The 144,179-nt window shown below is 35.9% G+C and overlaps 10 protein-coding genes and 1 long non-coding RNA gene across 11 annotated transcripts; 7 read left to right on the forward strand and 4 right to left on the reverse strand.

Moving 5' to 3' along the window:
- Nucleotides 1–228: 228 nt before the first annotated feature.
- LOC138835534 (olfactory receptor 14A2-like) lies at nt 229–1,185 on the forward strand. Its single transcript, XM_070034024.1, has one exon. It carries the CDS (start codon nt 229–231, stop codon nt 1,183–1,185), a length of 957 nt encoding a protein of 318 aa, XP_069890125.1.
- Nucleotides 1,186–11,022: 9,837 nt separating this feature from the next.
- LOC138835535 (olfactory receptor 14A2-like) lies at nt 11,023–11,967 on the forward strand. The gene has a single exon (XM_070034025.1). It carries the CDS (start codon nt 11,023–11,025, stop codon nt 11,965–11,967), a length of 945 nt encoding a protein of 314 aa, XP_069890126.1.
- A 15,153-nt stretch (nt 11,968–27,120) lies between these two features.
- LOC138835537 (olfactory receptor 14A2-like) lies at nt 27,121–28,065 on the forward strand. Its single transcript, XM_070034026.1, has one exon. The coding sequence runs from the start codon at nt 27,121–27,123 to the stop codon at nt 28,063–28,065; it is 945 nt and encodes a 314-aa protein (XP_069890127.1).
- A 15,291-nt stretch (nt 28,066–43,356) lies between these two features.
- LOC138835538 (olfactory receptor 14A2-like) lies at nt 43,357–44,301 on the forward strand. The gene has a single exon (XM_070034027.1). It carries the CDS (start codon nt 43,357–43,359, stop codon nt 44,299–44,301), a length of 945 nt encoding a protein of 314 aa, XP_069890128.1.
- A 19,233-nt stretch (nt 44,302–63,534) lies between these two features.
- Nucleotides 63,535–64,503, forward strand: LOC138835539 (olfactory receptor 14A2-like). The gene has a single exon (XM_070034028.1). It carries the CDS (start codon nt 63,535–63,537, stop codon nt 64,501–64,503), a length of 969 nt encoding a protein of 322 aa, XP_069890129.1.
- A 5,924-nt stretch (nt 64,504–70,427) lies between these two features.
- On the forward strand, nt 70,428–71,354 carry LOC138835633 (olfactory receptor 6F1). Its single transcript, XM_070034106.1, has one exon. The coding sequence runs from the start codon at nt 70,428–70,430 to the stop codon at nt 71,352–71,354; it is 927 nt and encodes a 308-aa protein (XP_069890207.1).
- A 12,254-nt stretch (nt 71,355–83,608) lies between these two features.
- On the forward strand, nt 83,609–84,532 carry LOC138835634 (olfactory receptor 13G1). Its single transcript, XM_070034107.1, has one exon. The coding sequence runs from the start codon at nt 83,609–83,611 to the stop codon at nt 84,530–84,532; it is 924 nt and encodes a 307-aa protein (XP_069890208.1).
- A 686-nt stretch (nt 84,533–85,218) lies between these two features.
- Nucleotides 85,219–88,374, reverse strand: LOC138835636 (uncharacterized). The gene is made up of 3 exons (XR_011374673.1): nt 88,150–88,374; nt 87,641–87,790; nt 85,219–85,508 (listed from the first exon to the last, which is right to left on the reverse strand). It is a non-coding gene; the product is annotated as an uncharacterized lncRNA (long non-coding RNA).
- An 18,609-nt stretch (nt 88,375–106,983) lies between these two features.
- On the reverse strand, nt 106,984–107,931 carry LOC138835540 (olfactory receptor 5V1-like). The gene has a single exon (XM_070034029.1). It carries the CDS (start codon nt 107,929–107,931, stop codon nt 106,984–106,986), a length of 948 nt encoding a protein of 315 aa, XP_069890130.1.
- A 20,132-nt stretch (nt 107,932–128,063) lies between these two features.
- LOC138835541 (olfactory receptor 5V1-like) lies at nt 128,064–129,011 on the reverse strand. Its single transcript, XM_070034030.1, has one exon. The coding sequence runs from the start codon at nt 129,009–129,011 to the stop codon at nt 128,064–128,066; it is 948 nt and encodes a 315-aa protein (XP_069890131.1).
- Nucleotides 129,012–139,939: 10,928 nt separating this feature from the next.
- Nucleotides 139,940–140,866, reverse strand: LOC138835542 (olfactory receptor 5V1-like). The gene has a single exon (XM_070034031.1). It carries the CDS (start codon nt 140,864–140,866, stop codon nt 139,940–139,942), a length of 927 nt encoding a protein of 308 aa, XP_069890132.1.
- Between the last annotated feature and the right edge of the window lie 3,313 nt (nt 140,867–144,179).

Consider the following 144,179-nt stretch of genomic DNA (forward strand, 5'->3'; position numbering starts at 1 on the left):
GATTTCTTAAAATATATTCGTTTAATTTTTCTAATAAAAATAAGTTATTTTAAGATATATTGTGTTAAAGAAAGTAAAAGAAACACATGCATTTAACAGTGTGAAAATGTTTCATAAATATTTGAAAATATGTTCATTGAGGAATGAAAATGTACTGAGTCACATGATGGCTGGACATTTGCCTGATGTATGCCTTTCCTGTCTCACTATCACATAGGAATGGACACCATGAACAACCTCACAGCACAGATGGACACCATGACCAACCTCACAGTGGAGATGGACTTCTTCCTCACCCAGTTCTCTGATGACAAGCAGCTCCAGGTCTTCCATGGCTTTCTGTTCCTGCTGATCTACTTGGAGGCTCTCATGGGGAATCTCCTCATCTTCATCCTTGTCACAGTGGATCCATGTCTTCACACCCCCATGTACTTCTTCCTGAAGAACCTGGCCTTCCTGGATGCGGGCCTCATTTCAGTCACAGTCCCTAACCTCATTCTGAACTCTTTTACACATAGGAGCAACATTTCTTTCCCAGGATGTGTTTTCCAAGTCCTTTTGGTAGTTAACTTTGCTGGGTCTGAACTTGGCATCCTGATAGCCATGTCCTATGACCGCTATGTGGCCATCTGTCACCCATTAAATTATGATGTCATTATGAAGAAGGAGATATGCATGCAGATGGTAGTTACCTCTTGGCTCCTGGGCAGTATCTTTGGGGTCTTATACACAGCTGGAACTTTCTCTTTGTCATTCTGTGGATCCAGGAAACTTCCACAGTTCTTCTGTGATGTCCCTTCTCTACTGAAGATTTCTTGCTCTAAGAAGCATGTCACCACTGATGTTAGTGTGGCCATTGGAGCCTTATTTGGACTCTTTGGCTTTGTGTGCATTGGGTATTCATATGGTTACATCTTCCAAACTGTGCTGAGAGTAAACTCATTACAAGGACATTCAAAAGCCTTCTCCATGTGTGTGCCCCATCTCATAGTTGTGATTACATTTTTAGTGACAGCTGTTTTTGCCTATTTAAAGCCAGTATCTGATTCTCCTCATCTTGTGGACTTTTTGGCATCTATCTTCTACTCTGTGATGCCTCCATCTTTGAACCCTATAATATACAGCCTGAGGAACAAGGACATCAAAGCTGCTCTGTGGAAGTTTATGTGGAAGTTAAATCATTGAATTTTGGAGAACAAAAGAATTTATTGCTAGATAGCATCAATTGTATTCCTTTTTTGTTGTTGTCGTGGCTGTTGAATTAAAAGACATTTTCATTGTGTTGAAGATTCAAAATTAGTTGAGTTTTTGGCTTAGCCAGTGTAGAGGCATGGCAGAAGGAGACTGGTTCTTATAGTAGAATGTTGTAGGAGAAATCCACTGCCTAAAACATGTTACAGAACAGATTGATGGACAGTCTATCAGTGTTTATCAGCTCATCAGCTCATGCCATATGGTATAAATTGTTCAATCAGGTGGAAAAACAGATTTTTTTTAACTGAAGCGTGGATATGTAGCAAGGAATGCAGAATATCCCTTTGTTTGGAATGCAGTAACTAACAAGCCACTAGGAAGCTTAGTACCAATAGAATTTCAACTCCAAGTTGCTGTGTATCAGCAGTGTCTGCTCTTGGTGAAAAGCATTCTTTCTATGCTTTACAGATTGCCAACACTTTGTCATATCTTACAGGGAGGACAGGGATAATGGTTTTTTTGTTTGTTTGTTTCATGTCAAAACATTAAGCTCACTGGCAAAGGAAACAGTCACAAAATCTAATGGCTCCCAAATCCGCAATACCAAATATCATTTTATAGAGATTATATCTCCTCAAAACATTTGGAGAGACAACAATGTGAAGTCAATGACAGAATGCTTCACAATATTACTGATCCTAGTAATAACAATAACAGCTTTTCTGTTTTATTATAGAAAGAACAGGAATTAAGATGGACTCAGATCTTCCTAAATCCAAGAGGATATTTAGTCTTCTTAATACTTTTATCACAGAGATCATATGTACAATATCCTATAATCATCATTGCATTCTAATTTACATTGGTGAAGTTTTCTGCAAATAAGTTATTTAACTGTGTGACATTTATATAATATTTTTCTCAATATTATAGCTAACTTCGCTATTATTAGACAACCAAATTTTTCATGTCTATTTGGGACATCAGATTAATCAGATATTAAATTTTAATATGTACTTGGAAATCTCTGAATTTTCTATGTTATGAAATCAAATTTCACCTGTATTACTATGCCATAGTTGTAGATGCAGTTCCTGATACTACATTTTTGTTTGTGCTCTTTACACCATAATTGCTCTCTTCCCTTCATAGAGATTCTGTCCTAACAATTTTAGAAGACATTTTGAAAATAGCAGAATCTTGATAATGGTGTGCATATTGCCAAAATAGACCTAATTAATTAATTTAAGCAGAATCTTAGGGTTAACTCAGAAGACTTCTTCTTACTTGCCAGAAGAGAGCACACAAATGGAGAAGAATCTGTGGCATGTATTCAACGTCCTGGCTTTTAAATATTTGACATTAGGAAGATTGGTTTCTACTAGTGTTGAGGTACAGTACTGATGCAGAATGAAATAGTTGAAAGACATTAGCTACTACAAATGAAAAGTACGTACCATAACTTCCATATCATAAAAGAAAATCTTGTTAAATTTCCTGTTGTCACAATCAGAATACAGTAGAATTTTTACCATCTGACAATGTACCCTCAGTTAAACAGTGAAGACTCTTCTGTCAGTTTTGGTTTAGATCACTTAAATTAGCTTAAAATACAATCTTTAGACAGATCTCTCAAAGCTCTACAAATTCACAAGTTCTGATTAGATTGTATTCATAGGTTCTATACTAAATTGTGTATATTTGTTCTAGTTGTATTTAAAAAAAAACTTTAAGCCATCAGCCAGGAGGAAATTGGCCAAGTTATTCCAAAACCAGGACCTGGAGAACATTGTTAAACAGGAGAAAATTTTGACACCTGAGTTAAGAATATAGAAATAAGCCACAATGCCAGAAGCTTTGCCAATGTTCATTTGGAAAAGCATTGTTTGTTCCAAATTAAGCAACATTCATGTCACTTCTGGGACCCCTAGTCTTCAAAGTGTTCATTGAGTGCTAAAGATCACCTTTAACAGAAATAAAGGCCCTTCTGGAGCTTTTGCTACAAACGGCCTGAACTTCATGAGAAAGGGATACCAAATAACAGCATTCACAACATTCATCTCAATGTCTATATGAAAGATACAAACATGCTAGTGCTATTCTTTATTTCCATTGCAACTTAATAATGTAATGGGATTCTACTTAGTGAATTATTTTTGCCAAGATTTTACTCAAGAATTAATAATATATAGTTTCAATGCTGACTTATCTGAAGCTATGATGTTGAGTTATTTCCCTAGGGAAGAGGAAATAAATTCATTGACAGATAAAAACAATATGCAAGTGGGCACTATCAATTTAATTTAAAATACACACTTAAAAATGAAACTAGTGGGGGGATGGAGGAGTTGGAGTGAGGGGAAGGAAGAGTTGGGTTGATTTGGATGGAAAAGGAGGGAGTAACAATGCTTGATAGGAAAAGTACTCATTACCTACTCATGTAACTGTAACCCCTTTATGTGGTATTTTTACAATTAAAATCGTATAAAAATGAAACTAGTAATTTCTATAATCATAAATCAGGCAAAACTATTCTCATAATGCTACCCTTGTACTTATGTCATGGATATATTTGTGACACACTCAGGTAGTGAAAATCACATGATGATAAAACTTAGTATTCCTTGTAGTATAAGAACATAAAACTAATTGCTAATACATTTTTAAATATCCTGTGTATGAGCTGGTAATATATGGTCATGTGACTATATCATGGTCTAGTTTTCAATTGCTTAATGACCAATGCAAATAAATTAAACTCCTTTGGTTATATATTTATGTTTTCAAATTTAATAAAAAGGGTGAGCCTAAAGTATGTATGCAGCTGAGCGGTTATCTCCCTAATTCAGTGGTGAAAACACATTCTTCAAGCTAGTTGAAGTTTAATTTTTAATTTTTATTTATTTGAGTATTTGTGTGTGCTGTTGTGTGTGTTTTACTTGAGTGTGTTTGTGTATGCTGTTGTGTGCGTTTTATTTGAGTGTGTTTGTGTGTGCTGTTGTGTGTGTTTCATTTGAGTGTGTTTGTGTATGCTGTTGTGTGTGGTGTTGTTAAGGCAGTGCAATGAGATTGCTGGCTGAAGAAAACTAGAAAAGGCAGAGAGAGAGAGAGAGAGAGAGAGAGAGAGAGAGAGAGAGAGAGAGAGAGAGAGAGAGAGAGAGAGAGAGAGAGAGAGAGAGAGAGAGGGCAAGAGATAATGGATGAGACTCAGACAGGACCAGGAGTCCCAAGACTCTCTGGCACTTGGATCCTGAGTCCCCACAAAGGAGTATATTTATTTGAGTTCACACAGGGAAGGATACCATGGATACATGCAAAAATATATTCTATATTAGTATTACAATCAAAGCTAAAACATAGTTTTAGAGCTAAAATATAGAGCTAAAATAGAGCTAACACATGAAACTAGTTCCCTTATTCATTTGAGATAGGAGACTTCAGCCCACAGACAGTCCAGACACCATGCCCACTTATCTTTCCCCAGGTGAAGTTGTGAAAGTCTTCTGTCCAGCCTACAAGGTCCCCAGCACAGCTGCTGGCCTAAGAAAAGGGAGTGGGATGGCATTTCAGTCCCTTAACTCTCTCCAGAGATCTCTGTTTTAACCCTACCATGGCCAGCTCTCAGCATTCCAAATGCTGTCGAGGTAGTATCCCAACCACTCAAACCTTTTCCAGATTTCACAGCTCCACTTCAGAGTTACCTGTGTGTGTGTGTGTGTGTGTGTGTGTGTGTGTGTGTGTGTGTGTGTGTGTGTGTGTGTGTGTGTGTGTGTGTGTGTGTGTGTGTGTGTGTACCCTGGGACTTGAATACAGGGTCTGAGTGTTCTATTAGTTTTTTTTTACTCAATATTAGCACACTACCATTTGAGCCACCACTCCATTTCTACCTTTTGGTGGCTCGATGGAGATAAGCATTTCATAAACTTTTCTGCTCTGGTTTCAAAATCCTCAGATATCAGCAATCTGAGTTGCTAGGGCTATAGGCATGAGCCACAGGTACCTGGCCATATTTTTTTTTATTGAACTCTTCTTATTAACTATATTCTCCAAATTTATAATGAATTGGATATTATTCTTTCTGGTGACATAATTCAACTTGTTTCAGATGTGTGCTATAATAAAATGCTTTATTCATTCATATATTTTATTATAGTGGTATGAGTAACAATGATAACATTATGTCACTATAGATACATGTTCATTTTTCAGAAGTAGCTTAAATCACAGTTCAGATTTTCCATTCTCAGAGGGAAAATAGGAATAAACACAGTATGATAAAAAGTTATTATTTAAATTTTCTGACAGGTTAAAACTATATCTGAGCTCAAATTTAGATGTCATAATATTTAGAATATGAATTGTAACAGAGAGCAACCAATGTACTCTGAGAACCTGCTTGTGTTTCACTGGTAAAGATATAAGTGGAACTTTCATTGACCTTATAGTAAAGGTCACAGCAGGAACACAAGGTGAGAAGTATAAGGATCAGGTCCATGTTGCACACACTGAACATCCTAGTGAATGAGGCTCCATAAAGAACTGCATCCTGTTCCCCATGAGAACTGGGCTTGTCTTCAGTCTTTTATTTTCCCAGAGGGTAATGCAGAGTAAATTGGACATTATTTCCTTCCAATAAAAAGAGGACCTCAAGTAAGCTGAAAACACTCACATTTTCCCTCACACCATGAATAGAAGAGATCTAATCTTAGCACTTTGAGTCCTATCCGGTGAGTCTGCATATTGAAACTACATAATATTGTGGGAAAGCCAGGAGGTAGATAATTTCCATGGCCTGCCTATGACTATGTGGAAAGAAATGTGTATCCATGTGTAAGAGCTTTTACGCCAGGAGCTTATCTATGCTGAATACAAATTTCCTTTAACATATTCATTTAGTTATTACAATAATTGAAAAAGTGACTTAACTACTACAGCTCATATTTATGAGGTACAGTGTGATTATTTGATATAATATCTCATATGAAATAACCAAATTAGAGCAATTATCCTTACTACTTAGAAGAATACTCCATTTCAAACTCCCCTCTTCTCTTCCCAGAGTCTGCCACACTGGCTTTTAGCTATATTCAGAGTTCAATGTTCCATTTTCCCTTTTAGGCATGACAGGTGATGCTGTCCACTATACAGATAATTAAATGAAAGCTAATTACCAAGATTAACAAGAACCATTGTCTTATACTAACATTTAATACATAGAGAGTAAAATTAAGTTATATTTCAATGATAATCTCTTCAAATATCTTCACCAAATAGTTTTAAAATTAACATATAATAACTATTCATTTGCATAGGACATAATTACTTGGTAACTGAAAATAACATAAGAACCATCATTTTCCACTTTCTTCATTCAATGAGCATGAATAACCTTTTTTTTTTTTTTTTTTGTTGGTCGTGGGGCTTGAACTCTGGGCCTGGGCATTGTCCCTGAGCTCTTCAGCTCAAGGTGAGCGCTCTACCACTTGAGCTACAGCGCCACTTCCGGTTTTCTGGTGGTTCTATTGGAGATAGAAGTCTCACGGTCTTTCTTGCCCGGGCTGGCTTTGAACCATGATCCTCAGATCTCAGCCTCCTGAGTAGCTAGGATTACAGGCGTGAGCCACCAGCACCCGGCCACAGAGATGGAAGCACAAATCTGGAAAGTTTTTCTTTTATATTTTTTTTTATTTTTTAATGTCAAGGTACGTACAGAGGGGTTACAGTTATATAAGTAAAGAAATAAGTAAATTTCTTGTTGAATTTGTTACTTGCTCCATCATTTTTCTCCCACATTCCTTCCCCAAATCCCCAAATTGTACAGATTATTTCCAGCATATATAAAGTAGTGAATTTGATAAATATATGCATCTAACCATAAGCCTAATTAAGAGATGGAACCATCAGAATAATTATGGAATCCAACTTTATTAAACAACTAGAACTGAAAGTTAAAGAGTAGCAGAAAAATGTAAATTTCTAATGTTAGAAAGCTCCATATGTTTTCCTTAATAAAATAAGCCTTTTTTGACTTTGTTTTCACTGTTTTCATGTTCATTTGTTTCTTAGGGTTGACAAGTTGTTTAGCATAAACATACTGCTGGAAACATTCAAAGACTAGAACCTTTCAAAGAGGATTATTTGGTATGTTTTTAAATTGAGGCTTAATTTCTAGAAAGTATAATGCCAAAAACAAAGCAACCAATGCATGATTAAGAAAGCAATAATTAATGATGTTTTATTTGGTATCAGTTTTTCTAGAGTGCTACTCATCAGAACACAACATGCCTCCTGCTCAGTCTGATTACACACTTCACACTTATACTGCACTTTCTCTTTTTCTACCTCAGGCAAATTGTAAGGTGACAACTTGATCAGTTCTTAGATTCTGTTCTAAGTTAGAAACAGAACACAATTCACATTGTTCCACCTTTGATATATAAGTCTACAAAGATTCTGTTGTTTCCTGAGAGGTATAAATTCATCTCTGTGCAACTCAGAAGGCTTGACAAGTTAGACATGTTCAGTGGGGATACTTAGCAAATTACCATTTTTTCAGAAAATAAATATGTGTGAATATTAGAGATATGGCCAGGCACCCATGGCTTATGCCTATAATCCTAGCTACTCAGACAGCTGAAATCTGAAGATCACCATTCAAAGCCAGCCTGGACAGGATAATCTTATCTCTAATCACAGAAAAAGCTAGAAGTGCCACTGTGATACAAGTGATAGAGTGCTAGCCTTGAACACAAAGAGGTTCAAGGACAGTGCCCAGGTCCAGAGTTCAAGCCCCTTATTAGCCAGAGAGAGAGAAAGAGAGAGGGGGCAGGGATTTTATAAATGTTCAAACATCCAGTTTATTGGAATTTTCAATTTAATAAAATTATCCTTTGTTGCCTACAAAACTATTTATTTTTTAATTTAAATTTAATATGGTGATGTACAGAGGGGTTACAGTTATATAAGGGAGTGAGTAAATTAGTTTTTGAGCTTGTCACCCACTCTCATTTTTCTCCCACTTTGCCAAATTGTACATTTCATTTGCAACATATTGTCTTGTGAGTATCGCTGTTGCATTAGTCCTTTGTCTCACCATTTTGTTGTTCCCCTTCCCTTCCCTAATTCAGATAAACATATAAACAATACCCAGGGTATCAAAATCAAATACAGTGACAAGGGATAAACCATATGGAAAAAACAAAAGAGAAAAGAAATCACATAGTACATTAAAAACAAGAACAAAGAAAAAGCTCTTGTTCCATAACTTAGAGTTCATTTCAGTTAGCATCATCCTGTATGGTCATATGTACATAACTATTGAGATATTCTGCTCATCTGTTAGAACTATCCTAGACATACACTACTTATTAAAAATGAGGGAAACCGTGGTATCTATCTTTCTTTGGGTCTGCTTTAGTTCACTTAATATGATTTTTTTCTAGGTCTTTCCATTTACTTATGAATGTGGTGATGTCATTGTTCTGATGGAAGCATAGAATTCCATTGTGTATATATACAACAGTTTCTTGATACACTGAGGGATAGCTGGGTTGATTCCATATCTTAACGATGGTAAATAATGTTTCAATAAACATGGTTTTGCTGGTAGTTTTAGTATGTCCTTTTTTGTGGTCATTTCAGTAAATGCCCAGAATTGGAATTGTTGAGTCATAGAGAATCTCTACGTTTAGTCTTTTGAGGAACCTCCATACTTCTTTCCAGACTGATTGAACACATTTTTACATTCTTACCAATAGTTTAGTAGGGTTTCCTTTTGTCTATATCCCCGCTAGCATCTGTTGTTACTAGATTTCTTGATAATGGACATTCTAACTGGGGTGAGGCGGATTTACATTTCTTTTATGGCCAGTGATGTTGAGCAGTTTTTCATGTGTCTCTTGGCCATTCTTATTTTCTCTTCAGAGAAGTCTCTCTTTAAGTCTTTAGCTCACATTAATGGGGCTGTTGTTTCTTTGAGGAATTTTTTGTGGGGAGGGAATCTAATTTTTTGAGTTCTAAGTATATTTTGGGTATGAGGCCATTAACTGTTGTATGGCTAGAACATCTTCTCCCAATCTTTGGATTTTTTTTAAATTTATCTTGCTAGCTATGTCCTTTGTCACGCAGAAGTTCAACAGTTTAATAACAATACCAAACAAACAAAAAGCTATAGTAATAACAAACAGCTCGGTACTGGCTTAAAACAGGCCTGAGGACCAATGGTAGAGAACGGAAAACCCAGAAATGAACCTGCAGACTTATGGCCAACTACTCTTCAATAAGGGAGCCAAAAAAATAGGATGAAAGGCAGCCTCTTCAACAAATGGTGCGGGCTAAATTGGTTAAACATCTATAGAAAACTAAAGTTAGATCCTTATATATCATTCTGCACTAGAATTAATTCCAAATGGATAAAAGACCTGGAGGTAAAAGCAGACACCCCAAAAACATTACAGGAAAGAATAGGAGAAACACTAGGGCCCCTTGGAACAGGTAAAAATTTTGTTAAAAAGACCACAAATATAACCAATCAAAAATGGCTGGACAAATGGGATTGTACAAAATTATTTCTTACATTTCTTTCTTCTTTACACACTGAAATACTGAGCCACACTGACAAGTATCTCACTACAACTCTTTTCCAGTGCTGTAATTCTGCAATGTATATTTATTAACACCCAATTGTTATAAAATGGGCTTCCACATCAATGCTACTAATCTCATTAGAAATACAACAAGTAAGGGAGTAAGTTAGAGAGAGAGTATGTGTAAGAGACATTAAAGGCATTGCAGTGTACATGAGATCTAACAGAAAAAGCCTGTGGATAAGGAATGCTAAAATTTTCCTATCTTATCACCCATACTTACTATTATTTTTTATATTACAATTCTATAATTATTGTTTTTCTTATTTTTTCTTCTTACTATTATCTTTAAGTAGTTGTACAAAGAGTTGACATTTAATAAAGGATGTTTGGTTTTTATTTTTATATCCCTTTATACTTTAAGATTACTTTTTGATAATACTGTACAATGTATGTAGCAATAAAAATAAATGGAAAATTTTGTTCTCAATGAAAATGTAACTTCCTGATGCAATCAAAGGCATAAACAAACAGATTCAATGGCAACTTTCTCTTAGAGATTTCTTACAAATTCGTTGTACTACACAATGACTTCATTCAAAATTTAATTATTCAGGATAAATTTTCTAATTACAGATGTTATTTATTATTGTTTTAGCACTTATTATGTATTACAGCCCAATTAAAAACAGTCCTAACCATTCTTCTATAACCTTCTTTGATATGCTTTCTGCTCTTCATTAAAGAATAAATGAGAGATAGATGGAGAAAGATTGGTTACATGTTTATCATTGTAGTGCATGTAGGTTCCTTAAATTGTTTTTCAATACATGTTTGAATAAATTTTCCATAACAAAATTATTTTAACAAAGATAGAAAGAAAAAAGAAAAGAGAGAGGGAGTAGGAGGGAATGAGGGAAAGAAAGGGAAAGAAGGGAAGGTTCGATTCAGATTGTGTCCCAAAATAAATGAGCAAATAAATCCTTTACATGCTATGTAAAGATATTCTGTCTAATCTGCTAGCTTAACAACTATCATTCTAATATAGCTTGTAAATGATAGTTTAAGAGTATGAAATGTAATATGCATTAAACAGAGTAAAACTCTACATTTGATCAAAATCTTGATTTTGACAAGATAAAAATGTACTGCTAAGAAGTGAAATGGAGCAGAGGAAATCTCAGCATGAAATAATCATGTGTCTTTACTCTTTTGCCTACAGGAATTAAATGAGGTAGGAGCCATGGCCAACTTTACATTAGAGACAGACTTCATTCTCACCCAACTCTCTGACAGCAAGCAGACCCAGCTCTTCCACGGCTTTCTGTTTCTGCTCATCTACATAATCACTCTCATGGGGAATCTTCTCATCTTTACCCTTGTCACCATGGACCGGTGTCTTCATACCCCAATGTACTTCTTCCTGAAGAACTTGTCCTTCTTTGATGTGGGCCTCATATCTGTCACTGTCCCAAACTTTATTTGGAACTGTTTGACCCACAGGAGTATCATCTCTTTCTCAGGATGTGTGAGTCAGGTCTTGTTGGTGGTTCATTTTGTTGGGTGTGAGATTTTCATCCTGACAGCCATGTCTTATGACCGCTATGCGGCCATCTGTCACCCACTACACTATGAGGTCATCATGAACAATAGAATCTGTGTACAGTTGGTAGCTGTTTCTTGGTTCCTTGGCAGTATCTTTGCCATGTTATTCTCAGGCGGAACTTTCTCTCTATCATTTTGTGGTTCCAGAAAACTCCCCCAGATTTTCTGTGATGTCCCCTCTCTACTGAAGGTTTCTTGCTCTAGGAAACATACCATCACTGATGTTAGTGTGACCATTGCAATCACATATGGATTTCTGTGTCTTGTGTGCATTGGGTATTCATACATTTACATCTTTAATACAGTGCTGAAAATGCCATCCCTACAAGGACGGTCGAAAGCCTTCTCCACCTGTGTGCCCCATCTCATAGTTGTCACCACATTTATAGTTACAGCTGCTTTCGCCCATATGAAACAAGTCCCTGACTCTCCACAGCTTGTGGACTTCTTAGCATCTGTTTTCTATTCTGTGGTGCCTCCATCTTTGAACCCTGTAATATACAGTCTGAGAAATAAGGAAATCAAGGCTGCTGTTTGGAGGCTCCTATGGAGACTGCAACATTGTATGTTGGGAAAACAATAGAATCAATATCTAGAAAGACAAAGGACATGACATTGTATGAATTTTATTGAAAATCTATGTCTATATCTACATTTTAATTCTCTTATTAACATATATGTGTCATTTTAATGTGACATAAATAGCTCTGCATTTTGTTTGCTGTTAAGTATTTTTATACATATTTGAATGTAATTTACAATTTCAGTTTAATGCAACAATGAAATTATATCATAGCTCATAAAAGCTTTTTACTGAATTCTTGAAGTGACACGTGTAATTCAGACTTGAAGTGCACAGTGTCAAAGCTACCAGTTTCCACCTCCTTGGAGCCTGAGGATACATTGCTTAATGGTGCAACAAGAATCAAGTGTGTGGCCTTGTTTGTGATTGTTTGGGTAAATGCCCAGAAATAAGATTTCTGGGACATAGCAGAGCTCTAGATTAGTCTTTTGAGGAACCCCCACACTGCTTACCAGAGTGGTGGATTACATTCCCACCAACAGTTTAGTAGCATTCCCTGTAGGCATCTTCATCACTAGTATTTACTATTATTTGTTTTGTTGATAATGTCCATTCTAACTGTGGTGATGTGGAATTTCAATGTGGTTTTGAATCACATTTCTTTTATTGACAAAAATGTTGAATATTTCTTCCAGTCTCTATTGGCCGCTCTTATTTCCTCCCCAGAGAAGTCACTTTTTAATTATTTAGCCCACTTAATAATGGAGTGGTTATTTCTTTGAGGTTTTGTTTGGGTGGGTTTAACTTTTGAACTCTAGGAATTTTTCACATGAAGCCCGTGTCTGCTGTATAGCTAGAGAAGATCTTCTCCCAATATGTTCATCTGCCTCCCAATCTTTTTATCTTGCTAGCTGTACTTTTGAAATACAGAACCTCTGCAGTTTAGTGCAATCCAATTTATCCACCCTTTCTTTGATTTCTTGTGTGTTTGGATCTTTACATACAACTATGTTCATCGCAGCATTGTACACCATAGCTAAGATATGGAACCAACCCACATGCCCAGTAGATGAATGGATCAAGAAAACATGGTATAAACAATGAAATTCTATGTTTCCATCAGAAAGGATTGTATCACTTCATTCGCAAGGAAATGGAAAGACTTGGAAAAAATTCATAATAAGTGAAGTAAACCAGACCCAAAGAAACATAGGATCCATTATTTCCCTCATTTTTAACAACTAGTATATGTCTAGGACAGTCCAAGCAGAGGGTCACAATAGATCAGTAGCTATGTACATGCAACCATATAAGATGATACTAGGTTTGTTGTTGTTGTTGTTGTTTTTGATGTACTATGTGAAGTTATTTCTTTGTTCTTTCATTTTTTATCCTTTTGGTTTATAACCTGATGTCACTGTTTTTGATTCTGGTACTCTGTGTTTTGTATATACCTTTATCTGAATTAGGGAAGAGAAGGGGAACAACAAAATGGTGAGACAAAAGACAAAGTGTGAACCAATGCAACCAGTGATAGTCAACACTATGTTGGAAATTAATTTTACATTGGGGGTTGGAGAAACTAAGGGAAGGGAAAGTGGGAGAAAATGAAGAAGCGGGGAACAATGTTTGATAATAAATATACTCTTTACCCAATGTAACTGTAACTCCTCTGTACATAATCTTTACATCAAATAAAATATTCTTTTTTGATAAAAAGAAAGCAACTCATTACACATGTAACTGGAACACCTCTGAATATCATCTTTACAATAAAATAAATTTAGGAAAATAGAATCAAGTGTGGTTACATGACAGTGTTTGGAATGCATATATTATCCAAATTGTCACAATACAATCTGGTTGAGTAATGCTTGATATTTTCCCTACAGGAAGACCTGTGTCTATGGAGGGAATATATTCACAATGATGAAACAGAAGATTATGTACACTGCTGTATGAGAGTAGCCTCTAAGGATAGAAGATGTAAGAGGGCACATTACCTGGAGAGATATCAGGTGAAATTCAGGCAGGTCAGATACCCAGGCAAATATGTAATGTAATTCTAAATTACAGACCTGGAAAACTAATAATAATAATAATGATTATTATTATTATTAGTTAGATATTATTATTATTATTATTATTATTATTATTATTATTATTATTATTATTATTATTATTATTATCTTCTTGGAGCTTGAATTCTGGGCTTGGGTTCTGTCCCTGAGCTCCTGTGTATTCAAGGCTAAACCTCTACCACCTGAGCCATTGCTCCACTTCTAGCTTTTGCTGAGTATAGTAGTGTTGAGTCTCATGACTTTTCTACCTGGGCTGGCATCAAACTACAATCCTCAGATCTCAGCATCCCAAGTTACTTGGATTACAAGTGTGAGCCTGGCTTTTTAAAGTCATATTTTATTTTGAAACATGGGATATGACTACAGTTATACAGATAATCACAAGTCTTGAAGATCCCTATAATGGACTAAAGGAAGTCAGAAGTTTGATATGAACGCATCCGAGGGCTCTAAAGTTAATGAAAGAAAAAGAATGATGAAAACAATTATTAGAAGATTTTAAGTCAAACATTTCCACAGTGTACTCAAAAGTCTATCCATGTCTATTTATAATATATTAACAGAGAATTTACAATTTTACTGCATTTACATTATTATTTTTGTTCTATCAGCTTCTTTATAATAAAATCAGTGTTTGAATGAGCTATTAAAGCAAGACAAGATTTTAATGAGATTTCTTGAGTTTATCAATTTCATAGTTGTTTTAATTTGCTTTTGTTGACATTTTTGGTCCATATTTTCTATTGTATTCCTAATTTTTTAGACATTTTCTCATTTCTTACTGCTTAGGTTTAACCTAAAAATAAAATGTGTTTTTACTGCAGGAAAGGAAAATAGTTGAAAGTTAACTGAAAATTTTAGCTTTGTGTTGAAACATAACAGCCTAGCCTAAGGGTAGCTCTTAGAGGAGTGTGCTACAGGGAACAAACACTGCCTTAAACATGTTACATTTCAGAGTAGAGTTCATTAGTTTTTGCCAACCAGCTGTGCACTATTTGAAGTCAAGTATTCTGTCACATAGGAAACAGCTTACATCATCTGGATGGCAGGAGGCAGGGACAGAAAGGCTGGTGATGTTCATGGTAGGTTTAGAGTGCTTTAACAAATAATAGATTGGGAAGCTTAGCAAGAAAAGAATTTGGCATCATAAATCTGGAATATAGGCATCTGACACTAGGCTGGGTATAGAATGTCCTAATATTGGTGCTGGCTTTCTGTTATTTTCAGGTTTAAAGCACCCCGTTGCATGGAGAAGCATGAGACAGATTCTGGGTTTCTTATGACACCATTATCTCATTCATGAGGGATCCACTGTCATAATGTAAAGCCCACATCTAAAATTCACAATATCATATATGATCCTATAAGTACATTGACAGGACCTAAATGTTCACTTTGAAGCAGAATGCTTTTCAAGAACTGCTAAATTTTCTACTGGAATTTAAAAAGAAAGTGAATCAATAGCAATGATGGTCTTTATAGGTCCAGGAGAAAAATTAAATGACCAATATTTTAAAATTAGAAATGCACAGACAGAGTAGGGCACTGGTGGCTCATACCTGTAATTCTAGCTACCCAAGAGGCTGAGCTCTGAGGATAGTGATTCAAACCAGCCCAGGCAGGAATGGCCATGAAACTTTTATCTCCAATAATCCTCCAGAAAACCAAAAGGCTCTGTGGCTCAAGTGGTAGATTGCTAGCATTGAGCTAAAGAGCTGAGGGACAGCATGAAGGTCAGAATTCAAGCTCCATGATCAACAACAACAACAACAAAATATTAACAATATTTCATTTCCCAATTTAGTTTTTACATGAATTTACATGAAAAAAAAAACCCTCAACCTGGGCCCTAATGGCTCACACCTGTAATCGTATCTACTCAGGAGACTGAGATGTGAGGATCAGGGATGTGAGGATGTGAGATGTGAGGATCAGGATCTTGCCAGCCTAGGCTAGAAAGTCCTTGAGACACCTATCTCCACAGAAAACCAAAAGTGGAGCTGTGGCTCAAATGGTAGAGCAATCACCTTGAACTGAAGAGAGCAAGATCATTGCCCAAGCCCAGACTACATGTCCCACGATCAACAGACAAAATAAAAACCAAAACCAAAACCAAAAACAAAAACAAAAAACTCATTCTCACTGCAATTACTTTCACAATGATACAAAATTTTTTATTGTGAAAATACTTTACAGAGGAGTTACAATTACATAGGCAAGGTAATGAGTACATTTCTTATCAAGCATTGTTTCCTCCTCCTTTGTTTCCCCTTCCCATCTCCCACCCACCCATCCAACAACCTCCACCCCAAAGATGTAAAGTTTGTTTTCCCACTAACATCTTATACATCTCACTGTTGCAATGGGTCCACCTGTATCCCTATCTAAACAATTTGTTTTTTCCCTTACTCTCCACAAATTATACCAACATCAAATACAGTGAAATCAGTGGTTATACTATGGGGGAGGGACATACAAAGCAACAAAGAAATCATCAGATAAATATGTTAGAAACAATTGCAAGGAAGAAAAAAACATTTGAATACTTATCTTAGGGTTCATTTCGCCTAACATCACATTATCTGACCTTTTCTGCTTGTCTCAGACATATACTATTTATTGCATATAAGGGAAACCATGGGACCTATGTTTCTTTGGGCCTGGCTTACTTCACTTAATATAATTTTTTCCAAGTCTTTCCATTTCCTAACAAATGGTGCAATGTCATTCTTTCTGATGGAGGCATAGAATTCCAGTGTGTGTGTGTGTGTGTGTGTGTGTGTGTGTGTGTGTGTGTGTGTGTGTGTGTGTGTGTGTGTGTGTGTGTGTGTGTGTGTGTGTGTGTATGTGAGGGTATCACATTTTCTTGATCCATTCATCTACTGAGGGGCATCTAGCTTGGTTTCATATCTTAGCTATCATTGAGATACCACCTCACCCCAGTTAGAATGCTATAATCAAGAACTCTAATACAACAGATGCTGGAGGGGATGTGGACAGAAGGAAACCTTACTGTATTGTTGGTGGGAGTGTAAACTTGTTCAAGCACTTTGGAAAGTAGTATGGAGGTTCTTCAAAGACCTCCACATAGAGCTCCCCTATAACCCAGCAATCCCACTTTGGGGCATTTATCCAAATGATCACAAACAAGACCATACTAAAGCTACCAACACAACTTTATTTACTGCAGCATTATTTACCATAGCTAAGATATGGAACCATTATAAAATTATTACATCTTGTCTCCCCATACAATACATTTCCCACTCACCTTTGAGGAAATTTAGAAGTGTTAGGTATCCTGTATTATGTAGACTGGAGTTTGACAATGTCAGTTTGTGTGTGTGTGTGTGTGTGTGTGTGTGTGAGAGAGAGAGAGAGAGAGAGAGAGAGAGAGAGAGAGAGAGAGACAGACAGACAGACAGACAGACAGACAGACAGACAGACAGACAGACAGACAGAGAGACAGAGAAAGACAGAGAGAGAGAGACTTTATCCCATAACTATGTAAAATTTTTCATGTTAGTTAATAATTTCAAATTGTCACACAAAATTAAAGTTCTTAATTAATTTGTGCTAGCAATATGAACTCACCCAGCATATAAACTCCCAACATAAATGATTTCCCAATATTTTCATGATGAAAATTATACTAAGGAGATTGAAACACTTTATATAAAAATATGTAACTATTACAGCTAATTTTTATGTTTTCTACCTGTTGAGGTGAACATTTTTTAAAGATGATGGGTTAAATTATGAAATTAAGCAATTTCAGATTTCTAGAATTAGGCAAATCATTTGCATTGTATTTATATTGCACAGGTTTCCATTAATCAGGCTGGAGTGCAGATAACTTTGTGATGGTAAGTTTTGGAAAGAATTCCTCACAGTTGCAACTTGTTCTGAATCAAATTGCACATTATGATATGCCTCCTCAGAGTGGGAAATTCATCACTGCTTAAGTGATGTTTGTAGAACTCAAGCAGTGAGAGAGTATTAGTTATAGCTTTCAGCTTATTATTGCTTTGTAACTGGTTACACACTGATAGAGCAAAACTTTTCACTTCCATTTATTTCTTTTCAAATTTTTAAATATTTCCTAAACTCAATTAATTTCCCATTTTCATCAGCATATTGAAGAGTCATAGAAGGCATTTTCTTTTCCTGGTGAGAAATGTTCCATTTTATTCATGTTAAAATACATTTTCACCTTCTTAACTTATCTCCGAATGATTTCATATTTGAAATCAAGATGCTGAGAAACTGATTATAGCCCTGAAGTTGGACATTCTGTCCTGAACTTCATATTGCCCACCATGAATGATATGAAACAACCACTGGATATCACTGACAGGTTTTCCTTCATCTCTGTGAACAGCTTGACATCAGATGTCAAGCTTTAATAGCTGATAGTCACATGATTCAGATAGCACAGGTTCACATTGATAAACAAGATCACTTTACTCAGAGTTACAATTATTCAGTAACTTCTTTGATTTACTTTTATTTATCGTACGAGTGATATACAGAAGGCTTACACTTAAATGAGTAAGGTAAGGAGTACATTTCTTCTTGAACATTATTATCCTCTCCCTTGTTTTCTCCCACTTTCCCTCGCCCTGAACCTCCTAGTGCCCAAGTTGGGAAGTTCATTTTCAACAGTGTTTAGTGAATATTGCTGTTGCATTGGTTCACATTGTGTCCTTTGTTTCACCATATTGTTGTTCTCCTTCCTTTATCCCAAACCAGATAAATGTATATTCAAGACACAAGGTGCCAAATTCAAAAACATTGACAAGAAGTGATCATTTAAACTGGACAGTGTTAAACTTTCTACTTTACAAATATTTTCCTATTAAACATTATTGCCTCCTCCTTTGTTTTTCCCCTACCATCCTTTTACTCCCCACCTCCCCAGCTCCTTAGAAGTTGTAAAGTTGGTTTTCACCACAATGTCTTGTACATCTCATTGTTACAATGTGTCGACCCGTATACTTATTTTAACATTTTGTTATTTCCCTTCCCGTTCACAAATTAGAAAAATGTATAAGCAAGATGAAGGTCACAGGATTCAAATGCAGTGAAAACAAGGGTTATACCAAAGGGGAAGAACATACAAAAGAAACAAACAAAATAATAATACATAATAAATACATTAGAAACAACAGCAAGAAAGATAAAACAACTTGTGTCCTTATCTTGGGGTTCATTACGCTTAGCATTATCTTGTATGGTCATATGTACATAGCTTTTTGAGCTTTTCTGCTTCTCCTAGACATACAAGTTATTGCAAATAAGGGAAACCACAGGACCTATAATTCTTTGGGTCTGGCTTACTTCACTTTAAATTTTTTCCAAGTCTTTCCATTTCCTAACAAATGGGGCAATGTCATTCTTTCTGATGGAGGCACAGAATTCCATTGTGTGTGTGTGTGTTTGTGTGTGTGTGTGTGCGCGCGCGTGCGCACGCACACACGCACTTGTGTGAGTATCACATTTTCTCCATCCATTCATATACTGAGGGGCATCTGGGTTTGTTTCATATCTTAGGTATGGTGAATAATGCTGTGATAAACATAGTTGTGCTGGTAATTTTAGTATGGCCTTGTTGTGATCTGTTGGGTAAAAAGTGGGATTGCTGGTCATTGGTAGCTCTATGTGGAGTCTTTTGAAGAGCCTTCATACTGCTTTCCAAAGTGGTTGAACAGGTTTACACTCTCACAAACAATGCAGTAGGATTCTTTTTGGCCACATACCCTCCAGCATCAGTTGTTATTAAATTTCTTCATTATAGCCATTCTAACTGAGGTAAGAGAGAATCTCTAGGTGTTTTGATTTTTTTCATGAATGGAGAAGTTGAGAATTTCTTCATGAAATGGCCATGCTTATTTCCTCTTCAGAGAAGTCTCTCCTTAATTCTTTAACCCATTTATTAATGCAGAGATTGTTTTTTGAGAATTTATTTAGGGGATTTATTTTTTGAGTTCTAAGTGTATTTTAGATATGAAACCTTTGTCCATTGTATGGCTAGTGAAGATCTTCTCCCAATATGTGGGCTTTCTATTGATCTTATGAGCTATGTCTTTTGACATGCAGAAGCTCTCAGTTTAATGCAATACCATTTGTCCAATTTTTATTTGATCGGTTGTGTTTCTGGGTCTTTAATAAGAAAACTTTGTCCTGTGCCAAAGAGCCCTAGAGTTTCTCCTATTCCTTCCTGTAATGTTGTCTGCTTTGTTATTTTTCAGGTACTATATGATTTTTTGTTTCTTTATACGTTCTTCCCCCTATGCTATATTCCGTGTTGGTATTGGGTTTGATATTGTATTGTAGATACATTTATTTGAATCAGGGAAGGGAAGGGGAACAGAATGGTGAGGAAAAGGACAGGGGAGAACCAATGCAACAGCGATATACACAAGACAAGAGTTGGAAATGATCTATACAACTTGGATGGTGGAGTTGGGGGAAAAGGAAAACAGGAGAGGATTGAAGAAGGGGTAACAAGTTTGACAAGAAATGTACTTATCACCTTACTTATATAACTGACAATAAAAGAAAGGAAAGAAAATATTATCAGATAGTTTTCTGTCAATTCCATACAAAGATTCATATATTAGAAATAGGAATTTTAAATATGATACAATTTTTCATAACCACGCACTTCCAAGGCTAGGTTTTCAAATTTTGGTAGAATATGAACTCATATAAAATGTCATGAGGCTCTAATATGAGGAAAGTTTTAAGGAAGCCATGAGGAGCCTACATTTGAAAGGTATTATGAGTTCAGAATCCTGAAGCTTTCCCTCAAGATTACAATCCAATTTCCATGTCATTGTTACACTTGGATACCTTTATAGACTTAATGCAGTTAAAACTTAATTAATCCTGATATTTGCTCAACTGAACAATATAGACATTGTGGAGGGAAACATGAGAGCTACTCAGGCAAGCAACTAAGATCTCTACCAATGTATTTTTTGTTATTTGTATCGCTATTTAATTTTCCTGTGTTTTATTATACACTTAATATAAGCTTTTAAAAATTATCTTCTAGTAGTTGTATAAAGGGGTTGCAGTTCAACAAATTGTGTTGATAAATACAGTGCACCTCTGGTGAGGGCTTCCTTCCTGCTCATCATGGTCATCTCCCTCTCTGTCCTCAAATTGCATGGAGAGTGAACCACCTGTGTCTCCACCCAGTAGGACATTAATCATATTGGATTAGGGACTGACTCCTATAATCTCATTTATAATTAATTACTTCTTAAAGTAATACATCCATATCTGGCTTAAGTTGTTGTTTTGAGGGAGGTTAAGATTAGAATATAATTTGGGGAAGACCTACTTTATTTCATGATATTATAATATCCTTTGATACTGAGTTTAGTAATTGTATGTTCAAATTACATTCTTCTAGCTATTTGAATATTTATTTTCATTTCTTAATTTTTATTTATTTGTTTGTGGGTCTGTGTTCTGCTAACCATAACTGGAGGATATATTTGTTTGTGTGTGTCATGCACTGCTAATCACATGACAGAATACCGGGCTGAAGAAAACTAGAAAAGGCAAGAGATAGAGAAAGAGATATAATGGATGAGACTCAGCCAGGACCAGGGGTCCCAAGGCTCTTTGATACTTGGTCCCTGAGTCCCACAAATTAGTATATCTATTTGAGTTCACACAGGGAAGTTTACCATGGATATATGCAAAAATATATAATCTACATTAATATTAAAATCAGAGCTCAAATAGAATTTATGAGAGACACTGGTTTCCTTATTATTTTGAGACAAGAGACTGCAGCCCATGGACAGTCCAGACACCATGTCCACTCACTAGCCCAAGGTTAAGCTGTGAAGATCTTTTGCCCAACCTACAAGGTCCCCAGCACAGCTGCTGGTCTAAAAAAAAGGGAGTGGGGAGGCCATCCAGTCTCAGACAACAGTTGTCTTTTTTAACCCTTCCATGGCCAGACCTCAGCATTCCAAATGCTGTTGAGGCAGTGTTCCAACATTTCAAACTTTTTCCAGATTTCACACCTCAGCCTCAGAGTTACCTACATGTATATGTGAGTGTGAGTGTGAGTATGAATGTGTGTGTGTGTGTGTGTGTGTGTGTGTGTTGTGTATTCTGAGACTTGAACACAAGTTTTGGATGCTCTCCTATAGTATTTTTTACTCAACATTAGTACTCTACCATTTGAGCCACATCCATTCCAGTGTTTTGGTGACTATTTGGAGATAAGAGTCTCACAAAATTTTCTGCTTTGGCTTCAAATCAAAATCCTCAGCTCTCTGCTAGGTTTAAATGTATAAGTCAAGGGTTTCTAGCCTTTATTTTTTTATATTTTGATCTCTTCTTCTTAACTCTATTCTCCAAATTTATTAGGAATTAGATCTCATTTTTTCTGCTTACAAAATTCCATCTGTTTCAGATATGTGCTATAATAAATAAAATGTCAACTATTACTCTTTTAATTGGAACAGTACCTTTACTCCATACTCATGCATATATTCCTCTGTAGTAGTATTAGGAACAATGATAACATTGTGTCACTATAGACACATGATCATTTTTCAGAACTAGCTTAAATCACAGTGCAGACTTTCCATTCTCAGAGGGAATATAGGGATAAATATGCTAGTATAAATATTAAAATTTAAATTTACTGACAGTCTGAAACTATGTATGAGCTCAAATTCAGTTTTCAGAAACTTTAGAATATGAGTTGTAACAGAAAACAACCAAAGTACACTGGGCATCACCTTGTGTTGCACTGGTGAAGAGGTAGGTGGGACTTTCATTGACCTTACAGGAAAGGTCATAACAGGAACACAAGGGGGGAGGAATAAGGATAGAGTCCATGTTGCACACACTGATCACCCATGCTACACACACTGTTCATCCTAGTGAATGAGGTTCCATAAAGAACTGCATGCTGGTCCCAATGAGAACTAGTTTTCTCTTCAGTACTTTGTTTTCCCTGAGGGTATTGCAGAGTAAATTGGACATTATTTCTTTCCATTAAAAAGAGGACTTCAAGTGAAGTCACTTGATGAAATCACTCACATTTTCCCTCACACCATGAATAGAAGAGGTCTAATATTAGCACTTTGAATACTAGCAGGTGAGCTGAATATTGGAGCTTCATAATACTGTGGGAAAGCCAGGAGGTAGAGAATTTCCATGGCCTGCATAAGACTATGTGGAAAGAAATGTCTATGTGTAAGAGCTTTCAAGCTAGGAGCTTATCTATGCTGAATGTAAGTTTTCTTATTTTTTAATATATTTCATTTTTTATAATCATTGAAAAAGTGATTTAACTACTACAGCTCGTATTTATGAGGTACAGTGTGATTATTTGATACAATATCTCATATGAAATAATAAAATCAGAGCAATTCTCATTTTCAACTAGAGAATGATTCCATTTCAAACTCCCCTCTTCTCTTCCCAGAGTCTGCCATACTACCTTTTAGCCACATTGCAGAGTTCAAGGTTCCATTTTACTTTATAGATGATGCTGTCCCCTATAGATATAATTAAATAAAAGTTTATTATCAAGAATCACAAGACACAATTGTCATTATACTGTCACTTAATGTAATAGAGTAAAATTTCGTCATTTTTCAATGATAATCTCTTCCAATATCTTCACCTAATAATGTTGGATTTAAAAATTAACATCTAATAATTACTCATTTGCATAGAACACAGTTACTTGGCAACTGAAAATAACATAAGAGCCATCATTTTCCACATTTTAAGTCTAAGGAGGATGAGTAACTTTTTAAGCTTTCCAAACATGATTTACTACGAAGACTGAAGCACAAATCTCAAAGTACTCTGGGAAGTTTTTTATATAAAGTATTAAATTTGATAAATATTATATGCCTCTAGCCATAAGCCTAATTGAGAGAGAGAACCATCAGAATAATTATGGAATCCAAGTTTATTAAACAACTAGAACTAGAATTTAAAGAATAATGGAAAATCTCTAAATGTCTAATGTTAGAAAGCTCTATATTCTTTCCTTGATAAAAAGAGTCTTTTTCAGCTTTGTTTTAACTGTTTTCATGTTGATTTATTTCTTATTGTTGACAACTTGTTTAGCATAAAGCTACTGGTTAAAGAATTCAAACAGTAGAACCTTACAGAAGAGGATTATTTGGAATTTTAACAATGCCAAGTGCAATTTGTTATGTGAAAACCAACTCTACAACTTTGGTGGAGGGGGGGGGGCGGGGAGGATGGGGTGGGGGAAACGGGCGGGGAGGATGGGAAGGGATGGGAAAGGGGAAACAAAGGAAGAGACTACAATGCTTGATAAGGAATGTACTCATTATCTTGCCCATGTAATTGTAACCCCTCTGTACGGTTTTTTCACAATAAAAATAAATAAATAAATATAAAAAATAAAATGAGGCTTAATTTCCAGAAAGCCTAATGCCAAAGACAAAGCAACCAATGCATGCTGAGGGAAGCAATAATCTCTATATTAATTTACTGCACATTCTGCAGTGATAAATTGTTTCTTATTTAGAATAAGTTTTCCTAGAAAGCCACTCCTCAAAAAACTGTACACCTCCTGTAATTTGATTACACAGCATCCTGACCTAACACTTCACACTTTCCCTGTGCATTCTCTTTTTCTGCTTGAGGCAAATTGGGAGGTAAGCATCATCTTATATGGTCATATGAATATAGATATTGAGCTATTTTGCTCATTTGTTAGGACTATCTTGGACATATACTGTTTATTACAAATGAGGGAAACCATGGGTTCTATGTTTCTTTGGGCCTTGTTTGTGGTCATTTAAGTAAATGCCTAGGAGTACAATTTCTGAGTCATTGTGAAGCTCTATATTTACTCTTTTGAGGAACTTCTATACATCTTTCCAGAGTTACTAAACAAATTTTACATTCATACTAACAGTGTAGTAGAATTATCTTTTGGCTTCATCACTGCTAGCATCTGTCATTACTAGATTTCTTGATAAGGGCACACTTACTAATGGGGTGGTTGTTTTTTGTGGATTTGTTTTTGGGGGATTTATTTATTTTTTTATTTCTCAGTAAATTTTAGATACCATGCAGAAGCTCTGCAGTTTAATATCAATACCAAATTTCAAACTCTATTGCAAAGCTACAGTAATAAAAAAAAAACAGTTTGGAACTGGCACAAAACGGGCCTGAGGACCAATTTTATAGAACTTAAGACCGAGAAAGAACCCCAGACCTATGGTCACCAATCTTCGATAAGGAAGACAAAAATATAGGATGGAAGAAAGACAGTCTCTTCAACAAATGGTTCTGGCAAAATTGGTTAAACACGTGTAAAAAACTAAAGTTAGTTGTCAATATATTTGATTCTGTTGCCCTGAATCTTGTATATACATTCATCTCATTTGGGAGGGGGAAGGGAAATAACAAAATGCTGAAACAAGGATACAGTTTGACCCACTGTAACGATGAAACGTACAAGACACTATGTTGAAAATGAAAAAAGAAATTTACAACTTTGGGTTGAGGGAGGATTTGGGGATATAAGGAGGGAAGGAATCAAAGGGGAAAAACAAAGGAGGAGGTAACAATGCTCAATAGGAAATGTACTCATACCTCACTCATGTAACTGTAGCCCCTCAGTATACTATCTTTATAATTAAAAAAAATTAAAGAAAACCAAAGATAGATCCTTATATATCACCCTGCACCAGCATCAATTCCAAATGGATCAAAGACCATGAAGTAAAGCAGATACCCTGAAAACATTACAGGATGGAACAGGAGAAACTCTAGAGCTCCTGGGCACAGGCTGAAATTTTCTTTAAAAATACAAAAAATACAACAAAAATTTAAAAAGTCAGATTGTACAAAACTATTTCTTACATTTCATTCTATTTTGGACACTGAATTGCTGCACCACACTGAGAAGGATCTCAATGAAACTCGTTTACAGTGCTGGAATTCTGCAAAGTGTATGTAATACCACCTAGTTGTTATAAAATGAGCTTCCATATCCATGCTAATAATCTCACTAGAAAAACAGCAAATAAATGAGTGAGTTAGTGAGGGAGTATGTGTGAGAGACATGAAAGGCAATGTAGTGTACATGAGATCTAACAGAAAAAGCCTGTTGATCAGGAATGCTAAACATTTTCCTTCTTATCATCTATACCTACTATTATTTTTCATTATTACAATTCTATAATTATAAATGATTTTTAATTTTTCTTCTATTATCTTTAAGTAGTTGTACAAAGAAATTGCCATTTAACAAGAGATTTGATTTTCAATTTTTATATTTCTTTATACACTAAGATTGATTTTGATAAGTCTGTACAATGCATATAACAATAAAAATAAATGTAAAATATAGTTCTCCATGAAAATGTAACTTCCTTTTATAATCAAAACCATAGACAAACAGATTCAATGGCAACATTCTCTTAGAGATTTCTTATACATTCATTGAACCACACAATGACTTCTTTCAAAATTTAACTAATAATTCAGAATAAAATTTTAAATTATAAAGGTTATTATTGTTTTAGCATTTATTATGTGTTACATTCAAATTCCTAATCATTCTTCTATAACCTTCCTTGGTATGCTTTCCTCTCTTCTTCATTAAAGAATAAATGTAGAGGTAGAACAAGATAATAGAGCATATAGATTCCTTAAATTGTTTTTTCTTACATGTGTGAGTGAACTTTTCATAACAAAGTAATTTCAATAGAGAGATAAAGAAAAACAGAAATGAGAAAGTATGAGGGAATGAGGAAAAGAAAGAGAGAAGAAGAGAAGGTTCAATTCAGATTATGCCCCAAAAGAAATAAGCAAATAAATCCTTTAGATGACATGTAAAACTTTCTTAACATATTCTGTCTAAAATGCTAGCTTAATAGCTATCATTCTCATATACTTTTAAAAGATATTTTAAGGACATGAACTGTGACATGCATTTAACAGAGTAAAACTCTAAATATATTTGATCAGAATCTTCATTTTAACAAGATAAAAATGTACTGCTAAGAAGTGAAATGGAGCAGAGGAAATCTCAGCACACAATATTCATGTATTTTTCTACTTTTGTCTACAGGAATTACATAAGGTAAGAGCTATGGCCAATCTTACATTAGAGACAGACTTCATTCTCACCCAAATCTCTGACAGCAAGCAGACCCAGCTCTTCCATGGATTCCTGTTTCTGCTGATCTACATGATCACTGTCATGGGGAATCTTCTCATCTTTACCCTTGTCACCATGGACCGGTGTCTTCATACCCCAATGTACTTCTTCCTGAAGAATTTGTCCTTCCTTGATGTAGGCCTCATTTCAGTCACTGTCCCCAACTTTATTTGGAACTGTTTGACCCACAGGAGTATCATCACTTTCTCAGGATGTGTGAGTCAGGTCTTGTTGGTAGTTTATTTTGGTGGGTCTGAGGTTTTCATCCTGACAGCCATGTCTTATGACCGCTATGTAGCTATCTGTCACCCACTACACTATGAGGTCATCATGAACAATAGAACCTGTGTACAGATGGTAGCTGTTTCTTGGTTCTTTGGCAGTATCTTTGGGATTTTATACTCAGCTGGAACTTTCTCTCTATCATTTTGTGGTTCCAGAAAACTACCCCAGATTTTCTGTGATGTCCCCTCTCTACTGAAGGTTTCTTGCTCTAGGAAACATATCACCACTGATGTTAGTGTGACCATTGGAATCATATATGGATTTCTGTGCCTTGTGTGCATTGGGTATTCATACATTTACATCTTTAATACAGTACTGAGAATGCCATCCCTACAAGGAAGGTCGAAAGCCTTCTCCACCTGTGTGCCCCATCTCATAGTTGTCACCACGTTTATAGTTACAGCTGTTTTTGCCCATTTGAAGCCAGTCCCCGATGTCCCACACCTTGTGGACTTTTTGGCATCCGTTTTCTATTCTGTGATGCCTCCATCTTTGAATCCTATAATATATAGTCTGAGAAATAAGGAAATCAAGGCTGCTGTTTGGAGGCTCCTATGGAGACTGCAACATTGTATGTTGGGAAAAAAATAGAATCAATATCTAGAAAGACAAAGGACATGACATTGTATGAATTTTATTGAAAATCTATGTCTATATCTACATTTTTAATTCTCTTATTAGCATATATGTGTTATTTTAATGTGATATAAATAGCTCCGCATTCTGTTTGCTATTAATTATTTTGTTTATACATATTTGTATGTAATATACAATTTCAGTATAATGCAACAATGAAATTATATCATAGCTCATTCAAGCTTGATACTGAATTCTTGAAGTAAAACGTGTAATTCAGACTTGAAGTGCACAGAGCTGCCAGTTTCCACCTCTTGGGAGCCTGAGGATACATTGCTTAATGGTGCAACAAGAATCAAGTGTGTGGCCTTGTTTGTGATTGTTTGGGTAAATGCCCAGAAATAGGATTTCTGGGACATAGCAGAGCTCTAGGTTTAGTCTTTTGAGGAACCTCCACACTGCTTACCAGAGTGGTGGATTACATTCCCACCAACAGTTTAGTAGCATTCCCTGTAGGCAAATTCACCACTAGTATTTACTAGTATTTGTTTTGTTGATAATGTCCATTCTAACTGTGGTGATGTGGAATTTCAATGTGGTTTTGAATCACATTTCTTTTATTCACAAAAATGTTGAATATTTCTTCCAGTCTCTATTGGCCGCTCTTATTTCCTCCCCAGAGAAGTCACTTTTTAATTATTTAGCCCACTTAATAATGGAGTGGTTATTTCTTTGAGGTTTTGTTTGGGTGGGTTTAACTTTTGAACTCTAGAAATTTTTCACATGAAGCCCTTGTCTGCTGTATAGCTAGAGAAGATCTTCTCCCAATATGTTCATCTGCCTCCCAATCTTTTTATCTTGCTAGCTGTACTTTTGAAATACAGAACCTCTGCAGTTTAGTGCAATCCAATTTATCCACCCTTTCTCTGATTTCTTGTGTGTTTGGATCTTTACATACAACTATTTTCATCGCAGCATTGTTCACCATAGCTAAGATATGGAACCAACCCACATGCCCAGTAGATGAATGGATCAAGAAAACATGGTATATATACACAATGGAATTCTATGCTGCCATCAGAAAGGATTGTATCACTTCATTCATAAGGAAATGGAAAGACTTGGAAAAAATCATAATAAGTTTAGTAAACCAGACCCAAAGAAACATAGGATCCATTATTTCCCTCATTTTTAACAACTAGTATATGTCTAGGACAGTCCAAGCAGAGGGTCACAATAGATCAATAGCTATGTACATGCAACCATATAAGATGATATTAGGTTTGTTGTTGTTTTTGATGTACTGTGTGAAGTTATTTCTTTGTTCTTTCACTTTTTTTCCTTTTGGTTTATAACCTGATGTCACGGTTTTGATTCTGGTATCCCGTGTGTTGTATATACTTTTATCTGAGTTAGGGAAGAAAAGGGGAACAACAAAATGGTGAGACAAAGGACGAAGTGTGAACCAATGCAACCAGTGATAGTCAACACTATGTTGGAAATTAATTTTACATTGGAGGTTGGAGGAACCAAGGGAAGGGAAAGTGGGAGAGAATGAAGAAGCGGGGAACAATGTTTGATAATAAATATACGCTTTACCCAATGTAACTGTAACTCCTCTGTACATAATCTTTACATCAAATAAAATATTCTTTTTTGATAAAAGGAAAGAAACTCATTACATATGTGACTGTAACACCTCTGCATATCTTTACAATAAAATAAATTTGAAAAATAGAATCAAGTGTGGTTACATGACAGTGTTTCGAATGCGTATATTATACAAATGGTCACAATACAATCTGGTTGAGTAATGCTTGATATTTTCCCTGCAGAAAGACCTGTGTCTATGGAGGGAGTATATTCACAATGAAGAAACAGAAGATTATGTACACTGCTGTATGAGAGTAGCCTCTAAGGATAGAAGATGTAAGAGGGCACATTACCTGGAGAGATATCAGGTGAAATTCAGCAGGTCAGATACCCAGGCAAATCTGTAATGCAATTCTAAATTACAGACCTGGAAAACTAATACTTATTATTATTATTATTATTATTATTATTATTATTATTATTATTATTATTATCATCTGATTTGGAGCTTGAATTCTGGGCTTGGGCTCTGTCCCTGAGCTCCTGTCTACTCAATGCTAGCACTCTACCACCAGATCCATGGCTCCACTTCTAGCTTTTTCTGAGTAGCATAGTAGTGTTGACTCTCATGACTTTGCTGCCTAGGCTGGCATCAAACTGCAATCCTCAGTTCTCAGCCTCCCAAGTTACTTGGATTACAAGTTTGAGCCTGGCTTTTTAAAGTCATATTTTATTTTGAAACATGGAATATGGCTACAGTTATACAAGTAATCACAAGCCTTGAAGGTCCCTATAATGGACTAAAGGAAGTCAGAAGTTTGATATGAACACATCAAAAGCCTCTAAAGTTAATAAAAGATGAAGAATGATGAAAACAATAATCAGGAGATTTTAAGTCAAACATTTCCACAGTATACTGAAAAGTATGTTATCCATGTCTATTTATAATATATTAACAAAGAATTTACAATTTTACTGCATTTACATTATTATTTTGTTCTATTATCTTCTTTATAATAAAATAAGTGCTTGAATGAGCTATTAAAGCAAGACAAGATTTTAATAAGATTTCTTGGGCTTATCAATTTCATGGTTGTTTTAATTTGCTTTTGTTGACATTTTTGGTCCATATTTCCTATTGTATTCCTAATTTTTTAGACATTTTCTCATTTCTTACTGCTTTTCCTATATGTTTAACTTAAAAATAAAATGTGTTTTTATGCAGGAAAGAAAAATAGTTGAAAGTTAACTGAAAATTTTAGCTTTGTGTTGAAACATAGCAGCCTAAGGGTAGCTCTTAGAGGAGTGTGCTACAGGGAACAAACACTGCCTTAAACATGTTACATTTCAGAGTAGAGTTCATTAGTTTTTGCCAACCAGCTGTGCACTATTTGAAGTCAAGTATTCTGTCACATGGTAAACAGTTTACACCATCTGGATGGCAGGAGGCAGAGACAGAAAGGCTGGTGATGTTCATGGTAGGTTTAGAGTGCTTTAACAAATAATAGACTGGGAAGCTTAACAAGAAAAGAATTTGGCATCATAAATCTGGAATATAGGCATCTGACACTAGGCTGGGTATAGAATGTCCTAATATTGGTGCTGGCTTTCTGTTATTTTCAGGTTTAAAGCACCCCGTTGCATGGAGAAGCATGAGACAGATTCTGGGTTTCTTATGACACCATTATCTCATTCATGAGGGATCCATTGTCATAATGTAAGGCCCACATCTAAAATTCACAATATCATATATGATCCTATAAGTACATTGACAAGACCTAAATGTTCACTTTGAAGCAGAATGTTTTTCAATAACTGCTAAATTTTCTACTGGAATTTAAAAAGAAAGTGAATCAATAACAATGATGGTCTTCCTAGGTCCAGGAGAAAAATTAAATGACCAATATTTTAAAATTAGAAATGCACAGACAGAGTAGGGCACTGGTGGCTCATACCTGTATTTCTAGCTACCCAGGGGGCTGAGCTCTGAGGGTTGAAATTCAAACCAGCCCAGGCAGGAATGGCCATGAAACTTTTATCTCTAATAAACCTCTAGAAAACCAAAAGGCTCTGTGGCTCAAGTGGTAGAATGCTAGCATTGAGCTAAAGAGCTGAGGGACAGCATGAAAGTCAGAATTCAAGAACCAAGATCAACAACAACAACAATAACAAAGTACTAACAATACTTCATTTCCCAATTTAGTTTTTGCATGAATTTACATGAAAAAAATCCCTCAACCTGGGCCCTAATGGCTCACATCTGTAATCCTATCTACTCAGGAGGCTGAGATGTGAGGATCAGGGATGTGAGGATGTGAGATGTGAGGATCAGGATCTTGCCAGCCCAGGCAAGAAAGTCCTTGAGACTCCTATCTTCCCAGAAAACCAGAAGTGGCACTGTGGCTCAAATGTTAGAGCACTCACCTTGAACTGAAGAGAGCAGGATCAATGCCCAAGCCCAGACTTCAAGTCCCACGACCAACAGACAAAAACAAAAACAAAAACAAAAACAAAAAACAAAAAACAAAAAAAACTCACTCTCACTGCAATTACTTTCACAATGATACAAATTTTTTTATTGTGAAAATACTTTATAGAGGAGTTACAATTACATAGGCAAGGTAATGAGTACATTTCTTATCAAGCATTGTTGCCTCCTCCTTTGTTTCCCCTTCCCATCTCCCACCCACCCATCCAACAACCTCCACCCCAAAGATGTAAAGTTTGTTTTTCCACATAACATCTTATACATCTCATTGTTGCAATGGGTCCACCTGTATCCCTATCTAAACAATTTGTTTTTTCCCTTAATCTCCACAAATTATACCAACATCAAATACAGTGAAATCAGGGGTTATACTATGGGGGAGGGACATACAAAGCAACAAAGAAATCATCTTATAAATATGTTAGAAAGAATTGCAAGGAAGAAAAAACATTTGTATCCTTATCTTGGGGTTCATTTCGCCTAACGTCAATTTATCTGACCTTTTCTGCTTGTCTCAGACATATACTATTTATTGCAAATAAGGGAAAACATGGCACCTATGTTTCTTTGGGCTTGGCTTACTTCACTTAATATAATTTTTTCCAAGTCTTTCCATTTCCTAGCAAATGGAGCAATGTCATTCTTCTAATGGAGGCATAGAATTCCTTTGTGTGTGTGTGTCTGTGTGTGTGTGTGTGTGTGTGCGTGTGTGCGTGTGTGTGTGTGTGTGTATGTGAGGGTATCACATTTTCTTGATCCATTCATCTACTGAGGGGCATCTAGGTTGGTTTCATATCTTAGCTATCATTGAGATACCACCTCACCCCAGTTAGAATGCTATAATCAAGAACTCTAATACAACAGATGCTGGAGGGGATGTGGACAGAAGGAAACCTTACTACATTGTTGGTGGGAGTATAAACTTGTTCAATCACTTTGGAAAGTAGTATGGAAGTTCCTCAAAAGACTCCACATAGAGCTCCCCTATAACCCCGCAATCCCACTTTGGGGCATTTATCCAAATGATCACAAACAAGACCATACTAAAGCTACCAGCACAACTTTATTTACTGCAGCATTATTTACCATAGCTAAGATATGGAACCATTATACAATTATTACATCTTGTCTCCCTATACAATATATTTCCCACTCACCTTTGAGGAAATTTAGAAGTGTTAGGTATCCTGTATTATGTAGACTGGAGTTTGACAATGTCCGTTTGTGTGTGTGTGTGTGTGTGTGTGTGTGTGTGTGTGTGTGCGTGTGTGTGTGTGTGTGTATGAGAGAGAGAGACAGACAGGCAAACAGGGAGAGACAGACAGACAGACAGAGAGACAAAGAAAGACAGAGAGAGAGAGACTTTATCCCACAACTATTTAAAATTTTTCATGCGAGTTAAAAATTTCAAATTGTCACACAAAATTAAAGTTCTTAATTAATTTGTGCTAGCAATGTGGATTCACCCAGCATATAAACTCCCAACATAAATGATTTCCCAATATTTCATGATGAAAATTATACTAAGGAGATTGAAACACTTTATATAAAAATATGTAACTATTACAGCTAATTTTTATATTTTCTACCTGTTGAGGTGAACATTTTTTTAAGATGATGGGTTAAATTATGAAATTAAGCAATTTCAGATTTCTAAAATTAGGCAAATCATTTGCATTGTATTTATATTGCACAGGTTTCCATTAATCAGGCTGGAGTGCAGATAACTTTGTGATGGTAAGTTTTGGAAAGAATTCCTCACAGTTGCAACTTGTTCTGAATCAAATTGCACATTATGATATGCGTCCTCAGAGTGGGAAATTCATCACTACTTAAGTGATGTTTGTAGAACTCAAGCAGTGAGAGAGTATTAGTTATAGCTTTCAGCCTATCATTGCTTTGTAAGTGGTTCCACACTGATAGAGCAAAACTTTTCACTTCCATTTATTTGTTTTCAAATTTTTAAATCTTTCCTTAACTCAATTAATTTCCCATTTTCATCAGCATATTGAAGAGTCATAGAAGGCATTTTCTTTTCCTGGTGAGAAATGTTCCATTTTATTCATGTTAAAATACACTTTCAACTTCTTAATTTATCTTCCAATGATTTCATATTTGAAATCAAGATGCTGAGAAACTGATTATGGCCCTGCATTTGGACATTCTTTCCTGAACTTCATATTGCCCACCATGAATGATTTGACACAACCACTAGATATCACTGACAGGTTTTCCTTCATCTATGTGAACAGCTTGACATGAAAAATGTCAAGCTTTAATAGTTGATAGTCACATGATTTAGAGAGCACAGGTTCACATTGATAAACAAGATCACTTTACTCAGAGTAGCAATTATTCAGTAACTTCTTTGATTTACTTTTATTTATTATAAGAGTGATATACACTTAAATAAGTAAGGTAAGAGGTACATTTCTTCTTGAACATTATTATCCTCTCCCTTGTTTTCTCCCACTTTCCCTCGTCCTGAACCTCCTAGTGCCCAAGTTGGGAAGTTCATTTTCAACAGTGTTTTGTTAATATTGCTGTTGCATTGGTTCACATTGTGTCCTTTGTTTCACCATATTGTTGTTCTCCTTCCTTTATCCCAAACCAGATAAATGTATATTCAAGACACAAGGTGCCAAATTCAAAAACATTGACAAAAGGTGATCCTTTAAACTGGACAGTGTTAAACTTTCTACTTTACAAATATTTTCCTATTAAGCATTATTTCCTCCTCCTTTGTTTTTCCCCTACCATCCCTTTCCTCCCCACCTCCCCAACTCCTTAGAAGTTGTAAAGTTGGTTTTCATCATAGTGTCTTGTACATCTCATTGTTACAATGTGTCAACCTGTATCCTTATTTTAACATTTTGTTATTTCCCTTCCCCTTCACAAATTAGAAAAATGTATAAACATGATGAAGGTCACCGGAATCAAATGCAGTGAAAACAAGGGTTGTACCAAAGGGGAGAACATACAAAAGGAACAAACAAAATAATAATACATAATAAATACATTAGAAACAACAGCAAGAAAGATAAAACAACTTGTGTCCTTCTCTTGGGGTTCATTATGCTTAGCATTATCTTGTATGGTCATATGTACATAGCTTTTTGAGCTTTTCTGCTTCTCCTAGACATACAAGTTATTGCAAAAAAGGGAATCCACGGGACCTATATTTCTTTGGGTCTGATTTACTTCACTTTAAATTTTTTCCAAGTCTTTCCATTTCCTAACAAATGGGGCAATGTCATTCTTTCTGATGGAGGCACAGAATTCCATTGTGTGTGTGTGTGTTTGTGTGTGTGTGTGTGCGCGCGCGTGCGCACGCACACACGCACTTGTGTGAGTATCACATTTTCTCCATCCATTCATATACTGAGGGGCATCTGGGTTTGTTTCATATCTTAGGTATGGTGAATAATGCTGTGATAAACATAGTTGTGCTGGTAACTTTAGTATGACCTTGTTGGGTAAAAAGTGGGATTTCTGGGTGATAGGGAGCTCTATGTGGAGTTTTTTGAAGAGCCTTCATACTACCTTCTAAAGTGGTTGAACACGTTGACACTCCCACAAACAATGCAGTAGGGTTCTTTTTGGCCATATCCCCTGCAGCATCTGTTGTTATTAAATTTCCTCATTATAGCCATTCTAACTGGGGTGAGGTAGAATCTCATAGGTGTTTTGATTTCTTTCATGGCTAGAGAATTTCTTCATGAAATGGCCATGCTTATTTCCTCTTCAGAGAAGTCTCTCCTTAAGTCTTTAACCCATTTATTAATGCGGAGATTGTTTTTTGAGAATTTATTTTGGGGGGATTTATTTTTTGAGTTCTAAGTGTATTTTAGATATGAAACCTTTGTCCATTGTATGGCTAGTGAAGATCTTCTCCCAATATGTGGGCTTTCTATTGATCTTACTAGCTATGTCCTTTGTCATGCAGAAGCTCTCAGTTTAATGCAATACCATTTGTAGAATTTTTCTTTGATCTGTTGTGTTTCTGGGTCTTTAATAAGAAAACTTTGGCCTGTGCTGAAGAGCCCTAGAGTTTCTCCTATTCCTTCCCGTAATGTTGTCTGCTTTGTTATTTTTCATGTATTATATGATTTTTTTGTTTCTTTGTATGTTCTTCCCCCTATGTTATATCCCCTGTTGTTATTGGGTTTGATATTGTATTGTAGATACATTTATTCGAATCAGGGAAGGGAAGGGGAACAGAATGGTGAGGAAAAGGACAAGGGAGAACCAATGCAACAGCGATATACACATGACAAGAGTTGGAAATGATCTATACAACTTGGATGGTGGTGTTGGGGGAAAGGGAAAATAGGAGAGGATTGAAGAAAGGGTAACAAGTTTGACAAGAAATGTACTTATCACTGTACTTATATAACTGACAATAAAAGAAATGAAAGAAAATATATTCAGATTGTTTTCTGTCAATTCCATACAAAGACTTAGATATTAGAAATAGGAATCTTACATATGATACAATTTTTCATAACCACGCACTTCCAAGGCTAGGTTTTCAAATTTTAGTAGAATATGGACTCATATAAAATGTCATAAGGCTCTAATATTAGGCAAGTTTTAAGGAAACCATGAGGAGCCTACATTTGGAAAGTGTTATGAGCTCAGAATCCTGAAGCTTTCCCTCAAGATTACAATCCAATTTCTATGTCATTGTTACACTTGGATACCTTTATAGACTTAATGCAGTCATACTGACTTAAAACTCAATTTATCCTGGTATTTGTTCAACTGAACAATATAGACATTGTGGAGGGAAACATGAGAGCTACTCATGCAAGCAACTAAGATCTCTACCAATGTATTTTTTGTTATCTATATTGCTATTTAATTTCTCTGTGTTTTATTGTATATTTAATTTAAGCTTTTAAAAATTATCTTCTAGTAGTTGTATAAAGGGGTTGCAATTCAACAAATTGTGTTGATAAATACAGTGCACCTCTGGTGAGGGCTTCCTTCCTGCTCATCATGGTCATCTCCCTCTCTGTCCTCAAATTGCATGGAGAGTGAACCACCTGTGTCTCCTCCCAGTGGGACATTAATCATATTGGATTAGGGACTGACTCCTATAATCTCATTTATAATTAATTACTTCTTAAAGTAATACATCCATGTCTGGCTTAAGTTGTTGTTTTGAGGGAGGTTAAGATTAGAATATAATTTGGGGAAGACCTACTTTATTTTATAATACTGTAATGTCCTATTCTACTGAGCTTAGTAATTGTATGTTCAAGATCCATTCTTCAAGCTATTTCAAGATTTATTTTCATTTCTTAATTTTTATTTATTTGTTTGTGTGTTTGTGCTCTGCTAAGCATAACTGGAGGATATATTTGTTTGTGTGTGTCATGCACTGCTAACCGCATGACAGGGCTGAAGAAAACTAGAAAAAGCAAGAGATAGAGAAAGAGATATAATGGAGGAGACTCAGCCAGGACCAGGGGTCCCAAGGCTCTTTGATACTTGGTCCCTAAGTCCCACAAATTAGTATATCTATTTGAGTTCACACAGGGAAGTTTACCATGGATGTATGCAAAAATATATAATCTATATTAATATTAAAATCAGAGCTCAAATAGAATTTATGAGAGACACTGGTTTCCTTATTATTTTGAGACAAGAGACTGCAGCCCATGGACAGTCCAGACACCATGTCCACTCACTAGCCCAAGGTTAAGCTGTGAAGATCTTTTGCCCAACCTACAAGGTCCCCAGCACAGCTGCTGGTCTAAAAAAAAGGGAGTGGGGAGGCCATCCAGTCTCAGACAACAGTTGTCTTTTTTAACCCTTCCATGGCCAGATCTCAGCATTCCAAATGCTGTTGAGGCAGTGTTCCAACCTTTCGAACATTTTCCAGATTTCACACCTCAGCTTCACAGTTACCTACATGTATATGTGAGTGTGAGTTTGAGAATGAATGTGTGTGTGTGTGTGTGTGTGTGTGTGTGTGTGTGTGTGTGTGTTGTGTATCCTGAGACTTGAACACAAGTTTTGGATGCTCGCCAGTAGTATTTTTTACTCAAGACTAGTACTCTACCATTTGAGCCACATCCATTCCAGTGTTTTGGTGACTATTTGGAGATAAGAGTCTCACAAAATTTTCTGCTTTGGCTTCAAATCAAAATCCTCAGCTCTCTGCTAGGTTTAAATGTATAAGCCACGGGTATCTGGCCTTTATTTTTTTATATTTTGAACTCTTCTTCTTAACTCTATTCTCTAAATTTATTAGAATTAGATCTCATTTTTTGTGCTTCCAAAATTCAAGCTGTTTCAGATATATGCTATAATAAATAAAATGTCAACTATTACTCTTTTAATTGGAACAGTACCTTTACTCCATACTCATGCATATATTCCACTGTGGTAGTATGAGGAACAATGATAACATTGTGTCACTATAGACACATGTTCATTTTTCAGAACTAGCTTAAGTCACAGTGCAGACTTTCCATTCTCAGAAGGAATATAGGGATAAATATGCTAGGATAAATATTAAAATTTAAATTTACTGACAGTCTGAAACTATGTATGAGCTCAAAATCAGTTTTCAGAAACTTTAGAATATGAGTTGTAACAAAAAACAACCAAAGTATACACGGGGCATCACCTTGTGTTGCACTGGTGAAGAGGTAGGTGGGACTTTCATTGACCTTACAGGAAAGGTCATAGCAGGAACAAAAGGGGAGAAGAATAAGGATAGGGTCCATGTTGCACACACTCATCACCCATGCTACACACACTGTTCATCCTAGTGAATAAGGCTCCATAAAGAACTGCATCCTGTTCCCCATGAGAACTAGGTTTCTCTTCAGTACTTTGTTTTCCCTGAGGGTATTGCAGAGTAAATTGGACATTATTTCTTTCCATTAAAAAGAGGACTTCAAGTGAAGTCACTTGATGAAATCACTCACATTTTCCCTCACACCATGAATAGAAGAGGTCTAATATTAGCACTTTGAATACTAGCAGGTGAGCTGAATATTGGAGCTTCATAATACTGTGGGAAAGCCAGGAGGTAGAGAATTTCCATGGCCTGCATAAGACTATGTGGAAAGAAATGTCTATCTATGTGTAAGAGCTTTCAAGCTAGGAGCTTATCTATGCTGAATACAAGTTTTCTTATATTTTAATATATTTCATTTTTTATAATCATTGAAAAAGTGATTTAACTACTACAGCTCATATTTATGAGGTACAGTGTGATTATTTGATGCAATATCTCATATGAAATATTAAAATCAGAGCAATTCTCATTTCCAACTAGAGAACGATTCCATTTCAAACTCCCCTCTTCTCTTCCCAGAGTCTGCCATACTACCTTTTAGCCACATTGCAGAGTTCGAGATTCCATTTTACTTTATAGATGATGCTGTCCCCTATAGATACAATTAAATAAAAGTTTATTACCAAGAATCACAAGACACAATTGTCATTATACTGTCACTTAATGTTATAGAGAGTAAAATTTAGTCATTTTTCAATGATAATCTCTTCAAATATCTTCACCAAATAAAGTTGGATTTAAAAATTAACATCTAATAATTACTCATATGCATAGAACACAGTTACTTGGCAACTGAAAATAACATAAGAGCCATCATTTTCCACATTTTAAGTCTAAGGAGGATGAATAACTTTTTAAGCTTTCCAAACATGATTTACTACAAAGACTGAAGCACAAATCTCAAAGTACTCTGGGAAGTTTTTTATATAAAGTATTAAATTTGATAAATATTATATGCCTCTAGCCATAAGCCTAATTGAGAAAGAGAACCATCAGAATAATTATGGAATCCAAGTTTATTAAACAACTAGAACTAGAAGTTAAAGAATAATGGAAAATCTCTAAATGTCTAATGTTAGAAAGCTCTATATTCTTTCCTTGATAAAGAGTCTTTTTCAGCTTTCTTTTAACTGTTTTCATGTTCATTTATTTCTTATTGTTGACAACTTGTTTAGCATAAAGCTACTGGTGAAAGAATTCAAAGAGTAGAATCTTTCAGAAGAGGATTATTTGGTATTTTATCAATACGTTATGTCGAAAACGAACTTTACAGCTTTGGTGGGGGTTGGTGGGGAGGATTGGGTGGGGGGCAGGGTGGAGGATGGGAAGGGATGGGAAGGGGAAACAAAGGAGGAGGCTAAGATGCTTGCTAAGAAATGTACTCATTATCTTACCCATGTAATTGTAACCCCTCTGTACAGTATTTTCACAATAAATAAATATAAAAAAATTAGGCTTAATTTCCAGAAAGCCTAATGCCAAAGACAAAGCAGCCTATGCATGATGAAGGAAGCAATAATCTACATATTAATTTACTGCAAATTCTGCAGAGATAAATTGTTTCTTATTTAGTGTAAGTTTTCATAGAGAGCTGCTCCTCAAAAAACAGTACACCCCCTGTTACTTGATTACACAGCATCCTGACCGAACACTTCACACTTTCCCTGTGCTTTCTCTTTTACTGCTTGAGGCAAATTGTAAGGTAAGCATCATCTTATATGATCATATGAATATAGATATTTAGCTATTTTGTTCATTGGTTAGGACTATCTTGGACACAAACTGTTTATTACAAATGAGGGAATCCATGGGTTCTATGTTTCTTTGAGTCTGGCTTAATATGATTTTTTCCAATTCTTTCCATTTCTTTATGAATGCATTCTTCCTGATGAAAGCATAGAATTCCATTGTATACATATACCATATATTTTTGATCTACTGAGAGATATCTGAGTTGGTTCCATGTCTTAGCTATGGTAAATAGCGTTGCAATAAACATGGTTGTGCTGGTAACTTTAGTATGACCTTGTTTGTGGTCATTTAAGTAAATGCCTAGGAGTAGAATTTCTGAGTCATTGAGAAGCTCTATATTTACTCTTTGAGGAACTTCCATACATCTTTCAAGAGTTATTAAACAAATTTTGCATTCTTACAGTGTAGTAGAATTCCCTTTTGGCTACATCACTGCTAGCATCTGTTGTTATTAGATTTCTTTATAAGGGCACACTTACTAAGGGGTGGTTGTTTTTTGTGGATTTGTTTTGGGGGGATTTATTTTTTTTTATTTCTCAGTAAATTTTAGATATCATGCAGAAGCTCTGCAGTTTAATATCAATACCAGATTTCAAACTCTATTACAAATCTACAGGAATAAAAAACAGTTTGGAACTGGCACAAAACAGGCCTGAGGACCAATTTTATAGAACTTAAGACCCAGAAAGAACCCCAGACCTATGGCCACCAATTTTCGATAAGGAAGACAAAAATATAGGATGGAAGAAAGACAGTCTCTTCAACAAATGGTTCTGGCAAAATTGGTTAAACACCTGTAAAAAACTAAAGTTAGTTGTCACTATATTTGATTCTGTTGCCCTGCATCTTGTATATACATTTATCTAATTTGGGAGGGGGAAGGGAAATAACAAAATGCTGAAACAAGGACACAGTTTGACCCATTGTAAAGATGAGATGTACAAGACACTATGTTGAAAATGAAAAATGAAATTTACAACTATGGGGTAGGAGTGAGGGAGGAGCTGGGGAGGGAAGGAGGGAAGGAATCATAGGGGAAAAACAAAGGAGGAGGTAACAGTGCTCAATAGGAAATGTACACATACCTTACTCATGTAACTGTAGACTCTCTGTACAGTATCTTTATAATTTTTAAAAAAGTTTTAAGAAAACCAAAGATAGATCCTTATATATCACCCTGCACCAGCATCAATTCCAAATGGATCAAAGACCGTGAGGAAAAGCAGATACACTGAAAACGTTACAGGATGGAATAGGAGAAACTCTAGAGCTCCTTGGCACAGGTAAGAAATGTATGCATTATCCTGCCCATGTAATTGTAGCCCCTCTGTACAGTATGTTCTCAAATAAAATAAAATACAATTAAAAAAAATACAACAAATCAAACAAAGATTGAAAAAATCAGATTGTGGAAAACTATTTCTTACATTTCATTCTTCTTTAGACACTGAATTGCTGCACAACACTGAGTAGTATCTCAATGACACTCGTTTCAGTGCTGGAATTCTGCAAACTGTATGTATTACCACAAAATTATTATAAAAGGAGTTTCATATCGATGCTAATAATCTCACTAGAAAAACAGCAAGTAAGGGAGTGAGTTAGTGAGGGAGTATGTGTGAGAGACATGAAAGGCAATGTAGTGTACATGAGATCTAACAGAAAAAGCCTGTTGATCAGGAATGCTAAACATTTTCCTTCTTATCACCTATACCTACTATTATTTTTCATTGTTACAATTCTAAAATTATAAATGATTTTTAATTTTTCTTCTATTATCTTTAAGTAGTTGTACAAAGAAATTGCCACTTAACAAAAGAGATTTGATTTTCAATTTTTATATCCTTTATAACTAAGATTGATTTTTGATAAGTCTGTACAATGCATATAACAATAAAAATAAATGTAAAATGTTGTTCTCCATGAAAATGTAACTTCCTTTTATAATCAAAGCCATAGACAAACAGATTCAATGGCAACATTCTCTTAGAGATTTCTTAGACATTCATTGAACCACACAATGACTTCTTTCAAAATTTAACTAATAATTCAGAATAAAATTTTAAATTATAAAGGTTATTATTGTTTTAGCATTTATTATGTGTTACATTCAAATTTCTAATCATTCTTCTATAACCTTCCTTGGGATGCTTTCTTCTCTTCTTCATTAAAGAATAAATGAAGAGGTAGTACAAGATAATAGTGCATATAGGTTTCTTAAATTGTTTTTTCTTACATGTGTGAGTGAACTTTTCATAGCAAAATAATTTCAATAGAGAGATAAAGAAAAACAGAAAAGAGAAAGTAGGAGGGAATGAGAGAAAGAAAGAGAGAAGAAGGGAAGGTTCAATTCAGATTGTGCCCCAAAATAAATGAGCAAATAAATCCTTTAGACATCATGTAAAACTTAACATATTCTGTCTAATCTACTAGCTTAACAGCTATCATTCTCATGTACTTCTAAAAGATATTTTAAGTGCAGGAACTGTGACATGCATCTAACAGAGTAAAACTCTAAATACATTTGATCAGAATATTGATTTTAACAAGATAAAAATGTACTGCTAAGAAGTGAAATGGAGCAGAGGAAATCTCAGCACACAATATTCATGTATTTTTCTACTTTTGTCTACAGGAATTAGATAAAGTAGGAGCAATGGCCAATCTTACATTAGAGACAGACTTCATTCTCACCCAAATCTCTGACAGCAAGCAGACCCAGCTCTTCCATGGATTCCTGTTTCTGCTGATCTACATGATCACTGTCATGGGGAATCTTCTCATCTTTACCCTTGTCACCATGGACCGGTGTCTTCATACCCCAATGTACTTCTTCCTGAAGAATTTGTCCTTCCTTGATGTAGGCCTCATTTCAGTCACTGTCCCCAACTTTATTTGGAACTGTTTGATCTACAGGAGTACCATATCTTTCTCAGGATGTGTGAGTCAGGTCTTGTTGGTGGTTCATTTTGTTGGGTCTGAGGTTTTCATCCTGACAGCCATGTCTTATGACCGCTATGTAGCTATCTGTCACCCACTACACTATGAGGTCATCATGAACAATAGAATCTGTGTACAGTTGGTAGCTGTTTCTTGGTTCCTTGGCAGTATCTTTGGGATTTTATACTCAGCTGGAACTTTCTCTCTATCATTTTGTGGTTCCAGAAAACTCCCCCAGATTTTCTGTGATGTCCCCTCTCTACTGAAGGTTTCTTGCTCTAGGAAACATATCACCACTGATGTTAGTGTGACCATTGGAATCATATATGGATTTCTGTGCCTTGTGTGCATTGGGTATTCATACATTTACATCTTTAATACAGTGCTGAGAATGCCATCCCTACAAGGAAGGTCGAAAGCCTTCTCCACCTGTGTGCCCCATCTCATAGTTGTCACCACGTTTATAGTTACAGCTGTTTTTGCCCATTTGAAGCCAGTCCCCGATGTCCCACACCTTGTGGACTTTTTGGCATCCGTTTTCTATTCTGTGATGCCTCCATCTTTGAACCCTATAATATATAGTCTGCGAAATGAGGAAATCAAGGCTGCTGTTTGGAGGCTCCTGTGGAGACTACATCATTGTGTTTTGGGAAAACAATAGAATTAATATCTGGAATGAGAAATGGCATGTAATTGTCTGTATTTTGTTGACAATTTATATCTATAACTGTATATTTAATGTTCTTTTTAGTGCACATGTGTTATTTGAACGTGATACAAATAGCCTAGTATTTTGTTTGCTGTTAAATATTTTGTTTACACATATTAGAATGTAAATTACAAGTTCAAGATCATGTGTTGACTATCTAAATTGCATTACAGTCTGAACGAACTTGATATTGAGTTCTGATAGTGATCCATGTAATTCAAATTTCAGATGCCTGGTCATAGAATCTAAGTGAAATAACAAAGCTAGCAATTTCCACCTACTTGAAGCCTGAGAATACATTGCTTAATGCTGCCAAAAGAATCAAGTGTGGTTGAATAAAGGAGTTTGGGGTATGTAAATTATCCAAATGGTCATAATACAATCAGCTCAACCCTTGATCGTTGAGAAATGCTCAATATTTTTCTCACAAGAAGGCAATAAAGGGAATTACAGAAGCAACAGTACAAAGGATGAACCGGAGAAACATTGATATTCACTTGGCACTATGTTGGATATGAACCTTACAACTTGATGGGTGGGGGGATAAGTGGAAGATGAAGAAGGATGGGGGAACAATGATTAAAAACCAATGTACTTAGTGCCTTACTTATGTAACTGTAAACCCACTGTTCATCATCTTTTCAATAAAACAATGGGGTGGTATCATTCTTTCTGATGGAAGCATAGAATTTCAACACACACACACACACACACACACACACACACACACACACACACACAACATTTTTTTATCCATTCATCTACTGAAGGGCATTTAGGTTGGTTCTATATCTTGGCCATGGTAAATAATGCTGTGATTAACATCCTCATACTGGTGGTTTAGTATGGCCTTTTTTGTGATCATTTGGGTAAATTCCCAGAAGTGGGATTTGAAGGTCATAGGGGAACCCTATAGGTAGTATTTTGAGGAACCCCCATACTGCTTTCTAGAGTGGCTTATTTGTGTAACTGTAGTCATACTCCATGTTTTAAAATAAAATATTTAAAAATTCCAGACACGGTTTACTCATGTCTATAATCATAGTTACTCAGGAGGCTGAGATGTAAGGATCTCAGTTTAATGCTAGCCCAGTTAGGAAAGTCTTTGATACTCTTACCTCCAATAAACTGCTCAAAAAAGGCTGGAAGTGGTGCTGTGGATCAAGTGGTAGAACACTAGCCTTTTGCACAAACATACACAGGGAAAGAGCCCATGCCTAGAGTTCAAGCCCCATGATGGACAAAAAACAATTAAAAATAAAATATGAATTATTTTCCAGTTCTGTAATTTAGATTTGCAATACAGATTTGCCTGGGTACCTGGCTGGCCTGAATTCTTCCTGGTGTTTCTGCAAAGAATGTCTCTCTTTTGTCTTCTATCCCTAGAGGCTCCTCTTATTGTGTAGCTTGTATACTCTTCTATTCCAGGCTTTCTTCCCTTCGTGGAGACACTGACTCGACAACAATATTTATAATAAATTGTCAAATGCCAGAAGCCAGAGTCTGGGATCCATCTGGCTCTATTTAAATCAAAATGCAATGACAAGTAGGAAATAAGCCAAAATCTTATTCAAAACCAATACATAGAGCAGATTTGAACAAAGGAGCATGTTTCGATATCTCTGGATTGGCAACAGAAAATGTCAAAAGCTGTAGTACTGAAACCTTATAGGTCAGTCTACTAAATTTTGTTCAACTGTGTTTCACTCTGCAAACTGAGTGGCATTCACAATGGACTTTGAATGACTCAATGTGCTAAAGATCTCATTATGCAGAACTTACCTTCTGCTAGAAGTCTTGCTACAAACAGTTCTTCCTACTCTTTATGGGTGGGGATGCCAACTAAGGGTATCACAGCATTCATCCCAATGCTTATGTGAGTGAACTTAACACACAAGTGCTATGATAGTCAGGCTAAGAGAGTTTCAATGTCAAATCACTTTCCACCCCCTCATTATCTAACACTGAATATGTAATTTCTATATTTCAGTAGTTATTATTCCCCCTGACAAGCACATAGGACAATGTCTATTTAAAATTTTCTACCAAATAATGGGAAAAGTTACTAATTCTGTATTTATCTAACAAGTGCCTTCTTAATTCTATTGAAATTTTATACATTTATGGGAAAATGTGAGCTATTGAGTAAATTATGTGTGTTCATCTTTAATTCCAAAATGAGTGAGATGTAGTTTCAGTAATGATTAACTATAATCAATTATCTGATTTATTTCCTCAGGAAAATGGACATGGAAATTCTAATAGATCGAATAGTATATGGACAGGCTCTAAAATTTAAATTAAGAATGAACAAGTTCAAATGAAACTAATGAAACCTATGCTCCCAGAAAAATTATTTGGCTCCTGAGACCACAATTGTACATAAGACCCAGGCTGCTGAATTTGTGACAAACTTACGCACAGGCAAACACACGAGAGTATGGCTCACCACTCCATGTAGTATAAGAAAGAATCCACTGTTGCTTGCTTTTGTAATAGATTGGGTATATATTAATTGGATTTGGATAAATGACTCTATTGCAACCTTGTTCTCACTTAACAGCTAATGCTGAAAAGATAAAGTCCATTTGGTAATAGATGTATCAAATCGAGGACTTACTGTAAAAATACTAAGGGTACTCTATTTTCACTGTAGAGTTTTATATGGATTTTTGTGAAAAAAATGTATGTTCATTAAAAGTCATTCTTACTAAAATTACTCCCACTATAATAAAATTACTCCATCTTTTCTCTCCATACATGTTTCTGACTCACCTGTAAGGAAACTTAAAAGTGCCAAATATCTTGTATTATGTACACTGAAGTTTGTCATTGTATGTGTATGTGTGTCACGCTTTACTGCATAACTAAAATTGTTATATACCATTTAAAAATTTAAATTTAGCTAGGCACATGTGGCTCATGTCTGTAATTCAAGCTACTCACTAGGCTGAGATCTAAGGATCAAGGTTCAAAGCCAACTCGGGCAGCAAAGTCCCTGAAACTCTTATCTCCAATAAACCACTCAGAAAACAGGAAGTGGTGCTGTGGCAAGTGGTAGAGTGCTAGTCTTGAGCTGAAGAGCTGAGAAACACCTCCCAGGCCCAGAGCTCAAACCCCACGACTGACAAAAATGAAAATTAAAATTGTCACTCAAAATTAGAGTTCTCAATTTGTGCTATCAAATATAGACCAACCAGACATAAATTCTAAACATAAATTATCTCCAGTAGATTCATAATGAAAATTGGTTACTATATGAAACTGAAAGATTTCATATAAATATGTAATTACTGTAACTATTTTTATAGTTTCTAGCTGTTAAAATGAACTGTTTTAGAGACGATAGGTTAAATTATGAAATTAAGTAATTTCAGATTTCTAGAATTAAACCAATCATTTGCATTGTATTTATTTTGCACAGGTTTCTCTTGAGCATTCTTGAGAACAGATGTCTCTTTGTGATTGTAAGTTTTAGAAAGAATTGCTCACAGTTGTAAGTTGTCCTGAACCCAATTGGATATTCTGATATTCTTCCTCAAAGTGGAAAATTTTATCATGCTTACATGGTTTATAGAACTCAAGCAATAAGAGACTGTTATACATAGTTTTCAGCTCATCATTGCTTTGTAACTGAATGATTAGCCATTATAGGCTACCATACACATCAAGTGGTTTGAATGATGCAACAAAAATATGCATTTCCATTTGTTTACTTTTCATATTCTTTAATATTCCCTTAAATAATTCAAATAATTTCCTACATTCATCAGCATATTGAAGTGTCATAGATGACGTTGTCTTTCCCTGTGGAGAAATATTCCTTTTAAGTTACATTTTCACATCCTTAATTTATCTTCCAATGATTTCATATTAGACATCAAGGAGCTCAGCTACGGTAAATAATGCTGTAATAAACACAGTTGTGCTGGTAGCTTTAGTATGGTCTTGTTTGTGATCATTTGGGTAAATGTCCAAAAGTGGGATTGCTGAGTAATAGGGGAACTTATGCGTAATCTTTTGAGGAACCTCCATACTACTATCCAAAGTAGTCGAACAAATTTACACTCCCACCAACAATGCATTAGGGTTCCCTTCTGTCCACATCCCCTCCAGCATCTGTTGTTTAGTTAAAGTTCTTGATTATAGCCATTATAACTGGGGTGAGGTGGAATCTCTATGTTGTTTTGATTTGAATCTTTCTTTTTATTAATAAGTACAAAAGGGTTACAATTACATGGGCAAAATAATAAGTACATTTCTTATCAAGCATTGTTGCCTCCTCCTTTGTTTCCTCTTCCCATCACATCTCATCTTCCCGCCCTCCCTGCTCTCCCATGCCAAAACTGTAAAGTTCGTTTTTCAACATGTCTTGTACATCTCATTGTTGCAATGGGTCCACCTGTATCCCTATTTAAACAATTTGTTTTTTCCCTTCCTCTCCACAAATTATACCAACATCAAATACAGTGAAAACAGGGGTTATACTGTGGGGGAGGGACATACAAAGCAACAAAGAAATCATCTTAAAAATATGTTAGAAACAATAGCATGAAAGAAAAACCATTTGAGTCCTTAATAACTATTATATGTCTGAGACAAGCAGAAATGGTCAGACAAGTTGATGTTAGGCTAAATAATTTGAATTTCTTTTCTTTTATGGCTATGGAGGTTGAGCATTTCTTCATGTGTCTATTGGCCATTCTTATTTCCTCTTCAGAGAAGTTTCTCTTTAAGTCTTTAGCCCACTCATTTATTGGGCAGTTGTTTCTTTGAGGATTTGTTATTGGGGGATTTACTTTTTTGAGTTCCAAGTGTATTATAGATATGAGACCCTTGTCCATTGTATGGCTAGTGAGGATCTTCTCCCAATCCGTGGGCTTATTATTGTTCTTTCTAGCTATGTCCTTTGCCATGAAGAAGCTCTGCAGCTTCATGCAATCCCATTTGTCCAGCCTTTTTTGATATGTTGTGATTCTGAATCTCTATTTAAAAAATTCGGCCTGTGCCAAGGAGACCGAGGGTTTCTCCTATTCCGTCCTGCACCTCAATAGATGAATGGATCAAGAAAATGTGACATATATATACAGATATATATATATATATATATATATATATATGAATTTTATACCTCCATCAGAAAGAATGGAATCACCCCATTTGTTAGGTAATGGAAAAACTTGGAAAAAAATTATATTAAGTGAAGTAAGCCAGGCCCAGAGAAACATAGGTCCCTTGGTTTTCCTTATTGTAATAACTAGTATATGTCTGGGACAAGCAGAAAAGGTCAGATAAGATGATGTTAAGCGAAATGAACCCCAAGATTGGGACACAAGTGGTGTTTTTCTTTCTTGCTATTGTGTCTAATGTATTTATAAGGTACCATGTGATTTTTTTTTGCTTCTTATATCCCTCCCCCACAGTATAACCGCTGTTTTCACCATATTTGATGCTGGTATAATTTGGAGAGGGGGAGGGAAAAAACAAATTGTTTAAATAAGGATACAGATTGACCCATTGCAACAATGAGATGTGCAAGATGTTATGGCAGAAAACAAACTTTACAATTTAGGCAGATGGGGGAGGGGTGGAAGTGTAGTTGAGGAGGTGGGAGGGAAGGGATGGTAGGGGACAAACAAAGGAGGAGGCAACAATGCTTGATAAGAAATGTACTCATTACCTTGCTCATGTAACTGTAATCCCTCTGTAAGGTATTTTCACAATAAAAAACTTATTTTAAAAATCAAGGAGCTGAGAAACTAGTTATGACACTGCAATTGGACATTCAACGCTGAATTGTCTGCAATAAATATTATGACACAATCACTCGCTATCACTGAGTTTCCCTGACAGGTTTTTTCTTCATTCCATGAACTGCTTAACTTCATTGCACAATTTGTAAAAGCTAATACTCCCGTGATTCAGCTACCACACTTTCACATTGGTAAACAAGAACCCCTTGCTCAGAGATACATTCAGTAACTGCTTAAAATGGAAGATGTTAAACTCTATATTTTAACAAATTATTTTAAGTAGTTGTACAAAGGAGTTGCCATGTTAAAAAAGTGTATATATGCACACAATGCATCTTGGTCAACATTACCCCAATCATTGAGCCAGTTCGGTTGTTGACAAATGTACTTATTGCTTTTTGTGAGCCAACAATGTCCTTAACCCTTTCTTAAGGTCGGTTAACTTTTAAAACGTTAGCCCAAATGTTTTCATTAATAAAACATCTTTCAAATGAGTTACCACCTGCCTCTTTGTAGTGCAATGTATGGATTCCAGTGATCATAATAACTTTCTCATGTCCAATTCTGCAGTTACCTCACAAATGAAACTGGCCAAGTGGGCAGCATTTGCTATTTATGTCCACTGCTTCATTACAAACCAGAAGGAAAATTGGATATCTCTATAACACTTAAATGTTTTTTTTAATATCTTATGCGAAGACAAACTGAGAAAGAAACTTGAATCAATTTTATGCCACGAAACATTTTTATTTTGTCTGCCACTTAATACTATACAGCGGCCACCATGCATTCTTCCACAAACTGTTCCTCAACATAGGTTTTAGTGACTTCACAGCTATCTCACCCCACACACAAGTCATCTAAATGATATCTCAGCTTCAAGGAGGGTTATATAAAGCCATCTGCATTTACAAACTCCACTGAAATGCCTTCATCTTATCCAGAAGCTTTTTTTTTGGGGGGGGGTTGTCTGTTCGTGGGGCCTGAACTCTGGGCCTGGGTGCTGTCCCTCAGCTCTTCAGCTCAAGGCTAGCACTCTACCACTTGAGCCACAATGCCACTTTCGGCTTTTTTTTTCTGCTTATGTGGTGCTGGGGAATCGAACCCAGGGCCTCAGTCATGCAAGGTAAGCCCTCTACCACTGAGCCACCTTCCCAGCCCCCTTATCCAGAAGCTTTGGCCTCTCTGTTAATCAAGTACAATGTGTTTATAGCTGCAATGATGTTCCTGGTGGGGTTTTTTTTATTGCAATTCATTGCCACAAACTCAACATAGATATTTTCTTTGACTTTAAAAACTGATCATTTTCCATTTTTCTTGGAAGATCAACATTTTACACCAACCTTTTTCCTCAAGAGGTCATCTGTAAGATATCATGCTTAATAATCATCCAACATGTCTATCACTAGCAATGCAACTGTTTTATCATTGTTTTAATCTTGCAAGTTTCATTTGGAATATATATAACATTTATATTGTTAACTCCTGAGGTCGTGTGTGTGTGTGTGTGTGTGTGTGTGTGTGTGTGTGTGTGTGTGTAAATTCCTTGAATCTTCATCTGAGATTATTTTCAGAAGGAATGATGATATACATACAACTCTCTCAAAAACACATGCACATGCATGCACATACATGCCCCATGCACATGCGTGCACACACTCACACACTTGAAATATTCCTCAACCATTTTAGAAAGGAAATTATGTACTTTGCAAAATATGGGTGGAACTGGAGATCACCGTATTGAATGAAGCTCAATAAACAATTATCACATTTTTGCTCATATGTGGAATCCAGGGGTATGAACTTAAAAATAACGATAATGAGACTTGAGTCCAAATGTGGTAGTGGGTAAGAGTGAGACCAATAGGCAAGACAAACTAAAAAGAATACCATACTTACCTATGGAATATGCATAAGAATCCATGTTTTACTACTAGTATATCCTAAAAAATGTTGTTGTATATAAATTGTATACTTATCCAAATCCAATAACCTAGACTATGTGACACACAATATGAAAGTTTCATTTATTGACAAGAATTAAAAAACATGTTTTCTCACTAGACCACTTAACAATAAATATTTTTCTCTTAATTCTAAGCACTGTATTATTTCTCCAAAATGTTAATGATACACTTGAGCAATCAAACACAAAGACAGGGCTCAGATCCTGAGTTCAAGCCTGAGAATTCTCTCTCTCTCTCTCTCTCTCTCTCTCTCTCTCTCTCTCTCTCTCTCTCTCTCTCTCTCTCTCTCTCACACACACACACACACACACACACACACAGCTACACACACACACAGTTTCTCTGCTTAAATTCCATACATACATATGTTCTGAATTGACCATATACATTCTCCTCCTACTTTGTCACCTTTCTCTCTACCCATTCTTCACTAATTCCTTTTCTTTTCTGAAAAACTTTCTTTAGTTTGTGCATGTGAGAATAAGTATGTGATACTTATATACATAGAGAGAGGCTTATTTTACTGACTCTAATGTCTTCTCATTCAATCCATTTTTCTAACAAATATTAACTTACCATTCTTCTTTATGGTAACATGATATATTATCAAGATACACTAGAATTTGTTAATGCAGTCGTATTGGCTGACTCCATGTGGAGGGAGTCAATGAATAGTGTAGGCTACAATGAATAGTGCCACAGTAAATGTAAAAAAACATATATACTGTTAGATTTCCTACTTTTTTATAAGGATAAAGAATTAATAGTAGAAATTAGGTAGACGGTATAGGAAGAAATAAATAAGAAAATTGGACACTAAATTTATTTGTAATTCAAAGCAGATGGGACAGATGAAATTAGGCAAGCTATTGAACTGACCTATGATTTTATTTTAGAATGCTAAAGATTAGAACTTTAAGAAAAAAGAGGACATCTCAGATTTCTACCAAATATTTATACACATATACTCATTCATAAGCACAGACACCCATATGCACACTCATATACCTTCAAACATATATACATATACACATACCCTCATTCTACACTCAAACATAGATCCTCACTCATAAGAGATTTATCAAGAATAAGCTTGTCCAAAATGAACATCAGTAACTGTAACTTCATAGAGCACATCTATTCTTTATAGGGATACTTTTGTGAGGAATAATGTATTAAATTCTAGGGTAAGCTCAGCTTCATGTTTTTGCCTTAGAAAATTCCCTATCCAAGAAGGGGAAAGTTTGGTTGTTTTTTTTTTTGGTTTTTGTTTTGTTTTGTTTTTATTGTGAGAATACCGTACAGAGGGGTTACAATTACATGGACAAGGTAATGAGTACATTTTTTATCAAGCATTGTTGCCTCCTCCTTTGTTTCCCCTTCCCATCCCTTCCCATCCCCTCCACCCCCACCAGCTCACCCCCAGCGCCAAAGTTGTAAAGTTCGTTTTTCGACATAACGTCTTGTACATCTCATTGTTGCAATGGGTCCACCTGTATCCCTAGTTAAACAATTAGTTTTTTCCCTTCCTCTCTCCAAATTATACCAACATCAAATACAGTGAAAACAGGGGTTATACCAGGAAAGTATTTTTAAAGCAATTTCAAACAGACTTTTTAGACTACACAGGAGTGTAACAGTTCACATTTTAGTAATGCTATTTTATTTCCCAGATTCTAAATCCTTGGAGACCTGATCCTTCATCTCTAGCTCACATCCAAGAGATGGTCCCGCTGCCTTTTACTCCAGTGAGACCAAAGAAAAGATGGCTTGAGATTAATTAGAATGAATTCTTTAGCAACCCTCTGAGTTGTAAGGCAGGATGCTAAATGGCTTCACTGTCTTCTATAGTAGGTGGCAACAAATGCATGACTGCATAGCTTTTCAATTGAAACTAATAATCTAGGTCAAATGCAATAGAGAAAGATTTTTGAGACATAGCCCTCTGAATTTGGGCTTCATCGTTATGCATATAAACTATAATCTTCAAGCCATTGACTGATTTTTAAATAAGTTTTTTATTGTGAAAATACAGTACAGAGGGGTTACAATTTCATGAGCAAGGTAATGACTATATTTCTTATGAAGCATTGTTGCCTCCTCCTTTGTTTTTCCCCTACCATCCCTGCCCTCGATCTCCATGACTACACTCCTCCCTATCACCGTCCCCCCAAAGTTGTAAGGATTGTTTTTTGACATAGCATCTTGTACATCTCATTGATGCAATGGGTCCCCCTATATCCCTATTTAAACAATTTGTTTTTTCCTTTCTGTTGCCCAAATTATACCAACATCAAATACAGTGAAAACAGGGGTTATCCCGTGGGGCAGGGACACATAAAGCAACAAAAAATCATGTGGTACCTTCTAAATACATTAGAAACAATAGCAAGAAAGAAAAAAGCACTTATGTCCCAATCTTGGGATTCATTTTGCTTAACATCATCCTATCTGACTTTTTCTGCTTATCCCAGATGTATACTAGTTATTGCAAATAAGAGAAACCATGGGACCTATATTTCTTTGGGCCTGGCTTACTTCACTTAATATAATTTTTTCCAAGTCTTTCCTTTTCCTAACAAATGGTGCAATACCATTCTTTCTGATGGAGGCATAGAAATTTATTGTGTATATATACCACACTTTCTTGATCCATTCATTTACCTAGGGGCATCTGGGTTGGTTCCATATCTTAGCTATGGTAAATAATGCTGTAACAAACAACAGACAAGAGTCTCATATCTAAAATATACCTAGAACTCAAAAAATTAAATCCCCCAACAACAAATCCTCAAAGAAACAACTGCCCAATAGATGAGTGGCTAAAGACTTAAAGAGAAAGTTCTCTGAAGAGGAAATAAAAATGGCCAATAGACACATGAAGAAATGCTCAACTTCTCTAGCCATAAAAGGAATGCAAATCAAACAACATTGAAATACCACTTCACCCCGGTTAGAATGGTTATAAGAATTCTAATAAAGATGCTGGAGGGGATGCGGCCAGAAGGAAACCCTACTGCATTGTTGGTGAGAGTGTAAACTTGTTCAACCACTTTGGAAAGTAGTATGGAGGTTCCTCAAATGACTCCACATAGAGCTCCCCTATGACCCAGCAATCCCACTTTTGGGCATTTACCCAAATGATCACTAACAAGCCCATACTAAAGCTACCTGATTATTTTATATTACTTATTTATCTTTTGGATTCAAACTTTATTTTGGCTTATCATATTAAAATACACGTACAAAGGAGTTTTAATTCAACGTGTCAATTTGTGTGTACATGCATCTTGATCAGTGACATCTCTTCCATCATTCTTCCTCCCCCTCCCATCTATCCCTTTCTTACCCATATCTAAAGCTTCCCAGTTACCTTTTCACAAATGTCTATTAAACTTATTTCTTTTTTAATTATTCAAATTAGCACCATTTTGGTAATCCATTTCCATTATCTATTTTTGTAGTAATCTTACAATTAGAATAATAATTTTTAGGAGGAGGAATAATTTTTTAAACACCAAAGCAACAAATGTATAGCTACTCACTTCACATTCAATAAGACTGTAAGTATTTCTTGTTTAACAGAACAGTCTTGCCTGGGACTACTCTACCCACTACAGTTGACCCAGTTGCCAAGGACCAGGATCCAATCAATTTCCTCTCTCATTATTTTCCTCTGTATTTTCAAGCCTTTGGAAATTCATCTCTTACAAAACACAAGTTGATTAGTCTCGATGAGGAGGTATGTTAAAATTTGCTTTGGTAGCAGCATAGATCAACTTGAAATGAAGAGCAAAAGATTTGCTATTTAGAAGTGTCAATCCTCATTTACAGAACGGTTGGCAAGTTGGAGAGAGATCCATGGAAATAATTAACAATTAACTTCATTGTATGTATTTAAATATCTATTTTATTAGCAAGTCTCTTATTTGCCAATTCAACAAAATACTTTGTATTGGCTACATTAATATTTACTATATAACTTTCTATATAATGTTACTCATCCACATTGAAAGATAAATTTCTATTTGGTGATGTTTCCTTTATGTGATGAAAAGCTTTAAATTTCTTTTTGTTGGTGGTGGTGGTTTTGGGGCTTGAACTCTTGCCTAGGCACTCTCCCTGAGCTCTTCATCTCAAGAGTAGTGCTAGCCACAGCACCACCTCTGGTTTTCTGGTGGTTAATTGGAACTAAGAGTCTCATGGATTTTCCTGTCCAGGCTGGCTTTAAACCATGATCCTCAGGCTCCTTAATAACTATGATCACAGGCATGAGCCACCAGCACCTGGCCTTTCATTTTTGATGTACTTCACTATATTTAGAACAGAAAATATCCTTACTCTTTGTTAAAATGTTACAATATGTAAAACCAAAACTAATTAAATGATTCAATGGCTATTTTCTCTCTGAGCTACCAAAGAAATTTACTGGGCAACACTAAGGTCTTACTTAGAAATTTAGCCAGTAATTAAAATAATCTTATGAAGATACATGCTTATTATTAATAAACATCCTAGCAGAGGAAGAAATAACTCATTCATATTAGCCATCAATAGAACAAATAAAATTGACATTTCATTGCTGAGTTTGAAAACAATGTGAGGCCTTCTATACATTTTTTAAAATATTTGCTTGAACTGCTGGTGGGAATATAAACTAATACAACCACTCTGGAAAGCAGTCTGAAGGCCTCAAAAACTAAACATAGACCTTCCCCACAATGCAGCCATATCACTCCTAGGCATCTACTCTGAGTATCATGAACCAGGATACAGTAAGGACACCTGCACATTCATGTTCATTGTCACACTAGTCACAATTGCCAAGATATTGAACCAGCCCAGAAACTGCACAATAGATGAATGGATCCAAAAAACGTGGTGCCTATATACAATGGAATTTTACACATTCATTCGAAATGATAAAATAATGGCATTTGCAGGTAAATGGATGGAACTAGAACAAAGCATGTTGAGCGAGATAAACCAAGACTAGAGAGACAAATGGCATATGTTCTCCCTGATATGTGAATGCTAGATTTGAAATGCAATGAGATATGACAAACTATATATGATTGTAGACACTTCACATATGGTGTATACGCGTGCATAGATGAGCAAAGTTTAGTGGAAAGTGAGGGAAAATGTGCAGCAAAGGAGCCCATCAGCTGCACCTGACATTGGTAAAAGTGAACCACACACAACTCCTGGTCAGCACTGGGAGGGAGGAAATGAGAGAGAATAAGGGAACAGATGATACTAAGCCAAAGGAAAGAAATGTACATTTCACCTGATGGATATAGGGGTAACCCTGCTTTTTATCACTTCTAAAACAACAATAAATTAATTTACAAAATATTTGCTTGTGAAGTGGTGCTGTGGCTCCAGTGGTAGAGTGCTAGCCTTGAGCTGAAGAGCTGAGGGACAACGCCCAGGCCCAGAGTTCAAACCCAGGACCAAATAAACAAAATAATTGCTTGAATGCACTCATTCAATAACTGTTCTAAGATACAGTAGAAATAAGACTTTAAGGTAAAAAGTATATTTTTCTCTTTTTTACAAGGTAAAAAGTAGATGTTTAGTCTGATTAATATTTTGCAGATTAAAAATATTCAGATTCTATAAACATCACGTAGCTGGACAATTTCAAGAATGAAAATGCATGACTACAGGGAGGATGACTCAGCACGAGCCTAATGCTTCTCCCTCAATACAGTGGACACCATGGCCAACCGCAGAGTGGAGAAGGATTTCTTCCTCACACAATTCTCTGACTAGTGGCTCCAGTCTTCCTAGGCTTTCTGTTTCTGTTGATTGGCTTAGAGGTTCTCATGGGAATCTCCTCTTCTTCACTAGTGTCACTGTGGACTGGTGTCTTCACACCCATGTACTTCTTCCTGAAGAAATTGTCCTTCCTTGAAATATGTTTCATTTCAGTCACAGCTCCAAACCTCATGCTGAATTCTGTGTCCAGCAGGAATGCCATCTATTTGTGAGGATGTGTGTGTCAAATCTTCTTGGTTGTTCACTTTGTTGCTTCTGAATTTTTTTCTCCTAACAGCCATGTCCTATGACCTCTTTGTGGCCCTCAGTCACCCTCTACATTATGATGTCATCATAATAGAAGACTCTGTTTGCAGAGTCTTTTGGGAGTTTCTTTGAGGTTTAAACTCCTCTGAAACATTATATTTATCTTTCTGTGGCTCCAGAAAACTCCCATAGTTTTTCTATAATGTCCTTTCTCTACTAAATATTTCTTTCTCTAATTGCCTTTCACCACTGGTACTTCTTTGGCCATCGGAACCACATGCAGATTTTCACATGCATGGTGTTATCATATATTTGGATCTTCAATCCCATGTTGAAAATGCCATCATTATAAGGGTGTTCAAAAGCCTTCTCTACCTGTATACCCCATTTCTTAGTCATGCTACATTTTTAAGTAATATGTTTCATTGCATGTTTGAAAGCAGTCCCTGACTCTCTACATCTTGAGGATTTTCAGTGTCTCTTTTCTATACAATGCATTGTGATCAAAATCCTAAATTTAATTTTTAAATGTAAATTTTAAATTAACCTTTTTCCATTTAAAATTTAAATGTAATTAAATTTTAGTTAAATGTTAATCAAATTAAATTAAATTTGAAGTAGTTTAAAAATGGAGTTTACTATCACAACTTTATTATGAATACAATGTAATGGCAACCCTCAATTTAATTTTTTTACACTCTAAATTTTTATTGAAATTGCACATCCAGGAGTATTAACAAATGACTAGTAGGACTTTTTTAGGTGATGGACTCCAGACATACTTTGATGTACACAGCACCAGATGTCTCAAAGTCATTAGGGAAATCAGAAATCAGGAATAATTGATATGAGTCTGCCTTTTAAACAAAGTGACCAAATAATTATCATGTCTTTTGCTTGCAACTCTAATTGTTTGATAAGTAGAAATAAGAATATATAAGTAATTTAGCATAATTCTGATAAAAATATGAGTCATGTCCTCCTGATGTATCCTATAATATTGTCTGGGGCCTGGGCCACAAGTCTACAGAAAGCACCAGTAATTGTCACATTAATTATTTTAAGAGGAAATCACTTAAAAATGTATCCAAGACATTTTTTTTCCTCTGGGAAAATCCTAAGATGTTAACCAATTGTCTTTAAAAAGACCTAATATAAACCTTCACAGTACAAATTTCAGCTCACAATTAAAATACCTGAAAGACTCAAAAGACGTTCCTGGTTGCATTAATGTTCATCCTGCCATGTTAAGATATTCTTAATACTTAGCAAAGATACTTGAGTCATGAAGAAAGTCTAGAGGTGAAACGTCTTTGTGCCAGAGGTTTTCACATGGTGAACTGCATGTTCTGCATTACTTTCAATTGGATGAAAAATATTTTCTCCTCAAGTGGACTTGCTGAAATTACCTCCTTCAATATGTCTTAGAAGTAAGCCATTGTCCAAGTTTTTGAAGAGTGTGAATTACTTAATGGTATGAGCTTCACATTTCTGTTGATGATCTATGAAAAGATTCTCTTCTTCAAATTGCATGTTTTTATTTTTATTATCTATAAGTAGTTTACAAGGTTGTTTCCACTTAAAGCATTTTATGAAGTATGAAATATAACATATATTGATTGATGATAAATGCTTCCTAGATATTGAGGAGATTTAAGGTAGAGACTATAGGCAATAGAAAGTGACAGTTATTTCTTTACCGTCTTTCCTTGAGTATACCCTACTTTGTATTTCCCTTGAATGACCAGTGATTGGGATAGGTGAATAGAATTTCCAGCCCTTTTCTACACAATGACCACATGCTGTGCACGCAATGCATATTACAAGGTGACCCAAATGTCTTCATCTTTCACTTTTTAACTGTGGTTTCTAAAATGTCCTCTCTACAGATCTTTGTCTTACACATTCTTTTTCTTCATTTCAGTGGCAGCCTCTATCACATATAATCTTTCCCATGCCTGGGCACTAGTAATCCTAGCTGCTCAGAAGAATGAGACCACGGATTTAGGTTTGAAGCCAATCTGAGAAGAAACATCCATCAGTCTTCTTTCCAGTTAACAGCAAAAATCTGAAAATGGAGGGATGGCTCAAGCAGTAGACTGTCAGCCTTGAACAAAAATGCTATTTCAAGTCCCAGGACTGACAAACACACAAAAATCTTTCATATCCTCACCAATCAGCCTCCAGAAAGACTCCAATCTGACATTTTGTGTGTGTTAGTCCTGGGGCTTGAACTCAGGACATGGGGGCTGTCCTTCAGTTTTTTGCTCAAGGTTGGTGCTTTACACTTGAGTCACAGTTTTGCTTCTGGGTGTTTTTTTAAATTTTTTTTGGAAGTTAATTAAGATCAGAGTCTCATGGGTGGGAAGGAGGCTTTGAGCCATGACACTGTAATTGACTTAATCCCTACCACCATCCAAGCTTCTTCTTTGCTATCTGATTTGTAAATATTTCATCTGGCTCTTTCTAACAAATTTCATTTCCTTGTTACTATCATTTATTCCAATGTCTGATACACTTGGGAAGCTTTCTTAGATTTTTAGTACAAATGAATAACACTACATTAATAACAAACATTTTTAAATATTTTGATCATTCATGGAACACCTCAGATATTATTAGCAAATGACATACTTATAACAAATGAATAGCGGAAATGCTCAGGTAACATGGAGGAAAAATTTGTTATAGTGGTCTCTCAGTATTCCTTTATAAAGAAAGCACACTTCAAGAAGTCCTCAAATTATTGCTTCATACATGTGTATGCTTTGGACAGGAAATTTTTCTAAATTCTTTTTTATTCTCATAGTAAATGAGATTTTTAATATATTAGACTATGAACTAAAGATAATGCTAACATATCACCTTACTTAAATCTCGATAATTACCTCTCTTGGAATATGAAAACAAGAACAAGTAGTAGTTTATGATTTCAAAAATAAGTGAAGCTTTGGTTCCTGAATAGAGCAGCACACAAATTGACATATGCTGAAGACAAAGGACTTTGGGTTGGTTTGCTGTGGGAACCCTATACTAACAAGACTCGGGCTTCAAGGAGTTCCTGGCAATTTATCTGGCCACTTATCTCAGAAACCAAGCAGAGAAAAAGTAATTGTGAGATGCAGATAAAAATTTAATTACTTTCTCTGTATTAAGTAAAAAAGAAAGATTGAGTACTACTCCAACTCTACCATCACTGGTACTGACAGATGCTCCAAAACTATATGGAAAGAGAGAATAGTTATACACATGCAAGCATCTTTGGTCAGTCAATATCTAAGGTCTATTCACAGTTTTATTCGTGTGAAGAAAATTGGCTCTGCTGGAAGACAATCTGCTTGGGTAATAAGGAAATTACCACTGCTCATGGGGTAATTTCATTTGTTCATAGAATGTTTTTTTTAATCAAATCTATGATCTTACATACAGGGGCAACTCATCATGGAATCATCTGCCTACAAGACACACTGTTCCAGAGAAATTTAGCATGACATTATAAAAGGTGTTACTTGGTAAGGTATGGAAGATACTTTGGCTACCATTACCTAAATGTCTTTAACCTTGAAGAAAAGAATTACTGGATGTGGATGAATGACCATTTTTTTAAGTTGTTATTATAAAGGTGTTACAGAGAGGGTACAGTTACATAAGTCAGATATTGAATACATGAATTCCCTTTAAAGGATAATCATGCCTAAATACAGAACGGAGGAAAAATTGACTCACAATTTAAGGCAATAGAAGACTATACTTTCAAGAGTCATTTCTATGGTTGATTAGTAGAAAAATCTCACAGAATGTGTATAGTACCATATGGAGTTTAATAAGTACTAAGTACATAAATTTGTTATCAAAAAGACCAAGTTAAGGCAATGAGACAGACACAAAGCAAAAGCTCAAAGCCCAAGCTTTTATATCATGGGGCATCTGCAGTCCCTAGTGAAGTCAATGCTTTCATGAAAAGCAGAATCTAAGCTTATGTTACAGCAAAAGGATTTGTCTTGAAACATTAGACAAAATTGTTTGATGTAAATGCTCCGTAGATTGGGACAACATTGGTATTTAGTGAATTTATAGCCATTCATAGAATAGTAAGATTGAGGATAAAGTGAACTTCTGAAAAAAACTACTTGATATCATTTTAGGATTTTAGTTGTTATTTATTTTCTTAAAATTTTGAAATGTAGCAACTGTACGTATTTATAGGGGGAAGTATATTGTTTCCATACAAATGCATGCTATCCAGTGAACACATAGGATATTTGTCTTGTCTATTCTTGTTTTTAACCATTACTTTATATTGAAAACATTCTAATTATTGTTCTAGATTACTGAATAAATTGAGCATTCCAAAGAGAATCCTTAAGAGTCTGTATGAAAGCACCAATAACTAACAAGTCCTTCTAAATTTTAGTCTCAAATTTTAAGAAAGAAAAGCAAGACTACTTTACACCTTGATTTGACAATTACTTTGTATGAAAAACAATTGAGTAGATATTGCTGGTGTAGGCTAGTGGTAGATTACTTTCTCAGCATGTACAATTCCCACGATCTCTAGCATAAAAGATAGAGAACAAGGTGAGAGATAGATGATAGATAGATAGATAGATAGATAGATAGATAGATAGATAGATAGATAGATAGATAGATAGATAGATGCAGACAGACATACAGGGATACATACATACATACATTTATACATCATACACACAGATAGATACATAGAACATTAGATAGGTAGGACACAGATAGAAGAAAGAAAGAAGGAAAGAAGGAAATAAGGAAAGAAATAAAGAAAGAAAGAAAGAAAGAAAGAAAGAAAGAAAGAAAGAAAGAAAGAAAGAAAGAAAGAAGACAGACAGGAAGGAAGGAAGGAAGGAAGAAAGAAAGAAAGAAAGAAAGAAAGAAAGAAAGAAAGAAAGAAAGAAAGAAAGAAAGAAAGAAGACAGACAGGAAGGAAGGAAGGAAGAAAGAAAGAAAGAAAGAAAGAAAGAAAGAAAGAAAGAAAGAAAGAAAGAAAGAAAGAAAGAAAGAAAGAAAGAAAGAAAGAAAGAAAGAAAAAGAGAGAGAAGGATGGAGGGAGAGAGGTAAGGAGGGAAGGAAGGAAGGGAGAGAGAGAAAGAAAGAAGGAAAGAAAGAGAGAAGGAGGGATGGAGGGAGGGAAGGAGGGGAGGAAGTAAGGAACGAAAAAAAGAAGGAAAGAAAGGAAGGAAGGAAGGAAGGAAGGAAGAAAAGAAACTGACAGACATACAGAGAAAAATATTGGGTTAAAGTAGAAGAAAGAAAAAGGGAATGAAGTTTGTATGCAACTTCAGAGCTAACTAACATAGTTATGAGTCCTCCCAAGTAAATGGTTACACATAGATGTTTCTGTGCAAATTGTAACCTGCTTCCATATCTGTCCTCTTGGCAGGCAGTGAAGAGAGTCCAGTATGGCCAATGTCTCCTTGGTGACAGAATTCTTCCTCTTGGGGTTTTCTGACGTGCCAGAGCTGCAGACTTTCCATGGTGTGCTCTTCCTGCTGCTGTACCTGGCAACCCTCGTGAGTAACCTCCTCATCACTGCTCTCATCACCCTGGACCTGAAGCTCCAGACACCCATGTACTTCTTCCTCAGGAGCTTGTCTCTGTTGGATGTCTCTTTTGTATCTGTTCCAGTCCCAAACTTTATTATTGACAGCTTCACACACAACAACTCAATTTCCATTCTGGGATGTGCCTTCCAGATACTCTTGATGACTTCCTTCGCAGCAGGAGAAACATTTGTCCTCACTGCCATGTCCTATGACCACTATGTGGCGATCTGTCATCCCCTGCATTATGAGGTCATCATGAATAGCAGGGTCTGTGCTCTGATGGCAGGTGCATCCTGGGCCCTTGGAGGACTCTTTGGAGCTGTGTACACAGCTGGCACGTTCTCCATGCCTTTCTGTGGCTCCAGCATGATCCCAGAGTTTTTCTGCGATATTCCCTCATTACTAAGGATTTCATGCTCTCAAACACCCATTGTAGTATATGTAAGCATAGCAATTGGCATGTATGCGGGCGTGTCTTGCTGCATCTGCATTGTGATCTCCTATGTTTATATTTTCTCCACTGTGCTTAAGATTCCTACTACTCAAGGTCGGTCCAAAGCTTTCTCCACATGCCTCCCCCATCTCCTTGTTTTCACTGTTTTTATGCTAACTGCTTGTATTGTGTATCTCAAACCACCTTCAAGTACACCCTCAGTTCTTGACAGGCTGCTTTCTGTGATCTACACTGTATTGCCACCAGTATTTAATCCTGTCATCTACAGCCTGAGGAACAGTGACATGAAATGGGCTCTGATAAGGTTGCTCCAAAGACTCAAGGCTAAGAATTTCACTTCCATCAGCAACTCCAAGTGTCTGTGCCTATGACAGAGTGCCTCTTAGTTAACAGGGAACGATTTTTGTAACTTTGGAAAATCATTAAGAAAGAAAAGAAAATCCTTTTTGTTTCCTGACTGTGATTCAGAATGAGTTTTACTTCTATCAGTGAAGGTTAATGCTTTTAATCTGAGTTTAAAGACAAGCTATAGAATCTGTCAAAACTGGGCGGGGAAGGTGGCTCAGTGGTAGAACGCTTGACTTGCATGCATGAGGCCCTGGGTTCAATTCCTCAGCACCACATTAAAAATAAAAAAAGCCAGAAGTGGCGCTGTGGCTCAAGTGGTAGAGCACTAGCCTTGAGGTGAAGAGCTGAGGGACAGCACCCAGGCCCAGAGTTCAGGCCCACAACCGGACCCCCCACCAAAAAAAGGAATCTGTTAAAACTATAGTAAAAGTCACATTAATCATGAGAAATTTGCCTTGTTATTCACTAGTGCCTCCAGCATAAAGATATATCTATATAGTCTGTGTAATGTACCCGGAAATTCTGTGTCATATTAGAATAACTTTCTAAACTTTACATTTAATTGCTAATTGCTAAGAAAATAATCCAACATTTCTGTGAATTTTCATTGATATTGTGCTCTTCTCATTTATGTTATTGGTGTTTTATTCAGTTTAACTATGTAAATGGAAAGCAATATAGTCAATGATGTCTTCAAACATCAAACATCTAACAACTTCTTTGTATGCCATCAACATTATCCTGAAATATAATTCAAATGAAACTTTTCTCACATCTAACACATTTATTTATCTTTATGTTTTTTCCTGATAAACTTTAAAGGTCACACCACTTTGTGTTCTGTCCCTCAATAAACGCAATATGTTTAACAAATGTCCTCAATGTAAACATGAACCTATTATCAGAGTTTAATGAGAAGAATGTCAGAAGACACAGTAATCATAAGCTAGCTTTACTTATGTTTATATTGGTAACATTTTATTGATTTAATATTTAGATAATATTGTATTTATTGCATAATTCTCTAGTTATTTTTCACTGCTGTTCTTTTTTCCTAAAAGGTGTTTAATATCACAAGAAAAGACAATCCAAGCCCTGAGGATTTTTTTTCCTTTAGAAGACTGATTGCTAATAAACCAAAAAGTGATAGAATCATAAATGTCATAATTTTTGATTATCTGTATTGTAACTGATTAGATTAACTTTGGTATCTCTGTAACAGATGATTTGGTTGCTTTGTTTGCAGTACAATTTATGGCTGAATGATATAAACTTGTGAAAACCTAGTTTCCCTACCCATATTGCAATCTTCTCCTCTCAATATTTCATAATCCTGTTCAGTCTGTGAATGGATATTTGAATATATTCCTATGATTATTGCAATACTTTCTAGATTAAACTTTCTCCATTCTAAGCACAGTGTTCAATAATAGTTGGAATCCAATACACACAGAACACTCAATTCTGATTTGGGTATTTGGTAACAAGAGATTAAGATGAAAACACATCATGTCAACCATTGTTTCCACAGTGAATGATCTATTTTTTTGGTCAGAGTGGAGATAAACGGCCATAGGCCTCCTAATGCAGGCATGGAATTGGCTGTCAGTGATATGAACCAGGCCAGCATAGGAAGCATGGCAGGTGTATCCTGATCATGCAGGAGTTGCCAGAGCGCCTTGTGTTCCTCTTTTTTCCTGTGCCCTTCCCTACCCCCTCAAGCTTCAAGTAAAGAAGATGAAGTTGGTGAAGTTCTATGCTTATCTGGTACAGTCCAATCTCTCCTCCTGACTCCTTGTCTCCCTAGGTGCTGGCTACAGAAGTTGCCATAAAGTGAGCAGCTATGGAAGATTAGAAAAAGGAGAGAAGTAGGAAGAGGGTCCACTGTCCTGGATCTTAGGGGTGGCCACCAGGGATTTGGACTGGTGAAAGAGTGTGTGTATCTTAAAGGTAATCTATTGGAGACATGGTACAAAATGGTTAAGGCTACTTTAATGAAATGATCAAAAGTACAAAACATTTTGTTATCCTGTGCATGGTCAATACCATGATTTTCTAATATTTCTTGAAATTACTGTAAAAAAGACACTTCATAGGAAGTTTTGTAAAGAGTTTGATTTAGTGGTTACACTGTGATTCATTTGATACTAAATGTGTTTTACACAAACCAGGACTAATGATCTAAGATTTGTAACCCCACCTACTGAAGAAGCACAACCAGAAAGATGGAATGTTTGAGGCCAGACTAGCAAAGAAAGATCAAATCTAAAAAAAAAAAACAAAAACAAAACAAACAGAACAACAAACCAATGTGTTGGCAGTGGAGGCAGATACATGGCTATGATACTAAAATTTCAATTTACTTATTTATTTTGTGAGAGCTAGAATGTGTGTGAGTATGTGAGAGAGAGAGAGACAGAGACAGAGACAGAGTATGTTTGTGTGTGCATGTGCATATGTGTGCTGGGCCCAAGGTTTGAAATCAGGGTTTGGGTACTCTCCATGAGCTTTTTTACTTACGTCTAGTGCTCTACCACTTGAGCCACAGCTCCACTTCTGGCTTTTTTTTTCTTTTGGTAGTTAATTGGATATAAGATTTTCACAACTTTCCTGCCTAGGCTGGTCAAACTGCCATACCCAGATTTCAGGGTCCTGAGTAGGTAAGATTACAGATTTCCTTGATATATTTGGCCAAAGTACAAAAATGATACATTATGAATTTATGTGTTAATTCAAACTTGCTTCCTTTATTTGGGGACTATTGTGAATTGAACCCAGTTCTTGTTTATGCTAAGCACTTATTCTACTCAAGAGTTAGGTTCCCAAAAATCAAGTTGTTTAATCTTTGTTGGATCTTATTTCTCATGACTCTTTAAACTTTGTGGCTCATTCAAGAAAAAAAAGTCTCATTCTATAAATTAATAGAAATTATTATTATATGTAAAAAATAAAAACCTTTTATTTCCACAAATCTAGTAATTTTACAATGGTTTTCTAAAAATAAAATGATTGGAAAGATTCTGCAGCCATCCATTTAGAAAGACAGTATAAGTTCATATATCTTTGAACTAAACCTAATGACCCAAGAGAGAGAACCAACCTCCAGAGGATTCATCCCAACACAAGCAGCTCCTTAATAACAAATTGTTTTCAGATCAATCTCACTTTGCTGAAGTGGAGAAAATGTTAAGACTCCAGAATGAAGATGAAGGTAACTAGGACAGGAAAGGATCCGATGGAAAAGACAAAGAAGAGACAGAAACGTAAAGAGAAGTTTCTAAGAGCTTAGGAGACGGAGTTAAACTATGATGAATGAAAAAAGAAATAAAGTATAACATAAGGAAATGAGAGAAGACTGAAAGGGAAGGAGGAAGGGAGAGGGAGAGAAAAAATTTATTTCAATCAGAATACTGCATTTTTACATAAAATCATGTCATGAAAGTGGGAAAAGGTACATTCAGAAGGCACAATGTATGTAGTTTATTAAATTTTATGGGGAGAAATTTGCACCTGGGTAAGTTTTTATCCAATCTTTACCAGGTTTTTAAATTACATATTTGTGTTATGTGAGAGATCCATCATAATTGACTTAAAATTTAACAAGCATGTGAAGTCTTCTTAAAATCAGACACATTCTAAATGTAGTTACTTTGCATAACATATTGGCTATGTTCTGTATTCAACAATCAAACTGTCTATGAATGACAAACACAATTATTTTACTCTGGTATTTTTTTTTGTCGGTCACAGGGCATGAACTCAGGGTTTATGGAGTTTCCTGCTCAGGCTGGCTTTGAACTGTGATCCTCAGATCTCAACCTCCTGAGTAGCTAGAATTACAGGTGTGATACACCAGAGCCCAGCTTAATTTTAAAAATCAAATAGTAGTTAATTTTTAAAAAGTCAAACTTTTTCTTTCCCTTATTTAACTTTAGATGAGAGATTCTGAAACAGGATCTCTCTAGCTTTACATCAAGCCTGAGATCCTCCTGCAATGTCCTCAGAATCAGTTACAAGCACTGAATCTCATTTAGGTTGTCCTAGACTTTACACTAAAAACACCTACTTACTGATAGAACAATAAAAATCAGGTTTTTAAATATGGAACATGATTACTGTTTCAAGTTCACATGAGTTTGTGATATTTGGAAAACTTGGTGACTTAATTGAAAGTAAATCTAAGAATGTTATTAATTATATGATGGCAGATATTATATTTACTCTCCAGTTTTAACTTATCAACATTTGCACTTTAAATTTTGGAAATGAAATAGATGAATATAATTGTTCAAATCCCATACTCAGAAAAGTTAAAACCTTGTCATTTCATACAGTGGATTTTTCAAAAGAAAATTTTTTTTGACCAGAAATTCTCAGTTTAATATGAATTAAACTATCATCTTTGTGAATCCACCAGCCAGATGTCTGAGGGATTTTCAGAAAACCACAAGTTGTATCTACCATGTTTTAAATGCTGTGACTTTGAGATCAAATTAAAGGTTCTCACTCCCCACTTTGGACCACCCACTTCTAAAGGTAGTTTCCTCATCTGTGAAGCTTAGATCATAGTAAGGAAATTATGCATCTAGGATTGATAAAGTTCATGTTCCATGTCAGTCACTGACTGGTAAACTAGCATTCACACTGTCTTGAGTGTTGTAACAGCAGAAAGAAACTTCTTTTCTTCACTCATTCTGAAGAAAATTGGCTGACAATACTATACAAATAACAGATTAACAAGAGATAACATAACAAAGGATAACTGGCAGACTAAAAAGACATAATGGTGAAAATGGTTAGGCAATAAATTGAGCAAGCTCTTATTGGTTGGTATTCCTTCTGTTTTTCTCTTTGTTCTGTCTTGTCTCTGGATATAGGCCAGAACACTTGTCATTAGAGGGTCATCAAGGGAGAGAAAGGAGAAGCTAAGAGAGTAATCTTCCAGCATTTGCAGTTTTATCAATTGCCTTAGCTTCAAGGCCCCCAAATTACTGTTTCTTTCATTATAAAGACATGGTGATCCTTAAAGTTTGTGTTTCAAAACAGGACTACTGAACAATAAAAAAGCAATTTTCACATTGACTCTTGAACTAGCTGTTTCTCTTATAGACACCTGCTCCTCCTGAGAGGTTGAAGCACATTTAATATATATTGAAATTTCTTCAAGAAAACTTGGAAAGCCATTACTTATGACTATCTTTTCTAGTTCTTGTTGTTCTGAGCCACATCGAGTAGGTAAGATGATTTTTCATTGATGAGATGATAATCTAGATTCTTTTGCTATCATAGGAAATCTTGAAAACAAACACACAAAAAGAAAAACAGCTGCAGGAATAAGGGAAATTTTCAGCAAAGCTGCCATCCAGATTCCTGTGCCATAGTTAGCCTGGGCTACAAATTTGAGTTTATGCAGGAAGTTTGGTGTTGAGGAGTGTAGAAACCTGATGCCAAGACAGAACATTCCTATTAATTACTAATCAAGTTTACTTGCAGATATAACAGTCGTATCTTTCATACTGATCTTCTAATTCATGGGGACTGGGCTGAAAACAGTATTCAGTATGTATGTATGTATGTATGTATGTATGTATGTATGTATGTATGTATATACAGAGGTATGTGTGTATTTTCATTGGTACTGGGGCTTGAACCCAGGGATTTGTGCTGTTGCTAGCTTATTTTCATTCTAAGCGAAGGCTCTACCCATTTAAGCCACAACTCTTATCCAGGTTTTTGCTGGTTAATTGGAAATAGCATGACTCAGACTTGTCTATCTAGGCTGGTGTAGAAGAGCAGTCCTTAGATCTCAGCTTCTTGAGTATCTAGAATTACGGGCATGAGCCACTGGCTCGCAGCTAAAAAAAATTCTTTTTATGTTTCTAGGAACTGCATGATTGGACCAAATCCCTCATTTTGTGCTTCTTTCTCCTACCATATAAACCAAGTAATGACTACCAAAAATGAGAGTTTACTACAGGATTTTCTCTTACTGGGTTTTCCCGGGACCCAGGCCCTTCAGCTATCTCTTTTCATGCTCTTTCTTGTGATGTACCTACTCACAATTGTGGGTAACGTGGCTATCCTGTTGTTGGTGAGTACTTCCCAGCAGTTACATACCCCCATGTACTTCTTTTTGAGCAACCTTTCTTTCCTGGAGATTTGGTATACCACAGCTGCAGTCCCCAAAGCCCTAGCCATTCTGCTGGGGAGAAGCCGAACTATATCCTTTGCAAGTTGTCTTTTGCAGATGTACTTGGTTTTCTCATTAGGCTGCACAGAATACTTTCTCCTGGCAGCCATGGCTTATGACCGCTATCTGGCCATCTGCTTTCCTCTACACTATGGGGCCATCATGAGCAGCCTTCTCTCAGTGCAGCTGGCTCTGGGCTCCTGGGTCTGTGGTTTCTTGGCCATTGCAGTGCCAACAGCACTCATCAGCAGCCTATCCTTCTGTGGCCCTCGTGCTATCAATCACTTCTTCTGTGACATTGCACCTTGGATAGCCCTGGCTTGCACGAGCACAAAGGCAGTGGAGCTGGTGTCTTTTGGGATTGCTTTTGTGGTCATCTTGAGTTCCTGTCTTATCACATTGGTCTCCTACATATACATTATCAACACCATCCTCAGAATCCCGTCTGGCAGTGGCCGAAGCAAAGCCTTTTCCACTTGCTCCTCCCATCTCACTGTGGTGCTCATCTGGTATGGGTCCACCATTTTCCTTCATGTTCGCACCTCCATCAAAGATGCTTTAGATCTGACCAAAGCTGTCCATGTCCTCAACACAGTGGTGACTCCAGTGCTAAATCCCTTCATCTATACTCTACGCAACAAGGAAGTCAGAGAAACTCTTCTGAAGAAATGGAAGAGGAAATGAATCTCCAACATAACAAATGGTTTGTAAATTGTAGTCAGTATCTCTGCAGAGATAACATGTAGGATCAAGGAAAATCAGAATCTTTGATTCAAGGACAGATGAGAGCAAAGGGAAAACAACCTTATAATTCAAAAGGAACAATAAAAATAATAATCATGTGTTACTGTTTCTACATTCGTTTTTCTTTTTTATTATTGTTATTGTATAGGTGATGTACAGAGGGGTTAGAGGTACATAAGTCAAGAAATGAGTACATTTCTTTTTGAACACCGTTGCCACTTTCCTTGCTTTCTCCCAGTTTTCCCTCCTGACCTCCTCCCTCACAAATTATATATCAGAAAACGTGGTATATGTATACAGTGGAATCCTACAGTTCCATCAGAAAGAATGGTAAAGTGGCGCTGGAGCTCAAGTGGTAGAGCACTCGCCTTGAGCTGAAGAGCTGAGGGACAGCGCCCAGGCCCAGAGTTCAAGCCCCATGACCGACAACAAAAAAAAAAAGAATAGTAATTGTACCATTCATAAGGAAATTGAAAGAATTTGAAAAAATTACATTGATACATTCTTACATGAGAATAAAATGTTTTAGTATAAGCATACATTACTTTTTTAAACAAAAATCACATTTAATTAGTGTCTCCCAACTTTGACTTATAAAATGAATATAATTTTATTGATTTTATTTATTGCATTAATGAGGGAACATCATGAAAACTCAACCTTTATTATTAAATTAGTTTATTTTATAATCTAAGTGAAAATATTATAGAGTTCTATTTGTGAAATAGGGGACATGAGAAATAGAGAGATTTTAAATAAGTAAAAGTGTTCATGAAATTAATAGGCAGTGATTTCAATATAGTATGTTTTCTTTGTACAGAATACAGTAAAATAGATGAGGATGGGGTTAGAAACGGGATAATTTTAGTGTGTCACATTTGATGCAGGAGGAACATGAAGAACAAGACCATCTAAAATGTTGGTGTTGTACGATTAAAATGTATCAGCATTAGAAAGTGAAAATTGTGTGTTCTGATGAGTGCCAAGACAAAGTCCCTGAGATCTGAGCACCCACTAGTTTCAATAAATGACAATAAGAAGCAATAATCATAGGTATTTGGTTCCTGTTCAAAGGAATTACATCAGTAGGAAATAAAGTGTAGTACCTTCCTTTTAAACCACCGATGCACAGAAGTTTTATTTCCTAAAAATTACCCTTTTCCAATGATTATGGATGAGAAACAGTTCATCAAGTCCAGGTGGCTTCTGTTGGTTCTATCCATCTGCTTGCCATTGTAGAGAGTGGAATGCTGAGTGGAAGTTATCTCCTAGGCCTAGGTTGTTTATATTTTCAAATATTTGAAATATATTTGAAATATCTGAAACTTGCCCTAGTTTCAAGTATGTACTGTGCAAGGAAAAAAACAAGCCAGATATATATTTTAAAGAAATAGGAAAATATGTTTTGTTATGAGGATGATACACACCAAGTTTCAAAAGGTCTATGTTAAAAGTCTACTGCCTAAGGTACTATAGGAGCAATAGGTATTAGAAGCACCACAAGCACTACCCCTTTACAAAAGATTTAATTCTGGTGCCCTGTATTTTATATATACATTTTTCTAATATGGGGAGGGGAAGGGAAATAACAAAATGCTGAAACAAGTATATAGGCTGACCCATTGTAACAATGAGATGTACAAGACACTACATTGAAAATAAACATTACAACTTCAGTTGGGGAGGAGGGAGAAATTGGGAAGGTGGGGAAGGAAGGAATAGTAGGGGAAAAACAAAGGAGGGGGTAACAATGCTCTATAAGAAATGTACTCATTACCTTATTTATGTAACTGTAATCCCTTGTACAGTATCTTTACAATAATATATATATATATATATATATAAGAAAAGCATGATGCATTTATCTAAAGTTTTATACAACAAATAAACTCAAAGCAATGAAGATTCTAAAATTCAGGGAAAACTGTATTTTTTATGTTTCAATTCAATGAGGATTGAACAGTCAAGCTTAAAAGTGATTGGATAAAAGAGTAATCTGAGGAGAAATCTCTTACGGTCTATTCATCAGATTTATTTAGCCTGCAACATTCCTTCTTTATGATGTTGAGAAGGGAGCTGTCTGTCAAATGAAGGTCTTCCAGAAAGAAGGGAGACTACAAAGTGATGGTGCTAGTTATTAGAGCTGACTTTGGGAAAGAGGAATGCTATTTCTGACCTCATTTGGGGAAGAGAAATTCTATCTAAAATTGTCAGCTGTGCAATATACACAACCATTCTAGTGTCATATATAGGTTTAGGATCTGAATTTATGTCATTGACATGGAAAATGATTCTAAGGAAAATTATATATTGTTAAAGTGGGATCAGGACCATGAAACTCGATTAGGAGTTTATTATTATTATTTAAAAAACACATAATAGTCCATGATGAAAATTTAAAAATCATAGTTCATGGAACATCAACTATGGGATTCATTGGGTGGTTGGTAAATACCAACTGTATTGTAAGAATACAAATTATAGCACATAAAATTATTAAAAACCATAAATGAATAATAATGAAAGTAAAACCATAAAAGAATATGTTTCAAGTAGAAACCATGTACCTCATTTTAAATTCAAAGGTTTTCATCAAATATAGTGACTAGCCAGAAAACTTGAAATTAATGAAAAACAGATATTTTACTTTTATCTACCAGAAAAAAACCAAAACTAAATGTAATCAGGAGAGTTCTACACCAATATGGGAAAATGTCAACAAAAATAGACACTATAAAACATAATCACATAAAATACTAGAAAAGTACAATAACTGAAATAATTCATTAGGGAAGATGCAGTAGGAAAAGTAAGTAAATAGATTAACTTATTATAATAAACTTAATGTAAGTAATTTAAAATTGCCTACTTATGAAACTAAAAGATTATAAAATGTAGAAAGGTGAAGAAAAATTAAGAGAATTATGGTACACTGTTAAGTATTCAAGTATATAATATATATTATAGATGTTCCAGTAGGTTTTTTTTATTGTGAAAATACCATACAAAGGGGTTACAATTACATGGGTAAGGTAATGAGCACATTTCTTATCAAGCATTGTTGCCTCCTCCTTTGTTTCCCCTTCCCATCCCTTCCCATCTCCCCCCCTCACTGCCCACCCCCAGCCAAAGTTGTAAAGTTCATTTTTCCACATAATGTCTTGTACATTTCATTGTTGCAAGGGGTCCACCTGTATCCCTATTTAAACATTTGTTTTTTCCCTTCCCCTCCACAAATTCTACCATCATCAAATACAGTGGGGGAGGGACAAACAAAGCAACAAAGAAATCTTCTTATAAATATGTTAAAACAATAGCAAGAAAGAAAAAACATTTGAATCCTTATCTTGGGGTTCATTTTGCCTAACATCATCTTATCTGACCGTTTCTGCTTGTCTCAGACATATACTAGCTGTTGCAAATAAGAGAAACCATGGGACCTATGTTTCTTTGGGCCTGGCTTACTTCACTTAATATAATTTTTTTACCTGTTTCTTTTTTTATTGTGAAAATACCATACAGGGAGGTTACAATTACATGGGCAAGGTAATGAGTACATTTCTTATCAAGCATTGTTGCCTCCTCCTTTGTTTCCCCTTCCCATCCCTTCCCATCTCCCACCCACCCACCCCCAACCTCCCCTGCTCCAACCCCCTCCTCCACTCCCCTCCAATTTCCTTTTTCAACATAACAACTTGTACATCTCATTGTTGCAATGGGTTCACCTGTATCCCTATTTAAGCAATTTGTTTTTTCCCTTCCCCTCCACAAATTATACCAACATCAGACCAACCCAGATGCCCCTGAGTAGATGAATGGATCAAGAAAATGTGGTATATATACACAATGGAATTCTATGCCTCCATCAGAAAGAATGACATTGCCCCATTTGTTAGGAAATGGAAAGACTTGGAAAAAATCATATTAAGTGAAGAAAGCCAGGCCCAAAGAAACATAGGTTCCATGGTTTCTCTTATATTCAATAACTAGTATATGTCTGAGACAAGCAGAAAAGGTCAGATATAAGGATTCAAATGTTTTTTCTTTCTTGCAATTGTTTCTAACATAATTATAAGATGATTTCTCTGTTGTTTTCTATGTCCCTCCCCCATGATATAGCCCCTGCTTTCACTGTAATATAATTTTTTCCACTTTCCACTTCCTAACAAATGGAGCAATGTCATTCTTTCTGATGAAGGCATAGAGGAGAGAGGATCAAAAGAATATATTAAAGGGATATGCTGGGCATCAGTGGCTCACACCTGTAATCCTAGCTACTCAGGAGGCCGAGATCTGATGATCACAGTTCAGAGTCAGCCAGGGCAGGAAAGTCCAGGAGACTCTTATCTCCAATAAACCACCAGAAAACTAGGAGTGATGCTGTGGCTCAAGTGGTAAAGTGCTAACCTGAGCTGAAGGGCTGAGGGATAGCTCCCAGGCCCAGAGTTCAAGCCCCAAGACTACCACCACCACCACCAACAACCAAGGGACAAAAGAATATATAAAATCGAGGTACACTTGGCTCATATCTGTAATTCCAGCTACTCAGGAGACTGAGTTCTCAGTAATTTCAGTTCTAAGCCAGTCCAGGTAGAAAAGCCCATTAGATTGTCTCCAAATGTCACCACAAGAATTTGGGCTGGAATCACAGTTCAACCCAAGAAAAGAAGCTAAGAAATTTCCAATTTAAACTCCAGTACTACCTAAAGAATAAATAAGTAAAAAGAGTGTGTATGTATACATATATATATACACACACATATATATACACACATATACAAAATGATTAAAAATGTTTCAAGTGGATAACAGATACATGAATTTGCACTTCTAAGAAGTTCAACAAGGCCAGGCGCCAGTGGCTCATGCCTGTAATCCTAGATACTCAGGAGGCTGAGATCTGAGGATTGTGGTTCAAAGCCAGCACAGGCAGGTAGGAAGGTCTGTAGGACTCTTATCTCCAATTAACCACAGAAAATCGGAAGTGGCACTGAGGCTCAAGTGGTAGAGTTCTGGCCTTGAGCTGAAGAGCTTAGGGACAATGCCAGGCCAAGTTCAAGCCCCATGCCAACCAAAAAAAAAAAAAAAACAAGAACCTCTACAAATTCTATGTAAGATGAATTCAAAAGATCCATGCATTATAAACAAACTTTCAAAGACAAAGAATATTGAAAGCAGAAGAGAGGAGTGGGGCTTATGAAATTCAAAGCAATTGCAATATGATTAATTAAAATTATGCAATGTATCCTCTCCAAACATGAAAGAATGAAATTGAAAATCAACAGAATGTAGGAGGGAAAGTAGAAGAAAAATAAAGGGGGGGTGGTGGTAAACAACATTTAACAAGAAATGTACTCACTACTTTATGTATGTCACTATAAACCCTCTATACATAAGCTTCACAATAAAATTAAATTAAAAAAGAAAATTCAAAAATAACAACTATGAATAATATATACTTTTTTATGCACTAGGGTACATGTGTGTGGTGTATAGTGATACTTGAACTCGGGGCCTTCAGCTCTTGCTTGGCTTTTGGGCTCAGGGCTAATAACTTCTCACTTCATCCACAATTTCCTGTCTTACTTCTTGCTGGTTAATTGAAGATGATCAGTTTTATGTTATATTCAACTGAAAACCAAATCATGTTGCCACAGTGAATGTTTGCAAACTTTGTTTAAATCCTCATTTTGAAATTTACTTCCAGTCCCCCCTATTGATTTTTATTCAGGGCCAAGAATCAAACCCAGAGCCCTGCACATGATAGGCAAATGCCCTTCTACTGAGCTACACCTTCAGTCCCTCCTTTCCTAATTTCTATTGAGAAGGGAAGAAATATAATTGTTTTAATAAGTGTGTTCTCAGTGTCTCTCATTATTCAAGATCCAACTCCATGAAGACATTTTCTTAGAGTACAGTTTGGTCTTCATAGAGAAATGATGAAACTCTGAGGCCAAGTCATGCCATATCATAATTAGTAATCAGTGCAGGCTTGTTTTAATTGTTCCTTTGAGATCCATTCTTTTCTTTTTGCAGACTGGCCCAAGATGCTGTCCCTGGGGCCCATAGTATTTGAGTGAGGAACCAGACTGTTGATTGATCATAAGAATAAATGAGACAGTACTTAAGCAAGCATGAGATATAGTAAGGCAGAAAATAGATAGGGACTACTGTATGTGTTTCCTATTGTTCCAGTGAGTTAGTACAAGTCATCATTCAAACACAGCAATATATCCTACAAAGAGCTAAAGTGAGTATCTGTCTGATTTTTATGTTGATCATAAAATTGAAACCAAATAGAGATTTTTTGTGAATCAAGTAATGTATTAGATACTTTTTAACAACAGCATTAGAGAAAATGTATCCAAAAACTATAATTATAATTTAATTCAGAGCAGAGAAAGCTATCTAATAATACTTGTGTTTATATTGTACTTACAAATTTAACAGAAAATCAGCTTAGGTGATTATAGTGATACCAACTTGTATGTTTGAGATATAGTTTTTCTAAATTGGCATATAATTTAATTTCAATAGTTTTAAAATGAGCTTTCAAACATTGTCATTGTATGAGGATTTGAAGTAGCCCTGAGTTGCTTCAAATATCTGAGAATCTCTTATCAACTCTGGAATAAAGTGAGTGATAAACTTGAAGTTAAATTAGAAAATTGAGCCCTTCTAAAACATAGAGAATAAAGTCCTTTGAGTGTTAAAGAATGACTGGAATTCTAAGGAACAGGCATGGTATTGATGACTTGGGGTGACTTACAGTGCCCCAACTGCCTCAGTTTCCCTGAGACTAAAACAAGGTCTTCAGACATTGAATCTCAATAATTTGATATGTACTTTTAGGAAAAAACTTTCCTTTGCATTGTGAAAATGCCTCGCTATTAATAAAAACTCATGCTAAAACACAAATTTTGAAATTTAACTTTCAAATATTTCAATTTTAATTGGAGCAAGAGGAGGTTAATTTGATTAACTATAACATAAGCATGTGTGAAACTTTCTTGTACAAAAGAAAAGAAAAGAGGTTATGGTGAAAGTGTTAGCTTCTGGGGAAGGCTAAAAGAGAGAGTAAATAAGAATGAATATAGTCAAATACTTCATATGCCTAGAACAAGGAAGCTGGCTGAAATAACTTTAATAGGGAAGAAAGATGGTAGAAAATGAGGTATGTGATTATTTGGTACATTCTATTTATGTATAGAAACATTACATAAAAACTCCTTTGTACAATAAATATATAACAAATGCTGAAAAAAATTTTGTGTTTAAATTCTAAATAATAATTATTACTATTAATTGGTAATTCAATATATTCCCAGAATTGAACTAATAATGCATTTTCTTTTTTTATTTTTTGAGAGACTTTACTGAGATTTGAACTCAAGGACATGTGCTTCTTAGGCATACACTCTACTACTTGAGCTTTTACCTCATCTATTTTTTTCACTTTAGCTAATTTTTTAACTAGTCTCATATTTTTTGGCTTGGTGCCAGCTTTACACTATAATATTCCTACCTAGGCATCTTAGTAAGTGGGATTACAGGTCCATACATCTCATCCTTCATTATTTAATCCAAAGAGCAATTCAGCAATGTTATTACTGTCATGATCTCCACTTAATCAGGACAGATCAGAAATTAATTGCAGAATACTTGTTTAAAATTCAGATGACTACTTTTGTTCTCTTTATCTAAAAGATTGACTTTTAATTCCAAGTATAACTGACATTATGCAGTATTTGTCTTTCTCTTCCTGGCTCATTTCTTATAGTGCAAGCACCTCAATTGCAATCATACAATCTTAAATGATAAAGTTTTCATTATATACATATACCACATTTTCATTATTCGTTCTTCTACTGATGGACACATATGTTGATTCTGCACCTTGACTAATGGAATAATGCTGCAATGAAAATGTGAATGAAAAGATCATTTTTACATTCTAATTTCAGGACTTTTGAGTAAATTTCCAGAAGTAAGATTACTGGATCATGTAGGGCTTCTAACTTTAGTTTTTGATGAACAATCACACTATATTCTGAAATGATTACACTAACTCATGTTTCCACCAACAGTGTACAAATATTCTCTTTTAACCACACACCAACTAAAGTAGTTATCATTCATATTATAGCATAACTACTCAAATATTTGATAGCCCCTTGTAATTTTAGTTTACACTTCCAAGATGATTAGAAATAAGAAATACATTGTTGTCATTTATAGTTCTTTATTTTTGGAATATATCTATTCAGATCCTTTGTGAATTGTTTAATTTAGTTTTTGTTGTTGGTTTTTTTTGTTGTTTTGCCAATTCTGGGGCTTCAACTCAGAGCCTGGGCACTGTCTCTGAGCTTCTTGAGCCACTTGAGCCACAGCACCACTCTAGGCTTTTTCTCTTTATGTGGTACTGAGGAATCAAACCCAGGGTTTCATGCATGCTATTCAAGCACTCTACCACTAAGGCAGATTGCCAGCTTCAATTTAGTTTTTATCCTGAAGTTCTTGCCTATTTTAGATATCCTCTTCCTTCTAATCTGTAGGCTATCTCTTCATTCCATTTATTGTTTCCTTTGCTATGCAGGTACTTTTAGTTTAATGAACTCTCATTTTTTTTGCTTTATCTGTGTTTTTGAAATCCTATGCAAAAAAAAAATTGACCAGAGCACAGTCATGGAATCCTTATCCATTTTTTATAAAGCATGAGATATGTACATATCTACTTTTCTCAATGTTTTAATTAAGAAGACTATGCTTTCTCCATTATCATGCTCTTGAAATTTTGTAGATTATCAGTTGATCATAAATATTTGTAATTTGGAGAGGAGGTCAGTATTTCGCCATTAGTTGATATTGTTTTTACAAAGTCAACCTCATAGAAAAATAAAGTAAAAAAGAGGCTACAAAAGACTGGATTGAAACGATGAGGAGAGAGAGAAACTAATCAAAGATTATAAATTTTCAATTACACTTCAGCATTAAGTGTTAGCTATCTGTTATACTGCATAATTACAGCAGTTTATAACATTTTACATATAAAAATAGTTTTTAAGCCAGGCATTGATGGTTCATGCCTGTTAATTCAGGACATTGAGATCTGAGTATCAGTCAGGAAAATCCTTTAGACTCTTATCTCCAATTGAGCACCAAAAAAGCTGTAAGTGAAGCTGTGGCTCCTATGTTAGAGCAGTAGTCTTAAGCAAAAAAATCAGGGACAGTACCTAGGCCCTGAGTTCAAGCCCCAGGATAGGAAGGAAAGAAGGAAGGAAGGAAGGAAGGAAGGAAGGAAGGAAGGAAGGAAGGAAGGAAGGAAGGAAGGAAGGAAGGAAGGAAAGAAGGAAGGAAGGCAACCTACTAAAGAAAAACTGATATTTCTCAATTACATAACTAAGAAGAAATGGCTTTGGAATTCATGATTTGGGGAAATAGAATTTCCTAATGATATAGTCAGGGCCTCATTTTCAAGATATTGTGAACTTTGGATGTAAGGGTAACATCCAAGCTAGACTAATTACGATTGAAACATCCAAGAGAAACTATTTGTCATTGTTTAGACATCTATGGATAAAAGACAACATTCATCTCTATCTTGGATCAGTGGAAAAATTCTGAACAAATATTCTGTAGTTAACAGACACCCCTCATTCATACACATCATTCATCAACTAACCTATTGACCAACTATGAGAAACCCAACCAAAACCACAACTCCTTTGAGAAAGTTGCAACCATTAGAAGGACAAATGAGAAATACAGCCCCCAAGTTCTACCACCTTTGCTCTTAATGCAAGGCTAACAAACTAGAGGTGACTTCCCTATTGCTTTTGGAATAACGATATTTTGTATAATTTGAAATCAGTTATTGTGATAGCTACATCATTGCTTTTTGTTCAGGATTGCTTAGACTACTTGGAATCTTTTGTGTTTTCATCTGAATTTCAGGATTGCTTTCTATTTCAAAGAATGTCATTGAAATTTTTACTAGGATTGTACTGAATTAGTCTGTGGCTTTTGATAACCTGATCATTTTGACAATTTTTTTCTTTTAATTTAAATTTTATTGTAAAGGTGACATATACAGGGGTTACAGTTATATAAGTGAGGAAATGAGTACATTTTTAGTAGTGTCATACACTCCCTCCTTTTCTCCCAGTTATTCCCCTCCCTACCTCCTCCTCTCCAAGTTGTATAGTTCATTTCCAACGTGATGTCTAATAAGTGTCATTGTTGAATTGGTTCACCCTTTGTCCCACCATTTCTGAGCTTCCCCTTCTCCTCTCAAATCAGATAAACGTACATAAAAAACAAACCCATTAATAAATGGGCTAAAGACTTAAAAAGAGACTTCTAATAAGAACTAAGAAGGACTAATAGACAAATGAAGAAACGTCATCATCTCTGGCCATAAAAGAAATGCAAATCAAAACAATCTTGAGATTGGCCAGTAAGAATGGCCATTATCAAGAAAACTAATAATAACAGATGCTGGCAGGGATGCAGCCAAATGGGAACCCTATTACAGTTGGTGGAATGTAAATTTGTTCAACCACTCTGGAAGGCAGTATTGAGGTTCCTTAAATTACTAAACATAGAACTACCCTATATGGCCCAGCAATTCCACTCCTGGTCATTTATCCAGTAGACCACAAACTAGGCCAAAATAAAGCCACCAGCTCCATGTTCCTTGCAGCATTGTTTAGCACAGCTAAGATAGGCATCACCCCACATGTCCCTCAGTAAAGATCAAGAAAATATGGTGTATATATATCATATTTCATATATACCATATATATTTATTTGTATAAATTACAAGTCTATGTTTTCATCAGAAAGAATGATATTGCCACATTCATAAGGAAACTGAAAGACTTGGAAAAATTTATGTTAAGCAAAGTAATCCAGACCCAAAGAAACATAGGTTTCCATCATTTATAATAATAAAATATGCCTATAAATCAACAAGTAAACCCAATCGGTAGTAAATGACAAATAATTACACCTAGACATGATTAATTAAACAGCACTCTAAAACATTCACATAGTGAGAACAAAGGAGGATATTCTTAGGAGAGTATCATAAGGGATCAATAGCTACATGCATATGATCATATAAAATGATGCTTATCAAGATGAACTCCAAGAAATAGAAACAAGAGGATTTTTATTGTACAGTTTGCAATTATTTTCTTTTTCCTTTTGATTCTATTCCCAATATTTTTTCTATTGATCCATAAACTTTCTCAATTTGAGATTTTAATTTTGATCTTGTGACTGAGTTCTCTCCTGTGTTCCAGAGAAATGATCAGTAGAAAATATTGTCCAATAAGATGAATAAATGTCAGTAAACATAATTTTTCCAAAAGATGTGCTTTCTTCACTTTAATTATGAAAATTCAACTTACACTTAAATATCAGTGTGTGTAAATGCACACAGGCTAAAAGGGGATAATGCTTTATTGTTTCTCAATGTCTGATATCAGATTTTTGATTCAGAAATGGGATGTTCAAACCAGAATTCAACAGTAACTATCTTAATGGTTAGTTTATATCATTTTAATATCAGATTTTTAAAAAATATTTAAATTTCAGACATCAGCTATCTCCTCTATATTTCGCTGCTCCAAACTCATTTCTACTAAAACATTTATCTTCTTGCAAACCTCATTCATGTCATTCAGTTTTTGTGTACACTTGCCATAATGTTTAGTAGGGATTTACCCTGGAATGTTCCACTCTAACCCTATGAGCCTCTAATGTTTTATAGTTAGCCAAGTTATTGAAATGTGTATTTATTTGCATATATCCATTGGATATATATGTGGGGGGAGAGGAAAATTATGTTCACATTTCAAGCAAAATATGTTGTATTGAAATATTTGAAGACATATATTTTTCTTCTATTTTTCTTTCCAATCTTTGTCCTCAGTTTATCTGAGTTACCCATGGAAGAATACGCCTCAGAGAATGAAATCTGTCTGATTTCAGTATCAGAGAATATTGCCTGGAAATCAAAACTCCATCCTGAGAGAATTCACATTGAAAATCTGTATCACATTAATAATGAAACCATTAAGTATAAGCCCCCACACAGCCTTCACTATCTCCTGATGCCAGCATGCGCATCCTTTTAGTTCTCAGCTGCTCATGTTCTACAATGACTTCCATGTAATTACCCATGCAAAATGAACCACAGCACCGTCACTGAGTTCCTCATCCTGGGACTTACCAAAAGACCTGAACTCCAGGGAATTCTCTTCATCATCTTTCTCTTTATCTACCTCGTGGCTTTCCTGGGCAATCTTCTCATTGTCATTGCCATAATCTATAACACCACCTTGCATACTCCCATGTATGTTTTCCTTCTGGCACTGGCCATTGTGGATATCATCTGCACCACCACCATCATACCGAAGATGCTCAGCAACATGCTAACATCAAGCAACACCATTTCCTATGGAGGGTGCATGTCTCAGCTCTTCTTCTTCACCTGGTCTCTGGGGGCTGAGATGGTTCTGTTCACCACCATGGCCTATGACCGCTACGTGGCCATCTGTTTCCCTCTTCATTATAGTACCATTATGAATTATTATATGTGTGTAGCCTTGCTCAGCATTGTCATGGCTATTGCAGTAACAAATTCCTGGGTACATACAGGTCTTATCCTGAGGTTGACTTTCTGTGGGCCAAACACCATTAATCACTTCTTCTGTGAGATACCCCCTCTGCTGGCTCTGTCTTGCAGCTCTGTAAGGGCTAATGAGGTGATGTTGTACGTAGCTGACATCACTCTGGCAGTAGGGGACTTCACCCTCACCTGTATCTCCTATGGTTTTATCATTGCTGCCATTCTCCGCATCCGCACAGCAGCAGGCAAGAAGAAGGCCTTTTCTACATGCTCCTCCCACCTCATCGTGGTATCCTTGTATTATTCCCCTGTGATCTACACCTACATCCGCCCAGCTTCCAGCTACACATTTGAAAGGGATAAAGTTGTAGCTGCACTCTATACCCTTGTAACACCCACCTTAAACCCCATCGTGTACAGTTTCCGAAACAAGGAGATGCAGGCAGGGATTAGGAGGATGTTCTCATTTCTGAAGCATTAGTGGTTTCAGGAGGGACCCTTATTGGTCTCATCTCTTAAAGACATTTCAGGTTTGACTGCTTCAGTTACCACTTTTATGTTTCCTTTTTATGTTATTTTAGCCCCATTTCTAATGATTCTGTCTCAATGATTTCATAAGCTTCATATAAACAATATTTATAGGTCAAAGTACATAACATCCTCACAAGAATATGTATCTCAACACATACCTGAACATCTTTCTAAAAGTATATATCTAAGATAAAATTCTCATACATACATATACACAAACAATCATCACACAGACACATGTAACAAATATAAATTCAAATATTATAGAATTCACTAGTGTAAGAATCAACTTAAGTCTCCAATTTACATAGCAAGAAATATATTTAACGATTGTAAAATATATTTGGGACATGAATAATATAGTTGTCCCTTCACATAGAAGTATTGCTTATCATTCCACTGAAATATATTGTATGATCAGCCCTGGAAATACAGTTCTTAAAATGATCTTATTTCATAGTTGCTTTTGAATTTTTACTCCATGGATGCAGAAATTATATATTGTTATTTTAAAATGCCTTACCTAATAATGAATACAAAATTCTTAGTAAATATACACCTAACTCACCAGAATGAACTCTTCTATATCCTCTAGTGAAAGGCCAGCATGAATGCACACACAGGTGTACAATTAGATTTACTGTGTGAGTATATAAAACAGAATGGTAACACATTAAATGACCTATGAATGTGTGCAGTAACATAATAATCAAGGAAAAGGGACTTCCTTCTCAATTGGGTGATGATAAATTTCAGCCAATTTTGTATTAATGCATGATGAACAAAGATGCAATAACCACTCAGATCATCTGGAAGGAGAAGATGCTGATCATTTTCCAGGTCCTCAATTTTCTTTGTGCTCTGTTCATAAAAGGGCCTTGTGTCTGAATTATTCCATCTTTGTGGACTTTTCTGATGCTGATAACCTGTAATATTAAATTCATTTATATCAACAGCACACCACCATTGTCTGGCTCTTCAATCAGACAAAGTCTCAGCAAATAATTATTTCTTTCTGATTTCATTGTCAATGGCTTCTCTTATTAAAGTCATAAAGAAAGTTAAATTAATAATGTAGGTTAATCTTCCACAGTACACAAATATTAAACAGTTGAATCAATGTGACTCTTTTTCTGAAATTGGGGAATTATAAGTTTGATTTCAAATAGTAAGACCATTATCTTTGTAACCATCCAACTTATTTTTCTCAGTTTTATTAAGGAAGAGTTGATGAATAAAATGGAAATATATTTATGGTCTATGATGTGAGTTTTTGACACACGTATGGGTTGTAAAATACAGATAATATCACATCACATAATTATCATTTTTCTGTGTTCACATTTAATCTAGCATCAATTTTCAAGTATATAATAAATAAATATTGAATTATGCAATTCAATAGATCTATAAAATTCATTCATTATGTCAATTTTTGATCCATACTGTTCCAAAAGTTTTAAAAGTTTTGCTAAGCGCTGATAGCTCTTTCCTCAGAAGGCTGAGATCCGAGGATCATGGTTCAAAGCTAGTCTGGGCAGGCAACTCCACAAAACTCTTATCTTCAATTAACCACCAAACAACTAGAAGTGGAGCTGTGTCTGGAAGTGTTAGAGCACTAGCCTTGAGCAGAAAAGCTCAGGTACAGCAACCAGGCCCTGAGTTTCGTTCCCTTAACCAACAGCAACAAGTTTTAATGGAGGCTGGAACCAGTAATGTCACTCAGTGAAAGAACAATCAGCTAGTGAGCAGAAGGCCCTGGGCTTAACCAAAGGCTTAACTAATAATGAGAGGATTAACATTGATCAATAGTCATTATATTCATAAAGTGCTTTGTTGAATGGCAACTTCTTTGTATAACTACTTAAAGATAATAGAAAATAGTGTGTGTTCATAAATTACTTGTGAACATTAGATTAAAAAATACACGTGCCGGCAGCCAGTGGCTCATGCCTGTAATCCTAGCTACTCAGAAGGCTAACATCTGAGGTTCACGGTTCAAAGCCAGCCCGGGCAGGAAAGTCCGTGAGACTCTTATCTCCAATAAACCACCAGAAAACTGAAAGTGGTGCTGTGGCTCAAACAGTAGAGAGCTCGCCTTGAGCTTAAGAGCACAGGGACAGCACCCAGGCCCAGAGTTCAAGCCCCATGACCGACAAAAAAAAAAAAAATACCTGTGACTGGAAATGTCAAAATAAATGGTTGTTTTAAAAATGTACATTATGAGTCCTCTCTTCTCAAGGTTTGTTTGATGTGGCTTCTGCATTATTCTTGGTTGTAATTATAAGAAACATAACATTGTAATATGCGAATTAATGAATGCACAGCATCTTTTTCAAATTATTATATGATTCTCTACCTAATCTATTGTAAAGTAACATATATTGCATGAAACATAGGACATTATTAATTCTGTGCACATCTGTATGTGTAGGAAATCCATATTTAATATGAAGATGCTATAAATAATATATTTTCACACACAGGGCCATATGCACCCTAGCAGTGCAAATATCCATCCTTACTGTGAACCCATTCGTTATTTTAAATTTCACAGCTGGTTTCAAATTTTTCCACTATTTATTTGTTGATATGTGAATAAAGGATAGGCAGAATTATGACACACTACAAATTTTCCCTTCTAGAATATGCAGCAATAATAAACTGGATATACGATGATAATAAGGTTCAAGCTTCATTAAGCTATTTCAACCTCTATTAGAGAAACAATTCTGGTTGACTAAATGCAATTGTAAGACAAATCCTTATATCACTTCCTGTTTAGCTGTAAGTAACAGAGACTACTATTCTGGTCCTTATTTTTGAAATTATATTTTTATTATCTTTACTTACAGAAAGAAGTTACTATTTAACGACTCAGTTTATATGTACAAAGCATCTTGCTCAGTGTCTGCCCTTTCATCATCCGTGCCCATCTACCTCAACACATCCTCTCCCTTGTAATTTCCTATTTTCATAGGATATGTATTGAGTATGAGGACCACGTCCCCCCTCCCTTCCCCTCTTCATTCCTTTTTTCACTCATTTGAGATCTCACCTCATTATATCATCCAGCTGGACTTGTGCTGAACTTGGTGATTCAGATAAGTCATGTGAAATTAATATTTCAAAGATTATGGGATTGGGGACAATATCAATACAGCAAGTCTTTGAGTTGTTGGAAATCAAGAGAAACATCACACATGAGCTGTAAAGCATATTAAAAGAAACAATAGCAGAAAGCTTTAAAAATCTGGAAACACATGTAAATACACAGAAAGAAGTAACATGGTCAAAGTTTTAGAGCAGACCCAATCCAATTGTCACCGTTTCAAGAAAAACTGTAATCAAAATGCCAAAATTCAAAGACATCCCCTCCAGCATCTGTTGTTATTAGAGTTCTTGATAATGGACATTTTAACTGAGGTGAGGTGGAATCTCAACATTGTTTTGATGGAGGGTACGTGGCCAAAAGGGAACAGTACTATACTGTTGATGGGAGTTTAAATTTGTCCAACTCCTCTGGAAATCAGTGTGGAGATTCCTTAAAAGATCATATCCCTGTACCTTGTGCTGACAGTTGACAGCTGAAATATCCACCTGTATATTTTCTGACTTCGTTGTATCTTTTCTATAGATTGTGATGCTGCTGTGAACAAGACAAAGACTCTGGCAATTAGAAACTTTTCTTCCTAGTTTTAACCAAATCTAAATAAATTCACTTTCCATATGCATTTGTGTGTATGTATGAATATGTATATGTATGGATACATATATTCATATAAACACAGCCATACATATTCTCTCTCCCTCTCCCTCACCATTTCCTATACCCTTGCCTCATTCTCTGTGAGGTAGTATTCCAAACCAGAACCGAATTTTATGACCTCACAAGGACAGCTGTTAGCTGTTAACAGACAGGAAGAGAAAAGTTTGTGAAATCTATCATATAGCCTGGTATGTGTAGTTAACAGTTAATAATGTTATATTATGTCTTTGCAAGATGCTGAGAAGGATGTTAGATTCTTTCCACAAATCTGATAACTATAAAGTAACGAGTTTTCTAATTAGCTCCATTTAATCACCCACAATGCAGATACCCTTAAAAGCTCTATCTTACACAGTTGATGCATACAATTAATAGCAAAATGAAATCACTCTTATAAGTCCCAGAAAAAAAACGGATTTGTCTAATCTGGGGAGAGAAAGGGGAATAACAAAACTCTGAAACAAGGACACAATGCCCTATTGCAACAAAGATACCCACAGGTCAGTATATTGGAAACAAACTACAACTTCGGGCAGGTTAGGGCTTGGGGAAGGGGGAGTAAGGGGAAGTGTGAGAGGTGGGGGAAGGAGGGAGGGGGTAACAATGACCGACAAGTAATGTACTCATTGCCTTACTCATGTAACTGTAACCTCTCTGTACAGCATCTTTACAATAAAAATAAAAAATAAAAATCTATAGTTTTGTTTTGTTTTGTTTTTCCCCCTGTCAGTCATGGGGCTTGAATTCTGGGTCTAGGTGCTCTCCCTGAGATCTTCAAATCAAGGCAAGTGCCACTTGATCCACAGCGCCACTTCTGGTTTTCTGGTGGTTAATTAGAGATAAGAGTCTCATGGACTTTCCTGGCTGGGCTGGCTTAGAACTGCTATCATCAAATCTAAGCCCCCTGAAAAACCAGGATTACAGATGTAAGCCACTGGCACTCAGCTTGAACTATAGTCTATTTAAATAATATTTTATTTTATTGTAAAGGTGATGTATAGAGGAGTTACAGTTACATAAGTAAGGTAAAGATTGCCGGGCGCTGGTGGCTCACGCCTGTAATCCTAGCTACTCAGGAGGCTGAGATCTGAGGATCGCGGTTCAAAATCAGCCCCGGCAGGAGAGACCGTGAGACACCTATCTCCAATAAACCACCAGAAAACCGGAAGTGGTGCTGTAGCTCAAGTGGTAGAGCGCTCGCCTTGAGCTGAAGAGCTGAGGGACAGCGCCCAGGCCCAGAGTTCAAGCCCCACGACCGACCAAAAAAATAAAATAAAATAAGTAAGGTAAAGAGTAAACTTATTATCAAATAGTGTTACCTCTTCCGTCATTTTCTCCCACTTTCCCCACATGACTCTACCCCCACCAATTTGTAAAGTTCACTTCCAACATAGTCTGTTGAGTATCACTGTCTTATTTGTTCACTGTTCATATTGTTTGTCCTTTGTCTCACCATTTTGTGACTCCCTTCCTTTCCCCAAATCAGATAAATGTATATAAAAGACATGGGACACCAAAATCAAAAGCAATAACAAGAGGGGATTAAGCAATGGGGGTAAAAAAAAGAATGAAAAATGAAGTAACTTCACACAGTATATTAAAATGACAATTCTTTCAATATCTTGCAGTTCATTTTGATTAGCATCATTTTATTTGTCAATAGATATTGAGCTATTGTAATCTTCTGCTATGATTCTCCTAGACATATACTAGTTAATACAAATGAGGGAAACCATGGAGCCTATGTTTCTTTGCATCTTGCTTACTTCATTTAATATGATTTTTCCCAAGCTTTCCCATTTCCTTATAAATGGGGCAATTAATTTCTTTCTGATGGAAGTGTAGAATGCCATTGTTCATGTATATCACATTTTCTTTGTCCAATCCTCTACTGAGGGGCATTGGTTTAGTTACATATCTTAGCTTTGGTAAATAATGCTGCAATGAACATAGTTGTGCTTGTAGCCTTGTTTGTGATCATTTGAGCAAATGCCCAGGAGTGGGATTGCCAAGTCATAGGGGAGCTCTATGTGTAGTCTTTTGAGGAATCTCTATAGTGCTTTCCAGAGTGGCTGAACCAGTTTACATTCCTACCAACAGTGTAGTAGTGTTGAGTTTTGGCCACCAGCATCTGTTCTTATTTCTTTTCTTGATAATGTCCATTCTAACTGGGGTGAGGTAGAATCTCAATGTAGTTTTCATTTGCATTTCTTTTATGGACAGAGATATTGAGCATTCCTTCGTTTGTCTATTGACTGTTCTTATTTCCTCTCCAGATAACTCTTTTTAATTCTTTAGGCCATGTATTAATGGGTTCTTTCTTTTAGTATTTGTTAGGGGGTTAACTTTTTGAGCAGTATGTATATTTTTGATATGAGGTCCTTCTCTGTTGTAGAGCTAGGGAAGACTTTCTAATCTTTGGGCTTTCTATTTAGCTTGCTAGCTATGTCCTTGGCCATGCAGAAGCTCTGCTGTTTAATACAGTATCATTTATCCAGCCTTTCTTTGCTTATTGTGTTTCTGGGTCTTTATTAAGGAAGTTTCAACCTATGCTAAAGAGCCCTATGTACTTCTCCTAACTCTTTGTGTAGCATTGTCAGGGTATCTGCTCTTACCTCAAGGTCTTAAATCCATTTGAATTGATTCAGGTGCAAGGTGATATATAAAACCATGACTTCAGTTTTCTGCATATGTATAGCCTATTTTGCCAGCATCATTTGTTGAAGAGGCTGTCTTTCTGCCATCTAATGATTTGGGCTCCCTTATCAAATATTAGGTGGCCATAGGCCTGCAGGATCATTTCTGGGTTTTCAGTTCTATTCCAATTGTTCTCAGTCTTCTTCATGTGCAGTAAAAAGCTCTTTTTAATAACTATGGCTTCATGATAGAGTTTGAGTTTGGGTATTGATATTCCTCCAGCACTGTTTATTCCTGCTAAGGATTGTTCCTGCTATTTAGGGCCTTCTATTATTGCATATGAATTTTTTGGATTGAATATTCTATTTTCTATTTCATTAAGGAATGTTGTTAGGATATTGATGGATATTGCATTGAATTTGTAGGTTTGTGCAGTATTACCATTTTCACAATGTTAATCTTCCCAATCCAGGAGCATGTGAGGTGTTTCCACTTCTTTAAATCTGCTTTACAAACTTGAGAATCTGGAAGAAATGGAAGAATTTCTAGCAAATATTGATATATACCCAAACTAAATCAAGAAAATTTAAACCAACTAAATGGACCTATCTCCCATATTGAATATAAATGGCAGTAAAAGACCTCACATCCAGGAAAAGCACAGGAACAGATGGATTCACTGATGATTCTATAAGGCCTTCAAAGAAGAACCCATTTCTTTTTTTTGGGGGGGGGTTCCGGTTGTGGGGCTTGAACTCTGGGCCTGGGCACTGTCCCTCAGCTCTTCAGCTCAAGGCTAGCACTCTACCACTTGAGCCACAGTGCCACTTCAGGCTTTTTTTTTCCTGCTTATGTGGTGCTGAGGAATCAAACCAAGGGCCTTGAGCATGCAAGGCAAGTATTCTACCACTGAGCCACCTTCCCAGCCTGAAGAACCCATTTCAATACTCCTCAAACTCTTCAAATTGAAAGCAAAAGATCAATACAAAACTCCTTCTATTAGAACAACATAACTTTCATCCTCAAATGAGATAGGGATCCATCAAAGAAAGAGACCTATAGGCCCATTTCTTTCATGAATATTGAAGCAAAACTTCTCAATAAAATTCTAGCCAACTGACTTCAACAACTAATCAAAATACTCATACACTATGAACAAACAGGACTCATTCCAAGGATGCAAATCTGGTTCAATATGTGTAAGTCAATTAATGTAATTCAACACATCAATAGGAGCAAGGATAAGAACCACATGATCATCTCAATAGACACAGAAAAAGTATTTGACAAGATCCAACACCTCTTTATGATGAAAGCTCTGGAGAAACTATGTATCCATGTAACAAAGGGCTGTATATGACAAACCTACAGCTAGCATCATAATTAGTGGTGAAAAGTTAAGAACACTTCCTCTAAAATCAGGAATGAGGAATGAGGATGTTCACTCTCTACACTCCTCTTTAACATACTACTGGACTTCCTAGCCAGAGCAATAAGGCAAGAGACAAACATAAAGGATATTCCAATAAGGAAAGAAGAAGTAAAACTCTCCCAAGATAGGGGCAAAAGTAGTTTGTTTCTTTCTTATTATTGTTTTTAAAGTATTTATAAGGTACCATGTGATTTTTTTGTTGTTGTTGCTTTGTATATCCCTACCCCACCATATAAACCCTATTTCACTGTATTTGATGTTGGTATAATTTGGGGAGGAGAAGGGAAAAAACAAATTGTTTAAATAGGGATACAGGTGGACCCATTGCAACAATAAGATGTACAAGACATTATGTCAAAACCAGACTTTACAATTTAGGCAGGAGGGGTGGGGAAGTCTAGTTGAGGAGGTGGGAGGGAAAGGATGGTAGGGTAGAAACAAAGGAGGAGGCAACAATGCTTGATAAGAAATGTACTTATTACCTTGCTCATGTAACTGTGCAGTATTTTCACAATAAAAAAATACTTATTTAAAAAAACTCTTCATCTTTGTAGATGACATGCTCCTGTATTTAAAAAAAAAACCATATATTCCTCTCCTAAGTTACTTGAGCTGAACTAAAATTTTGGCAAAGCAGGAGGGTATAAATTAACCCACAAAAATCAATGGCTTTTCTGTATGACAAAAATAAAAAGAGTGAGGCTGAAATCAGAAATGTAACACTTGTATTTGAATCTGGTGCCCTAAATCTTGTATATACCATTTTTTCTAATTTGGAGATTGGAAGGGAAATAACAAAAAGCTGAAATAAAGATACAGGTTGACCCATTGTAACAAGGAGCTGTACAGATACTATGTTGAAAAGGAAATTTACAACTTTGAAGGTAGGAGGAAGGGGGAGTTGGGGAGGTTGGAGGGAAGAGGTAGTAGGAGAAAAACAAAGGAGGGATAACAATGCTCCATAGGAAATGTACTCATTGCCTTACTCATGTAACTGTAACCCCTCTCTACAGTATCTTTACAATAAAATATATATATTAAAAAATCCCTTTGTTTCAACCTCCTTGAATGGACTGCATGTTCCTATTCCAATACTATACTGTTCTCAACTGGTCTTATTTGATCTTTAAAGAAGTTTCTTTTTATAATATTAATGTTATAATATTATATTATTAAATATTGATTATATTTTATATATCTATTATATTAATATAATATAGTATATTATTTTATAATATTTATAATATTTACAAATGTCAAATTTCAAAATAACTTTAAACTACATATTTAACTATTGAGACTGTATGTTGCTGAGAACAGAATAACAATAATTTAGGCAGGGAAATAATCACTGAATATCACATGAAGGACAACTAGTGAGGTTTGTCTTCACTCCAAAGGTCTCCAGTTTAAGAAGTACTTTTCCTTAAATGGTAGCTAAAATAGAAATACTATGGCTGACATATCTCAGATCAATTCAATCTAGCCAAAAGATTTGAAGTTTTCACTGAGTCTCCTAAATATTTTCCCAAACTGATATTTTTTTTTGCATGTGGGGATAGATCTGGCCAAATTTATGGGTCTTAGGGATAAATAATATGGATGTATAAACTTTAATTAAATATCTCCTTGTTAAGGAAATTGACTGGTATGTGTTTTGAAACAAAATAAAATAATTATATTTCCATTTTGTGACAACTTTACTATAAAGTTCTGACTTAGTTAAAATATTAATGGAAAGGAAAGTTTTAAATCTGGAATTTTGTCTAACACACATTGAAATCAGCAATCATTCCAAGGAAACAGTTCATCCTTGAAAAGGTCAATTTTACTCTAAGGGTCAATAATCAAGTAGAGATATATTCATGGAACATAGCCCAGGAGTTAAATGAGCCAAATACACCAAGAAGAGATTAGGGAGCTACTTTAATGAATTCATGGACATAAACAAGACACCTTTAATAATTAATGGGACCTGCCTTGGGACTGAGAATTGTATCTGATCCCAAGAGAAACAAAACTTTTGTCAAGTTGCCTTCAGATTTGGCTGTTTTTAAGTTCCCTTTAAGTTTACTCAGGGTTTATTACTGACCAGAAAGCCAGAAGGAGCTAAAATAAAAACCCTAGGGATGTTTACTTAACTTCTGGTCCCTTTGAGATCCAAACTGCAGAGAAAGTGTCTGTAATTTTTTTAATAGGAACTTTCTAATTGTTATATTGTAACATCTTAACAAGTCCCCATGTAGGCTCAGAGCTGAGGTTGAGTTGGCTGGGATCCCATCTCCTGAATCTCCCTTAAGAAAAAAAGAAGAAAAAAAAATCTGCAACCGAGTTTCCCATTTCTTTTGTGTCTGTGCAAGAGAGTTTAAATCCTTTCACAATCCCTGTCCTTTTATAAAGCATGCTCTGATTTTAATAAAACATCTCAATGGGAGGATAAATGAGTGATTATCCAATGCAAGAATGTCTCTGGAGGCCAGTCTTCTCATCAGATCACAACAGTCACATTTTGTATTCAATTCCTGGGTAATTCTAGGATAATTCTGATGCTTTTTACTTCCTCTCCCTTAGTCATTTGCTTCTCTCCTGTCTGCTTTTCATACAGACCATTTGTGAAACAGAACAGACCACTACAGAGTCCTCCATTAAGAAACAAACTTCAAGGAAAAGGTGCTAACAGTTGTTCATGCCAGCAACTTCACAAAACCAATTGTTTTTGTAATTTAATTCAAAAACCCATATTTGCCACTCTTCTTCCCCAATCCCTCCTTTCTTACTTCCTCAAACCATCTGGCAGGTAGATCCAGCCTAAAACACCTAACTATAGACTAGCTATCCCATATCCAATCAGACCACATGAAGACATGACTATGTGTGTGCCATTTTCACAGTTACAACACAGAGTACATTGTACTCTCCCTAGGGCTTTCTCAGGGTTCATCTCTAGTCTTCATATATTTGGTTGAAGAATGTTATGTGCTTTTAGTAACACACTTAATATTATACACTATTAATTATACATAGGAGTTTGTAATATGCAATTATTAATTTAAAATGCCTTTTGTTATATCTCATACCAAATTATGTTTAATATTTTCCATATATATGTTTCATATATATGGGATAGGTTCAAAAGTAAAATTAATCAATATAGTTATTATAGGATTATATATCTAATGTTTTATATAGTCATATGGAAAATTATTTTATATTTGGATAGATCCCACAAACAAATGCTTTATATACAGTGATATACTTTTATTATGACATATGTATATTTGTATGTTGTGTGTAAGTATATACATGTGTGCATATATATACATTTACATATACAGCATATGTCTATGTTTTGCTGGGTATTGAACACCCAGGTTTTTGCATGTTATAGACTTTTTAATTTAATTTTATTGTTATTATAAAAGGGATACAAAATTCATATGGAACAATAAAAGACCCCGAGTAGCAAATATAATCCTCAACAGAAAGAACAGTGCTGGAGGAATATCATTATCAAATTTCAAACTCTACTATAAAGCCGTAGTAATCAGAACAGCTTGGTACTGGTACAAGAACAGACCTCAGGACCAATGGAATAGAATTGAAAACACAGAAATGAACCTACAGACCTAAAGCCATCTAATCTTCCATAAGGGAGCTAAAAAAAATAGAATGGAAGAAAGACAGCCTCTTTAGTAAATGGTGCTGGCAAAAATTGGTTAATCACTTGTAGCAAACTAAAGCTAGATCCTTATGTATCACCCTGTACCAGAATAAAATACAAATGGATCAAAGTCCTTGTAGTCAAAGCAGACACTCTGAAAACATTACAGGATAGAATAGGAGAAACCCTAGGTCTCCTTGGCACAGGCTGAAATTTCTTAATAGAGACCCAGAAACACAACAAATCACAGAAAGGTTGGACAATGGGATTGCATGAAATTGCAGAGCTTCTGCATGGCAAAGGACATAGCTAGCAAGATCAATAAAAAGCCCACAAATTGGGAGAAGATCTTCACTAGCCATACAACGGACAAGGGTCTCATATCCAAAATATACTTGGAACTCGGAAAACTCCCCCAACAACAAATGTTCAAAGAAACAACTGCCCAATAAATAAGTGGGTTAAAGACTTAAAGAGAAACTTCTCTGAAGAGGAAAGAAGGATGGCCAATAGACACATGAAGAAATGCTCAACCTCCCTAGCCATAAAAGAAATGCAAATCAAAACAACATTGAGATAGCACCTTACCCCAGTTAGAATGGCTATAATCAAGAACTGTAATAACAACAGATGCTGGAGAGGATATGCACAGAAGGGAACCTTACTGCATTATTGGTGGGAGTATAAACTTGTTCAACCACTTTGGAAAGTAGTATGGAGGTTCTTCAAAAGATTCCACATAGAGCTCCCCTATGACCCAGCAATCCCACTTTTGGGCATTTACCCAAATGTTCACAAACAAGACCACACTAAAGCTACCAGCACAACTATGTTTATTGCAGCATTATTTACCATAGCTAAGATATGGAACCAACCCAGATGCCCCTCAGTAGATGAATGGATCAAGAAAATGTGGTATCTATACACAATGGAATTCTATGCCTCCGTCAGAAAGAATGACATTTCCCCATTTGTTCGGAAATGGAAATATTTGGAAAAAATTATATTAAGTGAAGTAAGCCAAGCCCAAAGAAACGTAGGTCCCATGGTTTCCCTTATTTGCAATAACTAGTATATATCTGAGTCAGGCAGAAAAGGTCAGATAAGGTGACATTAGGGAAATGAACCCTAAAATGTACTCAAATGTTTTTTTTTCTTTCATGCGATTGTTTCTAACACATTTATAAGATTATTTCTTTGTTGCTTTGTATGACCCTCCCCCACGGTATAACCCCTGCTTTCACTGTATTTGGTGTCGGTATAATTTGTGGAAGGGAAAGGAAAAAACAAATCGTTTAAATAGGGATACAGGTGGACCCATTGCAATAATGAATTTTACAAGTCGTTATGTTGAAAATGATCTTTACAACTTTGGTGGGGGGGGGAGGAGGATATAGAGGGGCGGGGGGAAGTATGGGAAGGGATGGGAAGGGGAAACAAAGGAGGAGGCTACAAATGCTTGATAAGAAATGTACTCATTATCTTGCCCATGTAATTGTACAGTATTTTCACAATAAAAAAATAAAATTAAAAAATAAATGGGATACACAAAGGACTGAAGTTGCATAAGCATCTTATTTCTTTAGCCATACTTGCTTTCTTAAACTTTCAGAGAATCTCATGTTTGGCTTAAATATTGACTGCAGTCCTCCAAACTTAGCCTCCTCACGGCTAGGATTATAGGCATGAGCCACCACATGTTTGTTGATCTGAAGTAACTTTGACAGTATGGAATTGCTGATATATAGACAAATCAACCAACTGAACAAATTACATTCTTGAAAATCTATGCACATGCCATTTCATACAACATATTGTACAATATATTGTACAACATACAACATACTACATATTGTACAACAAAGATGGCAGTTCATTGGACTAGGGCTGGACTCATTAGGACTGTACTTTTTAAATGTATATCAATGTATAAAAGTGACTTCCTACCATGCCAAAAAATATAAAGGGCTACAAATCAGAAAATATAATTTAATTCTCTAGGAGGAAAAGAAAAACTCTCTTTTTAGATCAACAACTGTTTCATAAACTAGGATAACAATTTCATTAACTAGGAATATGAATTCCTAATAATAACATATATGTTATATAATGTATTTTATATATAATAATGTAACTTCTTAAAGAAGAAATTAAATTGTGGCTATTTTAAGATTACTCACACAAACTCTTCCAAAGAGCTTGTAAACAGGCCAATGGTAATTAGACAGTTTGATATAATAATTGGAATATGCTCTAAATTCATACAATATAATATTTAAAAAGTGATCCTTGGAGGGTTAAATTCCATTTTAAGACATGTGGGTGCCTGGAACGCTCCATAGAATATTTTCCTAGATGACTATATTTCAGACAAGAATGGTCCCTGGCTACTCTTGGAAATAAATAGATCTATGAAAACATTGGAGAGAAAGAATACTATTTCTTTTTTTCCTTTTTCTTTTTTCTTTTTTTTCTTTCTTTTTTTCAGTCATGGGGCTTGAACTCAAGACATAGACACTGTCCCTAAGCCTCTTTGGGTTCAAGAATAGTCCTCTACCACTTGAGCCACAGAGCCACTTCTGGGTTTTGCTGAGTACTTTATTAGAGATAAGAGTCTCACAGACTTTTCCGCTTGGGGTTGACTTCAAACCATGATCCTCAGACCTCAGCCAACTGAATAACCAGGATTACAGGCAAGAGCCACAGGCCACTGGCACTCAGCATAAGGATAATTTTTAAGAGACAGAAGAAGAGTAGCCTGCTTTTCTCTTTCCCTATTTTTGGTTTCCTTCTGCTCTTATAAGAAAACTGAATTAGCTTTACATTGCCATAAAAGTAAGAGTTAAGGAGAATAATGTCAATATTCTCTTTACTTGCATTTCTTTTATGTACAGAGATGTTGAACATCTCTTCATGTGTCTGTTGGCCATTCTTCGTTTTTGGAGAAGTCTCTCTTGAAGTCGTTAGCCTATTTATTGTTCTTTCTTTAAGGATTTGGTTTTGGGGTTTCATTGTTGAGCTCTAAGTACATTTTATACATGAGACCTTTGCCTGATGCATAGCTACTAAAGATTTCCTCCCAACCTATGGGCTTTTTATTCATCTTGCTAGTTATGTCCTTTGTCATACAGAAACTCCAGTTTGATGCAGTCCCATTTATCTAGAGCTTCTTTGATTTGTTGTGATTCTGGATCTTTATTTAGGAAATTTCAACCCATTCCAAAGAGCACTAGTGTTTCCCCTATTCCTTCTTGTAATATTTTCACTGTATCTGGTCTTACATTTAGGTCCTTGATCCATTTGGAATTCATTCTGGTGGAGGGAAATATATTAGGATCTAGCTTGTTTTCTGCATATGGTTAGCCAATTCTACCAGCACCATTTCTTGAAGCGGCTGTCTTTCTTCCATCTTGTGGTTTGGCTCCATTATCAAATATTAAGTGGCTATAAGCCTGTAAGTTCATTTCTGTGTCTTCTATTCTATTCCACTGATCCTCAGACCTATTCTTTCGCCAGTGCCGTGCTCTATTTATTACTATGGCGTGGTAGGGTTTCAAGTTTAATACTGATATTCTTCCAAAACTGTTCTTCCTGGTAAGGATTGCTCTTTCTATTCAGATTTTCTACAATGTTTCTATTAAATAAGTGAAAATATTTGGTGGTAATTGATTAGTCCCTAATTTAGACATGTTTGATAGTTCTCTAGTGCCCTACCCAGCTGTCTCAAGTAGAGGGCTGTCAACCAAGCATTCCTCTATACTGCTTTCATATACAAACCTGTCTGCTTTGAATATTCCATAACTGCTGTGAGGAAACTATACCACACACACCATGCCACAAGCTAAAGCACAGCTTCAGCTCCAAAAGCCACTGTACCAGTTAAATATAGTTTCAAACAGTTCTGCACCAAGTTCTTTCACTATCACAAACCTTGGTTTGACCTGAAGTCATTGCACCCAGGTGCGAGGGGGAGCACTTCTCCTGGTGGCCCAGAAGAGGGCCACATATGATCTATAAAAACAGAGTTCTTTGTACATGGGATTGTTGTGATTGGTGTAAACACAATCCCTCATTTGCATGAAGGACTGTATATGAAGTTCAGCTGCCTTTGGCTATCACATAGCTTTGTAAAATATCCAGACATATGTTTATGACCTGTTTGCTTTATTTTTCTATGGGGGTATAATACCTCATAATACCTCCAACAAGTAGGATGTAAGAGTTCCTGCCTTATCCAAATGCATCCCCCTGATGTAGAGTTTGCTCCTGAGGCACATAGATGCCACAGCATCAGGGTATTCATACCAGATACCAGGAAAAAATATGCCTCACTACCAACTGCTTGCATCTTCCACTATACTTGGCTTCATAGGTAAGATCTCTGGGCAGATAACCACAGAAGACACTGAAACATGGCCTGTTTTGAATTTTAGATAAACATGTTATTTTGATGTTGATACCCCTTATTTTGGCCCTATCTCTGGTTTGACCTGTCACCTCTGAAACATGATGGCCATCACATTCATTTTAAAATGATGAATAAAAAATAGTTATTTACAAAAATACCCCTTAGCCAGGTGCAATTAAACCATCTACTCTTTCAGTGTGTCATAGGTGGTATTCTAAAATGTTTGACTAACAGCTTATAATAATATTACACTAAGCTCTATCCCACAAGGACAGGCTCTTGACATTTTCATGTAATTTTTACCATTTTCTTAGATAATGATGATATTTAGGAAAGAAAAGTGACATGAATTAAATAGTTATATATTAACACTTTTTTTCCAAAGGTAGGGGCTGGGAAGGTGGCTCAGTGGTAGAGCACTTGCCTTGCATGCATGAGGCCCTGGGTTCAATTCCTCAGCACCACATAAGCAAAAAGAAAAAAGAAAGTGGCGCTGTGGCTCAAATGGTAGAGTGCTAGCCTTGAGCTGAAGAGCTGAGGGACAGCGCCCAGGCCCAGAGTTCAGGCCCCACAACCAGAACCCAAAGGTAGCACCCACTACCTTCAATAGAAAAGATATTCATCGTCAAAATATGAACCATAGATCCAATCTCATTTCTCCAAAGCAAGGAGAGTAACACCCACGAGTTTGAAGCAGATTTTGTAGGATATCAGTGGCTCACATCTATTATTCTAGGTCTTCTGGAGGCTGAGATCTGGGGACTGTGGTTTCAATCCAGCCTGGGCAAGAAAGTCCATAAGACTCTTATCTCCAACTAACTACTAGAAAAAAAAACTGAAAATGGCTCTGTGACTCACAAGATAGAGTGCTACCCTAGAGAACAAAAGTTCTTAGCACCCAGATCTTGACTTCAAGCCCCAGGGCCTGACACTCTATATGTATATAAACATAAATACACATATATACATATATATGTATATATTGGTGTGTGTATGTATGTATGTATATATATACATATACATGTATATATGCATGCACATATATGCATGATTTTCTTCATTATCTTGTGGAAACTCATGAATATTCATTGCTTTGTGTTCAATTAAGAGACAGATGTTTCATTTTAACAAAACAAACTACAATTTTCACAATTTTTAAAAATCATTGAAAATTCTAGATCTCCAGGAGTGGCTGTCTATAAAAAACACCATAGCTAAGATGTGGATCCAATCCAGATGCCCCTCAGTAGGTGAATGGATAAAGAAGATATGAGATATAGATATATATCTATATATCTATATCTATATCTATCTATCTATATATATATATATATATCTCACATCTTCTGTATAATGTGCTTCTGGTATAATGTGTGCTACCTTTGATGCATAACTATTTAATTCATGTCACCTTTCCTTCATATATATATATATATATATATATATATATATATATATATATATATATATATATATATATATATATATATATATATATAGTGGAGTTTTGTGCTTCCAAGGAATTGTAAGGAATTGCAAGTGCTTGGAAAAAATTATAATAAGTGAAGTAAGTCAGACATAAAGAAAAATAGGATACATGATATCCCTCATTTGTAAGAACCAGAATATATCTACACTATTCTTAAAAGGGGCTCCCAGTTGCTTTGTATATATGACCATAAAAAATGAATCATATCAACATGAACCCTAATATATGAAAATAAGAGTCTGTTACTGTGTCCTGTAATTAGTTTTTTCTTCTATTTTCCTTTTCTTCTTCTTGTTTCTCTTTGTTTTCAGTACCATGTGTTTTATATGTAACACTGTTCTATGTGTGGAAGGGAAAGGGAACACAGAAACAACAGGAAAATGGGATGAACCAATGCAACACTGATATTCACTTGACATTAGGAGGGATAAGAACAGTACGACATAGGGAATGGATAGTGGGAGATAATGAGGGATTGGGTACAATGACTAAAAACAAATGCACTCATTTCCTTAGTTATATAACTATAACCCCTTGCTGATCAACTTTTCAATAAAAATATATTTTATAAAAAAGAACATGGTATAACCCATGCTTTCACTGTTTTTGATGCTGGTATGATTTGTGGAGGGGAAGGGAAAAAACAAATTGTTTAACTAGAGATACAGGTGGACCCATTGCAACAATGAGATGTACAAGTTATGCTGAAAAACAAACTTTACAACTTTGGGGGGGGATCAGGTGGGAGGAGGGGGGAGTATGGGAAGGAATGGGAAGGGGAAACAAAGAGAAGGCAACAATGCTTGATAAGAAATGTACTCGTTATCTTGCCCATGTAATTGTAACTCCTCTGTATTCTCACAATAAAAAAGTAGCAACAGAAAAAGAACACCTCAGTAACAGCTTCCAAATTGAAAATGACCTACATGCATCTATGTAGTTGTCAAAGTCAAGAGAAAATTGTCTAGCAAAACTCTCTTTCAGATAAAGAAAATTCATGAACTTTCCCAGAAGTATAGCACCACAAAGCCTGCTTTAAAAGAACTGCTTAGAGAATTCTTTAAGATAAAGTACAAGTTGTCAAGAATAACTTATTCTACTACTATAATAATGTTTATATGTGTGAAATTGAAAGAATAAGAAATAGCACACCATATCTAGAATAATTAAGAAAGATAACCATACTAGAGATAAACAATTTTACCCCAGTACAGAAATACAAGTCAGATATATGAATGGTAAGTATAAGTAAATTGTAATTGCAATGGCAGAGCCTATAACACTAGCTACTCAGGAGAAAGAGAGCTAAGGATCACAAAATTTTAAGATGGCCTAGGCAAAAATCTATGAGTCTTAAATCTATAATTAATCAGAAAAAAAGACAAAAATAGAAAGCCAATTGCCTCTGTATCAAATGGTGCTCAAAAGGCTGACTGTCCATATACAAAAATATGAGACTCTATTCCTATCTCCTACCAACTCAAGATGAATTAACTTCTATATTAATGACAAAAATATAAATCATAAGACGAAACCTGGGAGATATTGGTCTGTTCAATTTTTTTCCAGATTTGATTTGAAAAAGAGACAAAAAAGTGAACAAATGGGATTGCAAGAAAATAAAAATTTCTGCACAGCAAAGTACCAACACAATGAACAGACAATCTATAGAATGGAAGAAAATATTTGCAAGATATATCTATATCTAGTTACAAAGAAATTCATATAAAAATATAAAACACTACGCTATTGAAAGAAAAATATAATTCAATTTACAATCAAAGCACTTGAATAAACATTGCTTTTTTAATTTTTTTTTAAATTGTGAAAATACCATGAAGAAGGGATACAATTACATGGGCAAGATAGTGAGTACATGTTTTAGCAAGAATTGTTGCCTCCTCCTTTGTTTCCCCATACCATCCCTTCCGCTCTCCACCCCCATACCCCTACAATCCCCTACCACCACCTCCCTCCATCCCTCACCCACAACCTCACCAAATTTGTAAAGTTCATTTTTTGACATAACGTCTGGTACATCTCATTGTTGCAATGGGTCCACCTGTATCCCTATTTAAGCAATTTGATTTTTCCCTTCCCCTCCACAAATTATATCAACATCAAATACAGTGAAAGCAAGGCTTATACCATGGGGAAAGTACATACAAAGCAACAAAGAAATCATCTTATAAACATGTTGGAAACAATCACAATAAAGACAAAAACATTTGAATCCTTATCTTGGGGTTCATTTCACCTAACATCAACTTGTCTGACAGTTTCTGTTTGTCTCAGACATATACTAGTTATTGCAAATAAGGGAAACCATGGAACCCATGTTTCTTTGGGCCTGGCTTACTTCACTTAATATAATTTTTTCCAAGTCTTTCCATTTCCTTACAAATGGTACATTTTCATTCTTTCTGATGGAGGCATAGAATTCCATTTTGTATATATACCACATTTTCTTGATCCATTCATCTACTTAGGGGCATCTTGGTTGGTTCCATATCTTAGCTATGGTAAATAATGCTGCAGTAAACATAGTCGTGTTGGTAGCTTTAGTATAGTCTTGTTTGTGATCATTTGGGTAAATGCCCAAAAGTGGGATTGCTGGGTCATAGGGGAGCTCTATGTGAAGTCTTTTGAAACCTCCATAGTGCTTTCCAGAGTGGTTGAACAAGCTTACACTCCCACCAACAATGCAGTAAGGTTCCTTTCTGTCCACATCCCCTCCAGCATCTGTTGTTATTACAGTTCTTGATTATAGCCATTCTAACTGGGGCGAGGTGGTATCAGTAAATGGTGCTGGCAAAATTGGTTAATCACTTATAGATAAAGCTAGATCTTTATATATCACCCTGGACCAGAAGCAACTCCAAATGGATCAAAGACCTCGGAGTCAAAGCAGACAATCTGAAAACATTACAGGATGGAATAGGAGAAACACTAGGTCTCCTGGGCACAGGCAGAAATTTTCTTAATGGAGACCCAGAAACACAACAAATCAAAGAAAGGTTGGACAAATAGGATTGCATGAAGTTGCAGAGCTTCTGCATGGCAAAGGATATAGCTAGCAAGATCAATAGAACGCCCAAGGATTGGGAGAAGATCTTCACTAGTCATACAATGGACAAGGGTTTCATATCTAAAATATACCTGGAACTCAAAAAATTAAATCCCCCAACAACAAATATTCAAAGAAACAACTGCCCAATAAGCAAGTAGGCTGAAGACTTAAAGAGCAACTTCTCTGAAGAGAAAAGAAGGATGGCCAATAGACACATGAAGAAATGCTCAACCTCCCTAGCCATAAAAGAAATGCAAATCAAAACAACATTGCGTTACTACCTCACTCCAGTTGAATAAACATTTCATTTACAAAAAGACACACAAAAATATGGCCAACATAAATGAGCAAAGAATTCAATGTCTTTAATCTTTAGGAAAAACATAATTGAAACCACATGAGACATCACCTTATATGTGTAATAATAGCAGTTATCAAAAGTAGAACCTATGTATAATGATTGTCAATGAATATAAAGATGAATGATAACTATTGTTAGGGTTGTGCAGATAAGAGAAAATATGTGTATTTTGGTGAAAACATAAAATTGCTCATTTTTCAAATGTGTATTGAGGTTCTTAGAACTGCAGTCAAGTAATCAATGCATATCCTACAAAATTAAGAAAAACGAGGAAAGAGGGGGGAAGAAGGGAGGGGTGATCATGTTCATAGATGCAACATTGACCAAGACACATTGTATTCATAAATTGCTTTGTTGAATGGTGATTCCTCTGTACAAATATTACAAAACAATAAAAAACAAATTTTGAAATCTAGAAATAGAATTATCTCAAATAGTTATCATTTTTGTGCTCTAAGCATCCAAAATGTTTGTTCTAGCTAATTAAAAATCTGCAACAGTTTTTAGAAAAATTATCATGATCAAATAATCCTGCTTCTAGATTTCACAAGAAAAATATGCTTCTTCTCTGAAATTGTTGCATAATTCACAAGAGTCAAGTGATTAAACCAAACTACGTGTTTTACAGATTAATGGATGAGAGTAATTGACATAAGTTTAAAATAGATTAGATAAATAGATAGATAGATAGATAGATAGATAGATAGATAGATAGATAGATAGATAGATAGATAGATAGATAGGTAGATAGTGCTAAAATAAAATACTGTCTTTGAGAGAATGTGGATGAAATAGTAGATTATCATCATAAGTGAGAAAAGCCAAGTACAAAACTTAAGACCACATTTGAAAGTTAAAAGGGTGTTAGTTACTAGGAATTAGGAGTATTTAAACAAAGGGGAGAGGATGATTGAGGGAACAAACATTCAATTAGTAATTGAATTTGATTTTTCAGCTATAAAATATTTTGCACGACATGAAAAATATAGTAAAATATGTATTGTATACCTTAAGTTTGTAGATAAAGTATACTATAAGCAATATTAGCACACATAGCAATGAAAACAAGAATTGAGGTTAAAATATATCAATTCACCAATTCACATTACTACATAGTGTATTTATAGGCCATAGTATTGAATTGCATCAAATGAATATTTACGATGACAATTTCTCAATTAACAATTTACAAACTTTAAAGATGAATAATTAAAATCAGTAGAGAGGTGATTAAATGTAGATTAGAAATAGAAAAGAGAACATAGGAGTAATACAGTTACATGTACACATACACATATGTGTATGTATGATTTGGATGTAGCTAAGTTCATTACTAATAAAAAGTGACATGATGTATAGTTAAAGTGGATAAATCTCAAAATAATTATTTTGTGAAAGAGAGTTGTTAATCCCCAATTGCCAAAGATAAAAATATAAATGAGGTATCCAAAACTACAGTTTCAAGTGTATTTATATTTCTATTTAGCTACATATTTTGTTCTATATGTGAAGATAAAATTGTGTTTCTACAAACTCATTTCTTGAAATGCACAAAACTACATACTATTTTAAGATTATGTTTGGGCTGCAAATATTTTACTGCAAAGAAGTCTTCTGAGGGCTCCTTTGACTTCTGTGTTTCTCAGGCTGTAGATGATGGGGTTTAACATTGGAGTAATTACCCCATATAACATGGAAACGAGTCTGTCTCTGGCAGGGGAATGTTTACTGGAGGAAGGGCGGATGTAGGTAAAGATGGTTGTCCCATAGAATAAGCAAACCACAGTGAGGTGAGAGGCACATGTGGAGAAGGCTTTGCGCTTCCCTTCTGCTGACCGGATCTTCAGGATGGTGGAGATGATGTACGTATAAGAGATCAAAGTGATCAGGAAGGCACTAGTACCCAAAGTGCCAGCTACCACTAAAACAAGCATTTCTTCCGTGTAAGTGGAAGAACAAGACAGGGCCACCACTGGAGGGACATCACAGTAGTACTGGTTAACTTGATTCGACTTGCAGAAAGACAGGCTGAAGGTGGTCATTGTGTGGAGAAGGGAGTTGAGGAAACCAGCTGCCCAGGTCCCAGTCAGCAACTGCGCACATCGAACATGGCTCATGATGAGGGTGTAGCGGAGGGGAAAACATATCGCCACATACCGATCATAAGCCATGACAGCGAGCAGGAAGACCTCAGTCCCAGCTAGGGCCACCAGGAAATAAAGCTGTAAGGCACACCCAACAAAAGAAATGCTGTGGTCCTCTGTCAAGAGGTTCTGGAGCATCTTGGGAACTGTAGCTGAAGGACAAAATATGTCTAACAGGGACAGATTTGCTAAAAGGAAGTACATGGGAGTGTGAAGCTTTTGCTCTATAGTAATGGCCAGGAGGATGGCCCCGTTACCCACCAAGGTGATCTGATAGATGAGTAGAAATGCCACAAAGAGGGGGTACCGCACTTCAGGGAGGTCAGAGAGTCCAATGAGAATAAACTGAGTCACCGTTGTAAGGTTGTAGACTTCCATCACTCCTTTCCACCACAGTCTGTAGGGGGAACTAAGCCAACAAGCACAGGTTAGGACCCAAAACCAAGAAACTCAGTGATGGACATATTCTTAATAATGACAATGCGGCTGCTGATAAACTATGTTAGCTAACTTTACTTGGAGACTTCAGTTTATACTACTTCCATTTCAAATATCTGCTTTACTCATGATATTTTTTTTCTTGTTCACCCTTAATTCATTTTCAGAATGAATCTTTTTGAGTAACTAGAGGCCCTGGAAACTTCACCTGCCAATCATTTTGAAGCATGTAATGTTAGAATTTTTAGCAGTGGAAGCTGATGGGGGATTTCTCATATGCAGACAGCCACTGGCTTCATTCTGATGATGCCATCTTTACTTGTACAGATTGCACTGTCTCAATACTAAATGCTTAAGTTGTGTATTATGTATTATTTATCTTATTCCATACTTTGTTTGCAAAATGCATGTATTTTAACACAGTTACAAATATGTAACTCAGCTTACTAATATAGTCTTGTATGTGCATATACTTTGAGAAATTTATTTTAGTAAATATACTCAAGATATAATGTATCATATATTATCATATATAATATTATTATATAATATCAAAAATGTAGGATTGTTATGTCATCACTTCAGAATATCTCTATTTGGAAGCAGTAAATATGAAATACTTCTTGATTTCATTTCATTTCTAGTACTAGGATTTGAACTCATGAACCCATGTTTACTTGGCTTATTTGTTTGGCTGGCTCTTTACCATTGAGCCATGTCTTTAGACTAGTTTTTTTAAATTATTATTATCTTTTACTAGTTGGACCAAGCAGTTGTGACTCAACAAAATAGTTTATGAATACAAGGTGTCATAATCAATATTGCCACTTTAAACATTTTCATCCAGCTGTCGTTAGCCCAAATAATTACTATTATTTTAGAAATTGAGTCTTACGGACATTTTTGTCCAGCAGGGCCTTGTACTATGACCTTCTTGATCTCAACCTACTGAATAGCTAAGATTACATGATTGAAATACACACTCTTAAATATAGACATTAGAATTTATCTTAATAGCCCATATAGTTGCAATGCTCAGTGAGCTGTTCAGTAAAATAGTTTAAATTCTGAAAGTAAGATTTTGGATTTTTTTTCTGTTACTTTCTAAACAAATTATTTTTATAACACATCTTGAGAGAAAAATCACAGATAAAACGAGATAACAAAATACAAGGAAAATATATATTCTATGGTCTTCCTTGTTCTTATTTTCCTTAGTGCAAATTCTGAATGTTTTCATTAAATATATAGAATAAATAATGCAAATCACACAAAATTTGCATAAATGGCATGAAATTATTCTCTGCATCCTTTTTTAACTATCAAGTTTTCAAAAGAATTACTGTCCGTACTGGGGGAAGCCAGGCAATGGTGGTTCATGCCTGTAATCATAACTATTCAGGTGGCTGAAATCAGAAGATCATGTTTCAAAGCCAGCTTGACTTGAAACTCTTATTTCCTATTAATCATTAATTAGGTAGAAGGGGAACTGTTGTTCACATGGTAGAGCACAGCCTTGAGGAAAAAGGCTCAGGAACAGCACATAGGTTGACATTTAGCCTCAAGATCAGCAAAACAAATTTAAAAATTAAAAATATTAAAGAATATTACCTGAGGGTGTTAAGTTAGCACACATCTAAAATACCATCACTCAAAAGCTTAAGGCTTTAGGATCATAAGTTCATGTGTAGACTACATAACGAGACCCTGTTTCAGATCTAGGAGACACAGAGATTCAAAAATGCTCTTAGGATACTCAAGCTTTCCCTGCTTTATGTGGTCACTGGTACATAAACATGTAATTATGAGCATTAAACCATGCAACCATCATAAGGGATGTGTGGCTAAAACCGCCCACTGCTAATGAAACATAGTTTTTCCCAAATATTATCTTGCATATGGTCAGTAACAAATGAAATGTACAGGAAGCTTTGCTGCTCAGAAAATAATTAACTTTAAAGTTTCAATACAGAGAAAAATGTCATTAGCTAAGTACACATAAATATACCATAAACAGATCTGAAACCTTAACATAATTAAATTGTGTTTTCTTAAAATACCATTATTGAAAAATATTGCGTTTCAGTTTTCTTCAAAAAGGTTAAGTTACAAACAAAACAATTGAAGCAGAAAGCAAGATGACCCACACCACATCTTACTTCAGTCCAGTAACAGCAAACGTCACTTGTATGTAGAACACTTATTAGAATTTAGTCTGTATATGATACACATTTTTCCCTTAGGAAATATGAAAATGAGGGTTCTAGAGGGATTATTCCTTTCTTCATGAATCCAATCCTAACAATCCAATCCTAACAATAGAGATATATAATCAATTCAGTATAAGTTTTAAGTAATGCAAAATTATATGAGTACATTTCTTTTCTTTTCTTTTCTTTTCTTTTCTTTTATTTGTGAAGATACTGTACAGAGGGGTTACAATTACATGGGCAGGATTATGCGTACATTTCTTACCAAGCATTGCAGCCTCCTCCTTTTGATTATGCTTCACATCCCTTCCCAGCCTCCCCCCTCCCCCCCAATCCCAATCTTTCTCCTTTCCCCTCCTCCCCCCCGCCACCAACATTGTAAAGCTCGTTTTGGACATGACAACTTGTACTTCTCATTGTTGCAACAGGTCCACCTGTATCTTTAAACAACTGGTTTTTCCCCATCTCCTCCTCAAGTTATACTGACATCAAATATAGTGAAAGCAGGGGTTATACTGTGGGGGAGGGACATACAAAGCAACAAAGAGATAAGCTTATAAGTGCATTAGAAACACATGCATGAAAGAAAAAAACATTAAGATACATATCTAAGGGTTCAATTTCCTGACATCACATTATCTGACCTTTTCCGCTTGACTCATACATATACTAGATCTTGCAAATAAGGGAAACCATGGGACCTATGTTTCTTTGGGCCTGGCTTACTTCACTTAACATAATTTTTTCCAAGTTTTTCCATTTCCTAACAAATGGGGCAATGTCATTCTTTCTGATGGAGGCATAGAATTCCACTGTGTATATATACCACATTTTCTTGATCCATTCATCTACTGAGAGGCATCTGGGTTGGTTCCATATCCTAGCTATGGTAAATAACGCTGCAATAAACATAGTTGTGCTGGTAGCTTTAGTGTGGTCTTGTTTGTAAACATTTGGGTAAATGCCCAAAAGTGGGATTGCTGGGTCATCGGGGAGCTCTATGTGAAGTCTTTTGAGGAACCTCCATACTGCTTTCCAAAGTGGTTGAACAAGTTTACATTCCCACCAACAATGAAGTAAGGTTCCTTTCTGTCCAAATCCCCTCCAGTATCTGTTGTTTTTAGAGTTCTTGATTTTGCCATTCTAACTGGGGTGAGGTGATATCTCAATGTTGTTTTGATTTGCATTTCTTTTATGGCTAGGGATGTTGAACATTTCTTCATGTGTCTATTGGCCATCCTTCTTTCTTCTTCAGAGAAGTTTCTCTTTAAGTCTTTCGCCCACTTATTCATTGGGCAGTTGTTTCTTTGAGGATTTGTTGTTGGGGGGCTTAATTTTTTGAGTTCCAAGTATATTTTAGATATGAGACCCTTGTCCGTTGTATGGCTAGTAAAGATCTTCTCGCAATCCGTGGGCTTTCTATTGATCTTGCTAACTATGTCATTTGCCCTGCAGAAGCTCTGCAACTTTATGGAATCCCATTTGTCCAACCTTTCTTTGAATTGTTGTGTTTCCGGGTCTCTATTCAAAAAATTTTGTCCTGAGCCAAGGAGACCTAGGGTTTCTCCTATTCCATCCTGTAATGTTTTCAGAGTGTCTGCTTTGAGTTCAAGGTCTTTGGTCCATTTGGAGTTGATTCTGGTGCAGGGTGATATATAAGGATCTAGCTTTAGTTTGCTACATGTAGTTAACCAATTTTGCCAGCACCATTTACTGAAGAGGCTGTCTTTCTTCCATTCTATTGTTTTAGCTCCCTTATCGAAGATTAGGTGGCTATAGGTCTGTAGGTTCATTTCTGGGTTTTCAATTCTATTCCATTGGTCCTGAGGTCTGTTCTTATGCCAATACCAAGCTGTTTTGATTACTATGGCTTTATAGTAGAGTTTGAAATTTGGTATTGATATTCCTCCAGCAGTGTTCTTTCCGTTGAGGAGCATTTTTGCTATTCGGGGTCTTTTATTGTTCCATATGAATTTTTGGATTGCCTCTTCTATTTCCTTGAAGAATGAGGGTGGAATTTTGATAGGTATCGCGTTGAATATGTAGATAGCCTTGGGAAGTATTGCCACTTTCACGATGTTAATCTTTCCAATCCAGGAGCATGGGAGGCTTTGCCATTTTTTTAGTTCTGTGTTGATTTCCTTTTTCAAGATTTTAAAGTTTTCATCATAGAGGTCCTTCACTTCTTTAGTTAAGTTAATTCCTAGGTATTTTATTTTTTGTGGGGCTATTACAAATGGAGTTGCTTTCCTAATTTCAGCCACACTTTTCTCATTGTTGGCATATAGAAAAGCCATTGATTTTGGGGGGTTAATTTTATAACCTGCTACTTTGCCAAAGTTTTGAATCAGCTTGAGTAATTTGGGAGTGGAGTCTATGGGATTCTTTAAATACAAGATCATGTCATCTGCAAAGAGGGAGAGTTTTATTTCTTCTTTCCCTATTTGGTTCCCCTTTATGTCTGCATCTTGTCTTATTGCTGTAGCTAGGCATTCTAATACTAGATTGAAGAGAAGTGGAGAGAGTGGGCATCCTTGTCTTGTTCCTCAGTTCAGAGGAAATGGCTTTAGTTTTTCACCATTGAGTATAATGCTGGCTGTAGGTTTGTCATATACAGCCTTTATTGTATTGAGGAATGTTCCATGGATTCCTAATTTTTCCAAAACCTTCATCATGAAGGGGTGTTGGATCTTGTCGAATGCTTTTTCTGCATCTATTAAGATAACCATGTGGTTCTTATTCTTGCTCCTGTTGATGTGATGAATAATATTAATTGATTTGCGTATATTGAACCAGCTTTGCATCCCTGAAATGAATCCTGTTTGATCGTGGTGTATGATTTTTTGGATGAATTGTTGAAGTCGATTGGCCAAAATTTTGTTGAGAAGTTTTGCATCAATATTCATCAAAGAAATGGGTCTATAGTTCTCTTTCTTTGATGAGTCCCTGCCTGGTTTTGGGATGAGGGTTATGATGGCTTCATAGAATGTGTTCAGTAGTGAGCTTTCTCTTTCAATTTCATTGAAGAGTTGGAGGAGTATTGGTGTGAGCTCTGCTTTGAAGGCCTTGTAAAATTCTGCTGTAAAACCATCTGGTCCTGGACTTTTCTTAGCTGGGAGGTCTCTTATTGCTGTTTCTATTTCAATGCTTGATATGGGCCTGTTAAGCTGGTTTAACTCATCTTGGTTTAGTTTTGACATGTCAATATTTGCTAGGAAAAGGTCCATTTCTGTCATGTTCTCAAACATATTAGCATAAAGTTTTGAGAAGTATTCCCTTATAATGTTCTGAATCTTGGTTGTTTCCGTGGTGATGTTTCCATTCTCATCTCTGAGTTTATTAATTTGGGTGTGCTCTCTCCTTTTTCTGATAAGGTTTGCTAAGGGTCTGTCAATTTTGTTAAGTTTTTCGAAGAACCAACTCTTTGTTTTGTTGATACTTTCTATAGTTTTCCTGGATTCTAATTCATTTAATTCTGATTTAATTTTGATTATTTCTTTCCATCTACTGGATTGGGGTTTATCTTGCTGCTCTTTTTCAAGGAGGTTTAGATGTGTCATTAAATTGTTAGTTTCAGATCTCTCCAATTTGTTGATGTAGGAGCTCAGAGCTATAAACTTGCCTCTGAATACTGCCTTTGCTGTGTCCCAGAGGAGCTGGTAATTTGTGTGTTCATTTTTGTTGAATAGCATGAACATTTGAATTTCCTTTCTAATCTCTTCCATGACCCACTCATGATTCAGCAGTGTGTTGTTCAGCCTCCATGTGATACCGGACTTTCTTTGGTGGCTTTTGGTGTTGAGTTCTAATTTTATTCCCTTGTGGTCAGAGAGGATGCAAGGTATAACTTCAATGTCTGAATTTAGACAAGTTTGCTTTGTGGCCTAAAATGTGGTCTATTTTAGAAAACGTTCCATGTGCTGCTGAGAAAAAGTGTATTCTGATGCTGTTGGGTGAAATGTTCAGTAGATGTCTGTTAAGTCTAGTTGATCTATGCAGCTGTTTAGATCTGCGGTTTCTCTGTTGAGTTTTTGCCGGGTTGATCTATCTAGTGGGGAGAGTGGTGTGTTAAAATCCCCAACAATTAATGTCTTTGGATCTATATGGGATTTGAGGGAAAGTAGTGTTTCTTTGATAAATTTGGATGCTCCATTGTATGGCGAATAGATATTTAGAATTGGAATATCCTCCTGAAGGAGAGATCCTTTAATCAGTATGTAGCGACCTTCTTTATCTCTTCTCACGAATTTTAATTTGAAGTCTATTTTATCTGATATTAGGATTGCAACTCCCGCCTGTTTATGAGGGCCATTTGCTTGGTAGATTTTGTTCCAGCCTTTAACATTGAAAAGGTGTTTGCTTTTACGGGCAAGATGTGACTCCTGCAGGCAGCAGATAGAAGGGTCTTGTTTTTTAATCCAACTAGACAGTCTATGTCGCTTAATTGGAGAGTTCAGTCGATTAATGTTAAGAGATAGGACTGAGAGGTATTTGGGAGTTCCTGCCATGTTATCCACCTTCTTGGGGGCTGTAAAAACTGGGTTCTTCCTATGGTTCTTGGATTCTCAGTTTGGGTGCAGTTTCTTGGCCTTTATTGCGGTCTTATTGATTTTTTATGTGTAGGACATCTTTAAGAACCTTTTGTAGAGCTGGTTTGGTGGAGATGTATTGTTTCAATTTTTCTTTGCTATGGAAGGTTTTTATTTGGCCTTCAGTTGTGAAGGAGAGTTTAGCTGGGTACAGTATTCTTGGTTGATAGTTGTTTGTTTTTAGGGCATGGCATACTTCATTCCAGGCTCTTCTTGCTTTGATTGTCTATGCTGAGAAATCTGAGGTGATTCTGATTGGTTTCCCTTTATAGGTGATTACCCTTTTCTCCTTCACAGCTTTAAGGATCTTTTCCTTGGTCTGAGTCGATCCTGTGTGGATTATAATGTGACGGTGGGATGTCCTATTCTGGTCTGGTCTATTTGGGGTTCTAAAAGCTTCTTGTATCTGAATAGGCCTATCTTTTTGTATGTTTGGGAAGTTCTCTGCTAGGATCCTGTTAAACAAACTTCCTAGACCATTAACTTCTGTTTCTAGGTGCTCCTCTACACCCATTATCCTTAGATTAGGCCTTCTGATGGTGTCTTCCAGGTGTTGGATAGATCTATCATATTTCTTGGACTTGTCTTGGATAATTGTATGTTCTTTCTCTATAATATCTAGGCTGTCTTCAATCCCTGAGATTCGATCTTCTGCATGGTCTAACCTGCTGTCAAGACTCTCTACTTTGTTTTTTATCTCTTTTCCTTCTAATTGGTCAGCTTTGATGGCTTCAAGTTCTTTGTTGAAGCTCTGTTTTAGGTCTTGTATGAATTTCTTTACTTCCTTAATTTGGTATTCAGTGTTTGTTCTCAGATCATTTAGTTGATTGGTTATGGTTTCTTTGGACTCCCATTCCTTCTGTTGGGTTCCATTCAGCATTCCCTTTGTGGTCTCCCTGACTTCCTTCAGCTCTTTGTTAGTGGATTCCATGAATGCCTTTAGTGATCTTTGTGTGTTCTCTAACTGGTCTCTCAATTCCTGTATTACTCTTTGATTAGCTTCCTCCCGTTCTTGGGATTCCTGTAGTTCTCTTTCTTCTCATTCCTGCAGTTCTCTTTGAGTGTTCTCAGCCTGCGCACGCCATTCCTCTCTTTCTCTTTTTGTATTCTCAAGTTGTTCACACATATCCTGTATCAGTTTTTGAGAAGCTTTTTCACGCTTATGATATTCCTCTATAAGCTTTTGGGATGCCTCCTCTCTCTCCCTTTCATGCTCATACAGAGTCCTTTGTAAGTTGTCAAACTTCTCATTTATCATGGTTGCCATCAGTGTTTGTAGAGCTATTTGGGAACTCTCCTCTGCATTATTCATGATCTGTTCTGACCCCTGTTTATCAAGATTGGGAATTGAGATATCTGGATTTGCCATTTTTCTTGTGTTTTTCCGGCTTACTCTGCCCATTTGAGATGAAAATAGCACCACTTTTGTGCTAGAACACTATCTTCAGGCAACCATCAATCAAAGTTTGCTTTTGTACAGTCAATAGTCTACAGATACAATCTAGCTCAACAGATACATCTATTCAACATCAAACAACTATATGTTAATGGGCTTCGAACCGCAGAGAAGAATTTGGAAAACCAGAAATTATTAGGGTTAGGGAGAGATGTGGGTAAAAAAATAGGAATAGATTGGTGTGGGGAGGCACAGGGAGAGTTGACTTTGTCCTAATCCCAATGCAGGGAATAGGTTGGGTAGGATGCATGTAGAGAGAGAAAAAAAAAGCAGAAAGTGAAAGGGAAATGAAAAGAGACCAGAAAAAAATAGAAACATAAAAATTAATATTATTATGGAGATTAAAAGACCATCTATTTAGAGAAGAATGTGAGTATATTAATAGAAGGGTAGGGACATAGAGGAGAAGTGAAAAACTTAAATAATGCTTAAAATATTATATAGGTATAAAGAGGTATACTGCTATTAAGGAATTTAAGTCTCAGAGGTTTTGAATTGAATAATAAATTTGTGGATTAAGTGTGTACACAATGGAGGATAGGGTCTACTAGTTAACTACAGGTTTATCTGAGGATGTGCAGGACAAGAGTTAAGTCACATACTGAAGATCAAAAGAGAGGAAAAGGTGAAAAGGATTAGAAAGGGAGAGAAAAAAAAAAGATCAGAAGTTCAGTAGAGCTAGACAAAAAAAACAAAAAGATAGTTAAAAAAGAAAGAAAAAGAGAAAGAAGACAAGAAAAGAAAGGAAAACGCACATTCATGTATTCCTAAAATAAAAATTATAACAGGAAAAAAAAAGTTACTGGAAAACAATTATTTTTTCAAAAAAGGCAAAAATTAAAGATTAATAAAATTTTTAGAAAAGGAAAAAAATTTATATATATATAAGGTACCAAAGAAAAAGAGAAAAAAAAGAAAGAAAAGAGAAAGAAAGAAAAAAAAAGAAAAAGTTCTTTCATTTTTTTTTTTTGATTTTTTTGAGAGGGGTGGGAAGAATCCTGTGTCTCCCTTTTGTCTGTAGCCAGCCTCTTGTTGGAGTATCTGGTCAGCTTGAGGTCCTGTGGCTTGATTGGTTTCTTAAGTCAGTTTGTTCGAACAGGCAGAAAAATGCTCTGTTTTACCCAAGATTTTGAGATCCCCCCCACACATTAGTTTACTGGGAGGGTGATCTGCTTTGAGAATCCCAAAAGAGGGGGATGCAGTGGTGAGGCTAGGTTCTGGGTAGAGTTGAGGCCTTTCAACAATCAGTAGCTTTTTCCTGGGGCTGTTTTGTGCAAAAAAATCTCACAGAGCCCAGCCTGGAGCCATTCTCAGGGTTTCTGTTTTTCAATTGATTGTTGAGACTGCTAGAGGGAGGGGCAGCCTCTGGCTCTGGTTACCCAGTGATGAAAGCCACTCCAATGGCTGGCGCCTGAGCTGGGTGACTTTTCCCTGGATGGAGCCGAGTCTGGCAGGTCACTTCGCAGTTAAGTTTTTGTGACCTGCTAAATGACTCGTTTTATTCCAAGGCCTGGGTTGGAGCTAGCAGCTCCTCCGAGCTTTGTCGGTATCCAAGATGGAGATCACTGGTGCTGGGGGGGGAGGGGTGGCCTTCCCTCCTCTGCCCCTGAGAAGGAGAAGGAGTGAGGACGTCGGGCTTCTACTCACATCAAGTCTTGGATCCTGGGTCGTCTCTGGTCTGCAAGCTGCAGGATGAAGATGTCCGCTCTTTGTTGGTTCTTGCTGGTGTTGAGTAGAATCCGCTCGCCCGCTGCATCTGGCACCTTCGTCCCGGACTCTCTGTGTGAGTGCTCAGGTATGGCCCCAGCTGCGGTCTCAGCCGCTTGCGACCCTGCCGCCGCCGCTGCGGCGGCTGCTGGCGAGTGCTCAGATGTGTCTTTTTGCCTTGACTTTTCTCTCTTGTCTAACTCTCTGTCCTGTGATGGCACACTTGGTGTGATTCTCTGGCTTAGGACTGTTCACTGGAAATCTAAAACTTTCTATGCGAGAGCTTGTTCAGATTCCTGCTTCTCCTCCGCCATCTTCCCGGAACCCCCTCATGAGTACATTTCTTATAACGATCTATGGTAAGGTGCAATATATTTTACTAATCATGTGGCCAAAGAAAAATTGAAAAAAATTACCATTATTAAGTAGGTAATGTTTCTGTCGTCACAGTAATAATTAATCCAAAGCATGACTATATTATTATATTTTTATACACCCTCATTTCCTTGGTACAAAAGCAAACATTAGGAAAACGTCTATTCACTGTCAAAGTTTCTTTCAAAACTGTGTCCCTTCCACATGAAAAACTATGCTGCTGAGCAACTTAGATCCAAAGTGAGTAAAACTGAAAACTCATTTGAATATGCACATCCTAACTTACTTTTATAGTATATACATATACATATACATGCATATGTATATAAATTTAGTAGTAATAAGAATGCTTGTCTATAAATTTGATACACTATGTCCAGGTTAGGAAAATAGAAGTAACTTTTTTACTGTTTTTTTTTTCTATATTTTTTTGAATTGGGAAATTTCAAACACAAGTATCAAAAAGAACGTAAGAAAGACATGGATGAGGGTGGGCACCAGTGGCTCATGCCTATAATCCTAGCTACTCAGGAAACTGAAGTCTGAGTATCACAGTTCAAAGCCATTCCAGACAGGAACATCTGTGAGACTTTTATCTCCAATAAACCACTCAAGTGGCTCAAGTGGTAGAGCGGTAGCCTTGAGCTAAAGAGCTGAGGGACAGCATTCAGGCCCAGAGTTCAAGCCTCATGACCTACAAAAAAAAAAAAGACATGATTTATTCACACCTATACCTGTAACCTTGCTCAACATTCATGTTATTGTAGAAAGAACAATGACAACTGAAAAACTGCTAGATATCTGGCTCAATAGGAAATGGACTCATTACCTTGCTCGTGTAACTGTAACCCCTCTCTACAGTATCTTTACAATAAAATATATAGATTAAAAATTAAAAAATAAAATTACTTCATTGTTATGATAGAGGTGATGTAGAGAGGGATTACAATCGCATGAGTCAGATGAGTCCATTTCCTTTCCTACAGTGTCATCTGTTGCATAGTTCCATTTCATCAATATCCAGTGAGCTCCACTGCTGCACTTTTTCACCATTTTTCCCTCTAGATCTGTGTCCTCCACTGCCTCCCAAAGATACATTTTTTTTTTTTGCGAGCTATCTTCTGGAAACTGTTTTTTTTTTAATTGTGAAAATACCGTACAGAGGGGTTACAATTTCATGGGCAAGATAATGAGTGCATTTCTTATCAAGCATTGTTGCCTCCTCCTTTGTTTCCCCTTCCCATCCCTTCCCATTTCCCCCCACCCTCGCCCACCCCCCACACCCCCTGCCAAAGTTGTAAAGTTCATTTTCAACATAACATCTTGTACATCTCATTGTTACAATGGGTCCCAAGATATAATTTTTAAATTATTTTATTGACATTTAATCACAATAGAGTGACTACCTGAATTTTATGTGTTTCTTTTTTTAGTTTGGTCACCTCGCTACCTTTTTATTAATTTAAATGAAGGATAGAAAGTGAAGGGATGTTTGTGGTATTCCAAATACATGCACATAACATATTTTGATGACATTCATTCACACTTTTGTTTTCTCATCTCCTCCATTTCTTTTCAGACTATTAAATGAGTCCCACTATGATACCTAATACATGCATAATTGTATTTCACTCATCTCTATCACTCTTCCACCCTCCCCCTTTCTGTGCCTATCTTCATAATAAGCCCCAATTTTGTGCCATGGACACAACTTGTTTGAGTCCTAGTTTACATATACAAAAAAGCAGATAAAATATATGTAATGCTAAGATCAGCAGATTTTATTTAACTTGATGGTCTCCATTTTTAATTTTCTGCAAATGAGATAATTTCATACTCCATTAAAGATAAATTATATTCCTTCGAGTATATAACATATTTTCTTTATGAACTCATTTGTTGATTGGCACCTGGCTGAATGCATGGATTAGCTGTTATGAGTAGTTATGCAATATTTTAATAGTTACAGAGTGAACATGAGTACGTATATATCACGATTGTATTCTGACTTACATTCCTCTGGGTATGTGCCAAGAAGTGGCATATCACAATGTTTGACTATAAAAATGCCTCTTGAATTGTGAGGAAAGAAGCTCAGTGATAGAAAACATGAAGAAATGCTCAACATCCCTAGCCATAAAAGAAATGCAAATCAAAAAAACATTGAGATACCACCTCAACCCAGTTAGAATGGCAAAAATCAAGAACTCTAACAACAACAGATGCTGGAGGGGATGTGGACAGAAGGGAACCTTACTTCATTGTTGGTGGGAATGTAAACTTGTTCAACCACTTTGGAAAGCAGTATGGAGGTTCCTCAAAAGACTTCACATAGAGCTCCCCGATGACCCAGCAATCCCACTTTTGGGCATTTACCCAAATGTTTACAAACAAGACCACACTAAAGCTACCAGCACAACTATGTTTATTGCAGCGTTATTTACCATAGCTAGGATATGGAACCAACCCAGATGCCCCTCAGTAGATGAATGGATCAAGAAAATGTGGTATATATACACAGTGGAATTCTATGCCTCCATCAGAAAGAATGACATTGCCCCATTTGTTAGGAAATGGAAAAACTTGGAAAAAATTATGTTAAGTGAAGTAAGCCAGGCCCAAAGAAACATATTTGCAATATCTAGTATATGTATGAGTCAAGCCAAAAAGGTCAGATAATGTGATGTTAGGAAAATGAACCCTTAGATATGTATTTTAATGTTTTTTTTCTTTCATGCATTTGTTTCTAATGCATTTATAAGATTATCTCTTTGTTGCTTTGTATGTCCCTCCCCCACAGTATAACACCTGCTTTCACTATATTTGATATCAGTATAACTTGTGGAGGAGATGGGGCAAAACAAGTCGTTTAAGGATACAGGTTGACCTGTTGCAACAATGAGAAGTACAAGTTGTCATGTGGAAAACGAGCTTTACAATGTTGGTGCAGTGGGGGGGGGAGGTGGGGAGGATTGGGTAGGGGGGTGGGGAGAAGCCTGGGAAGGGATGTGAAGGGTAAACAAAGGAGGAGGCTGCAATGCTTGATAAGAAATGTACGCATTATGCTGAATGGAACCCAACAGAAGGAATGGGAGTCCAAAGAAACCATAACCAATCAACTAAGTGATTTGAGAACAAACACTGAACACCAAATTAAGGAAGTAAAGAAATTCATACAAGACCTAAAACAGAGCTTCAAAAAGGAACTTGAAGCCATCAAAGCTGACCAATTAGAAGGAAAAGAGATAAAAAACAAAGTAGAGAGTCTTGACAGCAGGTTAGACCATGCAGAAGATCGAATCTCAGGGATTGAAGACAGCCTAGATATTATAGAGAAAGAACATACAACCATCCAAGACAAGTCCAACAAATATGATAGGTCTATCCAACACCTGGAAGACACCTTCAGAAGGCCGAATCTAAGGATAATGGGTGTAGAGGAGCACCTAGAAACAGAAGTTAATGGTCTAGGAAATTTATTTAACAGGATCCTAGCAGAGAACTTCCCAAACATACAAAAAGATAGGCCTATTCAGATACAAGAAGCTTTTAGAACCCCAAATAGACCAGACCAGAATAGGACATCCCACTGTCACATTATAATCCACACAGGATCAACCCAGACCAAGGAAAAGATCCTTAAAGCTGTCAAGGAGAAAAGGTTAATCACCTATAAAGGGAAACCAATTAGAATTACCTCAGATTTCTCAGCAGAGACAATCAAAGCAAGAAGAGCCTGGAATGAAGTATGCCATGCCCTAAAAACAAACAACTATCAACCAAGAATACTGTACCCAGCTAAACTCTCCTTCACAACTGAAGGCCAAATAAAAACCTTCCATAGCAAAGAAAAATTGAAACAATACATCTCCACCAAACCAGCCCTAAAAAGATTCTTAAAGATGTCCTACACATAGAAAACCAACAAGAACGCAACAAAGGCCAAGAAACTGCACCCAAACTGAGAATCCAAGAACCTTAGGAAGAACCCAGTTTTCACAGCCCCCAAGAAGGTGGATAACATGGCAGGAACCCCCAAATATCTCTCAGTCCTATCTCTTAACGTTAACGGACTGAACTCTCCAATTAAGCGACATAGACTATCTAGTTGGATTAAAAAACAAGACCCTTCTATCTGCTGCCTGCAGGAGTCACATCTTGCCCATAAAAACAAACATATTTTCAAGGTTAAAGGCTGGAACAAAATCTACCAAGCAAATGGCCCTCATAAACAGGCGGGAGTTGCAATCCTAATATCAGATAAAATAGACTTCAAATTAAAATTCGTGAGAAGAGATAAAGAAGGTCGCTACATACTAATTAAAGGATCTCTCCTTCAGGAGGATATTACAATTCTAAATATCTATTCGCCAAACAATGGAGCACCCAAATTTATCAAAGAAACACTACTTTCCCTCAAATCCCATATAGATCCAAAGACATTAATTGTTGGGGATTTTAACACACCACTCTCCCCACTAGATAGATCAACCCGGCAAAAACTCAACAGAGAAACCACAGATCTAAACAGCTGCATAGATCAACTAGACTTAACAGACATTTACCGAACATTTCACCCAACAGCATCAGAATACACGTTCTTCTCAGCAGCACATGGAACGTTTTCTAAAATAGACCACATTTTAGGCCACAAAGCAAACTTGTCTAAATTCAGAAACATTGAAGTTATACCTTGCATTCTCTCTGACCACAAGGGAATAAAATTAGATCTCAACACCAAAAGCCACCAAAGAAAGTCCAGTATCACATGGAGGCTGAACAACACACTGCTGAATCATGAGTGGGTCATGGAAGAGATTAGAAAGGAAATTCAAATGTTCATGCTATTCAACAAAAATGAACACACAAATTACCAGCTCCTCTGGGACACAGCAAAGGCAGTACTCAGAGGCAAGTTTATAGCTCTGAGCTCCTACATCAACAAATTGGAGAGATCGGAAACTAACAATTTAATGACACATCTAAACCTCCTTGAAAAAGAGCAGCAAGATAAACCCCAATCCAGTAGACGGAAAGAAATAATCAAAATTAAATCAGAATTAAATGAATTAGAATCCTAAAAAACTATAGAAAGAATCAACAAAACAAAGAGTTGGTTCTTTGAAAAACTTAACAAAATTGACAGACCCTTAGCAAACCTTATCAGGAAAAGGAGAGAACATACCCAAATTAATAAACTCAGAGATGAGAATGGAAACATCACCACGGAAACAACCAAGATTCAGAACATTATAAGGGAATACTTCTCAAAACTTTATGCTAATAAGTTTGAGAACTTGACAGAAATGGACCATTTCCTAGCAAATACTGACATGCCAAAACTAAACCAAGATGAGTTAAACAAGCTTAACAGGCCCATATCAAGCATTGAAATAGAAACAGCAATAAGAGACCTCCCAGCTAAGAAAAGTCCAGGACCAGATGGTTTTACAGCGGAATTTTACAAGGCCTTCAAAGCAGAGCTCACACCAATACTCCTCCAACTCTTCAATGAAATTGAAAGAGAAAGCTCACTACTGAACACATTCTATGAAGCCATCATAACCCTCATCCCAAAACCAGGCAGGGACTCATCAAAAAAAGAGAACTACAGACCCATTTCTTTGATGAACATTGATGCAAAACTTCTCAACAAAATTTTGGCCAATCGACTTCAACAATTCATCCAAAAAATCATACACCATGATCAAACAGGATTCATTTCAGGGATGCAAAGCTGGTTCAATATACGCAAATCAATTAATATTATTAATCACATCAACAGGAGCAAGAATAAGAACCACATGGTTATCTCAATAGATGCAGAAAAAGCATTTGACAAGATACAACACCCCTTTATGATGAAGGTTCTGGAAAAATTAGGAATCCATGGAACATTCCTCAATACAATAAAGGCTGTATATGACAAACCTACAGCCAGCATTATACTCAATGGTGAAAAACTAAAGCCATTTCCTCTTAACTCAGGAACAAGACAAGGATGCCCACTCTCTCCACTTCTCTTCAATCTAGTATTAGAATGCCTAGCTACAGCAATAAGACAAGATGCAGACATAAAGGGGATCCAAATAGGGAAAGAAGAAATAAAACTCTCCCTCTTTGCAGATGACATGATCTTGTATTTAAAGAATCCCATAGACTCCACTCCCAAATTACTCAAGCTGATTCAAAACTTTGGCAAAGTAGCAGGTTATAAAATTAATCCCCCAAAATCAATGGCTTTTCTATATGCCAACAAAGAGAAAAGTGTGGCTGAAATTAGGAAAGCAACTCCATTTGTAATAGCCCCACAAAAAATAAAATACCTAGGAATTAACTTAACCAAAGAAGTGAAGGACCTCTATGATCAAAACAACATTGAGATATCACCTCACTCCAGTTAGAACAGCAAAAATCAAGAACTCTAATAACAACAGATGCTGGAGGGGATGTGGACAGAAAGGAACCTTACTTCATTGTTGGTGGGAATGTAAACTTGTTCAACCACTTTGGAAAGCAGTATGGGGGTTCCTCAAAAGGCTTCACATAGATCTCCCCTATGATCCAGCAATCCCACTTTTGGGCATTTACCCCAATGTTTACAAACAAGACCACACTAAAGCTACCAGCACAACTATGTTTATTGCAGCATTATTTACCATAGCTAAGATATGGAACCAACCCAGATGCCCCTCAGTAGATGAATGGATCAAGAAAATGTGGTATATCTACACAATGGAATTCTAGGCCTCCATTCAGAAAGAATGACATTTCCCCATTTGTTAGGAAATGGAAAGGTTTGGAAAAAATTATATTAAGTGAAGTAAGCCAGGCCCAAAGAAACATAGGTCCCATGGTTTCCCTTATTTGCAATATCTAGTATAGGTATGAGTGAAGCGGAAAAGGTCAGATAATGTGATGTTAGGAAAATGATCCCTTAAATATGTATTTTAATGTTTTCGTTTCTTTCATGCATGTGTTTCTAACGCATTTACAAGATTATTTCTTTGTTGCTTTGTATGTCCCTCCCCCACAGTGTAACCCCCGCTTTCATTATATTTGATGTCAGTATAACATGTGGAGGAGATGGGGACAAACAAGTCGTTTAAGGATTCAGGTGGACCTGTTGCAACAATGAGAAGTACAAAATGTCATGTCAAAACCAGCTTTACAATGTCGGTGTAGGGGGGGGGGGGAGGGGGGTAAAATTGAGTGGGGGGAGGGGGGAGGTGGGGAAGGGAAGTGAAGGGTAAACAAAGGAGGAGGCTGCAATGCTTGGTAAGAAAAGTATGCATTATCCTGCCCATGTAATTGTAGCCCCTCTGTACAGTATGTTCCCAAATAAAATAAAATACAATTAAAAAAAAAAGAAAGAAATGTACGCATTATCCTGCCCATGTAATTGTAACCCCTCTGTACAGTATGTTCACAAAAAAATTAAATTAAATTAAAAAAATAAAAATTTCTGCACAGCAAGATAGCAACACAATGAATACACAATCTATAGAAGAGAATGAAATATTTCAATGTATATCAATAACTAGATATAAAAATTAATATGCAAAATATATAAAACACACTACACTATCAAAAGTAAAAAGTAATCCAATTCACAATCTAGGCACTTGAATAAACCTTTCATTTTTCAAAAGACACAGAAAAAATGGCCAACATAAATGAGCAAAGCATTCAATGTCTTTAATCTTGAGGGAAAAGCTAATTAAAAGCACAATGAACTACTACTACCTCATAAGTGTAACAATAGCAGTTGTCAAAAGAAGAATCCATGTACAATGATTGTCAATAAAAATAAACATGAAAGATAACTATTGTTTGGGGTGTGCAGAAAAGAGAAAATGTGAGTACTTTGGTGAAAACATAAAATTGAATGCATATTTTTCAAAAGTGCACTGAGGTTCTTAAAGCTGCAGTCAAAAATTCAATGCATATCCTTCAAAATTAAGAAAAATGAGGAAAGAAAGGAGAGGTGAGTATGTTCATAGATGTAACATTAACCAAGACACATAGTATTCCCATACTGCTTTATTGAATGGTGATTCCTCTGTACAACTATTAAAAGATAATAAAAAATAAAACAAAACTTGAAATCCAGAAATAGAATTATCTCAAATATTTATTAGTTATGCACTCTAGGCATTTAAAATGTTTTGTTCCAGCTAATTAAAAATCTACAACCATTTTTAGAAAAAAATTATCATGGCCTTCTAAGATTTTACAAGAAAAATATGCTTCTTCTCTGAAATTCATCGTTGTATAATTCAGGAGTCAAGTGATTAAATCAAACTATTTGTTTTACAGATTAATGGTAAGAGTAATTGGCCTAATTTTAAAATGAGATAGATAGATAGACAGACAGACAGACAGACAGATAGATCGATAGATAGAATTAAAAATAAAATATTGTCTTTGAGAGAATGTGGTTGAAACAGAAGATAATCATCATAAGTAAGAAAAGCCAAGTTCAAAAATTAAGACCACATTTGAAACTTAACAGAGTGTTAGTTACCAGGGATTAGCACTATTTAAACAAAGAGGAGATGATGAGGGAACAAACGCTCAATTAGTCATCTAATGTAATTTTTCAGCTATATTTTGTACAACATGAAAAATATAGTAAAAATTCATTGTATATTTTAAGTTTGTAGAACAAGTATACTACAAGAGGTATTAGCACACACAGAAACAAAAACAGGAATTGTTTGAGGTTAAAGATATGTCAATTTATATTAAGTGATGTAAGCCAGGCCCTAACAAACACAGGTCCCACAGTTTCCTTTATTTGCAATAACTAGTATATGTCTGAGACAAACAGAAAAGGTCAGATAAGTTGACGTTATGTCAAATGAATCCCAAGATAAGGATTCAAATGATTTTTCTTTGTTGCAATTGTTTCTAACATATTTATAAGATGATTTCTTTGTTGCTTAGTATGTCTCTCCCCCACAGTATAACCCCTGCTTTCACTGTATTTGATGTTGGTACAATTTGTGGAGGAGAAGGGAAAAAACAAATAGTTAAAATAGGGATACAAGTGGACCCATTACAACAATGAGATGTGATGTACAAGTCGTTCTGTTGAAAAATGAACTTTACAACTTTGGTGGAGGGGGAGATGGGAAGGAATAAAAAAGGGGAAACGAAGAGACAACAATGCTTGATAAGAAATGTACTCATTACCTTGCCCATGTAATTGTAACCCCTCTGGACAATAATAAAAAAATAATAAAAAAGATATGTCAATTCACTTGATTTAATTATTACATACTGTATTTATAGGCTATAATACTAGATTGCATCACAGGTGTATCTACAATTACAATTTCTCAATAAACAATTTACAAACATCAAAGATGAAAAATAAAAATCGATGGATTGGTGATCAGATGTAGATTAGAAATAGAAATGAGAACATAGATAGGAGTAATCCAGTCACATGAACACACACACATGTGTATGTATGATTTCCATGTAGCTAAGTTCATCACTAATAAAAAGGTAATTATGATATACTGTTAAATTGGGTAAATCTCAAGATGATTATTTTGTGAATTCCCAGTGGACAGAGATAAAGACATGCATGAGGTATATAAAACTACAGTTCCAAGTGCATTTACATTTCTATATAGCTATATATTTTGTTCTATATGTGAAGATAAAATTGTGTTTCTACAAATTCATTTCTTGAAATGCACAAAACTATATACTATTTTAAAATTATGTTTGTACTGCATACGTTTTATTGCTAAGAAGTCTCCTCAGGGCTCCTTTGACTTCTGTGTTTCTCAGGCTGTAGATGATGGGGTTCAACATTGGAGTAATTATCCCATATAACATGGAAACGAGTCTGTCTCTGGCAGGGGAATGTTTACTGGAAGAAGGGCGGATGTAGGTAAAGATGGTTGTCCCATAGAATAAGCAAACCACAGTGAGGTGGGAGGCACATGTGGAGAAGGCTTTGCGCTTCCCTTCTGCTGACCGGATCTTCAGGATGGTGGAGATGATGTACGTATAAGAGATCAAAGTGATCAGGAAGGCACTAGTACCCAAAGTGCCAGCTACCACTAAAACAAGCATTTCTTCCGTGTAAGTGGAAGAACAAGACAGGGCCACCACTGGAGGGACATCACAGTAGTACTGGTTAACTTGATTCGACTTGCAGAAAGACAGGCTGAAGGTGGTCATTGTGTGGAGAAGGGAGTTGAGGAAACCAGCTGCCCAGGTCCCAGTCAGCAACTGCGCACATCGAACATGGCTCATGATGAGGGTGTAGCGAAGGGGAAAACATATCGCCACATACCGGTCATAAGCCATGACAGCGAGCAGGAAGACCTCAGTCCCCACTAAGGCCACCAGAAAATAAAGCTGTAAGGCACACCCAACAAAAGAAATGCTGTGGTCCTCTGTCAAGAGGTTGCGGAGCATCTTGGGAACTGTAGCTGAAGGACAAAATATGTCTAACAGGGACAGATTCGCTAAAAGGAAGTACATGGGAGTGTGAAGCTTTTGCTCTATAGTAATGGCCAGGAGGATGGCCCCGTTACCCACCAAGGTGATTTGATAGATGAGTAGAAATGCCACAAAGAGGGGGTACCGCACTTCAGGGAGGTCAGAGAGTCCAATGAGAATAAACTGAGTCACGGTTGTAAGGTTGTAGATGTCCATTGCTCCTTTCCACAACAGTCTGTCTAGGGGAACTGAGCCAACAAGCACAAGTTAGGGGCAAAAACACAGGCATGAGAAATTCTTAATAATGACAATGTGGTAGCTGATGAACTATGTTAGCTACCATTCCTTGGGGACATCACTTTCTATAACTTCCAGTTGAAACACTGTATTTTCCCTTGTTCACCCTTAATTCCTTTTCAGAAAGTCGCCTTCTGAGTAACTAGTGGCCCTGGAAGCTTTGGCTACAAATCATTGTCAAGCATGCAATGTTGCTGGATTTTTAGGCAATAGAAGCTGATGGTGGATTTCTTATATTCAGACAGGCACTTGCTTCATCTAAGTGTTCTACGTTTAGTTTTACAGACCTCACTGCTTCTATACTTTGTATGTTCGAAAATGGATGTGTTTTAATACAGTTACAAATGTAGAACACATAGATTATTAATATAGTCTTTGTATGTACATATACTTTGAGATATTTATTTTAGTAAAAACTAAGCATTAATATACCCATTAGAAATAAAAGGTTGACCCATTGAAACAATGAGTTGTGCAAGATGCGATGTCGAAAAACAAACTTTACAATTTAGGTGGGGCAGGGGAGTGTAGTTGTGGAGATTGGAGGGAAGGGATGGTAGGGGACAAACAAAGGAGGAGGCAACAATGCTTGATAAGAAACGTACTCATTACCTTGCTCAAGTAACTGTAAACCCTCCTCTATACAATATTTTCACAAGAAAAAATTTATTTAAAAAATAAAAATATGAAGTAAAAGAATGTAGTACTGAGGCTGGGAAGTTTTCTCAGTGGTAGAGTGCTTGCCTTGAATGCATGAGGCCCTGGGTTCGATTATTCAGCACCACCTAAGAAAAAGCCAGAAGTGGAGCTGTAGCTCTAGTGGTAGAGCACTAGCCTTGAGGTAAAGAGCTGAGGGACAGCGCCCAGACCCAGAGTTCAAGCCCAACGACCGACAAAAGAAAGAAAGAAAGAAAGAAAGAAAGAAAGAAAGAAAGAAAGAAAGAAAGAAAGAAAGAAAGAAAGAAAGAAAGAAAGAAAGAAAGAAAGAAAGAAAGAAAGAAAGAAAAGAAAGAGAAGGGAAGGAAGGAAGAGAAAGTAAGGAAGGAAGGAAAGAAGGAAGGAGAAGAAGAAGAAGAGAGAGAGAAAGAAAGGAAGAAAGAAAGAAAGAACAAGAGAGAGAGAGAGAATGTAGAACTGTTATGGTATATGTTCAAAATATCTCCATTTGGAAGCAGTAAATATGAAGTACTTCTATGATTTCTTTCTGGTACTGAGATTTGAACTCATGAACCTATGTTTACTTGGTTTATCTGCTTGGCTGGCCCTCTACCACTTGAGCCGTATCTTGAGCATATTTTTTTAAATTATTATTATCCTTAAATAGTCTATCAAGAAGGTTGTGAATCAACAAAAGTTTATTAATGCGATGTGTCATTATCATTGCCACACCTTTCAGCATGCTCACCTACCTGTGTTTAGCCCAAATTATTGCCGGCTTGAAAATTGAGTCTGGCAGACATTTTTGTCAAGGATGGCTTTGTGTTATGATCCTCTAGATACCATCCTGCTGATGAACTAAGATTACAAAACTCAAATACATACTCTTAAGTATGAACATTAGAATTTACCTTAATAGACCACATACTTACAATGCTGAGTGAACTGTCTAGCAAAATAATCTAAAGTCTGGAAGTTAGTATGATTTTGGATTTTTTTCTGTTACTTCCTAAACAAATTGTTTAAGAATCTTGATAGAAAAATCACAGGTACAGGTTAGGTTACAAATTAAAAGGTCTCCCTTGTTTTATTTTTTATTGCAAACTTTGAATGTTTTCATTAATTAAAATACATAGAATGAAGAATGCAAATCACACAGAATTTATGTAAATGGCATGAAGTTATCATCTCTGTGTTTCTTTCTCCTGTCAAGATTAAAAAAGAATTACTATGAGTACAGAGAGAAACCAGGTACTGGTGGCTCTTGCCTCTAATCACAGATACTCAGGAAGTTGAGATCAGAGGATCAAGGTACAAAGCACACGAAACTCTTATTTCCAATTAATCATCAATTAGAAGTAGAGCTGTGGTTCTCATGACAGAGTACTAGCCTTGAGCAAAAAGCTCAGGGACAGCTCGTAGGTTGACATCTAGCCTCAAGATCTGCAAAACAATTTTAAAAACTAAAAGTAATGAAAATTATTAGATGAGGGTGTTAGTCATGATACATGCTGGATAGCACAGCCGCTCAAGAGGCTGATGCATTAGGGTTATAAGTTCATGTGTAGGCTACCTAATGAGACCTTGTTTCAAGTCTAAGAGAAGTTTTAGCACTGAGTACTCAAGGGATATTATATTTTTCTTCCTTCAGATTGAGCCCATAGTTTGGACAAAATAAACCATTATTGCCAACATATTCAAATAAAATATCAGACAGAATATTATAAGAACTACCAAATACTTCTCTGTTATGTAGTAATGAAGGATGATTATTGAGTAAATGAAAATGATTCATAAAAGGGTATCATATATATTCTTACATTCCCAGTGATCAAAATTTTAAAAATGATTATTTACCTACACCAGTGAATACTAAGACTGTGAAAATATATAACAGCACATATGAGTACAGATGTGAAACATACTTGATACTGAATAAAATATTTTCAAATACTGTTAATATCTCTATTAAATGATTATTTTTCTTTTTTACTAATGCTTATGAATTTGGCATTTTTATAAACATGAACTATATGAAATAAATTAATAGCATTTTTATTTATGTATTTAACCTGATTTTTATAAAATTACATATGCATCCACCAAAAATTGGCAATATATTTTTCTTAAATTTTATATTTCTTAAATTTTTATAATTGGCTGTTTAAGTTTGTTCAATAAAGCTTATGATCCTAACACATGATATAGAGAGAAAAATTAAATTTTCATTAACAATCTCTTCTAGCGCCTTAAAAAATAAACCAAATATTTGACATTTAATCTAAAGAATGTGAGGGTCATTTTGTCAACAATACATTTCTGAAGAGGGCATTCTACAACTTTCCTGCAGAACTAGTAATACACAGAGGTCAGAAAAGCTCTTAGGAAACCCATGCTTTCCGTTGCTTTATGTGGTCACTGGTGTAAACATGTAATTAGAAGCACAAACCCATGAGAACCATCATAAGGGATATGTGGCAAGCATTAATCTCTTACTGGAAATAAAGCATTGTTTTACCAACATATTTTTGCATATAGTCAGTGGCAAATAAACTATACAGGAAGCCTTGCTGCTCAGAAAATAGCTACTTCAAGTTTCAACTGTATAGAGAAAAATAGCATTAGCTAATAGGTAAAAATGTAACAAAAACAGGTGTGAAACCTTGACATAGTTGAAATTGCGTTTTCTTAAAATATCATTACTACAGAATATTGCATTTCAATTTTTGTTTAAGTAGGTTAAGTTACCAACAAAACACTTGAGGAAGAAGAAAGCAAGATGACCCACACCACACCTTACTTCAGTCCAGTAACAGCAAACACCACTTGTATGTAAAACGCTCATTAGAATTTAGCCTATATATGTTACACATTTTTCCCTTAGGAAATATGCTAATGAGGATTCTAGATGGACTATTCCTCTCTTCATAAATCCAATCCTAACAAAACAGATACATAATTAATTCAGTGTAAGTTTTAAGTAATGCAAAATTATGAGTGACATTTGTATTTCTTATAATGACCTACGGTGAGGTTTAAGATCTTTCAGTGATCATGTGCCCAAAGGAAAAAAAATTAAAAATAGTGTTACTAAGTAGCTGATATTTCTGTCTTCACAGTAATAATTAATCCAAAGCATCAGTATACTATCATATTTTTAAATCCTCATTTTCTTAGTAAAATAGCAAATGTGAGCAAAATTTCTATATACTCTCTCAAAATTTCTTTCAAGACTGTGTCCCTTCCACATGAAAAACTATATTCCTGAGCAGCTTAGATCCAAAGTGAGTAAAATTGAAAACTCATTTGAATATGGAATTCCTAACTAACTTTTGTAGTATGTATAAATTAAGTAGAAATAAGAAATTTGTCTATAAATTCAATACATAGAATCCAGTATAGGAAAATACAAGTAACTTTTTAAAACTGGTTTTGTTTTTCTATAACTTTTCAAAAAATTGGAAAATCGCAAACACAAACATTAAAATCAATGCAAGAAAAGACATATCTGACTGTACACGCCTATACCTGTGACCTTGCTCAATGTTCATGTTATTGTAGAAAGGGAAATGATAACTGAAAAACTACAACATATCTGAATGTTTTAAATTTACTTCATTTTTATTAGAGAGTTGATATACAGAGGGATTACAATTATGTTAGTCAGGTCATGAATACATTTCCTTTCCCACAGAGTCATCCGTTCCCATCTCTACCCATGAGTTGTATAGTTCCCGATCATCAATGTCCAGTGAGCTCCATTGATGTAGTTTTTCACCCTTTTTCCCTCTAGATCTGTGCCACACAACCCCAGAACGTATGATTTTTAAATTATTTTATTAACATTTAATTGCAATAAAGTGACTACCTGGATATTATGCATTTCTGTTTGAGTTTGGTAATCTCTTTACCATTTTATTAGTTTAAATTAAGGATAGAAAGTGAAGAGGTTTATTGTGGCATTCCCAATAAATGCACCTAATACATTTTAATGACATTCATTCACATTTTCTTCTGTTTCATCCCCTTCAAATCTTCCAATTTTTTCACTTAATATATACATAATTGCATTTTACTCATCACTATCACTCTTCCGCCCGCCCCTTCTTGTAGCTGTCCCAATTTTGGGCCATGTCCTCAAATTTTTGAGCTCTGCTTTCCATCTGCAAAAAGCAGGTGAAATGTATGCAAGTCTAAGTTTAGCAGATTTCACTTAACCTGATGGTGTACATTTTTAATTTTCTGCAAATGGGATAATTTCATATTTAATTAAAGCTAAATTATACTCCATTGCATATATAGCACATTTTTTATGAAATCATTTGTAGAATGGCAACTAGGCTGAATGCATGCAATAGCTGTGATGAGTGGTGATGCAATATTTTAATAGTTTTGACTAACATTCCTCTGGGTATGTGCATGACATGGTATGTAATGATGTTTGCCTTTCAGAATATCTCTTGAGATGGGAAGAAAATAAAAACATACTTTGCACACATAGGCTCTGATATGATCCTCACCATCTCAAAGAAACTGTGAAATTTTTGTCACTGATAATTTAGAAATTTTACATCTCTCTTAAGCCTTTATATTGAAATTAATTTTTTTAATTTAAGCCATTATATTTAAATTATTAATGTACTTAAAGCTCTTGTTTTACGTTGGACTTGTTTTACATGGGGTTTGGAATATAGACCTTAGTTGCCTTTTATATAATGTGGTATGAGTGTCCTATCACAAACCCTCAAACTCACGTTTTTCTCATAAAATTGGTTTGAGTATTGTATTACTTGTAGATCATAATACACTTGCATCAAATAATGACTCTCAAAGTGACAGTTAAGCAAAATTATAGAAGTCATCTGCTTCTACACTAGAGCAGTGCAGATATAGACTGCCAGCTAAAAATACCAAACGTGGTCCTCTCAGCTTCTTTTCATTAAGGCCTGGCCCAGATCCCCAGGAATCCAAGTGAGCACTGCAGCTCCAACCACCTATAAACTCCAATCAAGGTAGTTCAAATCATCCACATGTCTGCATCAGTCCATTTTCACTGTTAAAACAATATATCTGGGGTGGTATATTATAAAGAAAAGAGGTCTATTAAAATCACACTTCTCAAAGTGCAAAGTCCAAACTAGCCTGATGCCAGCCACGGATAAGCATCTTATGAGAAAGAACATCATGGTTGAATGAATGAGAAAGATCCCATAGGAGGGTGGAAACAGAGAATAGAAAGAGGCCATTCTTGCTTATTTATTATAGCTCTTTCAGGAGAACTAACCAGAACCTTGTTTGCATGTGTAAAAAATGAATTTACATTGGATATTCTAATCTCTGCTTTTAAATTTTCATTTCCTGTTTTTTTAAAGTTATCACTAAAATGTATTCTCTTATCCTACTTTTCTTTTGTAATGGGAATAGTAGTATGAAGATAGCACAAACCATCCAGATGTCATTTCCAAACATAATTTCTAATCCACTGGTTTCCGTTTCCATCCCACAATGGAGCTAGCTGGAGGGGAATAGAAAACATCAGATCAGTGAAATGGGTATTACACTTGGTAATTACAAGAAAGGAAACGGTTTGGTTCTCCATTTTTTTTCATTTATCAGAAGTATGTGGCCAGGAATTTTGGTTTCATTATCAAGTGCTAGATGTAACTGCAGCAATTTCAAAAGCTATCTGAGCAATAGGGTAGAAGAATCTGGATGCAGCAGGAAGATGGCAGAAATAGAAAAGGGAGCAGGTTAAGCTGTCTACGAAGCAGCTGAGTTACAGGATCTCATCAGGCTTTCCACATCATGTCTGAAGAATCACACCAAGTAAGCTGTAATTGGACAGAGATATATACCACAGAAGATTATAAACTGCTTGCATAAAAACACAGAATTCCGTGCCTGCTGGCAGCTACTAGAGGGGACAGAGATGTCAGAGTAGGCAGCGGAGGTGGTGGTGGCAGCAGCGCCTGAGCCTGGAGGTTTTCACTTACCTTCACCACAGGATTGAGAGAGACTGCATGGGAGAAAGCAGGAATGGGAACCCACAGCTGAGCCAGCACAGTCAGACATAAAAAACAACTCATTACATTGCAATGCTCCAGAGCATCAGTGGGAACCTTAAGTACCCCAGAAAAGGAATTCTCCTCCCTCCCAGAAAACAGCACCCAGAATAACGCCATTTTTGACAATGGTAAAGAGGCTGATACAGCACCTAGCTAACACTTGCCCAAGAAATAGTGCCATTTTTGAGAAGGGCAAAGTATTATGAAACCCATGACCACCATCTTCAGCGGGAAACTAAAGACCTGCCCCGAGCGTGGCAGCCCCTCCTCTCAGCAGTGAGCAGATCAAGCTTGGCATTCCAGCCCAATACCAGCACCGTTCCAGGCTGGCTTAGCACCTTGGAATCATTAAACCAAAAGTCTAAAATCTCACTGAAAAACATAAAATAAAAACAAACAAAACAGTCAGCTTGCACAAACCAAGAGCGATTTCCAGCGGGGCTAAGAGTAGGAAATCAGGTACTAGCCACCCTTCCAAATCCAAGAAGGATATTGATTCCAGATAGGCCGCAGTTCTGCCCACACCCAAGTGCTCTGCAGACTGTCGGCTTCAGGTAAGAGCCAGCTCCTACCAGTTGTAGTGCAAGAACCACACACCTCCCACTACTAATCTAGACTGAGAGGAGACCAACAGAGAATGCAAGTTTGTAAGGCAAAACTTAATCTGGCCACTCAATTAAACTGATTAGAGAATTCATCTGTTCACTTTGATTTATAAGAATGTTCAAACATGGGACTGGGAAGGTGACTCAGTGGTAGAGTGGCTTGCCTTGCATGCTCGAGGCCCTGGGTTCGATTCCTCAGCACCACCTAAGCAAAAAGAAAAAAGCCGGAAGTGGTGATGTGGCTCAAGTCACTAGCCTTGAGCTGAAGAGCTGAGGGACAGCACCCAGGCCCAGAGTTCAGACCCCACGACTGGACACCCCCCAAAAAAAGGAATGTTCAAACATGCCTTAAAAACCAATCTATGTCCCAAATTTACTGAGGGTGGGAATCTAAGTAACATCCACACACCCCATATGAAGAAGGATTCTGAATCCAACTATATCCAAAACCCCAAGCAATTAAGCAGTTCAGCTCCCAACCTATGAAACAGTATAGATGCCCCAAACTATCAAATAAGGAACTCCACATCCTGCCTCCTATTCTTACCCCATACTGCCAAGATCTTGGCTACAAAAAAAGGTTCAGATTATAGTAACTATTAGAGATTACACTGAGAGACTGCATAATGAACATGGGGAGACACAAGGACCCCCAAACAAATTGGAGAGTCTACTTTTTGTTATTCTTGGGGCTTTAAGAATTCAGTTTTGTTATTGTTTTGTTTAGTCTTACATACACCTAAGGTAATTGCTAGGCCTCTTTCTTAGTTGTGTGCATACTTAATCTGGCTATATTTTTAATTGTTAAATTTCTTATTTTTTATATTTTTATTTTTATGTCTTAGATTTTACTATTTTCTTCTTTTCATGTTCTTTATTCTTTTGTTCTTCTTTTTCTTTATATTTCATTCTAGTTCATTTAATTGCACTTTAACTTGTCTGCCTTTAGCTCTGATACTTCTCTCCATTCCATAGATTCCTAAGTTTTTATCTGTTAGTTGACTGTATTTGTTTCCATTGTAACTCTGTCTAGTTGGATCATCCAGTTATCTATTTGGTTTGGTTTGATTTATCCTGAACCTAACAAGAGATTCTCTCACTGGATACAACTGGATACAACTATATATAAGCTCCTATTCTGACCAACAATACCCTCATCAAACAAAAGTGGAGTATTGAGATAGAGAAATACTTATCTCTGTTTTCAAACTTCTTATTTAAAGTCTAAGCAATTGTAGGGCTCATGGTTGTTGGTGTTTGGGTTTTTTTTTTTTACTTTAAATCATTTGCAATTTCCTTTTGTTTCCAAATAGTCAGAAAACATCAAGAAGCACAAGAAAAAATGATGGATCAAGGAACATCAACTCACACACAAAATAACCAGGCAATAGTGCAGACAATAAAGGATGTAGAAGATAGTTCTCAAAACACTTTAGAAACACTACTGATAAGTATATTTAATGAGAAGATAGAAAGCTTAAACAAGGCTATGTATGAATGTGATAAACCTAATAAACAATTATTAGAACAATGCGTGGAATCCACAAACAGAAAGCTAAATGAATTCCAACAGAAAGAAAGGGAGTGAATTGAAACAATAATCACTCAGCTAAAGAATATGAGAGAAGCCGGATGCAGTTAGCTCATGCTTGTAATCCTAGCTACTTAGGAGGCTGAGATCTGAGTATCACGGTTCAAAGCCAGCCCTGGCAGGAAAGTCCGAGAAACACTTATCCCCAATAAACCACCAGAAAACTGGAAGTGACACGGTAGTTCAAGTGGTAGAGCCTTAACCTTGAGCTGAAGAGTGCAGGGACAGTTCTCAGGCCCAGAGTTCAAGTCCCATGACCAGCAACAACAACAAAAAAAAAAGAATATGACAGAAGACACAGATAATCAAATCAAGAAAGTAGTCTATACAACACTAGAAACAAAGCTTCAGTAATGAAAGAGAAGCCATCAAAAATGCTCCATTAGAAGGAAATGAAATAAAAAACAAAGTTGAAAGTTTTGATAATGGATTAGATGATGAAAAAGAGAGTGTCCAGAATAGAAGACATAGAAGATATTACACAGAAGTTACAATTGTTCACAACAAATCCACCAAAAAAGAAAGGAGCTGGCATGAACTTCAAGATGCAGTAAGAACTCATTCAAGATGGATAGGTATTGCTAGAGGTGAATAGAAGGATGGTAAATGGATAGCAAATGTATTTAACAGAAATCAAGAGAACTTCCCAAACGTGCAAAACAATAGGCTTATTCAAATAAAAGAAGCCTTTAGAATCCCAAACACACCAGAGCATAAATCCACACAGAACCAATAGAGACTAAGGAAAAGAATCTTAAAACTGTCAGGGGGAAAATAATAAGGACTTATAAAAGAAAACCAGTGAGAATAACTACAGAATTTTCAGCCAGGATGATGAAAATAAGGAGAGCCTGGAATGTGGTTATGTGACTCCTTAATGGCAAACAAACACCAACCAAGAATAGTATACCCAGCTAAGCTCTCTTTAATACCCAATAGACAAATAAAAACTCCACAACAAGGAAAAATTCAAACAATTTGTCTCCACTAAACCAGCACTACAGAAGACTTCAAAATGTACGAAATATAGAAAAACAACAAGAACACAATACTGGTGAAGAAACGGCCCCTTACCAGAGAACCACATAAATATAGTAAGAAATTTTGAGGCATAGCCAACAATAAGGTGGATAACCTGGCAGGACCTACCAAACACCTCGCAAATTGCACCATTTGTAATTAGATAACATGAAGTAAGCCAGATACATACAATATTATTGAGAATAAATGAAGAAATTAAAATAAAGCAAATGTTAAATTTACAGTAGTATTACTATAAGTAATATAATCTTACAATGTCATTTAAATTTCAAGTGTTTATGGATTGAACAGATTCATCTAAAATTAAATGACAAGTAATTAACCTGCCTTAAGAGAGGCCTCTACTGGGTGATGAGATTTTGGCAAATGTAATTGATAACAAAGAGTCACACAATAAAATGTAATAGACACATGACTTAAGAAATGTGAAAAGATTGAATATTAATGATATTGCTAAAAATCTAAAGGAGAAAATAGAAAGCAATTCAATAATATATAAACATTTTACTAGTTGTGTGATCATATAAATTAGTGAAAATTCAAATACAGTACACAAAAGAAGGAGATGCAGAATGCCACAGATTAATTGAGAATCAAAAACGTAGACAATGAACATATAGTAAATTCATCAGCAGACTGGGAAACAGGATCTGTAATCAGAAGTAATGGGGATACATACAGCTAGGAACATGTCTGGTAGAAAATAGATAATTGAAGACCAAAAGGATTTTATTACATAAGTAATAGTCAATATGTAAAATATTCTTCTCTCTAGAGGTGGAAGATGGATCGCTGCCATGATAATTGTCTGATCACACACTAGTAGTATGGGAAGTGGTGAGTTTAAAGCAAAGCACTCAGTTTTCATATTACATTGTGTAAACATGCTCAGAAACACAGCAATCTTCGGAGGGCTCCTTTCACCTCAGTGTTTCTCAGGCTGTAGATGAGGGGGTTTAACATTGGAGTCATTACCCCGTATAACATGGAGATGAGTCTGTCTCTGGCAGGGGAATGCTTACTGGAGGAGGGGCGGATGTAGTTAAAAATGACGGTGCCATAGAACAAACAAACCACAGTGAGATGGGAGGCGCATGTGGAGAAGGCTTTGCGCTTCCCCTCTGCTGACCGGATCTTCAGGATGGTGGAGATGATGTACAGATAAGAGATCAAGGTGATCAGGAAGGCACTAGTACCCAAGACACCACCAACCACTAAAAGTACCATTTCTGCCATGTAAGTGGAAGAACAAGACAGGGCCACCACTGGAGGAATATCACAGTAGTACTGGCCAACTCGATTTGACTTGCAGAAAGACAGGCTGAAGGTGGTCATTGTGTGGAGAAGGGAGTTGAGGAAACCAGCTGCCCAGGTCCCAGTCAGCAACTGCGCACATCGAACATGGCTCATGATGAGGGTGTAACGAAGGGGAAAACATATCGCCACATACCGGTCATAAGCCATGACAGCGAGCAGGAAGACCTCAGTCCCCACTAGGGCCACCAGGAAATAAAGCTGTAAAGCACACCCAACAAAAGAAATGCTGTGGTCCTCTGTCAAAAGGTTCTGGAGCATCTTGGGAACAGTAGTTGAAGGACAAAATATGTCTAACAGGGACAGATTTGCTAAAAGGAAGTACATGGGAGTGTGAAGCTTTTGCTCTATAGTAATGGCCAGGATGATGGTCCCGTTACCCACCAAGGTGATCTGATAGATGATGAGAAGTGCCGCAAAGAGGGGGTACCGCACTTCAGGGAGGTCAGAGAGTCTAAGGAGAATAAACTCAGTCACCGTCGTAAGGTTGTAGAGATCCATCGCTTCTTTCCACAACTATCTGGCAGAAATAAGCCAATAAACACAGGTTAGGGAAAAAAATACAAACAAGGAACGCAGGAATGGAGAAATTCATAATAAAGATAATTTGGAAGCTGATGAACTATGTTAGGTACTTTACATGGAGAGTTCACTTTCTAAAACTTCCATTTGAAACATCTTCTGTACTCCTATTTCTGCTCCTGTTCACCCTTCCTTTCATAAAGAAGCACTTTGATTAACTAGAGGACCTGGAAAATTCCCCTGCCAATTACCTTCAAGCATGCACCATTGTTGGATTTTGTAGTCAGTGGGAGCTGATCGTGGATTTCTCATGCACAGACAGGCACTTGTTTTACTCTGACTCTGCCATATTTATGTGTGTAGACTGCACTGTCTCAATACTAATTTCTTAAGGTGCACATTGTCTTATTTATCTCATTCTATATTTTGTATGTTTTCAAATTGCATGTGTTTAATACAATTATACAAATGTATAATACATAGATTATTAATATAGGCTATGTATGTGGACATACTTAGAGACATTTATTTTACATTACTTATATAGGCTATGTATGTGTATATACTTAGAGACTTTCAGGAAATCCTAGGAGTTAATATACACAGAAGAAATAAAATATGAAATAAAAGAATGTAGGATTGTTATGTCATCTCTTCAAAATATCTCTATTTTGGATAAATGTTAAATATTAAATACTACCTCGATTTCATTTTTTTCTGGTACTGCAATTTTAACTCAGAGATCCATGTTTACTTGGATTCGCTCAGCTGGGTCTCTACCAATTGAGCCATGCCATTCGCCTAGCTTTAAAAAATTATTAACTTTAACTAATTGTACCAAGGAATTGTGCTTCAACAGTTTATGAATACAATGTGTCATAATCAGTGTCACCCATTTCAACATTCTCATCCCTCTATCTTCAGCCTAAGTTTTGTTGTTTATTTTGAAAATGGAGTCTGGAAGACTTTTCTGCCCAGGATGGCTTTGTACTATGATCATCTGCTTCTCAGCCTCCTGAGTGCCTAAGATTCTAAGACTCGAATACCTACTCTTAAATATGAACATTAGAATTTACCCTAATAACCCACTTAGCCATAACACTGTGTGAAAAAATCTAAAGTCTGAAAATTAATACAGTTTTGGAATTTCTTCTGTTATTTCCTAAACAAATTATTTTAACAACACATCTTGGATAGAAAAGTCACAGGTAAAGGCTAGGTTACAAAATGAAAGGTAAATGTATATTCTATGGTCTCACTTGGCTTTATTTTTCTTAGTGAAAACTCTGAATCTTTTCTTTGATTAGGTGAAATATATAGAACCAGTAATACAAATCACACATATTTTATGTAAATTTCATGAAATTATCATCTTTATCCCTTTTTCCCCTGTCAAGTTTAAGTAAGACTTCCTGTAAGTATCAGAAGAAGGCAGGTGCTAGTGGCTCATGCCTGTAATCATAGTTACTAAGGAGGCTGAGTTCTGAGGATTGTGGTTCAAACCAGCTTAGTAGAAAGGCCCATGTGACTCATTTCCTATTAATCACCAAATAGGTGGGAGTAGAGCTTTCATTCATGTGATAGACCAAAACCTTTGAGAAAAAATCTCAGAAACAGCACACAGATTGACCTCTAGCCTCAAGACCAGTAAAACAAATTTAAAAATTAAAAATAATAAAGAATATTAGGTGAAATTGCTGGTTATAATAGTACATAAGAGGCTGAAGCAGTAAGATTATGAGTTCATGTGTAGGCTATGTAACAAGATCCTGTTTAAGATCTAAGAGATATTTCAACAATGAATACTCTGGGAGTGTTCTTTTTCTTCCCTCAGAGTGGCCCATAGTTTGGACAAAATAAACCTTTACTGCTATCATATTCAAACAATGAAATATCACGTAGAAAAGTATAAAGAATTACCAAATAATTTTTGTCAAGTAATTAATAAAGGATGATTATTAAGTAAATGAAAATGATTCAAAAATATTCTCATATAAATTCTCACATCATCAAGTGATCACAATTCAAAGTATTATTAATTATCTGCCTACACCTATGCTTATTAAGACTATGAAAATAAAACAGTATGTATAAGAACATAAATGAGGTATACTGGATTCTGGAAAAAATATTTTCATAGAGTAAATGTTAATTTCCACATCAACTGATCATTTTCCTCTGTACTAAAGCTTGTAAATTTGGCATTTAAAAAAATAAGAAAGATATTGATAGCATTTTTATATTTGCATGTAACAGGGTTTTTCAAAACAATACATAATCAATATACATCCACCAAAAATTGGCAATATATTTTTCTTAAATTTTGTAATTGGCTGTTTAAATTTGTTCAATAAAGCTTATGATCTTAATATATGGAGAAGAAAATGGTATTTTTCATTAAAAAGCTCTTCTATCTCCTTGTTAACAAGCATAACTAAACCAAGTATTTAAGATTCATTCTAAAGAATGAGAAGTGAATCTTGTTAACAATACACTGCTGAAGAGGAACTTCTGTAACATTCCTTATTAATCTGAAGGATATGTGGTTATTAACACTAAACATGTGAGAACTATCATAAGGTATGTGTGGCTAACATTAACTTCCCACTGGAAATGAAACTTTGTTATTTCCAATATATTATTTTGCCCATGGTCAGTGACAAATGAAGTTTTGCTTCTCAGAAAACACTTACTTCAAGTTTCAACTGCATTGAGAAAAACAGCATTGGCTAAGTAGGCAAAAATGTACCACAAAAATATCTGAAGCCTTAACATAACTAAAATTATGTTTTACTTAAAATACCATTATTTAAGAGAATTGCATTTCATTTTTCTTTTAAATAGGTTAAGTTACCAAGAAAACACTTGAGGAAGAAGAAAGCAAGAAGATCCACACCACACTTTATTTCAGTCCACTAACAGCAAACACCACTTGTATGTAGAACTCTCATTAGAACTTAGTCTATAATTTATATGTTACCCATTTTTCCCTTAGGAAATGGGATAATGAGGATTCTAGATGGACTGTTATTTTCTTTGTATATCCTATCCTAACAATAGAGATATATAATCAACTCAGTGGAACTTTGATGTAATGCAAAATTTATATGATTGTCATTCATATTTCTTACAATGACCAAGGGTACAGTTTAAGATATTTTAGTGAGAAGGTGGCCAAAGGAAAAAAAATAAAAATATCACTAGGAAGCTAATGTTTCTGTAGTCAGTAGTAATTAATCCAAAATATGATGATAATATCATATTTTTTATAAATTCTCATTTCCATAATAAA

The sequence above is a fragment of the Dipodomys merriami genome, unplaced genomic scaffold (assembly GCF_024711535.1).
Source record: "Dipodomys merriami isolate MVZ:Mamm:240054 unplaced genomic scaffold, mDipMer1.0.p SCAF_24, whole genome shotgun sequence".
NCBI classification, from domain to species: domain Eukaryota; kingdom Metazoa; phylum Chordata; class Mammalia; order Rodentia; family Heteromyidae; genus Dipodomys; species Dipodomys merriami.

Excerpts from the sequence above, each read along its gene's own strand:
- LOC138835534 (XM_070034024.1), top strand. The coding sequence starts at position 229 with ATGAACAACCTCACAGCACAGATGGACACCATGACCAACCTCACAGTG.
- LOC138835535 (XM_070034025.1), top strand. The coding sequence starts at position 11,023 with ATGGCCAACTTTACATTAGAGACAGACTTCATTCTCACCCAACTCTCT.
- LOC138835537 (XM_070034026.1), top strand. The coding sequence starts at position 27,121 with ATGGCCAATCTTACATTAGAGACAGACTTCATTCTCACCCAAATCTCT.
- LOC138835538 (XM_070034027.1), top strand. The coding sequence starts at position 43,357 with ATGGCCAATCTTACATTAGAGACAGACTTCATTCTCACCCAAATCTCT.
- LOC138835539 (XM_070034028.1), top strand. The coding sequence starts at position 63,535 with ATGGCCAATGTCTCCTTGGTGACAGAATTCTTCCTCTTGGGGTTTTCT.
- LOC138835633 (XM_070034106.1), top strand. The coding sequence starts at position 70,428 with ATGACTACCAAAAATGAGAGTTTACTACAGGATTTTCTCTTACTGGGT.
- LOC138835634 (XM_070034107.1), top strand. The coding sequence starts at position 83,609 with ATGAACCACAGCACCGTCACTGAGTTCCTCATCCTGGGACTTACCAAA.
- LOC138835540 (XM_070034029.1), bottom strand. The coding sequence starts at position 107,931 with ATGGAAGTCTACAACCTTACAACGGTGACTCAGTTTATTCTCATTGGA.
- LOC138835541 (XM_070034030.1), bottom strand. The coding sequence starts at position 129,011 with ATGGACATCTACAACCTTACAACCGTGACTCAGTTTATTCTCATTGGA.
- LOC138835542 (XM_070034031.1), bottom strand. The coding sequence starts at position 140,866 with ATGGATCTCTACAACCTTACGACGGTGACTGAGTTTATTCTCCTTAGA.